Here is a 114,931-nt window from a genome sequence, read left to right as displayed (position 1 = left end):
TCTTAATTAACTTATAGCTAGGCCCTTCAAGTTGTTGGAATATCCGATACACCTCTAAAGTTGTATTCACTCCATCTTAAATTATATGTCATGATTTTCTTTTACACATCCCTTAAGAAACATTAACTAGGATGAATTTTGACTATTTTACCCTTATTTTATGTTTTAATAGATAATCTCTCTTCATTAAATATTTACTCTATTTATGTATCATCCATAAATAGGCTTGGGAGTTCAAACAAGAAATTATGATATCTTCAATGAAGTTGTTTCCATGCCCAGTATAGTTAGAGCTTTCTTGAAGTTTGATCAAGATGAGATGCCCAATTTCAGATTCAAATACAGGAGGAAACATTACCATATTTACTGATGGAATTTCCTGAACTTAGTTTTGGTGTTTCTGTTGTGACATATTTGTATGTAGTGACCTCTTGCAAGCCTTTTCAGAGTGACATAGTTAGGGACGTGGCCCTCGATCTTTTGCCCATCAATCCCTCCCCTGTTGTTATTAGGTTGGACTTTGTCAACCTACATATTGTAATAGAGGCCAAGGTATATGTCCTCCTCCGTGTAATTATGATTTTTGAAATACACAGGTTGGAGTCAAGCCTAACCCCTCCATCACGATGATGAAACCTTATTAAAAAAAATGCTGCATTTAGGATTTACCAAGTAAAGTGACAAGTAAGATACTTGTATTTAACCATTCACATAAAAATGTAAGTTTTAATGATGAATCATAATTAACAAGTGCATTGGGGTTCATGAAAGAAATAGATTGACTTAAAATTTACTTAAAAGGAGAATCAAAGAAGGTCCAAAAACTCAGAAATCCTAGGGAAGGAGTTCAAGATTGAATATACCCAATCTTTGCCAAAATCACATGAATAAATCAGAGGGTTAGACTTTGTTCGCTATAAAAATGACGAAGAGGAGGCAGAAAAGGTTATGAACGGGGAAGAAAGAGAAATATTATACAAAATGATGGGACACCTTATTAGCACTGGATGTCAAATTTAGTAAATAAGTCGCATTAATTCATCGAGTGCGACTTATAAATTCCATTTATCAAGTGTGACTTATAAATCACGTTTGTCTGGTGCAACTTATCAATGACTTTTGTCAGGTCTGTCGTATTCAACAAGTGTGGCTTATAAATGGGAAAATAACCTAATAATATTACTAAGACTCTATATTACAAATTATAAGGATACTTTTTTTTATTTACAAAATATACAACTAAAATTATTATATATACCAGATTTAGGCTTAATGTGACTTTCCACGATTTTAGGCCTTTTTTTAGAAAGAGAATCTGAATTTTAAAATGTAGACTTAATTTTAGAATAGTTACAATTCAGTTTCTTCATCTTTACCAAAAAGATTTTTTTTTCTCTCTCTCTCTTCCCTCTATAGCGGTTCATTAACACCATTCTCTCTCTCTTCCCTTTTTTTCTGTCTTTTTCCTTCAATTGCCAGTGCTACAGTAGATATTAAATTGCTAACAGGACCCATTATGGAGTGTGTTTGTAAGCAAACAATTTAATATGAATTATCAAGTTAATGGCAGGGACACCCTTTTCATGATACCAATAGCGGCCTGTTTTTATGAATGTCGTATAATTTAGGTATATTTTTGTATATAAACATGAGTCATAGTTTTAGTATTTGTTCATACATGTGTATGAAAACCGGATTGTATCAATTTTGAGATATATTTTGAAAAATGAATGGATGAAAAATATTATATATGGGTATGAATTTTGTATAGAAAATGGTATTTATAAATTATACTAGCGGTCTATGCCCGTCTTTAACGCATACTAACATAACTATATATTATAGTGCGTACATGTGTATATAGTTGTCTTTGAATGGTGATTATATATATATATATATATATATATTATGTTCAAAGCACGATTAATATAACATTGTAGTTTGTCTTTCGTATCTAAAACTTTATTATATTAATGGTTGCTTCTGAATACAAAATCGGCAAATTTATTAATATTTTTTAAAAGAAGACTTGTTTATAAAGAAATTATTTTCCTCTCTTTGAGATAAAACAATAGCAATATTTAAGCATCAGTTGATACTTTTAATTTTAATTTGATTAATTTAAAAGTGTAAAATACTTATTATTTTTTATCAAATTTTGATTTGGATAATTCTAATTTAAATTATTAAATTAATTTTACATGTTTAAAATAAAACAAAGTAGAAATTGATTTTCTATTTAAACGAAGAAATACTATTTTTTAATTTTTGGTAAATATTCTCGCTTTTATTTCATTTTACTTGTCATGTTGTCTTTTAATGGTTTTTAAGAAAACGTCGATTAGAATTATAATTTGACTAATTTAATTTACTTATTCATTATTTGATTTCCATTTGATATATATTTTTCTACGACATTAATCTCTTTCACATTTATTGGAGTAAGAATAAAAAAAAAAGTAATTAAATTCTATCTTATTTTAAAATATAAATATTTTAAGTATATTTATTTTAGTAAACATAACAAATAAATGACATGGCCGAAATAGCAAATACGACGATTTAATAATTTAGATTAGATCTCGAGCTAATATAAAAAAAAAATTGTATGGTTTGACTACCTAACCTTTTGAAGAAAAAATTTCATTTCTTCACTAATGGATTGATACGCACGTGGTAATGAATCCATCATTATTGACTCAATGAAATACTTTGAAAATTACATGAATATTGTTTGATTTTTTAATATGGGGTGCATTTTTTTTTGGACATTATTAATTTGCACTATTTTTATGCATATATATATATATATATACACACACACACACTATGTTCAAAATACGATTAATATAACATTGTAGTTTAATATAAACCGTATCTAAAACTTTATTATATTAGTGTTTACTACGAATACAAAGTCGCACTTTTTTTTTGACATTATTTTTTTTAATATGGGGTTACTTTTTTTTTTATATTGTTTGATTTTGTTAATATGGGGTCCACTTTTTTTTTTTATCGTGAGTTTGGAGATGGTGGGTTCACTTTTTATTTTTTATTTTTTTATATATATATCGCTTGATGTTGTTTAGTATGGTTTTTCCTTTATAGAACTTTTTTTTTTTTTGGACATTATTAGTTTGATTATTTTTATGCATGTAATATATATATATATATTATGTTCAAAACACGATTAATATAACATTGTAGTTTGTCTTTCGTATCTAAAACTTTATTATATTAGTGTTTGCTACGAATAAAAAGTCTGCACTTCTTTTTTTTAATATTATATTTTTTTTAATATGGGGTTCAATTTTTTTTTTTTTTTTAATATTGCTTGATTTTATTAATATGGGGTCCACTTTATTTTTTTCCATGAGTTTGGAGATGGTGAGTTCCAATTTTTTTTTCTTCCTTTTTTATTTTAATTGCTCGGTGTTATTTAGTATGGGGCCCACCCCTTTTTTTTTAAGGGAGAATGGACGATGAAGCATGAGTCTAAACTCATGCTTTATATAGTTTCTTTTTTTTTATTATTTTTATATTGCTTGGTGTTATTTAGTATGGGGCTGCACCCTTTTGGACATTATTAGTTTACTTATTTATTTTTATGCATATATATATATATATATATATATCTATGTTCAAAATACGATTAATATAACATTGTAGTTTGTCTTCGTATCTAAATCTTTATTATATTAGTGTTTCTTTACGAATACGCATCGTGTTTAATATGGGGCCCACATTTTTTTTAACAGTGTTTGTTTTTTAAATATGGGATTCACTTTTTTTTCAATATTGCTTGATTTTGTTAATATGGGGTCCACTTTTTTTTTTCCCCTGATTTTGGATGTGGTGAGTTTCACTTTTTTTTTAATACTCGATGTTGTTTAATATGGGGCCTGATATATATATAGACTATGTTCAAAATACGATTAATATAACATTGTAGTTTGCGCTTCGTATCTAAATCTTTATTATATTAGTGTTTGCTACGAATACGCATCGTGTTTAATATCTAAAACTTTATTATATTAGTGTTTGCTAAGAATACAAAGTCTGAACTTTTTTTTTGACATTGTTTATTTTTTTAATATGAGATTAACTCTTTTTATATATATATATATTGCTTGATTTTGTCAATATGGGATACTATGTTCAAAGCACGATTAATATAACATTGTAGTTTGTCTTCGTATTTAAAACTTTATTATATTAGTGTTTATTCGATACGCATGGTGTTTAATATGAGGCCCACAATTTTTTTTTTTAACATTGTTTATTTTTTTTTAATACGGGATTCATTTTTTTTTTTAATATTACTTGATTTTGTTAATATGAGGTCTAATTTTTTTTCCCGTGAGTTTGGATGTGATGGGTTTCACTTTTTAGGGGGGATCCAATTTTTTTTTTTTTTATAATTTTTATTTTTTATTTTGTGGGCCTATTTAATATTTGGGGGGGGAATTTTTTTTTTTTAAATTTATGGGGGTGTTTATGGGGGTGGGGGCCAAAATTTTTATTTATGGGAAGGGGCCCACGACGGACGACGAAAAGTGAGTAAACTCACTCTTCTATATAGTAGAAATATGGGTTTTTGGTCCTGTGTGTATGAATGTTATATAATTTAGGTATATTTTTGTATATAAACATGAGTCATAATTTTTAGTATTTGCTCATACATGTGTATGAAAAGTGTATGAAAACCGGATTGTATCAATTTTGAAAACTGAATGTATGAAAAATATTATATATGAGTATGAATTTTGTATAGAAAATGGTATGTACCGTAATTCTACTGTGTATAATTCCTAAAAAAAATATATACATAAATAGCAGAGAAGCTTCAAATTATTCTTGAATATGAAATCTGATATCAAGAGAATATGCCGCTTAGCGAAAATCGATTTCAAACTGCCATGATTATGGTGAAATTGGGGAGAGAAAATCGTAGCGAGATATTATGGGGAGAAAGATATAAATGGTTACTGAATGATTTTTGGTTTATGCTTTACCGTATATTTAATTTTTTTTACTGTATTTGTTATTTTATATAGGTTTTGTAAGTTTTCTAATGCTAGCATCTATAAACTTAAAAGTATCGTCATGTTTTGTAAATATACCCTCTATCTATGTACATATATGTTTTTCTCCCTTTTTTAAATTGTATTCGTCAGGCATGACTTATAATCACATTCATCTAGTGCGACTTATAAATCACATGTAGGTAAAAGATCAGCTTAAGCTGGTTAATACTTTTAAGTTCGTTCAGCTCACACAGGCAAGATGATTGCACATCATAGCCTTATAGGTCGTATTAACCCTATAATAAGTCTAAGCTAGTCCACAACTCTTTCTCCTCCTATATACATAAAAGAATCGAATCTGTTTATATTTTAACAACATAATAATTTTTCTGATTATTGTATCTACAACCTAGGTCTTGGAAAGATTTCATTTTGTTCGATCTTCAGTTAACCTAAGCTGCTAAAGGAACGAGCTCTAAATGGACATTTTCAGCTAGTTTTGAATTTATGAGTCCGAATTTAAATTCGTCAAAAGGCATCACTTCCCTTTTATTTAAACTAGTCCCTATAAACATGTAGTTTGCGTTATTATCGATCATCAATTTGATTATGGTAAAAAATACCGGATAAAACTATTTGTACTTATATATTATGCCTACACAAGTTGCTTATATTTAAAAATTAAATTAAATATAAGTAAGTAGATCTTAAATGCTCACATATGGCAACCCCCTCCCCCCATGCTGTTAGCCATGATCCAAATAGAAACTATATATGTTGACTCCAATATATATAGGTTAAATTTAACGTGTATCCAGGGGTGTTGGATCAAAACTATATGTGTGATATTTGTCCATATGATATTCTATTTGCCCTTACTGCTTTTTAATCAGGAAATAAAGGAGTCAAATCATAGTTCAAATTGAATAAGAAAAAGAAATCTAAGTATTACTTAAACGTCTCTGAATTGTTATCTCTAATAAGAAAAGGAGTAAAATACAAGTAATCTTTTAATTGAACTTAGTGTCCTAAATATTTGGTAATATATTTTAAATATTACAATTATATCCAATATAAAGTTGCTTCATTATAGAAATACTTCACCTTTCGAAGGATACAAAAGTCATTTAATATTTGAAGAATGTTTTGGTCAACCAACATTTGTATTTGTGTTTTTTGTGATGTTTGAATAGTTAGTTTCAGATGAAAAGTTCTTGACTCAGGCAAATAATTTATATTCAGTGTTAACTGTATATAACTGTTTTTCGTTAGTAATCTTTTTATTTGTAATACAATTCAAAGGTTTGGTTATTTAAATCCCTTCTCCAACGACTTCAATTCACGTTTCTTATATTAGTATCTAATTAAGTCTTAATCATCATCCTAATGTTTCTTCAAAGAAAGAGATGTAGTTGTCTTGATTTCCTAGTAGTAATAGGCTAACATTCCTGACCGATGTTAAGTAACATCCTAACTTGAAGTAGTTCAATAAGAAATAGAATTTTTATATCTTATTAAGGGTATATAATATATAAATCATTCAATATTTAAAGAATATTTTAGTCAACTAACATTTATATCATGATTTTAAAATAATATAGATTTTTCAGTCACTTATCCTTTTATTTAAATTTTTCTTTCTCCTATTAAATGTAGTTTGTCCTATATTTCTCTGCTTTTTTTGAGGGCCCGAATGAAGAGATACACATCGAACGAATTCACAATTAATAAACGTGATTGGGAAACATAAGGAAGAAAAAGGAAACTTACTCATGATGATGTTCGACAAGGTGTCATAGAAAGATGTTGAAATGCAACTTACACATTTAACCACATTTTGAAAGAAAAAAGTTAGGCTTTTTCTGCCTAGCCATTTGGCTTTTATTTCATCTCTCATAAATAAGTCCTAATCACAGTATCACATTCCTCCACTGAACCAAAGAAAAGGTTATCAATCTCATCTTTCTCACACAAAATCCACGAGATACGCATGACCACTCACTCTACTCCTTCGGTAGTAGGTCGACCTACACTTATGTTGAAGCATGTCTTATGCATTTAACCACATTTTGAAAGAAAAAAATTACTCCACCGTTCTAATTTATATGATACTTTTCGATTTTGAGAGTCGATTTGATTAAATTTTATAGCTAAAGTATTATATTAACTCAATGTTTTAAAATTAAAATTTATATATTTGAAAACAAAAAGAAAAACCCTCCGTTCTAAAAAAAAAATACCACCTTAGCAAAAATCACACCCATTAAGAAAGCAATAAATATTAGGTTGAGTTTACTTGACTACCCTTTGTGTTAGATACTTTTTGAGCATATTTGACTATTAATCAACAATTTGAAGTGACTTTCTATCATATTCTTGATAAACTAGCGTCTGTATATAGATGTAGGAGCATCTGTTTGGGAAGTAAGAAGCCCTTTTGACACCTCTTCATCTATAATAATTCTCGATGTGAAAATATAAAGCCGGGGGTTAATCTTTGAATAGGAAAAAGAGTGGATGCAATATTAAGAGGCTTTTTTTTTAATGCTAAAGACATGAGTTGGAAACGAGTGTCGGTGTTAGTCTTGAATTTAGTGTGACACTTCAGACGATTTTTTTTTTTTTACTGAGATGATACTTATTCGGATGGAGGGAGTATAAGTTATAACTTTTCTCATATCAATTTGGTGAAAAAAATATATCTTAAAATATTGATCAAAGTTCATACAGTTTGAATTTTGCGAATTAAAAACTGTCACTGAGACTAGGGAGTATCCTTTTTCTGGCTAGCCATTTGGCATTCATTTAATCTCTCCTAAATATGACTTACGCATTTACAGCCTGTTTGGATTGACTTATTTTAGGTCTTTTAAGCCAAAAATAACTTTTAAGTATTTTTATAATATTTGATTAAAATAAAACAAAATACTTTTAAACACTTGTCTTTAAGCTAAAGCAATAAAAATAATTTATAACTTTTGACTTATAAGTCAAAAATTATAAACCCATCCAACCACGCTGTTTAGTCACATTTCCAAGGAAAAAGCATATCCTCTTTATGGCTAGCCTTTGCAACTCATTTCATCTTTTATCTTAAAGTCCCAATCACAGTATCACATTCCTCTCATCTTTTCCCACAAAATCCACGTGTTACACATGACCACTCACTTTACTCTTTTTGTACTGGCGTCACCACGCGCTTACCATCTACTTATGTTGAAGTATGTCTTACGTATTTACCCACATTTTGAAACAAAATAATAACTTCCTTCGTTTCAATTTCGTCTCAATTTATATGATATTTTTTTATTTTTTTAGTCAATTTAAGTAAATTTTAAAGCTAAATTCGATTAGATTAATTCGATATGTTAAGATTAAAATTTATATATTTAAAAACTACTATTGGTTGCAACTTTAATTCATATTAATTTGATGAAAATTACATCTTAAAATATTGGTCAAATTTATACATTTTGAATATCGGGAAGCAAAAGTATCACAATACCTCCTATCAAACAACTCCTACAGACCAAAACAATCCAATCTCTATACATTAACACTTTGTTTGAATGGTTATTACGTATTGTCTCATAATGTATCGTATCATATCGTATTGTATTGTTTTGATTAATACAACGTTTAGATAGATCATATCGTTTTCTGTCGTTACATAATGTCCGACATCCACAATTTGAAGAATAAACCTACAAGAAAAATAGGGTACCGTGTAGATCTATCATAAAAATGTAGGATGAAGGAAACTATAATTATTAGATAATAAATAAAGACAAAATAAATAAGTTAACAATGCGATAACACGAAATCCATCGTTATAAAACTAGACCCTTCGTGGTTAAGTAACAATAAATTTAATGATACGATACAATAAAGTTAAAGTATCAATCAAAACAAATACTCCCTTCGTCTCAATTTACGTGATATAGTTTGACTGAACACAAAATTTAAGAAATAAAAAGAGACTTTTGAATCTTGTTATCTAAAATAAGCCAAAGATATTTGTGTGGTTATAAATCATCTCGTCAATCGTAAAAAGGTAAAATTTAAACTAAATTGTTGCCAAATAAGAAAATGTATCATTCTTTTTTTGAAAGATTAAAAATGTAAGTATATCACATAAATTAGAACAGAGGGAGTACTATATTTAAATTAACACCACAACACAATACAATACTCCATCCGGATAAAAAAAATGTCCACTTAGCCTTTTTTTCTTGGGTCAAAAAAAGTATCCACTTATTAAATCAAGAAACAATTAATCCTATCTTTTCAGATTTGTTCCTATTAAGTATTATGTGATCAAATCCCAATACCTATTTAATTAAGGATAATTTAATCAATTTACGTATTTTTTCTTGAGGTGAGTAATTTTTCAAGGGGTGTGTAAACGGCTGAGTATACTCTTTTTTTTGATCCAGAGGGAGTAGTACGATAGATAATAACCATCCAAACAAGCAGTAAGGACCATTTTGGTCATTTTCTCCATAAATTCTCTCACCTAAACAAAACAGGTAAGAGTAATTATCAGTGTCATCTTTCTCACAACACAATATGCACGTGGTACACATGACCACACACTTTACTCCTCCTGTACTATTATTATTACCTCCACCGCCACTTCACGTGCGTGTCCCCACGCTCTTACGACCTACTTATGTCGCAAACTCCGTCACTCTTCCTCGCTCATTCCGCGTCTCTTCTTTTCCTCGCCGGAATTACTTTTTCCGGCCAAATTTCACCATGCCTTCAGCCTTCACCGCCGCCTATTCCGCCGGCGATGACGGCGAACTGAATTTTCCGGTGGAACTTTCCGATGAGTCTGATTTTGATCGAATTGTATCATCCGATGGATTAATCTCTGTTTGTGGATTTGGTTCTCTCCTCTCAGGTAAAAATCAAATCGTTACACTTACTATACTTAAATAATTTTTAATTTTGCAGAATATTTTAGTATATTTGTATGTTTGTCAATTGATCAATATTATAATATATAGAGATAATGCTAAAAAAAAAAAAAACACTTGAAAGTATCGCATTTTGTGGAGTTTCTACCTGAACTATCAAGTGTTTGCATTTCCTGCTTGAACTATCACCGATGCAGTATTTACTAAAACACACTTTCTTGCGAGATAATTTTAGTTTTTCTCTCAGGTCAAAATCAAATCATTACACTTATCCTTAACTTTGATTTTGCAGAATATTTAAGTATATTTGTATGTTTGTCGATATTCATCACTTAGAAATATTTGATATAGCAGAATTACAATTTGTAATACTTTTTTGTCTGCTTTTTGAATATCTAAATTTTAGTTCCTGAAAAATAATTAATTTAGTTCATGCTTATCTCCGTTTGCGGTTTCGGTTCTCTACTCTCAGGTCAAATCACACACTTATTCTTAACTTTGATTTTGGAGGATAATTTAGTATACTTGTATATTTGTCGATATTTAGACTGTTGAAATTTGATCAATAATATATTTTTGTTCACCACTTTGAATATTTGATAAAGCAGAATTGCAACTTATTATACTTTTTTTGTGTACTAATTAAATATCTTACTTTTAGTTCAAAAAAAAAAAAAAAAAACTAATGTAGTTCACACTTTGATTTTGGAGAATATTTAGTGTACGTTTGATGATGTTTACACTATTGAAATGTGATCAGTATTAACTATTTTTATCACCAATTTGGAGATTTGATATAGCAAAATTGTAATTTATATTACTTTTGTGCACTTTTTAAGTATCTAAATTGTAGTTTCTTAAAAGATAATTAATGTAGTTCACACTTAGTTAAATTAACGTGGAAAGTGCCAAATGATCTGTGACAAAGCGAGTTGCGGTATACTCTTGTCTCTGTGGCATTTTGATGTTGTGTTGTTGGTAGAACAGAAAGGAGTGCTCGGAGTACATTTCCAGATCTGATCAACTTCAGAGTCGCGAAATTGAGTGGATTTCGGAGAGTATTTGCTCATTCAGCGCCTATTTTCTTTGAGCGTCGGATAGCTAAACCTGAAACCAAGGTGCCTTACATTCACTAAAAGTACAATCTTAAATATTGTTTGGTTTGCTCAGAAGGTGCAGACAAAGCAGAAAATGTCTCTGTCATGCTTGACTCTTGATATATTTAACGGATATTAGAAAGAAGAATGAAAACTGAAATTAAAATAAAATTGCTCAACCACAAAATTCTGTCAAAGTTACTACTACTATTACTACTACCACCAACTTTTGATGGCTTTACATAATTACTTATCGAACAAACCGGAAACTAGAGAATAGTCTCTGCTATAATCGTTTTAAGTCGTTTTTCTGGAATCTGGAAGGAGGACAAACGCTTCTGGAATTTGGTTGTAGAAAAAACTGGAAATGAGAGATTGGTATAAATAAGCCTTGCAGACCATGTGTAATTAGAGTTCAAATCCCAGTATATGCAAAAAAAGTGAAGTGATTTCTTCCTATCTGTCTTAGTCTTGGTGGAGTAGAGTTATCCGATACTACCTGTATTTGAGAGAGTCGCAGGTACGGGTGGATTAGTTGAGGTGCGCGCAAATTGGTTTGAACTCCATGTTTATCAAAAATAAAAATGAAAGGATGCTCAGTCTAACTATCTGTTTAAGTTGAGAAAGTATGAGTCCCTGGTTGTCATTTTGTTGAACTTCTTTAACAAACCTCTCTGAAATGGAAGAGTTAGATTAGCTTGATTTTTGTTATTGTGAATTTGACGTATCAGGAAAACCATCACTGTTAAAAAACTATTGCTGCTTTTCGAATTACTCTCAGACAGACTGTAGAAATTTGAAATTTGTTTAGGACTGAGTTTTATTGAATGGAATGTTACTATATTTCCAGGAAATATCAAGCTTGAGTGTGGAGCCCTGTGAAGGGGAAAGTCTTATAGTTACTATCTTTGAAATTCAAAGATCAGAGGTAATGTCTTAGCAATTATTCATTTTTAGTTGAGATCTTGATGTGATTACTCTGTTTTCTAACTTCTTCTCTATAAAGGCCAGATCCCAGCATTTATTGAAAGGGAGCACGAGTTTCGGTTTTTAGCTGTGAGACCTTCGATAATCTTTCCTTCTCTATCCTTTCTCTAACTACATAAAACAAAATGTAACTTCAATTCATGTGACTAATATCAGTATTTTTTTTTTTTTTTTAGGTAATCCCAGAAACATTAAATGGATTGTTTTACATCAATCCAGCAGTAAGCACCCTGAGACTGCTTGGCCTTTTACCAATAATTTGTCTTCCTGATCCTATTCTTTGTATTATATCTTAATGCAGATAATTTGTGCCCGTTATAGTGATGAGGAGTATCTGAAAACTAGATGCAGAGGTAGTCTTCCTATCACTAGGGCACTTGCTTTCTGTTTGTTAGTCTAACTGCTTTAGTTTACATACTTCTCTATCTAAGTTACAACTTGGCGAATTTTTACCATATAAATTAGCATTTATATTAATTATGAGGAGAAAAAGTGTAGTGATTCACTTGCATTTGTGGTTATATTGGTGGAAATTTCTTATTGTAATGCTTGTTAGTTTGATTTTTATCTCTTACTAATTTTTCTTTTGGTGAAACTAAAGGAGAGGTCAACTTTTGTCATATGATACAGAGTGTACCTAAGAGCTATTGTTTTGTTTTTCTTTGTATCCTTCTCTCTTTTAAGTTGCAAGCAGTTTCATATCTTATCTTTAATTTTATCATCAGGTGATAAAGACATCTTCTTCCAGCGGTATGGCCGATATAATATTGACAAGATTTGGCGAGATGATATATTACCCTGCCGTGTCTATCTCCGCCATTGGTTAGTTCCATCGAGTACTTAGTAGTGCAAAACCATATTCTTGTTTGAAACTTGTTTCCTCGAATATCTGAGTTCTGAGATTATTTGGATTTTGTACTTATTGGAAATATTTTTTCCTTTTCACAAAATAAATTTAGCTTTTAACTGATTAAACATTGTGATTTTGTAGTGTTCTGGCAGCTCAGAATCTTGGTGATCTTGCCTACGATAATTTTCTTGATCATACCTTCCTTGGCGACCGTAGAACAACAATACGCGAGTACTTCTCAACAACTGGTTCTGGAATCATGGAGGAGGAGCCTCCCGAGTTGTTAAAAGAACGATATGGTGGTTAAGTTGAATGCCGAATGACATTGTCGATTGATAGTTATTTTATTAGATATTAGATGTCAATGATTGACACCAAATTTAGATCTCTGCATAAAGTCATTGATGAGGTTTTAAGCAACTTTGCTCGCTAACTCCATATTAGGTATGAGCAACTGTAAGTATATCAGAAATGTATGTGATTGGCATCACAAGTAGACTGCATATCATTTGTTGAAGAAACTTTTGACTTGTCGACAAAATTGTACTGTAAAAGCAGTTATGCCATTAGACTGGTAGATGTGAAGTTGTTTCCCTCTCTTTTCCGCTCAAGTAATTTTCCTTCTGAGCAGGCACAAATTCAAGATTTGATGCTTATGAGTTTTATAAGGACGCCGAGTTAACTTTAGTAATTTGGTTCATAGTCAAATATACTTACGGAGGTGGAGTAACAGATATATATATATATATATATATATATATATATATATTTTCAATATATATAAGGTTTGACAAAAATATATATATAAGTTCAAGCGAGTGTGAACTTGTGACCAACAGAACAGAGTGTATTGTGCTGATCAAATTGTTTCTTATCAATCTTCCCAACCTGTACATTTATTCAGAGGTGAAGGATTTTTTTTTTTTTCATAAATTCAATAGATTTTAGATTTCTATACTATTTAAAATAGCTAAATACTCTATTATAATAGTAAAAACCTACTTTGACTATAATGGAAAGGATTTCTATATAATTTGTTATAAATCCTGTTATTTAGGCAAAAATTAAGGAAACACCAAATTCTATACAAATTTGGTTTCCTACATTATTCTTTCAATATTCTCTCGGAATTCAATTTTCAATTTGTTGATGCACATGTCATCAACTTCTAATTCATTGAAGCACTTTCTCTCCAAACATTTCAATTGTTGATGCACTTTCTCATCAACCTCTAATTTTTCCCCACTTTTTCCCAACTTTTAGAGAAGAATTTCTTCCTCTTGTGCATATTTGCTTGCACCTCTTTAGACGTACAATATCTTTATCAGTCCTTCTCAGCATGATTGTTTCTCACACATATATCATTGGCCCGACGTTTGCCAACATAATCATTAGCCACACAGGCGACACTTTGAAGGATTATGTTTTATTCGTTTTCTTTTTTATTTTAATTAAATCAATTTAATTTTTCTTCCTTTTTTTAGCAAAAATAGAGAAGTATCTATCTTCATTGAACAAAGATGGGAAAAGTTCCAATGCAAAAGTTAGGAAGAACAACAAAATCTAATTAATAGGCTCCAAAGCAAATGTTAGGAACATATTTAGTAGTACTAACATAAAGATTGTTGACAACATCTACTAATGTATATTGCAACTGTATCACCCAGAATATGGGCACTTAAAAACATCAGATTCACTCAAATGCCCAAGCATTCTCCCTCCTAACCTCCTCCTCTTCCTCGGGCGTGTAGTCATTCTTGATGTTGAAGATCTTGCGAATTTCCTCTGGAGTCTTCTCTTTGATCATGTTTGCCACAGTCTGACAGGTGAGATCAAGCAGGCTCTTTATGTTCAAATAGTTAGCCAAAATAAGATCAAAGAGGGTGCTCTGATCAACTTTGACGAAATCAGCATCAAAGTTCTTGAGATCATCCTCAGAGGCTTTGTCATCAGTCTTAGCAGCAGCATCAACATGGCACCTACAGTACCAATCACCTTAGCCAAGATTCTGCTTGTAACATTAGGAAGAGGGATGCTGGTGTTGGCAATCGTCCTCGATTATGTGCTTGATGGTCTGTGATTCCATATACAGACTCTTCCACCTCGAAAGTCTCGCCATCAGAGCTCTTCAACACGATCATCTTTGAGCAAGACATGAATTGATATAAACTCAATAAATTTTTAAATGCACTCTATAATTCTCCACAATTTAAAATAGCTAGCAACACTTTTATTTATAATAATAGGAAACCTACTTTGATTATAAACTGGAAAACCTATTTCTGTATATATTTAACTGTAAGTCCTATTTAGTCATGACTTAATTAAATATCAAATCCTAAACAAATTTGATTTTGCTACAACTTTATTCTTGGCGGTCAAGGTGAGACAATTTAAACAAGAAGTACGTACTCTTGAATTACTCACTTGTCCCAAAAGACGTCCTATGTTACAAAATCCAATGTATGGAAGTGTCTAGGATAATGTTTGTTGTACTTCTTGGGTTTGTACTGTAAAAATCATAAGCAACTACATGTCGAGTTGAGGCTTTAAAATGGGAGCAAATAACATCTTACAATCAAATTCATAAAAGTCGTGTTTATGCTAAAAAAAACACACACACACACACACAGGGGTTTGGTTTAATTGACACACACACACACACACACAATATTGCAGCAATTAATTGATTCCAAAAGAAATTAAGACAATCGAATTACTTCAGTAATTAGAGGCAAATCCAGAAACAACAAGACGACATCTGAGACAAAGACGAAAATTACAATAACACATTTGAAATCTTTCATGGGGCATGATCTCTTCCTTTATTTATTGAGCTAAGATCAACATTCATCATTATCATAACTCAAACATAGTACTATAATGCTATTCATGTGATTTTTTAATACTATATGCTCATTGATACATGGGGTATACGCCAAAACACGTCCCTAGAAACTAGTAAAACGAAATTGAGGAAAAACCTCAATACAATATGATATAGGACCCTTATGATAGAAATGCTTTCTCACACCAAAATAACACAAGTTTTATTAAATAACCAGCCATAGTAATATAAGTAGACCCGGAAACAGAATTGACTGAGTGGTAGAGTCGCCAAAATCACACTAAGCATATTCATTAGGATTTGCCAAGAGGTAACCCTCAACAGCCTTGACAACAAGAGTAGCCTTCTCTTTGCGTGCTTTAATTTCTTCTCCTTTGATCTCAACACCAGGCTTTGTATGGTAATTGCTAGTGGTTTTACTTTTACATCCTCCATCAGGGGTGGACTCAAGTTTTATTTCATATGAAATTGAATCAATCTTGTCCATTAAAGAACCACCTTCAATCAATGTGTATGCATAGGTCATGTTATCTTTGTCAAGTGCGTCAATCCTATTCTTCACAAACTTGACTTCACTACCTGCATGCATATATAAAAGATCAATTCTATTTTGAGCAAAATTTATGATTTGGTGTATTTGGTACGATGAAAGCCATTATCTAGGAAAATGTTTTCAAGAGGGAGTCGTTTTCTGGTCTGGTGTTTCGCTACCAAATTTTGTTTTCCATCCGGAGAAATGAGTTATAGGTTCGTTAGAACCTAGTAGCTTTGGCTCAAATCACGTCTTTGTGTTAAAAAATTCACTTAATATGTATAAATAAATATCCAGTAAACAAAAAAAATTGTTGTCCGGATACCATAAATTTAAAATCTTGGATCCACCTTTAACTTCCCTTGTGGACGGAAGCTAGCTTCTTTGCAAGTATATTACCTTTTAATTTTATATCACTTGTTCCATCTAAAATCAATTGAAAATCATTATCAATATTTAGTATTCAAAAACTTCATCAAAACACTGTCTGATTTGCTCATATTAATTAATTTTTAGTATACATTTTTGTAGGAAAATATGTTTTGCCGGTGGAAAATGACTTCCAGCATATCAAACACAATATAAAATATAAGGAGTAAAAGAAGAAATATGTTGCCTTCAGCAAAGTTCATTTGCTTGATAGTTCCAGGGCCTCCATCTCCATGAATTGTCTCAACATTTTTGATAACTTGAGGTGCAATTTTTGGAAGAAGATTTTCACCATCAAGAATGAGGGCCTTAAACATTCTAGATGCTGAAATTGGGCTAGTGAACTCATCAGTGACTGTGATAATTCCCATGATAAATAAACAAAAAAAAAAAAAACTTGAATTGTATATTGTAGTATAGAGCTTGATATGAAGAAACTGAATTGATTCATGATGGTATTTATAGATTGGGAAATGAAATGCATTTTAATGCTTAAGCATTCTTTTTTTAAATTAAAGTGTACGTAGCATACAATCTTTAATGAAATGCGGCATTTAGTGCATTTAGTTCCTCCTAACCTAAATTTTCAGCTAGCTAGGATCAGGACCAACCTTTTTAATACTATAAATAAATACGGATTTTTTTTTTTGTTTCTGAGCTGATGTCCTGTACACGCTTTGGGGCTCGATTAATTCAGATTCGTGCCGAAAAGTTTCACTTCAGGGAAACTGCTTCTTACCGAGCGATATCATACCCAAAAATCCAGAATCAGGAGCCACTCAATAGGTGGCTACTGGTTCTGTTAAGAGTTAAATTAATTAAATTAGATGCATAATATAAATTACTCCCTCCGTCTCAAAATATTTGTGCATTTCTCATTTGCACGCCCATTAAGAAAGCATTTATAAGGGTAGCATTTTGACTATTTTACCCTCTTTAACATATTTCATCATGTATTCGCTCCTCAATAAATATTTTCTCCATTAATGTTGAAACCTTTTAAATGTTGGTATGTAGACTCACAAAATCAGCCCATTGATGTAATTAATGCAAGGGTAAAATGGGAAAAATCTACTTAATTTTATCTTAGGTAAATAAAATGATAAATATTTTAAGACAAGTATTTTTAGTAATCACGATAAATATTTTGGAACGGAAGGAGTAGTGTTTTTGTATGCTACTCTCTTTAATTATTTTTCTTGACTTTATGTCTCATCCTTCTGTGGTAGGTTGATGTGCATTAAATGGGACTAATAAGTACTTAGACCTTTAACCACAATGATATGCCTCTCTTAGAGAAGTAGACATTTATTTTTGTTTTTATTTAATTTAGATATAATTTACTGTTGCGATCTAAAATAATTGAGGTTTTAGATTTTGACACATGGATTAAGAAGAAATTCACTTACTCCTAAAAGTTAAGAGGTGTATTGACTAAAATACACTTAATTAAGAGGGACTTTAAAACTATAACAAGCAATAAATTTGTTCATTGAATTAAGAATGAGTCAAGGGTAAATTTTTTTAAAAAAAAATAACTTTTTGATAGACTAAAATCTCAATTATTTTGGATCAACTTTTATAGGCTAAATCCTCAAATATTTTGGATAGGAGGGAGTACCATCTTAGTTCAAGTGCAAAGTTATTTGGAACACTTTATAGAAAACAAAGAAATTCTTTAATTACAATTTACAAGTTGTTGTTTCTCCAGAGACGTGTGACCTGGATTCCTGACATTCGTTTTCTTGTAACACAAACACAAGGATCAGTCATTTCAGATTATAAGATCAAATATCTCTTCACAAGCAATATCATAAGTAGATATTTCGGAGATCTTAGATGACCAACTCGTGTTTGATAATAACGGTGGTGTTCGTACCATCTACGCATCTCGAGTATTCTCTCACCAGGCATCCAGTAATTGTACACACAAACACTTAAGAATTTGAAAAAAAAAAAAAAGAAGAAGTCACCCAGCGTCGTTGGTCTCGAAAGATCTTGCAGTTTATTCTGTTAGACCACACCCTTGAATGCTATACTGGTCGATGAACTCTACTTTGGTCTCCAAGGATTCCATGCATTTAGCTTTTCATCCTTAAAAGTTTTTTATATGTGATGGCAATATAAAAAAGAGTATGATTTTGCCAGAGAAGCCAACTCGGAATATTTAATCTTAGATGAAATTCCCTCTAGAAGAGAAACCAATACCAACAGATACATGTCGAATCCTCTAAAAGTAATACATTTTTGAAGGATCCAAAACAAGTACGACAAGATTTTAAGAGAGTCCTAGCAACATCACTCTTGGGTGAATCAAGACTCTTAGCTGGGTATTTACACAGTTTGATTTAGAAATATATTGGATACTGTCGAACATGGAAAAGTAAGTGTCTCATTATTATATACATATGCATATAGAACTACATACAATAGCACTCTATAAGTTCCAAATTGGCCTAATAACTACTACAAATTGGCAGCATCTCTTTCTTTTTCCACCAAGCTACATTGCAAGCTACATAATATAGCTACTACATTGCGAATCCTCTTGTTAAATTAGAAGTCGTCATCTTCAAGAAAGGTCGACAGCAGAAGCCCTTGAACAAACTCGCATTTCCTTGCCTTCTCTTCTTGGTCTTTTTCGGATAGTGGAGATGGCTGAATATTTCTGTTCAACACAACATCAAGAATCTCGGTTAGGATCAAAGTTGCCTTAAGTATGAACCTGGATTCTCTACTCTTGGTTAGGATCTTCCCTTGATCCTAAAAGGCATAACATGTACTCACTACAAATTCATTTTATGTGTCTTAGTTACTCTTGAATCTTGGGATCTGATACAAAAGATGTATGTAATTTACCAAGATGTCCTTTGAATCTCAAACATGCTAGGGAGAATATTGGAATTAAAGAGTTGGTAAATATAGAGTGTCATTCCTTTTTAAAGAGACGAGAGGAAATTAAGACACAATTTGAGAAACATTTCGATTTCAGAACCAATGATCTATCGACCTATGAATCTGCTAAGCATGAATGCCTTGCCTAAACATTGCCAATTCTATTTACCACTATTCAATGATGAACGTGAAACTCATGACTAATGTCTTCTCTAAACATTGCCAAGTCGCGATGAGGAGTATTTACGACTATTGACAAATGAGAACTATAGCATGTCAATTGTAAAGGATAATTACCATGCAAAAGGATATATATGTATTTTTATGCCATCAAAATGGCTTCCCATTTTAGTAAAAATATGATCCAAATGCGACAAAGAAAATGAAAACTTACGTGCAACTCAGCCAAACAGCAAAACATGTAATTAAACATTACAAGAATATGAAGAGAAGACACCAATGAACTATGGAAGAAACATGAAGAGGAGAGACCGCAATAGGGTCACATACATACTCTTAGAAACACTAATAGTAAGGACTTCATTTCCCATTTGCCCCCACTTGCCCATCCACTTCCCAGACAGAATCAGAAGTAATGATAAAGGAGGCATAACAAAGGTGTAATAAGAAGCTGCCATACCTGTCAGACAAGTTCTCAGCAGTGTTTTCTTCTGTTGAGCATGCTGCTAAAGCAGAAGAAAGAGGTTGAACTTCAGGAGGTTCATCAACCGAAGCTGAGGTGTTAATGAATGAAGATAACAGGGGATCAGGATCTGAAGTAGCGGAAGAAACCAAGTGCGAAGATCCCCTGAGAATGGACGGTAGACTTCCTTCTCTCAGCTCTTTTCTTAAAATAGAAAGAGTTGAATTAGTTCCACCCCTTCGTAATCGTCTCTTGCGCTGCACCTGTTACACGGTCGAGAACTTATGAACACAGAAAAGGCTTCATATTCAAATCCCAGTTAAGTCAACTATGAAAAATCACCAAAGGATACCTTCAGAATATTTCCATGTTGCTGCGTAATATGGCCAACCAAATTCGTCCCAACCCTTTTAGCACAAAAGGGGCATATCTGCATGTACAGTAGTGTCACCACAGTCATCAAATAACTCAACAACAAACAACAACAAGAAGCCCACAAGCCCAGTATAATCCCACCATGTGGGGTCTGGGGAGGGTAGAGTGTACGCAGACCTAACCCCCACCTTGAAAGGTAGGGCGGCTGTTTCCGAAAGATCCTCGGCTCAAGAGAGGAAGACGAGAAAAATAAGACAAAAGGTCAGATAGGGCCAAGCATATCGAAAACAATATGATAACACGAATACCAATAGCGAGAAAGTCATGGTAGAACAGTCCGGAAAGAAAGTAGCATTAACTACTATAGATAAATAAAATAATCAAAGTACAACGCCCAACAAATATAGCAAGAATCATGCATAAACCAAAAGGCAATAAACAAATGAGCAAAACCGCAACTACTATGGTGAAAGGGTAAGCCACCTAGCCTTCTATCCTAATTCGAGTCCTCCACAACCTCCTATCTAAGGTTATGTCCCTCGGTGAGCTAAAACTCGTGCCATATCCCGTCTAATCACCTCTCCCCAATACTTCTTCGCCTCCCTTTACCTCTCCCGAAACCATCCATAGTCAACCTCTCACACCTCCGCACCGGGAGCATCTGTGTCTCTCCTCTTCATATGCCCAGACCATCTCAGCCTCGCTTCCCGCATCTTGTCCTCCACCAATGCCACTCCCACCTTATCTCGGATATCTTCATTCCTAATTCTATCCCTCCTAGTGTGTCCACACATCCACCGCAACATTCGCATTTCCGCAACTTTCATCTTTCGAATATGACATTTTCGACCGGCCAACACTCCGCTCCATACAATAAAGTCTTCTGCCTAACCACCACTTTGTAGAACTTGCCTTTAAGTTTTTGGAGGCACTTTCTTATCATACAAAGACTCCGGGAGGCGAGTCTCCATTTCATCCACTCGCACCAATACGATGTGAAACATCGTCGTCGATATCCCCATCTCCCCGTATAATAGACCCAAGATACTGAAAGCTTTCTTTTTGAATGGCCTGGGTACCAAGCCTCACTTCCTCATCAACCTCACGTGGTACGCCAGTATTCTGTCTTGGTCCCACTCAATTTAAATCCTTTAGACTCCAACGTCTGTCTCCAGCCCTCCAGCTTATCGTTAACTCCGTTGCGAATCTCGTGAATCAGGACTATGTCATCTGCAAACAACATACACCAAGGCACCTCACCTTGTATTTGTCGCGTCAATTCATCCATCACCAAGGCGAAGAAACGACTAAGAGCCGATCCCCGACGCAACCCCATCGTAACAGTGGAAGGCTCCGAGTCTCCTCCTCCCGTCCCTGCCTCGGTCTTAGCTCCATCATACATGTCCTTTATCGCTCTAATGTACACCCATGTACACCTTTAGCCTCCAAGCATCTCCGAAGAAAGCAGCATATGAAGTCGCTAGATAGCAAGGATGATGAAGAGAGCGGACGAACACGAAAAGTATAAGATGGCGAGAAAGGAGGCGAAGTTGGCAATTTTGGCTAAAAAAACGGCAAATTTTTGAACGCCTTTATGCGGAACTAGAGGATAGAGATGGGGATAGAAGCTATTTAAGCTCGCAAGGCGAGAGAGAAAGGAACGCGACTTGGATCTAGTGAAGTGCATTAAGGACGAGGATGGCCAAGTGTTGGTACAGGAAGCCCGCATTAGACAGAGATGGCAATCATACTTTCATGAACTCTTCGAACGAAGGTGCGGAGAGACATTGTGGGGAGACTTGGAGCACCCCGACAGCGTCGCGACTTTGGTTATTGTAGGAGTATAAAGGTTGAGGAGGTTAAGGGGAGTTGTTCGTAGGATGCGGGAAGAGCGACCGGACCGACTAGATTCCGGAGAATTTTGAAAGAATGTGCGAGGGTAGGCTTGGAGGGGCCGATCGGATTGTTTAATGTCATTTTCAAGACAAGATGCCGAAGAATGGGAGACGGAGTACAATGATTCCCGTGTACAAGAACAAGGGAGACATTCAAAGCCGCAACAACTATGAGGTATCAAGTCGCTAAGTCACACTATGAAAGTATGTGGGAAAGGGTGGTGGAAATGAGGGTGAGGAGAGGCGTGTCTATTTCGAGAACGATTTGGATTCATCCCGGGGCGCTCGACTACAGAAGCCATTCATATTGTAAGGAGATTGGTAGAGCAGTATAGGGAGCGGAAGAAGGACTTGCACAGGGTATTCATTGACATGACTCAAGATATATAAACCAGCATAAATATTCTCGAACATTTAATAGTCAAAGTGCAACAAAATCACTTTGGTCATGTTTACAGAAACCTTGGCACTAGCCACAAATGCAACTCACAAGCTTGAAGCATTTAAATATGAACCATGCATCTATAAACATATACTCAAGGCACAAAAAGATTAACCATATGGTCTGTGTTAGTGCAGACCGGTGTGTGTGTGTTTGGGGGGGGAGTAAGATCGCTGTCATTGGAAGGAATCAAAGAATGGGTAAGGAACCTTTCTTTTGAGTGGTGGAGTTGGATCACCAGGGTGTTGTTAAAATTTCATTTTGGCAAAGTGAGACAATAACTCATATTAATAGAAAGAAAAAAAAAAACTTCATATCCTTGCGTGCATTTCCTAACAAAGCTGGCACAAGCCCCAAAGAAAGGTTGTACTTCTAAGTCTATTTTGAATGAAAGTGACTATTAAATCAAAGTTGACTTTATTTCTTTTAATAGGGCACCCCCACCTCCAAACTCTCTGCTCAAGAGTCGCTCAACCTTAGGTTAGGGGTGGAGGATCCTCTCTACTAGGCTAAGGACTTCCATTTCAAACCTTTCCTATGAAAAGTATGAGGCAGATTATATAACTCCAAACGAGGGAAAAAAAAGATGGGAGGTAGCAAGTACCCACTACATTAGTTAAGGTGCACAAGCTAGCCCAAACACCACCGTTATCCAAAATAAAAAAGGAACAGAGAATTACAATACTTCTAGAAGAACATATATCAGCTCAGATTTTAATTGCAATAAAAAGAGCAGCTGAACCGAGGAAAACCTACTATGATGTAGCATCGATGCAACTAGCATTCGATATTAAAGCGTATACAGCTTAATTTCATTTTCTCCACAATCAATATACAAGGCAACAGAACAAGAAGCTATATTTTTCCCCTTTTCATAAGAAAAACAAGGCCCTACTGTCCTGAAGCTTTGAATTGTGAAGTTTCATAGCCTCTACAATATACACACTAAATTCAAAAGGATTAAACTGTTGAAATATGTTGCATTCGAGAAGCACAAATGTAGCATAGAAATTAGAAGGATAATAAAGTCCAAAACTTCATCCTTATCCTGAATATAAGACGGTCTTAGGTGTAAAAAACTTTTCAGATGACAGCCCAATCAATGAATTCAGCTCTGCCTCAATCCCGATGCAATTGCTCAATTAAAACGAAAAGAAGAAACGAATAAGTAAAGAGTTGTGTAGATACTATACCCCATTCTTAGCCTCAATAGCATGCTCTTCGTCGATATGACAGCAAAGGCCAACTATATCAAAATCCTCGCCACAGAAAGGGCACAGAAACTCCGGCCTTGACTCCTCTTCACCCTCGTACTCTTCTATTATATTATAGAAGTCTGCATAATTTAGTCCAACTTCAATAGCAGAAACCATAAACAATCCTTTCTGACAATTCAAACAAACCACAAAGCAAGGGGAAAAAAAAAAGGTACAAATGTAAAATTTCCTCTGCATTTTTCTTCTTAATCCACTAATTACACCTTCAAATTTCCTCTGCATTTTTCTTCTTAATCCACTAATTACACCTTCCTTCACCAAAAAAAAAAAAAAATAACAATAAAAAAAATCGGCACTTGTAAAATTGAGTAAGCATTCAATTCACAAAATCACCAAAAACTAGATGCATGCATCTCAACTAGCTAATATAGGCAAGCATAAACAGGGAAGTAATAATAATGTAACACTAAACTCAAAATTGGAGAAACAAAAAACCCATAAATGCAAATGTAAAGTTCCCTTTTCCATTTGTTTCCTTGCATAACATATTCCACTTTACCTTAGCTCACAAACTATTTCTTCATTAAGAAGACCACTCTTACCATTTGCGAGTTGACCAACTTTTCTTGTTCAATTATCTTAAGCATATTTACAATTAAAGGGAAAAAAAAAAAAAAACCACTATCCGAAGCAATCCAAATCGAAAAATGACATACTTTGAGCTCATAGTCCACACCCTTTATTTTTTTTAAGGGAAAGAATACTAGGCAAGCAAAAGAGGAAAGTAAGTGATAAAAACACTAAACCCCTAATACCATAAACTAAAACCCATGATTGCAAATGTAACGTTTCCTTTAACTTTCTTTTGTTTTCTTAACCTCAGCTCACAAACTAATTCCTCCTACCATCCCCAACAAAAAAATTACTATTTTCAAATGGTATCTACATATACTTACAATAAACATTGTGCTTTAAAGTAACTCATATAAAAAGATATTAGATACTTTCACCCTCGTACTAGCCAAGCCAAAAAAGAGGAAAGTAAGTGAGAAAATACTAAACCCCTAATACCATAAACTAAAAACCATGATTGCAAATGTAACGTTTCCTTTTACTTTCTTTCGTTTTCTTAACCTCAGCTCACAAACTAATTCCTCCTACCATCCCCAACAAAAAAAATTACTATTTTCAAATGGTATCTACATATACTTACAATAAACATCGTGATTTAAAGTAACTCATATAAAAAGATATTACATACTTTCACCCTCGTACTAGCCAAGCCGGAAAAGAGGAAAGTAAGTGAGAAAATACTAAACCTCTAATGCCATAAACTAAAACCCATGATTGCAAATGTAACATTTCCTTTTACTTTCTTTCATTTTCTTAATCTCAGCTCACAAACTAATTCCTCCTACCATCCCCAACAAAAAAAATTACTATTTTCAAATGGTATCTACATATACTTACAATAAATTTCGTGATTTAAAGTAACACATATAAAAGGAAATTAGATGCTTTCACCCTCGTACTAGCCAAGCCGAAACCCAGTATTACAAATATAAAGTTTCCTTTAACATTCTTTCATTTTCTTAACCTCAGCTCACAAACTAATTCCTCTCTCCATCCCAAAATTACTTTTTCTTTTAAATCACTATTTGGGAATTTCTTTTTTCAAATGCTATCTACACATATACTTACAATAAACACTGTCATTTAAAGTAACTCAATTTTTTTATTTTTTTTTGATATTTTGACCTTATACCAGAACCCTTTATTTTTTAAGGGGAAAAATATCCTAGGCAAGCCAAAAGAGGAAAGTAAGTGAGAAAAATACTAAACCCCTAATACCATTAACTAAAACCCACCATTGCAATTGCAAATGTAAAGTTTCCTCTTCCTTTTTTTTTTTTCCCCAAAAAATGTAAAGTTTCCTTTTTTTCTTTTTATCCAAAAAATGTAAAGTTTCCTTTTACATTACTTCATTTTCTGGTATACATATTCCACTTTAATCTCAGCTCACACACTAATTCCTCCTTCCATCCTTACTTCATTTTCTGGTATACATATTCCACTTTAATCTCAGCTCACACACTAATTCCTCCTTCCATCCCCAAAATTATATTTTTTCTTTAAAAAAGAACAATATCTACACATATATTTACAATAAACATCATGATTTAAACTAACTCAATAAAAAAAAAAAAAAATTAGATACTTTGACCCTTATACAAGATAATCCTAAAAAGGAAAGTTAAGTGAGCAAACACTAACCTGATCGAGATTGGTGACGTCTTGAAGAAGTAGACATACGAATCCAAGAATCAGAATCCATCCTATTACACCCACAATTTTTTTTAACAAATTAAACAAATTTAAACCTTAAATCCTCAAAACTTATTCAAGAAAATAAATACCCAAATACTAAAATTGCTCAAAGATCACAACTTTATGGGATTTTTTTTTAATTAAACAAACTTAAAGCTTAAATATTTAACAAATGTTCAAGAAATTGATTACCCAAGTACTCAAATTGCGCAAAGATCACAACTTTATGGGATTTTTTTCTAAAATTAAACAAATTTAAAGCTTAAATCTTTAGAAATATTTCAAGAAAATGAATACCCAAATACTAAAATTGCTCAAAGATCACAACTTTAAGGAATTTTTTTTTTTTAAATTAAACAAATTTAAAGCTTAAATCTTTAGAAATATTTGAAGAAATTGCAGCCCCAAACACTGATATTTCTTAAAGATCAAAACTTTAAGGGAAATTTAAGATTTAAAGCTTAAATCTTTAGAAAATGAATACCCAAATGCTGAAATTGCTTAAAGATCACAACTTTATGGGATTTTTTTTTTGGTAAATTAAACAAATTTAAAGCTTAAATCCTTAGAAATATTTCAAAAAATTGCGACCCCAAACACTGAAATTTCTTAAAGATAAAAACTTTTAAGAGAAATTTAGGATTTAAAGCTTAAATCTTTAGAAAATGTTCAAGAAATTGCATACCCAAGTACTCAAATTGCTTAAAGATTAACACTTTGGGAACTTTTAGATTAAATTGGTGAAAGCCCTAAGGACCAATTTGGAAAAAATTTCGAGAAGTTTCCTGGAAATGGGAGGTGAAATGTTAGAGAAATCCTCCAAAATGACATTGCAGCTAGTGTTAAGAATTTATATAGAATTTGGGTTATGAATAAAGGCTTGACTTTTGGGTTTAATTTCGGAATTGCCATCACCCAACTTGGCATGAAAAAATTGGTGTCATTGACTCATCATTATGTGCTTAAGTTTGGACATTAGTGTAAGTAAAGAGAAAAAAAAAAAGAAAAAAAAAATATTTTTTGATTTACCACACGTGTTCAATATTTAGTGTTTGCATTCTACTATAGGAGACTTCATTGTAAAATTTCCGTGGATCATTTTTTTTTGACAGTTACTCCGTCCGTCACATAATAAATGTCAAAAACACGCATATTAAAAAATTAATAATATATTGTAAAATTTATCAAATTATCCCTATATAATAAAAATAAATTACTTTTATCTTTTTGTTAGAGCATGCATAAGAAGTAAATCTTTTGATATTGGAATCCAATAATACCAAGTTATTATATGACTTTTCCAATCATCATTTAAATGTTACTTTATTGTCTAAGATAGAATTGGAAAAAATTAGTTAATTTATGTCTTGATTTTCTAAGATGACACTTATTATGGGACGAAGGGAGTATTTAGTAAATGACCTTTTTTTTTCTTGCAAATTATGGGATAGTTACTTTGCAAATTATGACCCTCTCTTGTTTTCCCCCTTTGAAATAGTGTTTACATCCTACTGTAGGAGACTTCATTGGAAAATTTCCGTCTATTATCTTTTTTGGGATAGTTATTTGGTAAATGACTCTTTTTTTTTCTCTTGTAAATTATGGATTTTAGATCATGATCTAAAGATAACTTTTGAGCAAACGAAAATTTTTATGAGAGAACATTAGATCACTATATAAAATTTTACGTATAAGTTAATGCAGATCTTAAGCGACAATCTAATGTTTCGTCCGTAGGGTCAGCAATATATGAGCAAATTTAAAGAAATTGCATTCCTAAATAGTGAAATTGCTTAAAGATCAAAACTTTATGGGAATTTTAGAAAAATTGCTGAGGAGAAAATTGGAAATTCTTCGAGAAGTTTCTGGAAATGGGGGGTGAAAGGTTAGAGAAAGCCTCCAAATTTACATTTTAGTAAGTGTGGTGAATTTATATAAAGTTTGGGTCATAAATAAAGGCTTGATTTTGGCTTTAATTTCGAAATTGCCATCACCACTTGGCAGCGAAAAATTGGAGTCTGACTCATCATGATGTGTATATTCTTGGAAAAATATGGAAGCTTGGCGGTGAAGTTTGGACATTGGTTTATAAAATTCCAAGAGAAAAAAAAGAAGGATTTTATTTTTTGATTTATCACTGGGTGTCTAGAACTTGCTTTGGAGTATGCTTCCTAGTTCCTTCCACCAGGACTCCATTGTAAAATTTTCTCTAGGTACCCTATCCCTTTTTTGGATAACTGTTTAGTACATGACCTCATGACCATATATTTTATTTCTCTTGCAATTTATGGATCTTTTAGACCGCGATCCAAAGATCTTTTTTGAATAAATTAAAACTCTTATGAGAAAATGTTAGACCTGGTATAATTTATTAGTATAAGTTATTGCAACACGTTGGATGATAATGTAATGTTTTGTCTGTAAGTTTGAGTAGTATATGAGCAAACATTAGACCAGATCTAATCTAACGTTGTCCGAAAGGGTAAACTTTGGGTTATATACACAACCTTTAAATATAAGGACAAATCTAAATGATGGACCAAATAAGAGACATTTGCGTAAATCAATCGATTCTATTTTCAAGATTCGAACACGAGAATTTGATTAAACATGTAAACCTTTTGTCTCTTTTATCACAATTCCAAATTATATCCTTTGTCACTTTCATCATATATAGTGTCAACTAGTTTTATGAGGCTTGTGCTAAGCTCGGGCCCAAATTCAAGATATAAAAGAAAACATTGTAATTAAAGAAATATAATTAAGTTACACTTTTTTACTGTATAATAATTAAAATTTCAAATAAATAAACTTGTAATATATGAAAGCAAAACTTTCATTTCACTCCTTTAACATTTTAACTTTCATTGTTGAAGTTATTTACTTAAAATCAGATGAGGAGTCAGGATTTAAAGTTTTATGAGTTCTGAATTCTAATCTTTTAAGTTATTCGGTTCTAAATTAACAATCAATACATATTCAATAATTTTTTTTTTTAAATGCATAGTTTAAACCAAAATTTCCGGATCCGACCAAACTCATAGCCAACACTCTAACTTCGGCCTGCTTCAAACTCATTTTGTGCTTATCTTAAACTCATTTAAGATTTTAATAAGGTATTTTATTTTCACCTGTATTAACCAAAGTAGTTATATTTTCATCTTCTAGAATTATCTAACACGATAAATTTTAAACAACTCCCAATTTATAGTACTACATATTTACAACTTTAGTTTCTAGTTTCTACACAAATTAACCTAATTGTCTTACAAGAATATTAATAAATGAAAACTAAATTAATGAACAAAGTAAAAACAATTTAAAACTATACCTGAAAATAAATTAAGGACCTTTATAAGCACATATGAGCTCACTATAGACAAATTATGGAAAGTTTAAGGATAAAAGATATAGTAAGACCTAATAAATGCTTGCTTGTTAAAAAAAAAGGCTTCACAGTAGCTTAAATTTAACGTAACGTATAGGACAAATAATACCGCCTCAAATATTTGTCACATTTCGTTTCCGAAAGGTAATTTGACTAATTTTTTGAGCTAAATTGAATTAGATTAATTTAATATTCTAAAATTAAAATTTAGATATTCGAAATTACACGAAAAATCTATCAATATAGTGATTTTTTAAAAAGACCTATTGGTTAAAATTTATGTAATTTGATCCCGGCAAAGTGAATCATGGCAGATATTTCGGGATGGAGTAAAAGTAATTAAGGGGAAAAAAATTACAAAAAGTTACTACTCCAATATTGACCAATAACAAAGGCCCATGTGGCCTGTGGGTCTTAAGAAAGGAACAATGACAAAAGTAAACATTTGCAAGGAAAAAGCAAGCAACAGCCCATGTGGCAAAATCATCACCAATGGATTGTGGTATGTGAGGACAACAAAAGGGCTATATCCTTGCTTATATGTTAATAAAAATAAATATAAGTAGTAAATCATAAATTTTGTATGAGTTCATGTTTTCTCCAGTAATTTAATGTCTGCACTTAAATGTGTTGACTTGCTTATATGTTAATAAAAATAAATATAAGTAGTAAATCATAAATTTTGTATGAGTTCATGTTTTCTCCAGTAATTTAATGTCTGCACTTAAATGTGTTGACTTGATGTCGTAATGTACGCGCCACGTGTAATAGATTTTATGATTAATTATAGGGTTAGAATGTTATGAAAAATACGAAATTTCCCTGAGAAGCAATCGTAATCATATGTCCTCATTCAATTCATGCAAGGAAATGCATGGTCTGTGAACCAACTAATTAGCTCATTAAAAAAATTTGTGAACTTTCAATATGAAATCCAAATATATTTAACCAATTAAACTTTACTCCTTTATTCAGTGTGCCTGTTTAAAACTCAACTATTTTTCCTCTTAACTTTTTCGTGAAATGAATGTACATGAAACATGTATATATAAGAGTAAACAATGCCGCATTAAAGTAAATGTTATCTCCACCGTGGCTATTGGATACAATGAATTAATTAAACTATACAAAGTAAGAATGCAGAAACTGGATAAATTACTATAACAACAACATGCCCTGTAATTAAATTACTGGAAGATAAGAACATGAAAACATCTCTACCTTTATACAGGTAGAATGGCGAATCGGGAGTTTCATTCAGGGTATTCGAAAAAAAGAAAAAGCTAAATATAAATTGTAATTTTTTGCCGAGGATATTCAAAAGTTAATATACACATAAAACTTACCCTATATATACACCGTAATTTTTTTAGGGGTGTTCGGCGAACACCGTAAAATCCAGGTAGAGGTTGTTTAGATGCCTTGGCTAAAATTAAGTTAAAGAATGACAATATGAAATTTGAGTTGGTTGTTTTACAAAAAATAAAAATAAAAATTGTGAGTTATTTTTTTAACAATGCCCATTAAAAGAAGGAACTAACAAGTCAGATATCTTAATTCTGCATGAACAACATATTTTATACTTCTAGTACTTAATTATGGAACATATTGTGAGTTACCATACACTTCTTGTACCGAGAACATGATCTTAGATAAGAGGTTATATATGGAGGACACAGGTTAAGGTATAGAATGTTGTAGGTAGTAGAATGTTGTCCTATCTATCATTTTCATACTAGTAATTGTAGTATTATTCTTGTCGTTTCTTGTCCTTCTATTTATGTTCCTATCTGTTGTTTCTTTTAATTCGATTATCATATTATTTTGTGGTAGTTACGGCTTCCTTTTTCAGATAGCTTTATCATGTTTTTTACCATATTTGGCCATGTTTTTAATACTGCTTTTCCTTGTGCTGAGGGCCTACCGGAAATAGTTTCTATATCTCCGAAGGTAGGGGTAAAGTTGCGTACACTCTACCGTTTGCAGCCCTCACTCCCGAAATTGGCAATATTATCCCAAAAAGAGAAACATCTGACACAAAGCTCTCGTAGCTCAGTTGGTTAGAGCACCCGTTTAGTAAGCGGGAGGTCTTGAGTTCGACTCTCAACGAGAGCAATTTGCATGTTTTTTCCCTCTTACATGGGTTAGTTTTTAATCCTTTTTTTTTTTTTTCATACCTTGTAAATACGTAATAATAATGGTGTTAGGGTGACTGACAGTATTGTCAACGATGATGATTGATTGAAGTCTAGATTTAACTATTTTAATCAATTGGTTTAAAATTATTTGATAAAAGTGATGTCTTTTAGAACTTTATTTCCATTTTCATTCATTTTTTATATAGAATCTTTCACAGCTTCATCCAATTTATCAACTAGTTCTTAGGCAGTACTAATTAGCTAATTAGGAAGCATGTTGTCATTAATGTAGTTGTATGAAAACCTATATTTTACATAAATTTACTTTCCATGTTTATACCAATCTATTTTCAAACTTCAAAGTCCATCCAAAGTAATTGGAGTCCATATTTAAATATTGCGAATGTTGTTCTTTTTTGGATTGATGGAATATATTACTATAGTCATTTAACGCCTGAATTTATTTTATATAACAGGTCTTTTTGATTTTTAATCTCTTATTTATTCAGAAATTATATTTTTGCCTTTTTTATTTTCTTATTCATCATCGTCTAAAACTTTTTTCGGGTTATTTGGCTAAATAATAATACAATATTCCTAATAGTAAGAATATTACTGAACTTTTATGATTTTTTAATGAAAAAATAAAATTCAAATGTAAAATTTTGAAACCCGTAAATAAGAGTTTGGATCAAACACCTTTTGCTCAAAGTTGTAAATCAGAATATTGACTTACCTTATTGGTTGAATTGAAGAGATTAGTTAAAAGTATACTTGTACTCCAGTATAAAAACATTCCTTGTATATATCAATCTACTTCATTCATTTTATTTATAATTCACTTACTAAAAGAAAACTATCATATAGTCAAATAACCGAAAAAACTTTTTAAAAAAATGAAACAGCTTGAATAAAAATGGAATAAAAAGAAGATAAAGATAGACACTAAAACTTTAGTAAATTGAACAAATTACACATTAATGAATGTATATAGATATAAATATACTCCGTCAGTCTCAAAAGAGTTCTATTAATACTAAAATTCTTAATTTATACCTTTTAGTAGCATTTTTCAAATAATATTAAAATCTGTAAGCTTCACTAAAAATTATTATAATAAACCCTAAATAACAACTACTACGAAAATTATTTATCTCTACTACTATTTGTTTAAACTAATAAATACACAATATGTATTTTTTACTTATTTAAAGTAAATAAATCAGAGATTTCGGTTTAGAATCGTGATTGTGGAGTTGTCTTTGTTAGAAAATACTTCATCTCAAGTGTGGGAATTCGTGAAGCGTACCTGAACTTACGTGGGCCCCAATACGAATACGACGAACACCGAATTAAAATTTGAACAAGAAATAAAAAGTCTACTACAATAACCGTAAATAAACCTCTCTCCCCGCTCTTACTTTGATCGACTTGCCAGCACAACGTCTTTTTGAGAGAAGCCAGAAAGAAAAAGAAAAAAAGAGATAGATATATATAAGTAGTTCTTTTATTTTTAAATTTTCTTTTACTTGTTGTTTTTTTTTCCCTTCTTTTTCTCTCTTTATATCGTTCATACTATATATTTCCATCTGCTTCTTCACAATTGAATAAACCCCATGTCTACTTCTACTTCTGGTGCATGTTTGACGGCCAGTGATGGCTTATCAAGCAAGTTCCCAACGTTCCGGTTGCTTGTTGTTGATGATGATGCTACTTGTCTCACACTATTGGAAAGAATGCTTAAGGAGTGCCACTATGAAGGTAATCAATATTTTTGCTCTACAGTTTTCATGCAACAGTAGTATAAAGTTCAAGTCCTTGTGCCTTTTTTGTTATTTTCATTTTGAGTTTTAGGGAGAAATTAGTTGAATGTGTTGTCTACTTAGTACGTTAATTTGGTTCTTTTGAGCTTTGGGAGTACTCAATCTTGTTGAATTAATGTTGTGGCCCAAAGGCGGTCCAGAATTTTAATCTTGAGCGTTTTGGATTTAATTGTACATATTTTGTGATTTTTTAACATAGATATATACAGGGTTTTAGACAAAAGCTATTAGATTTTGCCGAACTCACATGTTATGTACGACCTCCGCCCTGTATAAGCCATTAAAGAGCAATAATGACAATAGCTACAAATGCCCCAGTCCCAAGCTAGTAAATTGTAGGATTCATTATAAGACCCTGTTTGGAGATGGTTTGAAACCATGTTTCAAAACATGGCTAGCTGTCGATTTGGATATTTTAAATCTCGACATGCACCTTGAAAATTATCGAAACATTCTCAATTCTTATATGATCTTACCAAATGAGCAAGTCATAAATAACAAAATCGCTAACTTAACGCCTTTCTAAAAAATACAATATCAATTAATCAAACTTTAGATCAATAAAACGAAAATTTAACATGAATATTAATGTAACTTCTTTAATATAATCCTCCATACATAAATTAAAGGTTGTAGATATAAATAAAGGTTTGGAAGTTAATGAGATTGGTAAATGATTGATGGGGGGAATTATTAAAAATATCTACCAACTTATGGGTCTTTTTTTACAAAATATAAACTTATGGGTTAAATTTTATATTTAAAAAAAGTTGAAACCATGGTTTCAAACTCCAAATCATGCCTTTTTAGATGATTTGCAGTTTGAAATCCGTAAATGATTTATTGGTTTGGGATCATGATTTCAAACCATGGTTTGGAAACAATTTGGCCAAACGCCTACTAAGTTAACCAATTTTAGGCTAGCTGTCAATCTACTGCACTTTTATGCACTTATATCAAGGTTTGTGATATCAAGGTTTGTGACCAGCAATATGAGGAAGCTTACTTGAAGGAGTTAAATCATAAAAGTACTTTGTTCTTTTTTTGGTAGAATACTGCTTTTGTTCAATTATATGTGGTATTATTACTATTTGGAGCGTCAAAAAGGTTTCTCTTTGACCATAAAATTTATTTTTGACTTACTAACTCATACTCGTTCGTCCCAATTTGTTTAACACTTTTTGCTTTTTGAATTTAATATTAACCGTGTGTTTGAATATAGAATCTTTAAATTTTCGAAATAAAATTTACATATTTGGAAGCTTTACGTAAAAATATTAAAGTCACCATAATTTAAAAACATATGAAAAAATACGGTCAAAGAGCAACTCGTTTGACTCTCGAAAAGCGAGAAGTATCAAACAAATTGAGACAAAGGGAGTAATTCTTTTTATGTAGTTTCTATATGTATATATTTTTTTTCAAAAAACTTGAAGATTCTATGTCCAAATCCGCACTGAAAATTTAGTATGACCCTCGTAATTCCAAACTCGCCACATAAAATGCAATAGAGTAGAAGTTTTTCAAAATCTGGCTTTTAGGTGATTTTCCGTTTTAGGTGATCTAGGAAATGTAAATTTTTATGTAGGTCCTAAATATGTAAGTTTTGTTTGAAAGAACTTAAAGATTCTATGTCCGAGTTTACACTGATTAAGTGATCTGATCCCCTCGTACTCTGAATGTCGCCACATAAAATAGAATGGAGTAGACGTTCAAAATTCGGCTTTTAGGGGATCTAGGAAATGTTTATGTTGAGAATTGAAGCTGGAAGAGTGCTTGTGCTTGGATTTGTGTTTACATGTTTCTAAAGACCTTTGAACTTCACCAAGTGAATTTTTAATGAGGAAAAGGAATAAGGAATTTCTGTAGGTTGATGTTGATGTTGATCCTGAACAGAACTTTTTGTTCTTTTCTCCTCAAAATTCATTCCAAGTTAATGGTTTCTTCCAGTTACCACGTGTAATCGAGCAGAGGTTGCATTGTCATTGCTCCGCGAAAACAAAAATGGCTTTCACTTGGTGATAAGCGATGTCCACATGCCAGACATGGACGGTTTTAAACTTCTCGAGCACATTGGTCTGGAGATGGACCTGCCTGTTATAAGTAAGTATTCTTTAGAAATGCTGAATTTGTATTAATTGGTAGACTTTAACTTCCATTTTGTGATTGGACAGTGATGTCTGGGGATGATAGTAGAAATGTAATTCTGAAAGGTGTGATTCACGGTGCACTTGATTATCTGATCAAACCGGTGCGTATTGAGGCACTGAAGAACATTTGGCAGCATGTGGTTCGACAAAATAAGGATGAGTGGAAGGGCAAGATTTTAGATCAGTCAGGAAATATTGAAGATGGAGAAAGGCTGCAAGAACCAGCAGTAGATGTTGAGTACTCGTATTCAGCTAATGAAGGGAGGTTGAAAAGCTCAAGGAAACGTGAGAAGGAAAATGAAATGAAAGAAAGGGATGATATATCCACATCGAAGAAAGCACGTATAATTTGGTCAGCGGAACTTCATAAAAAGTTTGTACAAGCTTTCATGCAACTTGGACCGGACAGTATGTATCATTTTACCAGTATTTTGGATATTTATTAGCTTTTTGTCTTGTTAATCCAATTCTATGTTCCAAATTGTCTGGTTATTTTGCATCAGCAATCTTATTTCATTCATCAGATTCCTCATCATTACATTTTGCTTCTCATGACTTGAAGTCTCTTCTTCTTGCAGTCTATACCTAATAAAATCACATACCAAATGTGCAGTCTTTGGATTTTATTTGTGCATTTACATGTATCTTTCTCTATTAACCGTGCTTTGTTCACAATCAATATATCTTTTTAATATGTCAACACATTTCCCTGTATGTGATATGTGGCACCCCCTTGGATTCTTTTCAACAGCAATTTACATAAATGCTTACCTTACGTCTTCTCTCTTCTTCCTGTTCTTTTCCCGGTAGTTAAGTTCAAGAGTTAGAGACCTTATTTGAGTAATATGATTCCTCATCAGCAGAGCTACCTTATTTGAGTAATATGATTCCTCATCAGCAGAGCTAGTTCTTTATCTGAATTTTGCGCTTCTTTTACTTTGTGCATCATAAAACTCTTATGCTGAAGATGTGCGTTCACATGCAAATATTGTTGTACCTTTCTCCATTTCCCTGTGCTTACTCTCACTTGGGGTGGGGGTAGACGCTTATATTATGACTTTGTTAACAGCTACTTATTAAGTTCAGCTAGAGATATGTTTAAGATAGGAGTACTAAAATTGTGCAGAAATGAGAGATCCGTCGAAAACATTTCACATCATATCCTAAGTGGCGATTTAAAGTTCTAGCTTATACTAGTTTGACCTTTTTGAAGATGGATCGAAGAGGGATAAAGTAAATATTGGGATTGAGGGGGTTCAAAGATCCAATCGTGAGCTATATGAGATTAGTCAAATTATGTTTTTCCTTGGTTGGTAGTGTCTTACTCTCTAATATCATATTTAGTGTTCAATAAAAAGGTGGTGATTTTGGTATGTATGTATTACAAAGAACAATATTATCTAGTTCTCACTTGACTCCACTCTCCGTGATTGTGATATTGCTTTTATTTTCATGTAAATGTGTAGTTCAAGAAGGTCTTCTACGATACAATTGATTAAAAATCAATATTATCATCACATTTATTTTCATATTCCTTGTTGTCTCAACTTTAACTATGCATACAGGGGCTGTTCCCAAGAAAATTCTCGAACTGATGAATGTTCCGTGGCTAAAAAGAGAAAACGTTGCTAGCCACCTTCAGGTACCGAGAACTTTTACCTTTTACCCCTTTCAAGAATTTAAATCATGCATTAGAAATTTCATTGGCTAACGATCTCATGTGTTGGTTGTATATCTTGCAACATATACTCAATTGAGATGTTCCGTAGTATTTTCACTAGTTAGTGCTAAAGGTGAAAGGGAAGTTATCTCAAATACATCCTTTAGGAATAAATGTGAAAATAACTAGAATGGAACACAGTGAAAGCAAATGATCCATACAGGTGACATCAATTAGTTGGATTAATGTTTACTCATTGATGTTACACTTATATTAAGTTGTGATAGGCATATGTGCAGGAATTAGAGTATTTTTAGTTTTAGGGAACTCCTAATTTTCCTCATAAGATAGAAAAGGACAGCCCAAATCATTAAACTTCCACCCAAGTAGTTTTAAGTATTGAATGAAATGGACCTGAATATAGCATAAACTGCTAGAGTATTTCTCCCACCCCAAATAGTTTTCGGCTAAATAGTACTCCCTCCGTTTCAATTTGTTTGTCTTACTTTCCTTTTTAGTTTGTATAAAAAGGAACGTCTCTTTCCTAATTTGACAACTCTTTAATTCCAACATCCCACATGGCATGTTTAAGATCACAATATTAAAGGACATTTTTGTACATTATACATATCTTTAGTTTAAGATCACAAAATTCAGAAGTGTTCATTACTTTCTTAAACTTCATTTCAGTCAAACTAAGACAAACAAATTGAAACAGATGGAGTACTTTATTAATTGAGTATTTGTTAGTGGGGTGGTAGAATGATTGATTGATTGAATACTTATTAGTAGCAATTGTTACAGAAATACCGGTTGATTCTACGGAAGGATAAACTGGATAATGCTTTCATGGGACAATCGGAAGCAACTGTTGGGACATTGTCAAACGGTCTTGATCTTCAAGCTCTTACACCTACGGGTCAATTTCCCGCTCAAAGCCTTTCTACCTTCCCGTTGTCCGCCACATTGGGTAGGCCTGCAACAAAATCTCCCATATGTATTCCCCTAGCAAACCAGAGAAACCATTTTAGCTTTGAAAATTCCATGTTGAGCTATCAAGGTCAGCAACGACTGAACAATGGCAATAAGCAAGTTAACTTGCTTTATGGAATCCCAACTACTGTGGAACCAAAGCCATCCTTTGTGGAAATGAATATGCAGCAACAAAATAAATCTTTAGTTGCACGGATTTCTCAACCACAGTTACGAGCTCAGATGCTAAGTGAATGCAATAAGGTCCTATTACGGAATGGTATTGTTGATAGTGCGCAAGTTAGTATGTTCAATCATGTTCCCCAAGTGTCTTCAGCAGTAGATTTCTCATTAAATCAAAACATATGTTTTTGGAAATTTCATTGGCTAACGAATTTCCATATCGCAAGACGGGATACGTAAGGAAGAAGGTTAAATTTATGATATTTTCACACATGATTGAATGTTGGACCTTTGAATTCAGCATGGTAATTTTCCGAGTGGACCTCCTGGAAATGTTAACGTTAGTCCGCAAGTTAACTCGGTTACCATTTTCCCTGAGCAATTTGGACAAGAGGACCTCATGAGTGCCCTTTTCGAGCAGGTTAGTCTTAATTTATTACCTTTACGTTGCTTCAATATTAGTTGCTATGTTTTCTTTGAGTCTTTTAGTCATGTCAGACGTTTATATGCTAGTAGAAGTAACATGGAACTTCTTGTACTTTTTATTTTATATGAGATGAGCTTTAGTGGTGCGACACGATCAGTAAGTATTCATATAATCGCCCCTAAAAAGGGCATTTAAATAAAATTAGTAGCCTAAAGCCAGATTTTAATAAGAGATCTTAAGTATATATACACGAAAAAAATATTGTTGCAATTTTTTTATTTTTACATACTTGTTTTTAGTGTAGTATTCATAAAAGATATAAACATTTAACTTCATATAGTAATAAGGTTTAATTCAAGTTAATAAGATCCATGTTAGTCATGTGTTTGCAATACATTACCTAGGATATTATTGTAAAACTATTTTTATTAACTTGGATCAAAAGAATTCAACAATTAATGCCCAAATCCACCATAAATTTTGTACTTTTTTCTACAATCTTTCAATATTGTTTAAGCGAACATTAAATTTACTAGTAGTAAAAAAAATTGTGGCCTCAAAATATTGGGGAACTAAAACAAAGACTTCAACTTGTTTGGGATTGAGGCGAAGTTGTTGACCTTACTTTATTCAATGTCTAAGCTTATAACTGCGGGCTTTTACTGATTTGGGTTAATTTTGTGTACTAGCAACAACAAGAAAGTGATGGACCAGTTGAAGCTGAGTTTGGCAATGATGAGTATGCATTGGACAATCTTCCTACGTGAAGAAGGTTTGTTGAGTTTGTATAAATAGTTTACGTGAAGAAGGGTTTGTTGATAAATAGTTTACGCTATGAACACATGATTCAGAGTCATTAGTGTCCAATAATTACCTTTATAATTGTAAATTAGCTGCTTCAGTTAACCAATGAAACTCCATTTTGGTTCACTGAAACTAATATTTAGTTTGGATTCCGGTTTCAAGTAGTGCCTATATTCCAGCAAATAATGCAATGAAGCCTAACAAAATGTTGTGAAAAATGCTACTGCCTGGTTGCAAAGGCACACACGTGAAGTTTTGAATTATAGCGTGCGCAAGTGATGTTGCAGAGTTTTTCATAAACGTTGCATATTTCTAACTTAACAAAAATAATTGCGTTTTTCCCTTTCACCTTTAGATTGATCTTAGTGTACAGATTTGAGTTTCAATTGCTAATTTTCTTAGTTGCTCATGTATCTTGTCATTTCTATAGTCTCTTTTGTGCTTTATTTCGGATGAGCATTTTGTTGATGATATATAAACACACACATTTCAATAAAATTAGTAGCCTAAAGACAACTTTTAATAAGAAGCCTTAATATATGCACAAAAAAATATTATTGTCTTTTTTTATTTTTTCATATTTGTTGTTTTTAGTGTAGTATTCATAAAAGGCATAAAACATTTAACTTTACATAGTAATATTATTATTTATAATCGTAAGGATTAATTCAAGTTAATAAGATGTTAGTCATGTATTTGTAATACATTACCTAGGATAATATTGTAAAACTTTATTATTAATATGAAAATTTGATTGGTTTAATTCAAAGTTCTAAAATATTTATGTTAAAAATTTAGGTAGTTTTTCTCTCCATAAAATTTGTACTTTTTTCTTGCAATCTTCAATATTGTCTAAGCGAAAATAATATTTACTATTAAATTTGGGGCCTCAAAATATTGGGGCCAAAAGCAAAGACTTTACTAGTATGATCCTTGAGCCACCCCTACCACCAACTTACTTGGGATTGAGGCGAAGTTGTTGACCTTATTTCATTCATGTCTAAGCTAATTATAACTGCGAGCTTTACTTATTTGGATTAATTTTTTGTACTAGCAACATCAAGGAAGTGTTGGACAGGTTGAAAATGAGTTTGGTGACGATGAGGATGCATTGGACAATCTTCCCATGTAAGATGTGAAGAAGGGTTAGTCGATATAGTTTACACTATGAACACATTTTCGGAGTCACTAGTGTCCAATAATTACCTTTACAGCAAAAAATTAGCTTCATTTTACCAATGAAACAACATTTTGGTTCAGTTCACTGCATTCTGGTTTCAAGTCATGCGTATTCCAGCAAATAATGCATTGGAGTCTGACATTTCAAATTGATCTTAGTGTACAGATTTGGCTTTCAATTGCTATAAAGCACAAGTGTCTAGAGTTTCCTTAGTTGCTCATGAATCTTGTCATTCCTATAGCTTCTTCTGTGCTTTATTTTTTTATGAGCAATTAATGATGTATATAAATATCCTTCTTTCTTTAATACTTCATGTCCCAATAAATATCGTCATATAAAATGAAACAAGCGGAGCATTTGTATAAAATGACTGAATGGATGTGAATTATGTCACTAACTTTAAAAGACACAAGGTAAGAGGATCTTCCCAAAAGATTTATTCAGTGGGTATGTTACGTTGTTGTTGTTGTTGACTGAATGGATGTGAACTTTGCAAGTTCAACTAAATCAACTAGTGAAGTCGATGGTTTCATTTTTTTTTTTTCTGTTGTTACTTTCTTCCACCTCTCCTCTCCAATCCTCTATCAAACTTGTGTTTCCCAAGCGCTATGAAATGGGGGTCTTTCTGTCGCCTATCATATGTGTCGGCTTGGCTTCGTCCCGAATCAAGGAGGCATTCTGGCGAATGCATGCGTGTAGGAAAGCCGCCGTTCACCGGGGCGTCGGTCACCAGCTCCCCCGACATCAGGTCACCAACTCCCTTGACCTTCCTGCATGCCTGCCCCATATATGGTCTTACGACTTTGCGGAGACCTGTGTTTTTGGTAAACAGTCGCTCGGGTCTGAAATAAGAATACACGAACAAGGTGATCCCAAAAGAATCCTCAATAATGAGCTGGAAATTCAGTGCCCCTCTGACCAAAAGAGAAATGACAATGAAAAAGAATGTGCTACTACTGTAGCTGACCTTAAACACGTGACGAATGGATCCAAAATGAGATCAATTTTAGTCCTACATCACTACATGTCAATGTCTGTTGCGTGATCTTAAGAAAGAAAAACTATCCAAATTAAATTTTTTTACTTTCAAATATTTTAATTTTTATCTTCCGTTATAATTAAGAAGACAAGTCATATTGCAATTGTATCGCCTTTGTTCTTGACTTTAGCGGAACTTAAACATAAATCGGAGGATTTCATGTTTCAAAATAGCTGGAAAATCTGTCCAAGTTTATCACTTTACTTATTATATAGTTTAAAAATATCCTTAGTTGAGCGTATGACCTTGCGGGGCAGGTTGAGTGAAAAGGATGCCTTTTCGGAATAGGGATCTTTTGATGGCCGGTAGCTGCTTTCTGCATCCTTATTAGTGCCAACTTCCTTGAAGTCTTCTACACCTATTCCATATATGATTTACAACTTTTGGAGACTTGATAATAGTTCCTCCGCATCCCAGCGCGCCCTAGGCGCGCGACACTCAAGCCAACCCACATACACGAACTAACGGTGGATAATCATTTCAAAACTAATACAACTCCATGAATGAGCAAAATGAAGGTTGCATTAATGATAAAGATCTCTGGAGAGTATAATAATGAGAATAAATCTTTCGTATACGAAAATATTTCGTATAGTATTATTTTGAGTCCTTTTGTAACTTCAATGTCGTACTTCCAACTCATTTCTCACGTCTCCACAAATGTATCCAAATATGAGATAAATTTTAGTTCAATTAAAAATAAAAAAATAAAAAAGGACATTTTTCTTTGAAAAAAAAAAAATAGTTTGAAAGTCATATCACATATGGTTAAAAAGTTTTCAATCTATTCCACAACAGATGATTAAAAGAGTAGCTTAATAGTAAGTCATTATCTGTAATTAAATTTTATATAAACTTAATTAAATTTTATATAAACTAAATTATATACCACTCCCAGGTCCCAACCCTACAATTCAAGAAAGCTCTCAGTTTGATTAAACTCTTTTTGATCACTATACTCACACCTACCCTGTAACTCTACTAAACCAAAAATGTACAACCACAACTCCACATATTCTCTTTTTACTTTATGAATATCGAGCTACTTTGCCTACTTCGCAACTATTCATTAAATACCGATTAAAAGCCACACGTTTCAGTGTGTTTTTATATTGACTACCAAATACACGCTTAAGGGCCCTTTTTAATCCACGTCCAAACTAGTAGCATAATCAATGACTCTACATAGATTAACATTAATTAAATTAAACTAAAACACATGCCCACCTCAACCCTACATTGTCGAGAGCTCTCAACATTAATTAACCTCCTTTTTATCATCCTGGATTCTTCTCATATACCTACCTTCTTGCTCTACCTACCCAAACATGTGCTCCAATCAGACCAATTAGTACAACAAGCCTTTACCTCTATCTACACATAGAAGGTAGAACGGTTGTTCCCAAATCAGTAACCCTATTTTACTATTATATATAAGAGGGAATGTGAGGACTTTTGTAGTCCTCACAATAATTTTAAAATTTTTAAAAAACTTTTTCATTAATTACTTTTATGTCCTAATTTTATTTATTTAAGTCAATTTTTTTGTTTTTAAACTTTTAATTAGTAACTCTTTGTAGTCCTTACAATAATTTTCAAATTTTTTAAAACTTTTTAATTAATTACTTTTAGGTCCTAATCTTATTTATTTATGTTTTTTTTTTTTTTTTTTTTTAAAGTCTACTTTGATTAAACCTCTTTTTTTTTTTTTTGATTTTAGATTCTTCATATCGCATTTGAGTGTCCAGAATACGTTCAACCTATTAAGAGAGGTACTCCAAAGATTTTTTTTCATATCCATGTTCGAAAATACTAATTAAGAGAGAGCTCTCTGTTGCACAAGTTAAATTATATATTTGTCTTAAAAATTCATTAATTATGTATAGATTATTTATTTAGAACTAAATAACCAAAAATTAGGATACATAATTTATAATTTCATCAAAATGGAAGTTAAAATATTAAAGGAGTGGAATGAAAATTTTGCTTTTATATAGCTACCCACTTGTGGGACTACTGAAGTATATGATTGTTGTTGTTGTCTTCTAACACAAATTATATTTCTTTAGTTAAAATATCTGCTTTTATATCTTGAGTTTGCATTGCTCAACTCGGGCCTCACATAACTAGTAAATTAAAATAAATTAAAATTAAATCAGATCACAGCAATTAGTACAACAAACAAATAGCACAAGTAGTAACACTTAGATTAAAATAAATTAAATTAAATTAAAACACACGCCAATTCTCAACCCTACATTCTTGAGAGCTATCAACTTTGATTAAGCACTTTTTATCATTCTAGATTCTTCCCATATACCTACCTTTGCTCAACCTTCCTAAAAAGGTACTACTTTCACTGCAATTAGTACAAACATTACTCTTGCGAGCTCTCAACTTGATTAAGCTCTTTTCTATCATCCAAGATTCTAACTATGCATCTACCTTCTTGATCTACCAACCCAAAAAGACACTACAATCACTGCCATTAGTACAACTCATTAAGCATAAACAGAGCCACAAGAAAGAGCCATCAACAAGAATGCTGCTTGTTCTTCTTCACCCAATTTTCTTCTCTGTGCAGAGTTTGATCTTGGTCTTTGCATTGCTACTTCTCTACCAAAATGCAATAATCTCTTTTTAAAAGGAATGCACTTTTCACTCTGCTTCACTACTGCATTACTAGTTGAACTTTCTCCACTGCTGCTTGTACTGCTGGTACTACTCTGGTTCTGTTGATGGCCAATTGTCTTATTTGAAGATTTTTTTGATTTCTTGTCTTCTTTGTTCAATCCTAAAAGAGCTCTTCTCTTTTTTCTGCTCCTTATCCCACATGCATTACACAATGACTGCATTCACCATGATCAAGTTATCAGATTGAATTATTATCTTTTTGAGAAAAATTAGACATACCCTATAATAAAATGTGTCCTAACATGCAACCATAAAAAATAGGCAAAAAAAAAAAAACCCACTTGAAAAGTCTCAATTCAAGTGACATTTTTGTTTTATAGTCACAAAAATGTCTATAACTTGTTTTAAACAACAAGATTTAAAAGTCTTCCTTTAATAAATTTCATGCTAGATTAAACACAATCATTCTCATTCACTTTTGACACTTGTTTTGCCTTGAATATGTCCCAGTTTTTTAACACAAATCCACTAACAACAAGTATACTACATGTACAACTTTCAAGAATGCAATTTACCTACAGTAATTTTCAGTGTCATCTTTGTCAAATTAATCTTTTCAACTATTACTTCAAGATTTTATTTCACTATTCCAAACAAATACAACAACACAGCCAATTGTCTATGGACAGTAGAGCATATGCATACCTTACCCCTACCTTAGGAGGTATAGAGGTTGTTTCAGGCACACCCTCAGCACAAGAACAACCAATTTACAGCAGTATATAAAAAAGAATCAATGGCAAAATACTACAGAAAGCATGATAAAGCTGACTGAAAAAAAAGGTCATAACTACCACAAATAATACATTAATCAAAGTACAAGGATCAACAAATAATACAAGTAACATAAATCAAAGGACAAGAAACTACCAGAATAATACTACAGGTACTTGAAAGGATAGCACTCAACTACTCCAAACACAAACATGCAAGTCAACTTAACATTTTAAAACTCAATCAGACACATACTATATATACATTAAAAAAAATCAATTAGCAAAATGAAGATTATTTTACTGACCTTAGGTCCAGCAGGACCACCTCTCCAAAGAGGTGTTTTTGTAGTACCACAATCAACACATGTTTTCTGATTAGTCTCTATTGAAACCCTTTCTGGTGTTTGATTTTGCCCACTCATTTCTTCAGTTTCTTGAACCTAAAAAAACCATAACAAAAAATTAATATCAAACACTAATCCACATATTAATTGAAAAAAAAAAAAAAAGTGAACAAAAGGGTACCTCGTGATCACTTGTTTTATCACTTATATCCACCATTTTGGATCAACTAAAAAACCACCTTAATCAGTAGTGATTAACAATCACAACTCAAAATCAAGTGGGGTTTAACAAAATCTGATTAAGACCCAGATTAGAAAATGGCAAAAACCAGGTTAATAAAGATGTTTTTCAACAAATTAGCTAATAAGCACAACTTCAGGTTAGAAAAAAAAAAAGGAATATACTAATGTTTACGAAGGAAAATCAAAAGAAAAAACACCTTGATCATAAATCACAACTCACTATTAAGTTGATTTTAACAAAAACTAAGTGATACCCAAACAAGAAAATGACAAAAACTAGCTAAACAAAGATTTTTATACCCAAACTAGCCCCAAATAAAAACAAAGAAACTGATCAATGATGATCAAAACTCACAACTAAGAGGGTTTTAACAAAAAACTAAGCAAGAACCAGATAATAAAATGACAAAAACTAGCTAAACAAACATTTTTATCACCAAATTAGCACAAAAAACAAGAACCAAATAAACTCCTATTTTTGTAGCATACAGAAAGGTTTTAAAACAAAAATTAACTATTAAGTGAGTTTTAACAAAAACTAAGCACGACCCAGATACTAAAATGGCAAAAACTAGCTAAATAGAGTTTTTTTTCTCTTCAAATTAGAAGAAAAAAAAAACAAAGAAACCTTCCTTACTATACTTCACTAATAAGCACAACTTTAAGGCACAAAAAAGGAGTACACTAGGAGAAATTAAAGTTTAGCTAAGGTTTAAATAAGAAGATATTGATAAACCGACATGAAAATGAAAAAAAAAATTAATAGAGGCTACTAGAATGATATAGAGAAAAAAAAATGAAGTGATAAATATGAAGAGATAATAAAAAGAGACGTAGCCGAAAAAATAAATATATTGGAAGGGTTTATAAGAGAGTGTGCAAGAAAACCCTAGGCGCGGGTGAAGTGAAATGACGGAATTGACCTTGTTATGAAATTTTTGATTTGGTAATGTACCCGCCAAAATATGGTGGGTTTTTAATTGAAAACGGCGCCATTAATTTGGTTGTTTTTGGAATTTGGAAGTTTGGTGGGATATTTTGGCAAATTCATTTGTATTTTCCTTTTGCCGCTCAACTCAAAAACTACGTTTTTTTTTTATACTTTGGCCGGTATCCGTTATGGAATTCGATTAATTTAAATTTGCGTCGAAAAAATTTATTTCAGGAGATAAATCAATCCCTACCAAAAGTGATTTTCTACATAGGATTTGAATCCAAAACCTCTAAGTAAGGATGAAGAAGTTCTTAGCTTTAGTGTAACCATTAGTGCTATAGTACTATACTTACAAGTTAAATCCATTTTAAAATGGGATGCAATAATACAGGTGTTCAGTTACAGTTCGGCATAATACTGCAGTTTTGCGTTAGTGAATTCTCAAACATGCCACTTGTCAGTTGAATATTTCAACTTACAAAATAATTATTTAGACACCTTCAAATTTTATGTGTCGCGTCAGTGCCACATTAACATTTGTGTTTACGTGTTCAACTTTATACAAGTTGAGGTGTCTGCTTGTGCAGACCCAAAGTTCGAGGGCATACTTGCCTGCTGAGACCAAGTTTGAGGGCTTGTTTATTTGTTATGCCTTACTGTTTTTTTTTTTTTTTTTTTTTACAAGTTCCGCAAGTAGTTTTGGATAGATCATGTACTCCTCCTATCCCATATTAGTAGCCGCGGTTACTAAAAATACTTGTCATTCTATAAAATCAAGATGAAAATGATTAAAATATCGATTAGAGTGCAATTTGTTAAAGAGAGATAAAGATAAGATGGTAAAAATACACCTTCTATCTATGATTTCTTAAGAGCATGCCAAAAAAATGTGACAACCAAATATAGGACAGAGGGAGCTTTTGTTTTGAGACAAGCAGTTAATACGTATAAATGCACATTTTTCTAGAATTTAGAACTCATACACTCAAAAATCTAATCTCACCTCACTTCCATATAAGCGATTTCATCGATGCTAACCAAATATTCCTTCGAGTTGCGTATGAGGTCTAATATGCGTGGCACTGAGAATAGAATTCGAAAGATTGGTTTAGTAGAGACGGATTCATGATTTATCTTTGATTAATTCAATTTTCAAGATATTTAGTAAAAGAATTACTACTATTATATGTTCAGAATTTAGTGCATATATTTATGTTTAAATTAAGTTGTGTTGTTCAGTTAAATCTATTGAACATTGCAATTTGCAACTATGTGCTTCGATATTGCTTCTCCATTTTTCTCCCTTAATTCCCTTCTCTCGAAAATAAATCTCACGTTTCCTTTGTTCGTCTTCTTTACTTATATCAAATTTTACAATGATTAGTTTGATTTTACACAATGTGTTAAATCCTAATTAATTGAAAATGAAATGTGATGATTGACATACTTTTTTTTTATCTAAGAGAAAAAATGTTGTTTGCCCATCAACTTTGAATGCTATTAATTGGTTAATTCCTTTTCATTAATCATATAGTTTTTAAAACTAATTACTCCCTCCATTCCGTAATAAGTGACTTTTTAGGCTTTTCATTTTGTTTCAAAATAAATAGTGCTTTAGGATTTCAAGAAGAAATTGATCTTCTTCTTCCAAAATGACCTTTATTTACATAATCAAGAATCATTAAGTTTTTCTTTTTCTAGGCATTTAATTAGTGGTAAATTAGTAAAAACACTCCTAATTTTTTTTAGGAGTGAAAGACTTCTTAAGGGATGTCATGCTGCTAAAAAGTCACTTATTATGAATTGGAGTGTGCATAAGCCTAAAAGTCACTTTCTTAAGGGGTGAGATGGATGGATAACTTCATTGGCCAGAAGTCTTTGGGTTGAACACAGGAAATTGTGATATTCTCTATATGGACCACCACCCCCCCACCCAAAATAATTCCTACGTGGTGTGAGCCTGGATCAATTAATCCAGTAAATTCCGAATAAGAAGTGAGAGGGGGAGGGGGAGGGGGTTGTATTCATAGGTGCATAGAACCATCGAGGAATAAGGCAGGATAGGTGAGAGACTGAGAGCCCTTCACTGTTAACTAAAGAGGTCTTAAGTTCAATCATGTAAGTGGAGAACTTAATGATAACTCCCTTAATAAACATATGCGACCTAAACTCAAATCAGTCAAACCAATAATTGCATGGCATTCATTAAGTTAATTGACTTTAAATACTTGATGATTAAATCGAAAGAGGAAAGGAAAAAAACGAACGTGACTTCAATTCTCACAGTCCATTTCTTTTCTTCCCTGGCCCTTTATATATATTATATATAAAAGAAAAACTAAAAGCCAAAATATCGCCATCTAATTATCGGAAATTACCATTTACGCCATTTCGTCGATAGTTTGGCTATTTATCTTAATTATAGGAGATGGCTCATTTATGCCATCAAACTATAGGAAATGACTCATTTATGCCACTTATCAATAGTTTGACTCATTTATGCCATCGTCCGTTAATAAAAATGATTCATCCATGCCATATTTCATTAAAGCTGGTTTTACAATATCATATATGACACGTGGCCTCCAACTAGATTATGGTTGTGGGTGAGTAAGGTGTATGGGTCAGATTTTTTATTAATTTGATATTTAAAATTGGGCTGGTTTAATTAAATGACGTAGACCTCTAATTGGAGGCCACGTGTCATATCTGGTATTATAAAATCGGCGTTAATAAAAAATGGCATGGATGAGTCATTTTGGTAACTAGCGATGGCATAAATGAGTCAAAATATGATAGTGGCATAAATGAGTCATTTCTATAGTTGGGCATAAATGTCATTTCATATAGTTCGATAGCATAAATGAGCCAAACTATGACGGTGACATAAATGGCATTTTCGATAGTTAGATAAGATATTTGGTTCTTCCTGAAAGAAAAATGAAAAAGTGGGTTGGGTAGGTACAAGTAAAACCAAATTAAAAAGTGTACTTATTTTCCAAATTCCTGCAAACATGTTTGGCGGCTGGGGTCAACACACCTACTTTGTACTGTTTGTCTATTAGCATTACTGCCATTACAATGAGAATCTAGCCAACTCTTAATTCCCACTCATAAAAAGAATTGACCTGTTTATAAGTTTTTGTGCCCTCCAAATTGAAAGGAAGTGTTATTCATTTACTCAATTCATCTTAATTTAATTAATTTAATTGGTACCTTTTCTTCATTCTAAAAAATGACAAACATCTTTCAACGGTTGAATTAAGACGGTCCGAACTCTCACATGGATGGCAGTGAGAAATTTTGGACAATGGATGAAAGTCTAATCTAAACAATGTCGTGTGAGTGAAGAAGAATAATGTCGCTTGTAAAATTCATCGAGTGCATGATCATGATAGAATTCGAGAAACAAGCCTTGACTAACTCCGTGCAAACATATTCGGTTGGGGTGGGGGTGGAGGGGAGGGGGGCTATTCTTTGGATGATTGGTCGTAAAGGGCATGTAAGCGGTGAATTAGATTGAAAGTGATGTAACTCAACTGACAGAATGCTATCAAAATCAATTCACTGAGCTGCAAAATTATTGATATGAAAAAGTTATATATATCTTTACTGATTATCAGGATTTTTCTTTAAGTATATTAATACATATATTTTACTTTGTAAAAGTATTGTGTTCGTTTTTTGGTTTGATTTAGGAGTCTCAAATTTGGAGACTTTGGGTGCATGAAAAAATGTATAGATATTAGGATATCGAATGAGTTTTTTTTTTTAATTAGTTTCTTCTTAAATGATCCAAGTAATTAATTTTATTGCTTTGTTTCATAACTTGGATGGCCATTTAAATAGTACTTTGAGTTTCAAATAGACATTTATGAAAAATGGAAGGTAATTAGATGTACGTAAACGTAAAATTAATGATTGAGTTTGAGAGTACAAATTTATAACTTTGTTCAGTTCCTCAAGGTACCTACCTAAAGTGAAAAGAAAAAAGAAAAAGGAAAAGGTATCTATTTAAAGTAAAAGAAAAAAAAAAGGAAAGGTATCTACTAAAATGTCAACTCTTTGGTATTTGAATTTTGAAGTGAACAGATTAAAAAGAACAATATAAACAATTTTTTTTTTTTTTTTTTTTTTTTGTGATTTGTTGACTTTTACATGGTCATAATCTTATATTCTTTTACTTGTTAATTTCTTCAATGCCGAGGGTCTATCGAAACTAGCTTTTTACCTCCTCGTCACAGACACTCAACCCAGGGCCATGGTGGTGAGATTATACTGGGTATGTTATTGTCGTCATTGTTAATTTCTTCAATAAAAGATGATTATTTATCTTTTTCTTTTTAATTTTCATTGCCACTTAATATCAGATTGTAAGAAATTAAAAAGAACTCAAAAAGGTGGCACTCATGCATGAGAATCCAAAGATGGAAAGGCCCCAAAATTGCTAAGGGACAAATAGACAATGAGGAGCAATACCGTGTGTTAGTCTTTATTTATAAAAAGCAACTTACTTTTTGGTTCCATTTTGTCAAATACAAAGAAAAGAGAGACCAAAATTGGTGGTGGGACTACGGAAGTTGTGATGGATAGTCGGAATTTCTTCATTTTTTAATGACATGCTTTCGATTAAGTTCGCGGGATTAAAAAAATTCAATAGAAAACCATTTATTTTCATAGTGAATAGGGGTAGGCATATCGTTTACAGTATTGATTCAGTAGAACTCAATAATTTTGACTTAAATCTGTATTTGTCTTGGAAACTCCTTTTAATTTGTTCAAGTTATAAATTTAGAACATAATAACTCTAAAGGGTTAGAATTCGAAAATCATATATTTCAAGTTTTGAATCCACTTTCTGATAGTAAACCTACTCAACACAAATAATAATTAATTCAATTGAGTTTCGATTAGCGTATACATACAGTTTTTTTTTTTTAATTTTTTTTTTTAAAAAGGATTGGAGGTGGTAATGTGGTGTGGGCGTGAGGCCAAATTTGATACGAAAATTGTGTCTTTAATTAAGGGGTTGAGTGGATTGCATTAGTCCAAGTATCTAATTCATTAACCACATAATTTCAGATAAGTTTTTATCCCAAATTCCTTAACTTCATTTTTTAGAAACCACATGAAAGGACACATAATGATAGGATTATCCTATCCTTGCAAATGGCTACACATTATCAACACCTAAGATTCATTTTTGTTTAGTTAATTTCGACATCGCCCAATAATAATGATTATTATAAAAACAATAGAACAATTATTTCGTTTTTTTTTTTTGGGTTGTACTATGTCATTCCAAATATTGAAAATTTCGATATAGGGTCCCATCCTCCTTTTCTAACAAATAATGAATAGCAGAATATCTGTTCGTTTATCGTTTTCAAATAAAATATTGCATGTATAATTATTCGTTATCATAAGAGATCATAAATAGAAATTAAATCAAATTGATACCACCTAACTATCGACCTACAAGGTCATTACTTTTTTTAAAGAAATTAAGAAAATACTGTTCAACGGAGATAATTGAACCTAAGATTTTTAAACTTTTTGAAGTTATTACTTCAACCTTGTAATTCAAGTTTAGTCATTTCATACTCGAGATATGAATTGTGTGGTAATAAACCTCTGCTCATATTAAGAAAAGAAAATACCAAAATGGTGAAGAAGATTTGACACCATATATTAACAACCAAATGATGTGGTGGGATGCGAAGATGCAATGGGATCGATTAATTATGAATGGGATCTCCGGCCTTTAATCATAAATCTCGAGTTCAAATTTGGGAATGCAAAAACTATTGGTACACTTCCTAATTTGATGTGTCCTATACGGCATGAATCTAGATTTACCGGACCAATGAGTATTGAATACCAAATGCTTTGTAGGAATATTTACACAAACATCCGAGCGAATTCATTGTTTACATTTCCTAGTATGTATACATGAATTATACATATATTATACATCCGCCGGCTAATTTTAAGTTAAGCTGTTAGGCGGGCGATGTTAATTCTTCCGCCAAAAAGAAATCAAAGAATATAAAGACAGGTTTGAAAATCATGATGAGACTTAAGATTACTTTGTTAGTTACAAAATCAACTCACCTTTTGGCCAAATGCAAAAAATCATTTGGGGGCAGTCAGAGTTGAGAGACAAAAATTCACATGAAGTGATTGCTTAATTAAGGGATAGGGTTGCATAGGATATCCCTATATCTCATACCTTAACATCATTTTCAGATAAGGTTCTATGACATTATCCTTGTGTCCATCAGAAAATTCACAAGAAAACATAAACAAAGGTTTAGATAAAGAGAAAACAAATGTGAGTTGCAATGGAAAAAAACTTGTGAGGGAGCGCTTTCCCCTTTAAATGGGTCTAATGCAGAGCGAATTTGGATTAGTCGCGCCCCCATTGAGGGTACTGGACACCCTCAACCCGAATGGAAAACCAAAAAAAAGTGAGTTGCAATGGACTACAACTTTTTCTTTTTCTATAACCTTGGTGTTCGGACCAATTGACCCACACCTCAACTAATTCTACGGAATACCTGCCACCAGGATTCATTCTTAGGGAAGCATATATGCCAAAAGACAAGTATGGCAATGAGGGTGCCAAAAGACTAGACAAGGACTAGCATAATAGTAAGGGGTCGTTTGGTTCAAAACCAAAGTTATTCTGGAATTGTAATCATAATTACAAACCTGGGATTATAATTAGGATTAGGGGTGTTCATGGTCCGGTTTGACTCGATTTTTAGTTAAAATCAAACCAAACCAATTAAGTCGATTTTTTTTAATATTCAAACCAAACCAAACCAAACCATTATAGTATAAATTCTATCGATTTCGATTTTTTTGATTTTGTTGGTTTTATCGGTTTGGTTCGATTTTTGCGATTTTTTTGGATTTTAAGACTGTATTAATATAAAGAACCTTTGAGTTAAATGGTAACTAACTACGACTTTGACGTGATCCATTCAAATCTAAGAATTTTCTTTATTAATTCATTAACTTTATTTTACGAATGTGCCAATGGCTATGAGTATAGGAATTACGAAACATAACATCTACTTTTCATGATTCTAATTTTACCTCCTACATATAGCCTTTTGATATTACTGTGATCCTCCGAAATTTTTGTTATCTAAACTCATCGTGTTTATGAAGATTGAGAAGAAAGCACAAAAGTTAAAACGGAAAATGATAAACAGAAAGGAAATTCATCTATCAAATCTTTTTAAATTCTAATTGTCATTTTCTTCCTTTAATTTGTTACGGATAAAATGCTAGTTTATTAATAGTAATTCAGATGGCATGTAAAAGAGGGAACCATAAAACTGGATAAGCGAAAAAAATTTATTTTACCTTTAGCAAATTTTTTATTTTATTTTACCTTAAACTTAAATGGACTACACTTTTCTTTCTAATTATTTGAATTTATATTGGACTTGGTCTGGGCCAAAATTTTGAAGAAGATATATATATATATATATATATATAATATTTTAAATATGTATGTATCTATCGGTTTGGTTCAGTTTTGGCTCGGGTTTTTTGGTTTAACACCAAACTAAACCAAAAGTTACTGGTTTTTTAAAATTTAAAACTAAATCAAGTCAAACCATTCTATTTAGTTTTCGGTTTATTAAGTCGGTTTGACTCCATTTTCAGCTTTGACTCGGGATCGGTTTTTGGTCTCATTTGAACACCCCATTTAGGATTATCTATCCCACTTTCTATATGGGATAGCTAATCCCATGATTGTAGTAAAACTTATCCTGGTTTTACCTAATATCCTCAAACAAACACAGGAAAGATATTATCCCAAAGAGCCACTAAGCAGTAAACATCATAAAGCCGATTGATGAGCCAACAATATCTACAATTCAGACTGAAACTTCTACGTTAAAAAAACTATGATATTCAAAGCTCACAAAGAATAGGGACTCGACACACACAAACAAAAATGATCTTGTAATCAATGCACAGTTTTCAAACTAGAAGAAGCAAATATTATCCCACATCAAATGTTATGACATTAAGATCACAAGTTTCAAAAAGAATGATCCCTTTCTAAATTCAGAAACAACCCAACTGTAATAATCCATTCAGTCTAATTGCTCACTGGGATTAGTGATATCTATCCAAGAACTTCTCTATCAGAACCGAGAATGTAGCAAAGCCAGGACAACCAGCTTCCAGGTCACCTGAGACAATTGCAATTGTAGTATAAATATAAAGAGATTATTGACAGAAATTATAAGTGAAATAGCAGTAGCTCCATTACTTTCTTCATCAGTCAGAGGCCTCTTTGTTGCACGGACATTCAAGAGCATGGGGTTTTTAAGAGCACCATAAGGTCTGGATATAATATTGAAGTGTAATTGGTCTACTGGGGATTACAAATTAGCTTGGTCATTGTATTTTTTTTCTTTTATAGAGCCACTCGTAATGATAAATATGTCATATTATTACTTTTGTTCCTAAAATTTTGCAGTAAACAAAAACTTCACTCTTTCTCTTTCACTATTTAGTTATTTAATTTCGTTGTAATTTTGAGATAGGACGTTCATTTTATTTTAGGTCTTATCCTCATTCTAATTCTGAAAAGATGCAAAGGAAATACTAATAGTTTTGGCTTAAAGAAACATGAGCAATTATATGATAATTTTGGGTGGCATGAAAAGTGGCATCAGAGTGGAATCGTCGCGTGAAGCTTCATCATGACATTATATGGAATCGTCACATGAAGCTCAATTTAGGTGGAGCCATCATCCGAGGTGTGCGTAGTACGTAATGAAAAGTGATGATAAAAGCCATTGCTAATAACTACCTTCCTATGAAGCAATATTTTTAGTTACTCTCTTCTTTCAATTTATATGTCACTCTTGAGAGATTTGAAAGACTGTCGTGTATCTTTCTTTACTTTCATATTACTGTTAAATATCGAGTAATGGTACAAGCGAGGAAGGACCATTCAATAGTAATTAAATGTTAATTGCAATAAGTATCTTTGGGCGTAAACATGAAGAAGAAGTTATCTTGTGACCGAAACATACTTATGTACGCCCTCATAAGGCATAAGTATCGGTCCGCATAACTTTTATTCCCTACTAAATGTGATGTCTTGGAATTGGTGGGGGCATAGTGAAATTTAAACTACGCTTGCGAATTTTTTTTTTTTTTTTTTTAAAAATTTTTGGTGAGTGGGGGTTCGAACTTCAGAACCCATAGGTTTTAGGCGAAAGGGAAAAATTTAAAGATTTCAAATATGAGGGGCAAAATTTAAAGACCACCCCAAAAGAAGGGCAATTCGCATAATTTTCCACATTACTAGATTTATTCCAAAACTTGGCATGGCCCATTTAATGCCTTCCATGATTAAGAATAGATTACGTAGCTGAACAGTGGCTCCACAATCCAAAACAAAAAAAATGACTATACAGGATAGCAATTTATGCCTTAGTCTAAATTTTAATTAATCAACTTAAATTGGAATGTAAACGCACATCACACAAAAATCTTAAGGGGTGCCTCACACCTTTCCCTCAGAGAATCGAACCTCCTAACCCATTCTCTTGTTTTCACAGACCGTTTTGGAGTCAATTTTTTCCTTTTCCCAAAATGTTCTAAACATAGATCAAACTTAAAAAATTGAGATAACTAAGTAGTTTGACATATTTAGTTAAGATGATCCCTTTATTTGTATTGGGTGGCGAGTTCAAAACATTTTCAAAAACTCTTTTGACACACACACACACACACACACACACACACACACACACACACACACACACACACACACACACACACACACACCACAAGTGGGAGGGGTGGGAAGTTGATGTGTACGCAGTCTTATCCTACCTTTGTGAAGGTAGAGAGACAGTTTTCCTATAGACCCTCGGTAAAGTAAGCATATCAAAAACAAGGACAGAAAAGATATACAGTAACTTTCATAAACTCTTTTTGAGTTACCAAAATGTCGCATAGCAAACACTTTAGTGAAATTTTGGGTCAATTGTAATTATTGAAAGTAGGAAATACTTGGCCGGCCAATTGATGCTTTAGTGTTATTGACTTGCACAGGAGACTCATTGACTTGACACCACAAAGACTAAGACTCTTTCCTAGGTAATGGATAGATGGACTTCTAAACTTTTCCAATTATTATGCCTATAATTTGAGATTTTCCTTTCCAGATCATTCACAGCAAGAAAATATGCAGAGCAACTCATTTCAACTCATCTTTCTCATTTTGTTATTTCAACTTTTGTATTTCACTTGCATAGAGTATCACTTCGTTTCCTCTTCTGACACCTCTAGTGCAAGCACTTCCATTGAAACAGAGAAGAAAGCACTGCTAAAGCTTAAAGAAAATCTCTCAGATCCTTCAGGCAGGCTATCTTCTTGGGATGATGATAAAGATTGTTGTCAATGGCTTGGTGTAAGCTGTGACAAGAAGAGCGGAAACGTTGTAAAGATTGATCTCAGGAACAAATTCTCAAGAAACCAAGAATTGGGAGGTGAGATTAATCCATCTTTGCTTGAATTACAACACTTGAGATACTTAGACTTGAGCATGAACAATTTTGAAGGAATTCAAGTGCCTGAATTCATTGGTCAAATCAAAGAATTGAGGCATCTCAATCTTTCTGGAGCATCTTTTTCTGGTTCATTATCTCCATTTATTGGAAACCTCTCAAATTTGCAAGTTCTTGATTTGAGTTTCTACTCTGATCAGCCAGCTGTGAAAGACCTTGAGTGGATAAAAGGACTTTCTTCTTTGGAACATTTAAATTTGGGAGGTTCAGATCTTAGCAAAGCTACTAATTCTTGGCTTCAGACAATCAATAATCATCTTCCTTCCCTCTTGGAGTTGCACCTCGTCAATGTCAACTTTTAAACCTTCCATCTTCTCTTCCATCTCTAAATCTTACTTCCCTTTTGGTACTTGATCTTTCCAACAATGCTTTCAACTCAAGTATTTTCCCTCGATGGATATTCAAACTTAGTAACCTTGTCCATCTTGACCTAAGCTCCAACAATATTCTTAGTGAACTGCCTGATGAGTTTGCAAAGCTCACTTCCCTTGAATACCTTGATCTTTCTTCCAACTATGGTTTCAATGGGACACTCAACAGAAGCTTGGGGAAACTATGCAATTTGAAGACTTTGATCCTGGACAACAACATCACTGGAGACATTTTGATTTCATCATTTGCTTTATCAATGCCAAAGCAACAACTTGGAGACATTGGACTTGAGTCACAATGCATTGACTGGGAAATCTTCCTACTACATTAGGCCACTTGGGGAAGCTAAAAGATGTTCAGCTGAGGTACAACTCACTTGACGGGAACAATACACTGGAAGCTATAGGGCACTTTCATCCTTGGAGACGCTCTATCTCACATCAAACAAAAATGGGAACCCTCCCCAATATCGGGCAGCTCGCGTCGATGGTCTCATTGGACATCTCTGAGAATATGTGGGAAGGTATTGTCACGAAGCCCATTTACTGAATCTTTCTAACTTGCAAGAATTTTCAGTTGGCGTGAAATTTGGTAGGAATATTACCTCCTTGGCATTCAACATCAACCCAAGTTGGACTCCTCCATTCAAGCTGACATTCTTGACTATCCAGTCATGCCAATTAGGCCCCAAATTCCCACATTGGCTGAAGGATCAGAATGAGCTCACCAGCATAATATTCAATACCGCAGGGATTTCAGATGCTGTACCAGATTGGTTTGTTGAGTTGGATTTGAAGCTGGATAATCTAGACATGGCTTACAACAACTTGACAGGGAAAATTCCTAACAAATTTCAGTTCAACATGGAAGCCAATGTGGATTTAAGCACCAATAGCTTCGAGGGACCTCTCCCACTATGGTCTTCTAATGTTACAACATTGTATCTGAGGAATAACTTGTTTTCAGGACCTATTCCTCTCAATATCTGTGGAGCATATCCTGATTTAACAGACTTGGACATCTCCAGGAACAGCCTACATGGCACCATTCCCTTGTGCATCGGTGATATCAATCAGTTGACTACTTTAGCCCTCGATAATAACCAACTTATCGGACAGCTTCCTGATTTCTGGGGTAAGCTACCATATCTTTATTGGATAGATATGTCAGAGAACCATCTATCCGGCCAAATTCCAGGTTCACTAGGTTCTCTATCTTCTCTGATGTTCTTAAGACTCTCAGGCAACAATCTCTCTGGAGAACTGCCTTCGAGTTTGAGAAATTGCACGCGAATGATTAGCATTGATCTTAGTAACAATCGGTTGTCAGGGCTAATCCCAGCTTGGCTAGGGGAAACAATGAGATCACTGTTAATCCTCAGTTTAAGGAAGAATAGGTTTTCCGGCCCCATTCCTTTAAAAATATGTAGCCTTTCAGGTCTTCACATACTGGACCTTTCAGGAAACAACTTATCTGGTTCTATCCCATCCTGTTTTTGCTATCTGGAAGCCTTCAAGGTTGAGCTAACTGATGCAGCATATGAAGGGAAACTGAACCTGGTGGCGAAAGGAAGAATAGATTATTATGATACTATCCTTTACCTAGTAAATAGTATCGACCTCTCGAGCAACAGTTTATCTGGAGAAATCCCAGTAGAGATAACAAGCTTGCTTAAAGTTGTAACCTTGAACTTGTCCAGGAACCATTTGACAGGAAATATACCGACAGATATAGGAAAGTTAGGACGGGTTGAAACCTTAGATCTTTCAATAAATCAGTTGTCAGGTCCTATCCCACCAAGCATAGCTAGTTTAGACTTTCTGACTCATTTTAACTTCTCTTACAATAAGTTGACAGGAAAAATTCCCACTAGTACTCAGTTCCAAACCAAAGTTGATCCAACAATTTTCCAAGGAAATGCTGCACTTTGTGGTCCTCCTTTGAAAGAATGTGATGGTGACAGGACTAAAACATCTGATAGTGGAACGGATGACGAAGGAGAAACCGATGATGAAGATAAACTTGAGAAAGTATGGTTCTTTGCTGTTGTTGGTTTGGGATACTCGGTTGGCTTCTGGGTATTTTTTGGCACTTTGGTCATCAAGAAAAGATGGAGAATTGCTTATTTCAAATTTATAGAGACATGCCTTTTGGAGTTCGATGAATGGTCATGGAGTTTTCAGCATAAAATGTTAGGATATTTAACGTGTAGAAGAAACACTTAGGAAAATGTTGGAAAGTGTTTGTCAACTTTAGCAAGGTATTCAATAAATGGAGCTATAGGAGTTTGTCTCTGCCATGCTGTTATATTTTGTGTTTTATTTTCAGTATAGCACATATTACTTACTTTTCTATATGAAAAAGTGTAAAACAATGCTACCTAAATGTTTATCTTATTTACTAAAATCAGCACAAGAAAGAACATGAGAGAGTGTATAAACTGCTTTTCATGGACTAAAAGTAAAGATTTCATGAGTTAAAACTATCTTATTTGCTAATTTCATGGGCTAATTTTAAGTACTTATTTCATCAGTTAGAAAGTGCTCACCTAAATGTTTATGTTATTTGCTAATTTCATTGCCTAAAGCAAGAACATCTTCATTCCCCAACACCACTAATATTGGCAGGTCCTTTACATACTTGAATAACTCATTCAAGAAGATCACAGGACAATGTAAATGACCATCCACTAGATTCTTTTTTCTACTTGAACTTCAACACAAACTCAAAGTTGTCGAGACATTTGCCATTGACTACATCGAAATGGAGCTCAAACTAAGAATAGACAGGGAATGTTTACAAGACTCTATGTCATAGAGTTGTAGCACATGTCATCAGTGCGTTGTAGGTGATCAAAACTTAGACATCTATAGACCTTTTGCTCCCTTGAGTGGTAAAGATAAAGCATGGAGAAATTGCAGCATTTTAAGTAAACGGTTGAGTTTGCAGTAGTAAAGAGGGAAAGAAATGCTAAAAAACATATATAATTCTGATCAGTTTGAATGGGTGAGGTCAAAATAAAGCTCAAACATTGTCCAAGTTCCATCAAGACATCACTAAAGAAAACAAGAACCTGCTTCTTTTGCCTTCAAAACTTTCTTGATACCGAGAAAATGTAAAATTGTTAGAACGGATATATCTACTCGACAGAATCAAAATTAAACAGCTGTATTGAAACTACCATACAGAAAATGTACCTCCAATTTCCAATAGTCCAATTTGAAGACCACTTCAATTGTCTTGTCCTATTCAGGCTTGATGAACAGTGACAGTGAGCAAAGTCCTACAACTTTAATGTTTGATGCTTCTTCTCATGGAGCAGCCCCTTGATTCACTGCTAGATATAGAAGCAACAGGGAGTTCAATTGAAAGTTTTTCTCCAGAACAAAGAGAAAATTGCTTAGAATAGTCATATCCATACATCATTTTTATTTCTTATGGGGCTGAATGAGATATATACCACTGATAGAGGAAACATCCTCATGATGAACCCTTTTCCTTCAATGGCACAAGCATTTGCATTGCTAATTCAAGAGGAAAGGCAGAGGGAAGTCAAACCAAACAATCAACTTGTAATGGAATCAACCTCACTGAATGTTAGCACAGGAAATAACAGCTTTAGAAATAATTACTCTCCAAGTACCTCAGGAAGCAATAACTTCTGGACAAACTTCTCCCCAAGCAACTATCCCTCAACTTCAAATAGATCTAGACCCTTTTGTGACCACTGCAAACGACTAGGACATGCCAAAGACAAATGCTTCAAATTACATGGCTATCCACCAAATCACAACTCTCAAAATCCTTATCCTCACAACAACTTCTTTCAGAATAATAACCAGAATTTCAGAAACAATTACAATCCTAGGTTCAACTATAACAACCATAAGGGCAAGAGACCTGTTGCAAATGTTCATGGGCCTTCTGCTGATATGGTACTAAAAATAAGGCAAAGAAACTCTAGGACTTAATGAAAGCAGTCAAAATTTTAGCATCTCACAGGAGCAGTATGGTCAGCTGCTCAGTTTATTGCAGCACTATCAGGCTGGAGATGGGGGTGACTGTTCAACCAGTGTAGATGATTCTAATGGAGTAGCAAACTTTGCAGGTAAATTTGGTTGTTCTGCATCTGTTCTTTCTGTGGATTTTTGCCCCGTAATTTAAACAACCCGAAACAGGGTAATATTTCATTCAAGCCGTAATTAAATGTTAATTATATCTATCTCCCACTAACACTAAACACTATCCTACTCCACACCCACAAAAAATAAATCCTACTGCAATCCTATTTTTCCCAAATTCAAATGTTACACAACATCATATTCATGTAGGTCTCGAAAATAATCTACTCATGCAGGCTAATATTTCATTCGAGTAAGAAGGAAGTAGCAGTGCAAGCATATATAACAACATCGAGTAACAGATGCAACAACATCAACACCCTTTTTGCTTACATCAACATCAACTCCTTAATCCCAAACTAGTTATTTTCATGCAGCAAGAGTCATTTACATCAGAAATTGCCTGCCTTTTTAAGTAAAAAGATGAGTTTCCTACTGATTCCCCAACCAACTAAAGTCATTTCCATCAGAAATTGCCAGCCTTTTTAACTAAAAAGATGATTTTATACTGATCTCCCCTACCAACTATACTTGAGGCATGTCTAAGGTGTTTCCATTCAACTTCTAAGCCGTGAACATTAACAAATATAAGATAGTTAAAGTCAACTAATCTGATGGCTAAATCATGAGGGTGCAACTTCATGTAGTCTATCTTAAATACCAAAAGAAATTAAAGATTAAGACTAAAGTAACAAGCAGTACTCATATTGATCCACATCAAACTATTATGCTGCTCAAAATGGGTAATAAGTTGATCATTTAAAGCCGTTCTTTTTTATAGAAGGTATGCATGCGCCGCTCTAGCTCTACCAAGTCTACCTTGGCATTAAAAGCTTATAGGAAATAAAAATTTCTTCCTTTAGCATCTATTTTGGTAATCCTACCTCACTATTGTAGAGCAACCTTTCCAGGTTCTTGGACAAAGCTTGCATCAAAGTGCAAGACAGAAATGACACAAAGGAGAGTCCATGGAAACTTTGGACTGTAATCCAAGTGGAAAAAGTCAAGATCTTTATTTCAGTTATTCCTATCTTTACTTGTACTATAGTTTTCAACACCATCTTGGCCCAACTCCAAACTTTTTCAGTCCAACAAGGAAATTCTATGAACACTAGCTTCCATACCCTCCAGCTTCCGTTCGAGCAATTCCTTACATACTGCTAATCCTCACAGTCCCTCTCTACGACACATTCTTTGTTCCGTTCGCCCGAAAAACATCGGTCATGACTTCGGTGCCACGCTTTACCACATATAGGCCCGGCCTCGGGCTATTCGTCGCAGCGGTTATGGAATATAGACGGAGAATTGCAGCAGTGAACTCAAACAAGACACTATCAATATTTTGGATCACCCCACAGATCTTTATTTTCGGGGTATCCAAAATGTTCACTGCACTTGGCCTAATTGAGTTCTTCTATAAACAGTCCTTTAGCTTCTATTTTGGTAATCCTACCTCACTATTGTAGAGCAACCTTTCCAGGTTCTTGGACAAAGCTTGCATCAAAGTGCCAGATGGAAATAACACAAAGGAGAGTCCATGAAAACTTTGCACTGTAACCCAAGCTATTGCCACATATAGGCCTCGGCCTATTCGTCGCGACGTTCTCCATGGTATCGGCAGCGGTTATGGAATATACAAGGAGAAATGTAGCAGTGAACTCAGACAAGACACTATCAATATTTTGGATCACCCCACAGTTCTTTATTTTCGGGATATCCAAAATGTTCGCTGCAGTTGGCCTAATTGAGTTCTTCTATAAACAGTCCTTAAAAGTGATGCAATCATTTTTAATAGCCATTAGTTATTGCTCGTACTCATTTGGTTTTTACTTAAGTTCATTGCTTGTTTCCCTTGTGAATAAGATCATTTCACTGTCCTCTCATGGTGGCTGGCTCAGCGACAACAATCTCAATAAAGACCTATTCTTTCTCTGGGCTTGGCCTTTCACTTGTAAATGCACGTGTTTATTTGTTAAGCAATATTAATTTTTTCTTGCAAAAAGAACAAAAATCATATAGTTTGGAGGCAAAAATTATCACTGCCAGAAACTATATGTTCAATAGTTTCCTCACGCAGAAAAGACCTTTTAAATGGAAGAGGTTTCATCTAAATCATTCTATCCATAAGAGATGAATTTCGACACTATTTAATGAGGTTCCACACATTCAAGCAGCAAAAATTTTCATTAGTACACCCAATCCAAACAGCCTAGTCATCTACTCATCTTTTGACACCAAAATAATTTTAAGGGAAAAGGGTTAAAAATATCCCTCTACTTTGTTTTAATGGCTAAAAGTATCCACCGAACTAATTTTGGGTCATTTATGCCCCTGGCGTTATGAAAGTTAACAAATATACCCTTCATTTGACGGAAATCTCCAAGTTGATTCAAATAACCCGATTTCATTAAAAATAATCCATTCTTCTATTTTATCCGCCCCGACCCACCTCCTAAAATAACCCTTCTTACTTCTCTCTCATATTTTCTCCTATAACTCTCAAGCCGTTGATTCCATCAATTATAATCAGAAAGAAGATTAAGAAGTGGTTTTTGAAACCAGAAAACATTCTAAATTTCATCTTTGTCAAACATCTATAATTTATAAACATGTTATTCATTATTTGAATAGAAATTCTGTTCAAGCTCTTCCCTTAGAAAGGAAATCAAAGAAAGACGGAAACAATTGACAGTCATTTTGGAAACAACCAGTACATAGTACATACCTTTAAATAGTTAGTACGGCAGAGCAACACACTAAGCAGATAAATAGAGCACTAACTTATCACTAACCTATGACCTGAAGTATTTCAACATAATTAGGACTACTGAGATGACTTAATTTGAAACATAAAAATTGTAGCTCCTAAAACATGACACTAACTTTTGAATTAGTCAACGACTAAAGAGAAAGTAAGTCTACAGAGAAAATATGAGAGAGAAGGAAGAATGGGTTATTTTAGGAGGTGGGTCGGCGCGGGTAAAATAGGAGAATGGGTTATTTTTTATGAAATCGGGTTATTTGAATCAATTTGGGGATTTCCGTCAAATGAAGGATACATTTGTTAACTTTCGTAACGACAGGGGCATATATGACCCAAAATTAGTTTGCAGGATATTTTTAGCCATTAAAACAAAGTAGAGGGATATTTTTGACCATTTTCCCTAATTTTAATCCCACCTATCTGAACTGCAACAAGCTAAGAACACAGTGAGACAGCTACAACAAGTGACGCCTCAAAATTACTCATCTATAGCTTCTCAAAAAGTACTTACCTTTCCTAACACAACGCATCATATTTTGGTCAAAGATCTTTTTTTTTCTTTTGTTGTTCTTTTCAACTTTGGATTAATAGAAACACAAACTATTTTTACTATTACAATTGCTTTTATCAACTTCTAATTTTTTTCTCAGTTTTTAGGATGCTCGCTCACAATCCAAAAAACACAAGTGGTCGTACTTGCATTCAGAGGGACACATCATAAGAGAAACACATTTGTTGCCTTCATTTCTTTCCTCTCACGAACGAAACAACTAATCGGGAGATTTTTTTCATTCCCTCATCATCCTTACTCTCCAAGCATCAGCTCTAAACCTAACCCCACCCACCATCTTCACAGCAAGCCCAACACTCCCACTTTTCTAGACCTCACACCGCAACAATCAATATTCAATAGATCGGTGTACCAAATATTCACTAATAAAAGAGATTTCTGGTTGTAACATATTCACTAGAACCAAATAGTTATTCTTGTAAAAGTTGCTTTAATTTTCATGGAAATATGCAAAAAGTAAAAGGACAAACAAGATCACCAAGCAGATGTGGTGTAAATGTGTCCCGTAATGCCTTTTCCATATTTGACAAAAGAAACGAAACTGAACAGCCATCATGCAAAAAATGTATAAAGTGGAACTCTTACAAGTAATTACTTACACTATTGCATCCATCTGCACCCTTCATTCCTGTTGTGTCCTTGGTTTGTTCTGTAAAAGGGGAAAAACTAGGCTTTCAAGGTAAACTTCCCACACATTACCAGATTTAAGCTTAGTAAACTCTGGATATCTGGTCGATTCATCCTTCAGATTGTACAACAAGAATTTTTTTCCAAACATAAGCAAATTTTCATCTTTATTTGAAATTAAAAAGGGCAGCGACGACACAGGATATTTTAAGGTAAACATCTTTGTCCAAGATTCTTTAACCCCATACTCCTTCATAACCCACACATATGTGTCAGGATTAACATTTCGAGGATAACCATGTCTTATCACAGAAAGATTACCCAGTACTACCAGATCCAAAATCAAAACATCTTCTTCTCCCCAACATGGTGGCTCAACCTTTTCCCATTTCTCATCAGCCAAATCAATAGAAATTATTGTATGATCTTACGATCACGATGAATCCAATGAAGCTTCCCATTCACAAACATACCCGTACCATAGAATCGCACCCCATCTGGAGGAGGATAATGGGTGCTTCTCCAAGAATCCTCCTTTAGACTATATATTTTGACCTCAACACAAGACAAATTGCAAAAAGAGTTAAAAAACCCCACCACCTTATAATCATCATGGAACTCATCATATCCAAAACCAAATGTGCAATAGTTACCATCGCTCAAACTAGTTCCAAAATCAGGCAATTTCTTCTACTTTCTAATGGATGGATTCCATAGAACCACTTTTTTTTTTGTAATTGACAAAGAAATACACAATCCATTGACAAGACAAACCAATCCATTCACAGAACCCATAGCAGCCCAAAATTTCCCAGGTGGATTATTCAATTCTGATACTTCCACAACAGACCCATCCAATAAAGAGCAAAGGGCACATTCCTTAAGCTTGTAAATGGATCCAGGTTCAATAAATTGCAACATAAGCCTATGGTGGGTGTATTCTTTGTTATTAGCAGATACACTAAGATGGGTCTTGATAAATTCAGGACTAGATATTAAAGCAAGCCAAGATTTAGAAACAGACCTGAATTTCAAGAGAAGTTTCACTGGAAGCCTTGAAAGTATTTCAGTCATAAGTTCTTCTGGCAAAATAGCTATTGAATGTCGCATTGAAGTTGATGGAAATTGAGTGGATTCCACCATTTTAGTAGCCATGGAGAGGGGACTTGCGTCGTATGCTATCAAAATCTTCTAAATTCTGATAAGTACTTCCTCCATTCCAAAATAATAGTCTTTTTATTTTGTTCCAAAATAAGTAACGCTTTAGGATATCGAGAAGAAATTAATTCTATTCTTTCAAATTTACTCTTATTTATAATCAAGAATTATTAAATAACTTTTCTTTTTCTAAACATTAAGTAGGGGTAAGTTGGTAAAAATATTTCTAATTTTCTAAAAGTGAACAATTTCTAAAGTGTCAAATTTAAAAACACTTATTTTGGAATGGACGGAGTAATGTATTTCAAAATGAGAAAGGGGTCAAATATACCCCTCTGCTTTAGTTTATTAGTTAACTTTGTCCTCCGTTAGCGAAAGTGGTTAAATATACACCTCCGTTAGCTAAAGTGTACAAATATACCCTTAAGTGGATGAAAATACTTAATTCAGCCAAAATACCCATGCCCCAACGGTTGACCCGTCCCAACCCTTCATTTTTTTGCGCGGAGTGCCCTTCTTTTGGGGCGGTCTTTAAATTTTCGCCCTTTTATTTGCGTCTTTAAATTATGCCCCTCATATTTGATCTTTAATTTTTGCCCTTCGCGTTACAACTTTGAGGCTAGCGAAATAATGAGGTTCGAGTTCAAACCTCCGCTCAAATTAAAAAAAAAAACGAGACAAGGTTTGGGGCGTGTATGCCGGGATGTATTTTTTGTTAAGAATTACATTTATGCGGAGAAAGGGGCTTGGCATAAGTATGCGGTCCGCATAACTTTGATAATTCCTTCACAAAGTTATGCGCTTAGGCATACTTTACCCATGGGCAAATTTTTATCGCGGACCGGATAACTTTGTGAAGGAATTATCAAAGTTATGGACATACTTATCTGCCAAGTCCGCCCGTAAGCGTAAGTATCACGGTCCCGTATACTTTTATTCACAAAGTTACGGTGGGGCATACTTTTAATGGGCAAACTTTTATATGGATCCGCATAAACTTTGAATGAATTATCAAAGCATCTTTTATCCGCCCATAAGGCATAAGTATCGGTCCGATAAGCTTTGGTAATTCCTTCAAAATAGCGAAATTTAAATTGCCTTGCGAATTTTTTTTAAAATTTTATTTAACATGGGTTCGAACCCAGGACTATGGGTTTTAAGAAGGCAAAATTTAAAGATTTCAAATATGAGAGGAAATTTAAAGGCAGACCACCCCAACGAAGGGCAATTCTGCGAATTGGCCCCAACCCTTCACCAAATAAATTCACCCCACCCTAGTATCCCTCGTGCAGCCAAAATATTTCCATGTTTCTGGTTAGCTATTTTTTTACCTATCCAAAAAAGAAAAAGAAAAAAGAATTTTCTTGTTTTTTGGTGCATTTGATTTTGGATATTGAGATGAAAGATTTTAAGAACTTTCCATGTTTCAAGTTATTGAATAATTTCGATTAGTCTCAGTAATTATCACAGCTTTGAAATGATACTTAACATCGAAGCATTTTGATTTTTTGGCTCCTAGCTGCTTGTGTTGGTGAGATAAATACTAGACTATAGGCGTTGTTTGGATGAGGCAAAAAAATTTTTAAGCCTACTTTAGATAAGTTTGCCCAAATGAGCCCAATTAATTTTTTTGGGTTATTTTAAGCACAAAATGACTTTAAGGCAAATGAGCTCAACTAATTTTTTGAGCTTATTTTAAGCATAAAATGACTTTAAATTTGACAATTAACGAAACACTCAAAAAAGTTAAAAACGAATTATAAAGTTGGCTTAAAAGCCCAATCCAAACGGGCTCTATGTCGTGTTTACCTCTATATAAATTCTTTTTTTGCAGCGAGGTAGGGAATCAACAGAACTTTCCAGGGGAGCTCTATGTCAGGACCATTTTTTTGCCATTGCGTTTTCCTGGTCAACTATGCCATGATGAATTCAGCAGCCAATGTATTAGGGTGGGGTGAATTTATTTGATGATGGGTCGGGGCGGGTCAACTGTTGGGGCATGGGTATTTTTAATTAAATGGTTGGGGATTTCCATTCACTTAAGGGTATATGTGTACACTTTGGCTAACGGAGGGGTATATTTGACTACTTTCGCTAGCAGAGGGCAAAATTTACTAATAAGCTAAAGTAGAGGGTATATTTGACCCTTTTTCCCTTTCAAAATAGTAATAGTATTTAATTAGGGGAAGGGGTCAAAAATGCCCCTCTACTTTGGGAAAAGAGCTAAAAATATACTCTATTACAAATTTAGATAAAAAAATACCCTTACAGTCATTAAAGTTTCCAAATATGCCCTTGTCTTAACAGAAATCTCCAACTTAACCCGATTTCATTTTAAACCCGACCCAACTAAATAAAAAACGCATATGGATTACTCACTCCTATGCCTAGTGGCTCCAGATGTAGGACTCGGGAACAAGTTGGTTGAATATGGTTTTTTTATGTAGGTGGGTCGAGTTTAAATAGAGCGGGTTTAAAAATAAAATCGGGTTATGTTGGGGATTTCCGTTAAGACATGGGTATATTTGAAAACTTTTAATGATGAGAGGGGTATTTTTGACCCAAATTTGTAAATGGAGAGTATTTTTAGCTCTTTTCCCAAAGTAGAGGGGTATTTTTTGCCCTTTTCCCTATTTAAGTATTGGTTGAACATTTTGGGTCTTTTTAAGTTTGTCAAAAGTAAACACTTTCTAGATATTTACAAAACTCCGATGTTAAATATAATTGAAATTGTGATATATTAAGAAAATATTTAATGGGAACTCACATTTAAAAGTATAGATTTTGTAATTTATGTTATTTTTTGTTTATTTCAAGAGATTGGTGTAAGTATAATTTTTTAGGTGTAATTTCTGTTATTATTGGTCTATTTTTTAGCTTATGCATCTACAACAAAACAGTTACTAGCAATGAGAAGACAGATAAGATATCCAGACATACCGGCGTTTTGACACCACCAGGAACATGAAAAAGAAATTCCAAGGAACCCAAAAAAGTGAAAAATTGGATCTATGTCCAACAGATTACACCTAGTAAGAAAAGAAAAATAGTCGCTAAAAGTGTGATTATGGGCCCTAAAAGTTAATAGCAACTAGTAAAATTATGTCGCCACCCGCGCTATAGGCTCCGCCTCTAAAGGTCAATAATATGGGATCGAGTCACTATTCCAAAGAGTTTAGCGACCGCTAATCACCGGTCGCTAAAACACTTTGGTGACCATAGATGAAGTTGTGCCTACAACATTTTAGCTACCAGCTTTACTGGTCCTAAAATGTCTTTTAAGATCAAATTTTGGTCTTTTGAGAGTCTTTCCAATCATATTTACTTATAAATTATACGGTTTTTAATATAGAAAATCACATGCACATAAAAAATACATCAATAAAAAAATCACGTTTTTTTATACAAATATGCATATACATGCATAAAATTTGTAATTAATCGCAAAAGATGTACTAAGATGCCACTAGCAATTGTATAACCATAGTGCCTATGTCGTGGTACTGTTTACACCACCTCTTAGCAGAAATATAATTTTTTTCCTAACAATTCTAGCAAAATGATAACGAATTATCGAGCTATATGAAGTCTTCAAAGCTTGCATCTTGACTTATAAGCTCAACTCTTAAGGAACATCTTGCATCTCCAAGTCTATGTTCAAATAAAATAATTGGTTTCTATAGCTAACATCGTTCTTAACCTAAGAACTTCAATGGAAGATGTTCCTTAAGAAGCATTTATTTGAAAAGATCAAAGTAGATGCTGCGAATCACAGTTAGAAATTTCGTTTACATACCATACATTTTGATATGCCTTCCAAAGCTTGACTATAAGAAAGACATGATCATAATAGATAACTTATTAAATTGGACACAGGGTTTAGACTAACTGTGTGAAAAATTATACTGGGGCTATAAGCTCTTACAAGGATGAATCATGGACAGTCCATATTGCCAAAGAACTGTGATTATTTTCCTGAATTCGAATTGTACGTGCCAATTATATTGATTTGATTTTGAAACTAAGCATGTTCTCAAAACAATTAGAGCAATCATAAATATTGAGATTGATGAACCATCAGAGTTAAAAGGGCAGCCCGGTGTACTAAGCTCCAGCTATGAGCGGGGTCGGGGAAGGCCGGACCACAATGGCCTATTGTACACAACATTACCCTGCATTTCTACAAGAGGCTGTTTCCACGGCTTGAAACATGAGAGTTCAATTTCATAAATCAATCCCACGGGAAGCTAGTGCCAAACAACTTTATTCGAACTGAATTTGGGTTTAACATTGTGCCAATAAAGCAAGCCAAGATATATTGAGATTGATGAAATTAAGATGTTTGTGAGATAAGAGAACGACCTCGTGTGAAATTTGATGTTGCAACAAAACAACAACATACCCAGTGTAACTCCACAAGTGGGGTCTTGGGAGGGTAGAGTGTACACACACCTTACCCCTACCTTTGCAGGTAGAGAGGTAGAGAGGCTGTTTCCGATAGACCCTTGGCTCTGAAATTTGATGTTGCGCTCTCAAAAAAGAAGGTTTCTCTTGCCCATATCTAGTGCCACATCTCATCTTCGACAAGTGCCAATAAACATGAAATAACTACACGTAATCTTTGTAGAATCAACTTGTGAAAAAGTATTTTTCACTACTAAAAACCACCAGTTAAGAAGAAACATCCTATGACCTCACTGTACATGTTTAAAATCCAGTTGCTGTGAAAAAAATCTGCCATACTGAATCACTAATATCACTGCTCGAACTTCCGAGTTTCAAAATGCATGAATGGCAGTTGGGCTCTTCTGACGTTCTCGATGATCCCTTAAACATTTTCTCTAAGTCGTGGAGTAAATGTTAATGTGATTTTGGACTGTTTAGTTGGATACATAGTTACGAGATGATAAAATCACTATGAAAAAGAGAACATCAAAACTTTGAATACTGAGGTACAGGTTAGCAACAACATTGATTGAATGTCCTGACAGCGGAAATCCAAGTCTTGCCTGCTGAGCTACAGGAGTTGCACCGAAGAGGCTTAAAAGTAAAAGCAAGATCAAAGTTAAAAGGATAAATCAAAAGGAACTCTTGATAAGGGTTTAAAAGTATAATGGTAAAGAAGTCAATGCCAAATGCATGGAGATCATGGACGAAAAATCAATTAAAACAGCTGAAGATCGGAGAATTAGACGGACCTTTCACCCTCTCAAGAAGACAACTTAGCAGGACATACACTGTCAAAAAAATTGTTGCACTGGGGGCTTGACACCAAGGAGAGATGGGAAAGGAAATCCAATATGTTGAGATATCAGCGCTTCAGCGGTGAGTTTGAAGTGCAATATCTATTTTTTTACACTAATTATATTAAGTCAGATAGACAAGGAAGCTTGTGTATCATTTTTTTTTACACTAATTATATAACTCAGCTAAAGATCAAATTTGACAACACAGAATCTATTTACCCAACTAAGCATGACTGATATAACTGGTGCAACATCTACATTCTCGCACAAAAGGTTCTTAAGCCACGGTCGTTAAAAATGAAGCTTCTGCAAGGCGCAAGGAAGCATTGACATGCCAAACTATGTTTATTCCCTAAGATCAGAAGTAGCTCCACGAGTAACTCGACCGTAACCAACAAGTGTCGTTCAAGTTAGTAGTACTTCTAAATTGTAGCAAAGAATGCCTCATCATGAGAAATAAATATGCTAGCAACCAATATTCAATGAATTCTTAGCAGGTAAGTGAAACTGCAAAAGTAGCAAAGTCTTGAGGGAATTACACCATAGGCCATTTTATGAGTCTATGACATCTTTTACCATTTTATCTAAAAAAATCCCAGTCAGCAGTAGGCAATATGCTGAAAAATAGACGATTATGACTTCCATCCATCCATCTTACTCAATTACGATTTGGTAATCCAACAACTCTTAGGTCAAAGAATACTATAACTGAAATCTATTCTTCCATTTGCCATCAGTTTGGCATATCTACAACAAAGCAGATTACACACTGCTCTCTGTTAAGTAGCAAATAGGGCATGAGAATCTCCATGTGGATAAAAACAACCAAAGAATTACCTGTCTAAGGCATATATTAGTCCCACACATTGCAGTAAGTGTCCAAGCGAAACACCAACCATTGGAATTCCAGAATGAGCTTCACATGTAGTGGGGATGTCTGGGGCAATAACTGCAATCTGTCAACGAAGCGAAAAAAACAAGGATAAATAGGGCATATACAGGAGTACAAAAAGAATGCATTTCATCAAGAGGACAACAATATTGATATCCATAACAAACTAGTAGAAGGTTTCTGCATATTTGTTCTTTCAATATGGAGAGACAAATTGCAACAGGCAAAAGAACAAATAATAGTTGGTGTACACAACACTTAATAGCCTCTTTTCTTAATCTGATGATCCAAAGACCCCATATATAAATTTTAACTTCTCGTTCATCTAATTATCTCTAACCATCTTCTTTTTATCTTAACTTCCATTAATTAGACTAAAATATGTCAGCTAAGAAGTAAAACCATGCATTGATCCTAATATTATCATATCCTACGATAAACCATGAATGAAATTGGCAAGACCATTACAAGATCCAAAAATTGGGGAAGGTCAAATTCATAAAGAGAATGGAACTATGGAAGAGCCTGAAACACCTGTATGAATTTGAAACCCTGTATGAATGGGGAAGGTCAAACCACGGATCCATTGCTAGAAACACCTCTTAAAGCAATTGTACCAACAATTTTCAGGCTCTGCTGAACCAAACCCGTCGTCAAACTGGGTTGAACTAGAACCGCGCTCGATATCTGCCCGTGTTGAACTAGAATCGCGCTCCACATCTGCCCATGTTGAACTAGAATCGCGCTCCATAACTGCTGGTTGTTCCGGTGGAACATACGACGGTGGGACATGGACGAGAACAGGAACATCCGACACATCTAAATCCTCATCATCCTCGTCAACGAGATGATGGTCCACAGGAGCAGCTCTACCTCCAAGACGACCACCTCGAGCAAGATTAGAACCGCCACCTCGAGCATGACCACCTCGAGCTATCATCATATGGTGTTGGACTAGATGGAAAATGCAATGAACCCATAATTGAAGTACTTGGACCGCAATCTTGCTCCACATCTGTCCTTCCACGTTTATGTGAATTTCTAGAATTACTGGTTCTTGGCTGCTCAAGTGGAACATACGACGGTGGCACATAGTAGGAAACTGGAACAATTGATATATCTAAATCCTCATCATCATCCTCGTCAACTAAATGATTGTCCACGGGTGCAGCACTACCACCCTGACGTCTATCTCGGGCACGACCAGCACCACCACCTCTAGCACGACCGCTACCTCGAGCACGACCATCAAACTGTGCAGAACTAGATGTAGATGCAAACTGTGCTGAAGCAGACCCATCATCAAACAGTGATGGACTAGATGAAAAATGTGATGAGCCCAGAATAGAAGTACTTGGACCACAATCGCGCTCCATATCTGCCCTTTGACGTTTATGTGTATTTCTAGAATTACTGGTTGTTGGTTGCTCAGGTAGAGCAACTGACATATCAAAATCCCCACGATCATCCCCGTCAACCGGATGATGGTCCATGGGTGCAGCTCTACCACCCTGACGACCACCTCGAGCACGACCCCCACCTCGAGCACGACCAGCACCGCCACCTTTAGCACGACCACCACCTCTAGAACGACCAGCACCGCCACCTCTACGAAGATTTACTGCTGGACTATCGTCATGCTCGGCCGCCGGCGCATAATCTGGATCAAGTGGAGCAACTGACATATCAAAATCCTCACTATCATCCTCATCAACCAGATGATGGTCCACGGGTGCAGCTCTACCACCCTGACGACCAATTCGAGCACGACCCCCACGTCGAGCACGATCATCACCGCCTCCTCTACGAGGATTTACTGCTGGACCATCGTCATGCTCGACCGCCGGTGCATAATCTGGATCAAAAGATAATCTACGACCCTGAGACGCAGCAAGTAGGCCCTCTACAGATACAGCGCTCACTCGCTCACCCCACCGTTTAGCTGTTTCATTAGCAACATCCTGTTGCATCTCCAAGCCCATCCGATAAAGAAAATGCAATGCTCGTCCCTGAAAATATGAAAGAGATAATGATAGACAAAAGTTAAAAGTTTTAATATTAAAGCTTAATAAACAATGTAGTAATTGATTAAAGAAATTAAATTTGCATTTACCAATGCCTCGTGCCGGCCAGCATATGATTGATAACCTCTTTCAACATCTCGTGCGGGATTCCCAATCAGCATGCGTGTGATGCGCCTATACCAAACCATGTAAGGATCATTATCGGGGATGCTAACATGCGAAGGGACACCTTCAAAAACATGCATATATCTCTGCCTCCACGAAGCAATCTCAGCAGCAATGAGTACATGATCAACGTTGAAACGTTTATCCATCACATAATGTTTGTCCTTCCACTCACTATTTCTCTGGAACACCCTGCGCAAGTCCAAACTGCCGTAAAACGCGTTTTGGCACATGATGCTCCACCACGTTTTGACAAATTAGCGGCACTGTCGCCAGCCACACCTTTTTTCCCCGTGAGCACCTCTCAGGTAAACCAGCTATTGTAGTCTCACCGTACGGTTGCCAAATGAGCTATTATATCAAAATGACAGTTACTTAATTACCTGGAAAAAAACATAATAACGTGCAATGAAACAAAGTATAAAAGCAAGTATTAAGCTTACTTGATCATGTGTCATAGTATCAAACTGGTCTCTGTACAACGGAAGGAAATGGCCAACCACGACGTCACGGACCACACCTCTGGCCCACTTCTTCGCATAAGGAGGAGGCGATGGTGGCTCGGGAGTAGGGACTTCATTAGGGTTCGGCGTGGGCTCGGGACGAGGAATAGGTTGTATAGGTAACAATCTCTCCCAAGCCCATACCTACAAGAAAAATGGCCATAACAAACGCTCAACGTATATTGAAGTATTTCTAATTAAACTAACTAACAAAAGAATTCAAAGAATTCATAGTTGTGTTAACATACTAATTCATCTAAACTCCATTCGCTTTCACAAGTAAGCAGATGTCAACATAATAATATATATTTTTTCAATAAAACTAACTCATCAATTTAGAAAACAATAAAACAAATAAATCAAATTAACTTTTAAATATGCAAATCAATTTTGCTAATTTATATATAGGTCAACAAGTAAAAAGGAGGAGATAAACGAGTTACCTGTAGAAGAGACAAGAAGCCACCAACGTCTGATTTTTTATCCATGGACAACCGACACAAACACCTATATAGGTAGGATAGTGCAGCAGATCCCCAGCTATAGTGCTGGTCTAGATCCTCTAGGAAGGGAAGAAACTCCAAACTCACTATGCTTCCTGAAGTGTCAGGGAAGATGATGCCACCAATCATCCATAAAATATATAGTCGGCATCTCCTATGGACCTCCTCGTCAAGATCAACATCGGTAAGATCTGCTAATTGGTTCATGTGGTCACGAATAGCAGATATCTTCAACCTGCAACCGTCTAACGCATCGACATCGGGCCAAAAACCAGTCAAACGTTCCATCTCCGCCTGCCACATAGAACATGTCCGCTCCGCTACAGCATGCACTGGCTCTTCTTCATCCACTGGGAGCCCGTACATAACCTCAACGTCCTGTAGCGTGACGGTCGCCTCACCGCTACGAAAGTGGAACGTATGTGTCTCCGGGCGCCAACGCTCCAATAGAGCCGTGATCAACGCCCAATCTAATTGTATTCTACCAGCGGCGTAGACTCCCCAAAATGCTGACCATATAAGCATTGGGTGATGCGATCGTCGGGCGGATGCTTTCGCATGTGACGCCAAAAATGACCATCTGCGCGGCGTGGGTGGATTAGATCAGTATCCCCGATACCTCCGTCCCAAATAAAATGCGACCTGTGCTTAGACTGCAGTTTAAGCACACTACCATCAACGGGACCAGGGTGAATGCGTGAAGGCTCCATATACCTACACAATCAATAGATTCTCCTTATGAAAAAACAAAATCAATAGATTCTAATGCATAAATTGATACATAACTACCAACACAACAATCCTAAAAAACAATTACAATCTTAAACAATGCTAAATTCCAATTTTTATCAAAATTCATTAAATGGTTATTTTAACATTTAAACATCTTAGCATTACGTCTTCGGTTTCATCTTAAATATAATATTTTAACATTTTCGATTATGCTTTTATTCGACATTTTAAATTTAACTATTGTTAACAGAAGGAACACGTGGAGATACACAATTTGACCAAACCCGGTTCATTTGAGACACAAGCTCCAAAGAACAACTAGACCAAACCCGGTTCATTTGAGACACAAGCTCCAAAGAACAACTAGAACAAGCCCTAATCACCAATTTGAGCAAACAACCAAGAAATAAGAGAAAGCTAGTTTGTCTTCTTCAAGTTTTCTTAGAACCCTTTTTTCTCCAGTCACGACTGTGTACCTTCAAAAACCAAACAATATAGATTCCGAAAAATTCGCCATCACAACTCTTCTAATTAGTAGAGATTTGCTCTCTTCTCTCTCCTCCCCTCTAGTCGATTTCATGGAGACGTGACTACCATGGCAGCCATATCTTCTTATGCTACATTACTTTATGCTACACCTTCTACATCTACAACACCTTCTCATATCCAACTAAAACCAATCACGTTGGTTAATACTTAATGGAGAACCAACTATCACTTGGACTAAGGCTGACTTTGATAGATTTACTACACAGGAGAATCTACAATTTGAATTAATTGCAAGATTTTCTTATGGATATCCAGAGATTAAGGAGTAACATAATGTTGCCAAGCAGTTTGAATATCAAAGCAGATAGGGCTCTAGCATGAGCTAATGGTGAAGTTAGAGATGTCACTGCAGGATTAGATGCTTTATTTAGGCAAAAAACCGCCATTTGGAAGTCACAAAAACAATTTAAGATTTTAAGAAAGAGCGATCAACATTAGATTCATGTTTCAAAGTCATCAAAAAGCAAATGTAGCAGCTAAAGCCAATCAAAAAGAGGATTTTGTGGTATGGATGATCACTCAACTTATGGTAGTTGGCCACCATAGTCACTCAACTTTGTTTCGTCTTCCCAAAGTCATTCAACTTTGTCTTTCTAGTCATTTACATTTCATTTTAACCGGAAATGTAATTTCCGGTACCTATTTAATGACATGACAGCTGCAAATTTTTTAAGAAAACAATATATAAAAAATTAAAATCAATATTTAGGACCTAACCCATCCTAAACCCGACCCAATTCTTGACCCGACCCGCTTAATGGGTCCCAGAGGATTGTGTTTGTAAAGTGTCAATGAAAAGGTCTAGGAAGTCTTAAGAAAATGTCATGATTTCCATAAACTCAAACTCAACAAACCAAAGAATAGCATCAAAGTATCATAAAGCAGCTCAAATTTCTTGTCCAAAAACCATGCACTTAGCATACAAACAACAACAACATACCCTGTGTAATCCCACAAGTGGGGTTTGGGGAGAGTAGGATGTACGCAGACCTTAGCATACAAACTTAAAATTAAATCAGTAGATACATGAAAAGAGCCTCCAACATTTTTACAGTTCAGTTCAAACCTTATAGCTGCTCCAATAAAACTCAATTTTGAACTAAAGGGGTTAAAAAAGACTGCCAAATAAGGGTAATTTTAAAACTACAAAGAACAAATCAAAATTAAACTTTCCAACCCATTACATGCATTAACAAATGCTTTAAAAGCTTCTATCACACGCTTTTTTTCATGTATATCCAAGTAAAGAAACCAAACAAAAACAGTAAATCAAAGAGAGAAAGGTAAAAACAAAACTTAAACCTAACAACTAAACAAAGTCTTCAATAAACCTTAATTTTTTTCCTTAACAAAATCAAAACCTGAGCTAACAACAAGTGTGATTTTTTTAATTTTTTTTTACCTGTTTCTTCAGCTTAGTGCTATGTGATTAGTAAATGAAAGCGGTAAAAATGCTTAGTGCTATGTGATTAGCATCAATGCTAAGTGTTTTTCTGTTAAGTGTGTTATATTATTATGTGATAAGTGAGAGTGAGAGTATCTTTTAGAATCTTTGTTGGAAGCTTCTTGTAAGAATATATGTAAAGGCTATTAGGGGACCACATAAAAAAGGTCTATTTTTGTTCTTTCAAATAGGATTAATTACACTAAATATGTAATATCATGACTCGGTTTGTCATACACTTACTGAATTCTGAATTCGAACATTTACCCCTTTAATAAAAGGATCGTTTCAGAATTAATTTTAGGATGAAACTGATACTGTGTTTTGTTGACCATATAAATTTAATCTCAAACATAATCCGAAATATCCACCTTATTCTATTAAACTTGAATTTATTTTATCCTGCCTCCTAAGTAGGATATATTAGTCTCAGGATTATAATTTGGAGAACTTAGTCTGCGAACCAAACAACCCCTAAAAATTCTACACTTACACCTCTTATAAGCTATATCTGAAATTAAATATATTAAAAAATAATTATTAAAATGACAAATTAGAATTGTAAAAAAATTAATCTAATCTTAATATAAGTTTAAAGCAGAAAAATTAATAAATAAAATAAATAAAAATGAGAAATTTTTATATAATAAAATATTTATAATTAAAAACTTACCATTTAAAGTTTAGAAAGTTATTACCGATAGTTGGTATAGCTTATTAGGTAATTTGTGTTTTTCATACAATGTGAGTGGTGTGCTCCTCCGAAGTGGATATGTTAAGCATTTGGCATAAAATTAAAAATTTTTCACTATTTTTACTTTTAGCCATAAAAAATATTCTTTTTTTCCGAATACAACTTACCAAAAACGAAAAAAAAAACTTGTCTTTCAAAAATTTTTTAATAAAAAACTTTTCAAAGATTCAAAAAAAGTAGAAGGTGGCCAAACTGGGGATCTTTTAGAATCATTAAACAGATAAAACATGTATTTTTGTTCCTTTCTTTTTAAAAAATAAACTATAGTTTATTGCTCGTGCCGTGTGTCTTGTCTAAAACTTTAAATGAGAACAAATTTTTCTTAAACCTACATAATTGTAATTGAAAAATATATATACCGGTTATAAACAAGGGAGAGGGAGTGGGCGTGGGGGCGGGGGGAATCAAGTTCATGGAAATAAGGGAGAAATAATGAATACTGGTCATATTTAATTAACTTCATAAAGGAAAAAAACCTATTCCACAAGAATTTTTGAATTAGCACTTTTGTGATTTTGTCCACGAGAATTATTCATTTTTGTTTCGGAATCAGTGTTTTGTTTATGAAATTGTTCATTTTTTTTTTTTTTTAATTTACAACTTGGAGTAAGATTTCAGTGAGTTTAATAAATTTACAAAAATACCAAGGGCAGCTAAAGTAATAAAGGCATAACTCGGGTAAATCAGATGTGCTTTGTTATATACTTGTATCCAATTTCTAGCATGGCTTAATGGATATGTAGCCCCCTAAATTTATTCTTTTTTTTTTATTTTTTATTTTGACACCTCAACTAAGTCATTGTTCTATCAACCCCCGAACATATAGCCATTTTCTATTTTAGCATTGCGCGTGAACATCAAATACATCCTAAATGGGAAAATTCAACCAATTAAAATCTCGCATTTTAATTATACACTTTGTATAACGACCTTTTTCAAGAACAGCAATTCGCCAACCAGAATTGAAGATAAGCCTTTTGAGATTGATTTTGAAGCTTTTTGGGGAAAAATTCAATCCAACTATTTTTGCTTCTTAAGCTCTTTGGACTTTTGCTTTGTTTCCAATGTTGACTTATTTTCCAGCTATGTTATTTGATTGGTTTAGTGGTGCTTCTTAACTTGTATAACACAAGAAAGACACTTCTTCCTCAATAAACAACACTGAATTTTTCACGCAGTGACGCGATCGGACATTCACGAAAAAAAAAAAAAAAAATCATATATGGACTATGTAAGTTGGATTGTGTTTAATGTATACACTTTGCGATATGCATTAAGCCTTCAATAAATAACACTTAAAGAAAGATGCAAATATGCATAAGCCTTCTAGCAAAGATGCAAATAATAACATGGCTTAACAATGTGATTTGGATTCGTCCTTTTTCTAGAAACTTAATGTTTTTAATCTGCATAATTGGTGTAAGGATTTTTGAATTACTAAACTGAAGTTAAGAAAGAAAAGAACCTTTTAAAACCAAGAAAGACCTATAACCTATGTTGCTCGGACTCTCCAAAAATGATGCCGCACCCGTGTCGGACACTCCAAAAATGTACTACTTTTAGAGTATCCAACACACACCCGTCGCTATTTTTAAAGAGTCCCAGACTCCCAGCAACATAGTCATAGCCTATAAACCCAGAGGTTTTTGGACTTAATTATATTCCCATGATCACCGAAAGAGCCAAAACCTTCCTCAATTGTTTCGACGATAGTGTTGAGAATTTGACATGAACATTGAGTTTTTGACCAAAACTATCCCTTGTTTTTAGAAGTAGGTTCAACTTTTCCTCCAAATATAACTTTGAGCACCATTTGTCCTTCATGTTTGCAAAACTTGAGCACATATGGTCCTAGCAAGCCATGCGCGTTCTGTTCATGGACCCAACACGAGAAAAGACTCTAAAATGGCTGCAGAATTATCTTTTCAAATTTTTCTGCAGGTGCCAGGTATACAATGGAGTTAAAAATCAAACACTGTAGAATGCATCCATCATTACAATTTGTCAAAAATTCTCAGCATTATGAAAAATAACTCAATGCAAAGAAAACCAATTGAGGGTTCCAACTTATGAATACCAGCAATGGACTTGGCACGTTTCGAATTACACCATCTTTCAATTTCGTTACATCAAGCTTGTCGCCTTATGTCTCAAATTAGTTGAGATATTGTAACTGTGAACATCCAAACCGTATTCTAAGTCCCAGAATTTGTAAGCCAGAATAGAACACAGCTCTAGTAGATAGCAAATCTTATTAAGGAGGTCCCCTCTGTAGATCCACATGGATGGCCTGATAAGTGTAAAAAATTATTTACACTGGACGGTGTATAAAACATAAACTCAAAATGTAAAGGTACACGACTCAAGTCCTTGTACAAAACGGATTGTTTCATCCAGTGTGATCCTTTGGGAACCAATACAACTGATGATGGCCGCGTACAAACAGCTCCACTGATGTACCATTCCACATGTTAATTAGGTTCGACATCAATTGTTGTTACCAAATCCAGAGAAGAACCTTTTAGTTTCTCCAAAGTGTTTGACAATATGGGAAACATTCAAGTAACCTCCTATACTCTATTTCCAGGAAGCAAGAAAAATGACTGCGGATCCTTCAAGTTAACTGACATAAAAAGAACAAATTTGATTATTTTTTCAATAATGAAGCACGTAATGCTGCTTCTATATATATATAATAAGAATTAGAGGGAGTTGAGGGTCAATTCATTTCATGAATACCTTAAATAACAATCATAATGTTCTTTTCTCTATCTCCTTTTCTCCTTCACCTAAAGAAAAAAAAAATGACATTTTTATATATTTGTCTTGGTATCTCCCTATCATTTATCTAACGGTTCACCTATGGTAGAATAGAATTCAGAAAACATTTGATGCAGAGCAACCAAGGGTGAGAGTTCTCATAAAATATCTTTTCCTCATGGGATGATGTAGTTACAAAGAATATATGTTCTTTATTATGTCATGCTACTGAAAATTGACACAGAATACAATCCAAATAATTATCACAGATTATATCCTTTGCGCTTTATCTGCATGCTCAAAAGCTTAAAATACCCAGATTATGGCCTTAGAAGGCATTATTTTGAGTGGTTAAGGAAGCACTACTACATCTTTAGTCGTTACTACTGCTTGTCAACAACAACAACATACCCAGTGAAATTCCACAAAGTGGGGTTTGAGGAGGGTAGAGTGTACGCAAACCTTACCCCTACCTTTGGAGGGTAGAGAGGCTATTTCCGGTAGACCCTAGGCATAATGACAAGCAATCCAAAGCAGGCGTTACTACTGCTTGTCATGTACCAAATATAGAATTATGCACGTATAAAAATACTGATTTACCCAATTCCAATCTTCAAGGGTGGAAGACCAGCAAAGGTTGCAGCTAGGCCATTTAATCTACATACTGATTTATTCTTGCTTCACCACATTTCCTGGCCCAAAATGTGGTGATACAAAATGGAAGTATTTTCCCCTGTTCCTATACCTTATCCACCCACCCCCCGCCACCCCCCCCCCCCCAAATGGAAAATGTGTGAATCTCGTTCAAACTCATAAAAGCTACAGAGCTTTATCACAGGAATGCTTTAAGAAACAGGAGAATCCTTTAGCGCCTATAGTGAGCATAACATGAGGCCGAAATTAGAGCCACGTCTACAGGTTGTTTGAGGCCAGCCTGTCATTTTAGAGTCCAGAGAAAGTTCAAAATTTCATACATAGACTCCAAACAAGTCAAGAGATGCCAACGTCATTTAAAGAACTAGCCATATACTGAAATGAAATTGATAGCCATAACCAAGAGTTTCCTGTACAACATGTTACATGTGCATAATGGACCAGTTTTCTGCACAGTAAGCATAAAAGTGGACGAAACTACAGTGTAAGTCTCTAGAGCTACCAGAGTGAACAAAAGGATGGAGAGGATAAACATTGCCCGCAGTGGCACACTGGTGAACAGCAGAATCATCTTCATTTACTTCTTCTGTTTCATCTGGCCCAGAAACTTCAGCAAGAAGGCATGTCCTTTCTTGGCACAAGCAAAATATATTGTTTCACCTAGTTTCTACATCTTGATCACTCTGACAGCTATAAAAGGAAACATATCAGTGGAACAAGGTGGTCATAGTCTAGAGATTTGTTTTATTGCCTTTTCTTTCTTAGTTTTAGTTCTTCTGTTGCTGCTTATATTCTCTAAATACAACATCTTTAGATGGAGAACTAATACAAACGTTGAAGCTATAAAAATACATATAATTTATATGTCCAAGTTGTCCGGAAGCAAAAACAAAAGCCAAATAGAGTTCACACATAAGTAGAGGCAATGACAACTGAGATCTAGTAATGCTCCCTGTCTTAATATTTGCAAATTTAAGAATAGCAATAGCTCAAAGCCATTTGCTAAAGATGGTATTTCATTATTCGCAAGTAAAATAATCGAGTCAATTGTAACAATAATTAAAAAGTTGTATAACCTCTGTAAACGCCCAAAAGATGATAAGTGACAAATTATCAAGTCAAGTAGAACCTCAACTGCTTCTTTTTGTCGCAAGGATTTCTTTTATCTAGCTTACCTTGTCCACCTACGCCAAAGTAATGTGCAATGTTTTCGATAACCTATTCCACATCTTCAAGAGTGATTCACCAGTTTATCTTCTTTTTATATCCTAAATTTGATTATACAATGTCTTACGCAATAAACAAGCTGTGAGCATTATTCCATCTAGGTTAGAAATGTCAGCATATTTAGTCAATTTCACTGCAAACTCAATTATAAGAAATAAAAGCTGAAATAATATTTACATTTCACGAGACATACAATATAAATGATACCAAGATCACCCTTGAGAATTTTCATGTCGAAGACATCCGCTGGATGCAGACTGAAGGTGTTCCTTCATACCAAGACTGTTTTACTGTTATAGTGAAGTTTGAGCTAAAGCATTGGGTAATAGATGTCCCTAGGGCCGTGTGTAGAGGGTTAACGTAACTGATAAATTACAAGAAAACAAAATAAGGATAAAACCATACAAGTACGGATATCATCACTTCAAACAAAAGTTAAATGACAATAATGGAGCAGTTTGTTGATCAACACGACATGAACTGTAGACACTAAGCAGAAAAGAAAAAAAGGACTAAACAATTTCATCACAGGTCACACAACATTGAAAGGTCCAGAAACAATACTCAACAATCTACTTCTTGCATTTATTTGTTTCTCAATCAGTAAATTCATTGTCATCTATGATTAGGTTTCTTCCCTTCCTACTCTTAACACCATCAAGGACATGTTGATCCTCCTAAGCATCTTCCAATTAATCCAATGAGACATCAGAAAGTTCCTGATTATTTTCAAAAAAGAAAATTATTTGCATTTTTTTTTTTTATAATTATGCCTTGAAGTACAAAAAAAATTATTTGCATATCCATTAAACGTGTTCATTTTATTAATGAGTGGAAGCTTCCTAAAGAAAATAGTTAGGCAAATTACATTTTCTTTGATAAATCCTTCTATCGTCTGTTTTCTTTTGTTCACTTTTATCCCCTACGAAGCTTTTATCCAGGCCAGAATTGTCGTTTAAAATTTGGATTTTAATATACAAATTGCCAACATGTTCAAGTTACTTCTAGGATGATATTAGACAAAATTTGTGGTGAAGGAGGAATGTTGCAGAGATACTATACAGGAACAAATCAAGATATCTCAGGTTGCTATTTTTTTGGATGAGAAAGAACAACTAAGTTGGCAGAATTTAATGTTACCTACAATAATTTCAGCAGTTCGGTTCCTGGCGATGTCAACTTTACTTCCAACAGTTCTCTGGGTAATTCAGAATTATGTGGAGAGCAATTGGCAAGAACACAATCCACTATTGCCACCCTCTCCTCCACTTTCTATCTTATTTTATGCTATTTTTGGGCCGATTATCATATTGCAACTTGCATAAATGCTTTTTAAGAACAACAAGGAGAAAAAGAGCAACTGTGCTCCAAAGAATGAGTACAAGCAGAAAATGTTCAATAACATCTCCAGAAAGCGCAATGGCTTTTCAACTTTTTTTAAGTCCTCTTGGCCAAAAAGGTGAGGTTCGAAAATGTACTTTAAGCTCCAGCTTGAATTGGTTGAGAAAGGAAGACGTGGAAGTGCTTATAAGGTCAAAGTTGATGTAACATCGCTCACTAGGAATAAGGGTTCAGTAATTTCAACGGATGACTTCAAGGAGATGATACATCAGAATGACGATCTCTAGTATTGCCTTGTTGCTTCTATTGTTTCAAGCAAAGCTAACAAATAAACGAGTCCAAGCAGAATGGCAGTCTGTTGAACCATCTCCATCATATATTTATTCTTTCATGTGTAAAACTCATTTGACCTTGTAATAAATCAATTCCCACTTGGACTTCGAGCCCTTGAAAGAAACAACTTCAAAACACAGTTTATTGAAGCGCAGCAACAGAAGAATCTTACACGTTCTTTCTTTTCGAATACTTCTGTTTTTTCAGTTAGTATATCAATCACGATGGTGACTGCACCTCAATATTATTAGATCGTGAACAGTCTCCAGTAAGAAACTTGAGAATAAAGACAATACGGATGTAGAAAGAAGATTTCTAGGGAGTAATGCATTCCAACACAACATGTCTTGAAGCAAGGAAGTATAAGAACTAATTTTTGTCCAATTATATAGAAACTAGAAAGATTCATCATTCGAGTCTAAAGGTAAATGACACATAAATATTAAAAACCCAGTGGACTTTCAGAGTAAAGCAAGAACATATAGCATAATGAATAGAGTGAATAAGTAAAGATGACTCACTCAACTGGGAGTTGGTGTGACCCAAATTGGAGGACAAACAAGACTGAGGGAAACACCATCATAATGCGGCTGGATACTGCCATCTGCTATGTTGAACACCCCCATGTCCAAGCCACCTCCTTCTTCAAGATGGATATATGCATCCAACCAATTATCTGTAAAATATATATGATTGGGCTTAATGCCTGGAAATTGAGAAGCTTGGACCGAAAGAGAAGCATTAGCACCCAGAAAAAAAGCTCGGTCCCTTATATCCCTGGTTTCCTTCACTTTACGAGCAGCTAAATTGACCCGGTAAACATGAAAATGTGTTGTTCCATAGGTCAGCACTTCATTATCATCTCCGGGGTCACTTATTTCTTTACCACTTTGCATAACTACAAACAATGATCCTAGTGATTCCAGGATGTAGAACTGTTCTGAATGTTGATTAGCTATTTGCGCTACGGTACGACATTTAGTGAGTCTATGGCCAATAACAACAAAGACTTGGACCCTGCCTCTACTAGTGACTGCATAAAATTGGCCATTGGAATATACCACATCAGTAAAACGTCGGTAAGCGGTCGGTTCCTCAATATAATTGGTCCATAACAAATCTCCTGGTCTCCAAAAACAAAGTTGGTCATGGGGTCCCGAAATGACCATGAGAATGTAGTCAGATGTATGAGAAGGATTAGCTGACAGAACTGCTTTCTTGATAAAGGTCCATGGCTCTTCAGAGTGGTCATGAAATATAACGGTATTTTGATGGGGCAACTCAATTTGGACACCGGAGAAGGGATGTAGCAGACTAATTTCACCCTCATATTTTCCGACTGTGATAAGCCATCCCATAGATTCCATACATCGTTTCCCCCTAGCCTTCGGAATACTCTTCTTCAAAATCATGCCATTATACAGACTAAAGAACTTCCTACAGGTATCATCATCCTCTTCCTCAGCAAGCATTAGCCATGGAACACTAGGCAAGTTACTATTAAAATTGTCCTTGGTGGCCACAGAACGCCACGATTTGCAGACAGTACCGAAGTTAAGGTAGTCTTCAATCAAATTTAAATTTCTAACTATTAGAACTAGTAGATCATGTTGAAGTTCCGACCAATCATGCATCACTCGCATTTTCCTCATCGTCATACTGGAAATCAACCTCTAAGTTATTACCCAACACGCCTAGTATTTAAAACATTTGAATGGAAAATACTAACTTAGCTATGTGAACTAATTCTTCATCAACCAAACTTTTTTAGCTTACCATTTTCAGTGGTAATGAGCAGTGGGGGTAGAATTTCGAATTAGGGAGAGAGTGGAGACTGGACAAGTGTGAAAGTTTGAGTTTGGCGGAAATATTCAAATTTATTGTACTTTTCGGACTTTGCTTTTACTAGGCTGAATTGTCCGAGGTATATTTGTTCTGCTTCAATAGGGTCATTGGTAGTTATGTCCCTATTTTGTGCCGGTCTTTATATTTTTGTCCCTTATAACGAACAATGTTTTTTTTGGACATAAGTTTATATTTTGGTATTATACATTCTCACAAATTATGTCTCGCTAGGCATAAGTTTGATTGCAAAGGGTAAAAATTAAAGGGGAAAGATCGTAGATGCTCCCTGAAAATAAAATAATTACTAGCTCATGCCCTTTTACTTACATGCCCCCAAAACTATTCACTCGAAATGCTCGCAAAATTATGATACCAACATGATATCACTCTGTGACTTATATACCATGATGTATCACATAGTTCATTTGTCCAAAAACACTCATCATCCCTTTATGAAACTCATATGATATATATAATATACTGACATGGTATCTAAGAGGATCACATTCATGATCAGACTATTGTTTCTTAAATGCTCAAATTGTGACATTTCTTTGAAATCCGGAACTCTTAGTGTCAATTGCCATTCATCAATTTTTTATGCATATTTGATTTTATATTTGGCAGGGAAACACTTGGTTTCTAAATTTTTTTACAAAACCAATTTCGACGCTATAAACTGATGTTCTTCAACCAAACATACTGTAATTTTTTTTTAAAAAAAGTAGTTATTTGTTTACCTTCACGAGTTACTTTTAAAAAAAAAAATCATGCTAACTGCGTTCTCCATATTTAACATTATGGTACAGAAGAAAAAGAGTACAAACAGAGAAAAATATTGGGAAAATATACAAATACCCCCAACGTATATTCGGATTAATTATGATGCACCCAACCTTTGCGGGCGACCTATTACCCCCTAGCCTTAATTTTTCTGTATTTTTGTACCATTTTTTGGCTACCGTGGCACAAAAAAAATTGATGCCCAGTTGCACATGCACACTCTCCGCCACATTGGCGCCACGTCAGTGCCACGTCGTCGTCTTCTTCTTCTTCTTCTTCACACATATTCAATTTCATCATCAATCATAAAAAACTTATTTTCAAGAAATCAACCAACCCATATTCTTCCTCCGTTAACACACACACATTCAACCCATTTTCTTCCTCCATTAACACACACACATTCAACCCATTTTCTTCCTCTATTAACACACACACATTCAATTTCATCGTCAATCATACATATCTTTTTAAGAAATCAACCAACTCATTTTCTTTCTCCATTAACACACACACATTCAACCCATTTTCTTCCTCCATTAACACACACACACATTGAAGGGCAACCAGTCCATTTGAAGGGCAGTTCGTGCAATTTCTTCATTGTTTATTTTGAAGAAATAAACAATATAAACAATGAAGGGCAGTTCGTGCAATACACATTGAAGGGCAACCAGTCCATTTGAAGGGCAGTTCGTGCAATTTCTTCATTGTTTATTTTGAAGAAATAAACAATATAAACAATGTGACCTGGAGGTCACGGGTTCAAGCCATGGAAACAGCCTTTTATAGAAATGCAAGGTAAGGCAGCGTACAATAGACCCTTGTGGTTCGACCCTTCCCTGGACTCCGCGCATAGCGGAAGCTTAGTGCACCGGGCTGTTGGCAAACAATATAAACAATGAAGGGCAGTTCGTGCAATAAATATTTTTGAGCAACCAGTCCATTTGAAGGGCAGTTCGTGCAATTTCTTCATTGTTTATTTTGAAGAAAATTGGTTGAATGTGTGTGTGTTAATGGAGGAAGAAAATGGGTTGAATGTGTGTGTGTTAATGGAGGAAGAATATCGGTTGGTTGATTTCTTGAAAAGATATTTATGATTGATGAAAGAAATTGAATGTGTGTGTTAATGGAGGAAGAAAATGGGTTGAATGTGTGTTGTTTATGGAGAAAGAAAATGGGTTGAATGTGTGTTGTTAATGGAGGAAGAAAATGGGTTGAATGTGTGTGTGTGTTAATGGAGAAAGAAAAGGGTTGAATGTGTGTTTGTGTTAATGGAGGAAGAAAATGGGTTGAATGTGTGTGTATTAATGGAGGAAGAAAATGAATTGATGGATTTCTTGAAATGAAGAAAAAGAAGAAGGGTTTAGTGATGAAGAAGACAAAATTAATGAAGGGTTTCATGGTTAATTAGTGTAAATATAATTAATAAAAGAAAAATCAAATGAAAAAAAGCAAGGAAAAGTGGCACTGACATGGCAGTGACGTGGTGCCAATGTGGCGGAGAGTGTGCAACACTTTTCATTGTGCAACTGAGCATCAATTTTTTTTGTGCCACGTCAGCCGAAAAATGGTACAAAAATACAGAAAAAATAAGGTCAGGGGTAATAGGTCGCCCGCAAAGGTTGGGTGCGTCATAATTAATCCGAGTATACGTTGGGGGTATTTGTGTATTTTCCCAAAAATATACGTACAAAAGCAATGTGTAATATTGCTTTCGTAAATCCTATTTCCAAAAAATTATTATAATTTATATTTAAATACGTGTTTTAATTTCACCGCATATGGACTATTCTACTTTTTTTAGAAGTAAAATCATGTCTCTTTCATAGTCATAAAGTTGAATAATTGTTTTAAGTGTTATTTTTTAAGGAAGTAAGTTTGATAAGGAATGAGATAACAAAAGGGATACAATTGACTCGAGGTTATGAAAATTAGAAGATTAAAATCTACAATAAGAGCAGGTCGTAATGCATAATGCATCTGTGAAGAATATTTTTCAGCAGTTTAGAAAAAACATAAAAGAAAGATTATGCAAAACTGAGTGTTTTTTCAAATAATATCATAACATTCCCTGATTTGATCATTATATTTTAAATGCAATTGGAACAGATTGCATGTTTTAATTTTCCCCCTTTTTCCTCTTTAGCCTTTTTTTTTTTCATTAACCTTTTCATCTTCCTCGATGTAAGTCTTATTTATGTACAATAAAGATCAAAGATATATAGAGAAATGTTGATCTTGAGCTACTCCAACAAATAAAGAAAAAGGTACAAAGACAAAATAAGAAGATGCCTTTGTATTATTTTCTTGATAAATTAAAGTATAATTTGATTGATAATGAGAAAACATACTTCAGTATTATCTAGCCATGGACCATTATAATTACAATCTACTCTTCTTCACTGGTCCCATCTCCTTTGCCTTGGTCCTCAACAAGTGCTTTTGTATTTTCCCAGTAGCAGTCTTAGGCAATGGTCCAAAAACAACTGATTTTGGAACCCAGTACTTAGGCATTTTCGAGCGACTGAAGTTGATAATATCTTCTGCCAACTTTTGTTGATCTGTTTTCTTCACGTCGGGCTTTAACGTTACGAATGCACACGGTGACTCCCCCCATTGCTCGTCGGGCCTTGCCACCACGGAGACCTCTAGTATTGCTGGATGTAGATACAGGATATTTTCGACCTCGACGCTGCTTATGTTTTCGCCGCCAGAAATGATGATGTCCTTTGATCTGTCTTTGATTTCTATGTATCCATCCAGATGCTTAACTGCAAGATCACCCGAGTGATACCAGCCTCCAGCAAAAGCTTCCTCGTTAGCTTTAGGATTCTTCAGGTAACCTTTCATTACAACATTACCTCTGAAGACAATCTCTCCTACTGTTTTTCCGTCCGCTGGGACAGGTGTCATGTCTTTTGTACTGACAACATCTAAATGCTCCAGACCAACGTATCTGACACCTTGGCGTGCATGCAGACGTGCCTGTACGTCTGGGGGAAGTAAATCCCACTCGGGCTTCCACGTGCATAGAGTGGATGGGCCATAGGTTTCAGAAAGGCCATAAGTGTGTAAGACACGGAAGCCACGTTGTGACATTGCAGCAAGAACAGATGGAGGAGGAGATGCACCGGCTGTGCTTACGTGCACAAGACGAGGCAGAGGAAGGATGGTCTCCTCTTTTGGGGCGTTAACTATGGTGTTGAGTACCACAGGTGCAGCAGAAAAATGAGTGACACCAAGATGGGCTATGGCTGAATAAACAGCCTTTGCTGTTACCTGCATATCGGAAACATCAGACAAAGAAGGCACATTTGTCTAGAGCTAGAAACAAGCAGGAAAAGCAGAATCGTGTTCACACTCGCTAAAAGGCACTTTCTTTTTACCTCCCCTAATTTAGAACAGACCTTAAGATTCAAGTGCTCCCCAACTCAATAGCTGTTCAGATAATTAAGTTTTATAAAGTAAAGATGGGATGTCTTATATTAGCAAAAATTGTGAAATTAGAACTTGAAACGCAAAATGAAACAATTCAACTAAACACCAAAAAGGGAAGAAAAGAAAAAGATAACTCCTATCGTGTCCATCTAATTTTTAAATTCCTGCCTTAGTGTCCAATTTCATAATATACCCAATGTTATTGCCCTTGACTATTCTACATGGTTTACATTTCATCTAAATGTCAGCAGTCGGCGCATATGGTGAAAGATAAGCAATTACGACTTGCATCCATTGTCCTTACTGAATTACGATCTGTTATCCCAATACTTCTTAGGTCAAAGCATACTATAGCTGAAATTTATTCTTTCGTTTACCAATTAGTTTGGCATATCTATAACAAAGCAGATTACACACTGCACTATATTAAGTAGTAGTAGCAAATAGGGCATGAGAATCTCCATGTGCAGGAAAAGAAACAAGGAATTACCTGTCTAAGGCATATGTTAGTCCCACAAATCGCAGCAAGTGTCCAAACGAAACACCATCCATTACAGTGGAACAGTGGCAGAGTCCACAGATACACAGCTCCCTCTTGCATACTCCAAATCACAGCATTACTCATAGCCATAAGATAAGCGCCACGATGGTGCAGCACCACTCCTTTAGGACTAGCTGTTGTGCCGGAAGTATAGCCCAAAGCAATGCTTTGCCACTCATCCTCTGGTGGCTTCCATGAAAAGTCTGGATCGCCAGTTTCTAGGAATTTCTCATATTCAATTGCCCCTTTCTCAAGAGCATATTGGACTGGTATTGGATCACAGTTCCTATCAGCAATTACAATCAGAAGCGGAGCCTTGAATTTTCCTTTACTGTTATTTTCCCATACTTTTAAAGCTTCCTCGGCCAACGGAAAATACTCTTGGTCCACCATGACAACAGCAGCTGAGCAATGACCCAAAAGAAAAGCAATTGTTTGTGCATTTAGACGGACATTGACAGCATTTATAACAGCTCCAGCCATTGGAATTCCAAAATGACCTTCGTACAGAGCGGGGACGTTTGGGGCAATAACTGCAACCTGCCAATGAAGCAGAAAAAAGCAAGGACTTGATACAGCATCCACGGGAAGACAAGAACAATGCGTTTCATTAAATGGACAAAGGATATTGATGCTCATAACAAACTAACTGGAAGTTTCTGCATTTTTGTTCATGTAATATGGAGAGACAAATGGCAACGGGCGACAGAGCAAATAAAAGGCAGTGTTCACTGTACTTAGTATCCTCTATATCCAAGACCTGATATGTGAATTTTAGTTTCTGGTTCATTCAATTATCTCTACTCATCTTCTTCTTATATTAACTCCATTAGAAAGCCTAAATATGCAGGTTGAGAAGCAGAACCATGCATTGATCTTATAAACATATCCTACTATGACACCATGAATGAAACTTAATGCAGAGAATGCAACTACGAAATTTGCAAGGCAGAAAGCCATGTACTGAACCTTTAACATACTTTTCTCAACAAAACAAAGATCACTCTGGTAAGCACGACTCTCGATTTTGATGTATACATAATTCATACACATCTTTGTCTACTGCCTGTAGATGAAAATCAGTGAACCACTATCCTTGCTAGCTTAATTCATTATAGTCAATTACTCTATAACATACTGATTTCTAATTTCCGCTTCCGACTTGTAAGGGTCCTAATTTAAGTATACCCCTCTTCTTCTCCCTCTCTCTGGATCCCTTAGGCTTGCACACATGCAGGCACGCATGCACACGATTTCTCTCCCTAGAATCAGATTGAGTCTAGAATTGGATTCATCTTTCTTTATTCCCTGTAATTGTGGAATCTGTTTGGGATGAAAACATAATGGATAGACTCATGAAGAATAGGTATGGATGACTGTAAAATGTTTTCCCATAGGTGAACAAATTCAAAATTAACCAAACTTCAGCAAAAATCACTTAAGACTTCATTTAGTCAATAGCTTGTACGGAGTAAATGCTAGCAATTAGTTCAAGAATGGAAAAGAGAAAGCACAAAGGCACCTAAAGAGAAAATAGCAGGTCTTCAACAGAAATAGAAGATGAAAATGCTACACCACCCAAACATAAGGACTGAATATCAGCATATACACGATAAATAACAGAGATATTAGCTAACCATCTATTCTTCAGATGGACTTATCAAAATAAAGTAATCAAACAGTAAGAATAAATCGTCATAAGTTCAAGGGCACAAGGTGAGCTTAAGAAAACGAAGTGGCTCAATACACTTAATACTAAAGATACTAAAAAGGGAGAAATGAAACTTGTGATACTTCAATCAACTATGTCTGATCAATCCCAAACGGGTAAGAGTCAGCTATATCAATTTTTATATCCATTTCACTATGCTTGTGCCTAATCAAACTATAATGACAAAAAAGCTTATATTTTTCTTTACTTTTTTTAATTGACCAAGTAAGATGCTAAATTTAGTAGGACTTAAACGCGTTTTCCAAATATAGAAAGGTAATGATGAAGAAGAAAATGACAACAAAGGCAAGTGCATGTATTCCAGTTAGGCTCGGCCACATAAATCCTCAAAACCTGCTCTGTTCAGGTCCAATGGAACTATACTAAGAACAAAAAAAGGAAAAAAACACACACAGAGAAAAAATAATACATTAAACAAGTGAACCATGACTTGTCCTAATAAAACAATTCAATCAATCCTTTATTTTGAAAGAACTGTGCAAAGATCAAACGATCCCTTTCCTTCATACTTCATATAAAATACAACAAACAAAAAGGTCAAATCGCTGTACAATGAAAAAACTGATCTTTTTCTTGTTTGGATTGACGAGCAAACAATACAATATAATACAATAGTCAATAGGTAACAACCAACCAAACAAGTTCTAGTTGACGAGCAAATAAAACATTGAATTTAGTAGAACTTCTTTTATGTTTTTCATATGCTAGATAAGTAACTGCTGATGATCATTTTTATCATCATTTAACAGTCCGCCTGATAGATTAATGAAGGACAAGTAAGTCCTGACACCACTTTTACATTAAAAAAATAAATATTTACAACGGATACACACACACAAAAAAAAAGAGAGGGGGGGGGGGGGGGCCGGGCGAACAATGGCTCAACGATGAAAAATCTGATCTTTTTCTTGTTTCTCAATTGACGAGCAAACAAATCACTGAATTTAGTATAATCTTTTTTATGTTTTTTATATTCTAGATAAGTAATTACTGATGATCATCATCATCATGTAACAGTCCACCTGATAGATCAATGAAGGACAAGTAAGTCCTAACACCACTTTTACATTTAAAAAAAATGAAATATTTACAAAGAATACACACACAACACAAAAATCTGCTCTTTTTCTTGTTTTGCAATAGAAGAGGAAACAAAACACTAAATTTAGTAGAATTTTTTTATGTTTTTCATAATCTAGATAAGTAATTACTAATGATCATCTTTATCATCATCATGTAACAGTCCACCTAATAGATTAATGAAGGACAAGTTAGTCCTAACACCACTTTACTACATTAAAAATTGAAATATCAATCCACAATAATAATAAAAAAAACAACACCATATACACACGTATATGGTAAAAACTTAACTCAATCGAATGTTTACATCAAGCCTATGTCTTGTACATGCACTTTTTAACACTTAACCATGCTTAAGTTATATATATTTTCACTTTAAGATTAAATATTTAGTTTAATGTAAACACCGGATAATATTTCCATATATATACTGATACCACTGTAACAGCCTGTCTGATAGATTAATGAAGGACAAGTTAGTACTTACACCACATTTACATAAAAATGAAATATTGATCCACAATATAATAAAAATAATAAAAACAACCTCATACACACACATATATTGTAAAAATCTATCAATCGTCGATGTTTACATCAAGCCAATGAATGTAATACATGTCTTGTACATGCATTTTTTTGACATGTAGTATATTCACTTTAAGATTAATTATTTTAGTTTGATGCAAACATTCGGTAAATTTTACGGTAAATTAAAGAGGAGTTACCGTGCTTCCAAAGGTAACGGAACGTTTATTAAGAGCAGATGCTAATTGACGGCAACGTTGATAAGTTTGTTGCCACGTGTACTCAACGGAACCGTGAATTAAAGATTTCCGATTTGGAAACACCGTTGCAGCTCTCTCTAAAAACCATAACGGCGTTAAAGCGGTGTAGTTCGCCTTGTTCTTTGGTAAATCATCTATATCTCTCATCGCCATATTTCTTTCTCTCACTAAAAAATACACACTCTCTCTCTATATAATAACGGTGATGGCTCAGATTTTGTGTATGTATATGTAGAGAAACACTATTTATATGGAGTACGTATGGCAATATACGTGGCATCTTCAATTATTATATACACGTGACGTAATATAATTAATGGTAATGGTTGAAAACGTTCAATTAATGATAGACCCATTATCCTGATCTCATTATTTATCCGATTAATTTGGATTTGTTATCTCATGTTAAAGACTTATCAAGTAGAAAACACTTTTATTAGAGAGTTCTTTAATTTTCGCTATTCGAAATTTCTGGTTAAGAATAAAAGATTATCTCATTTAAGCAATCAGGGGCGGACCCTCGACAAAAAATTATAGTGTATATATAGGGTAAATTTTCTGTGTTTATGTGCATATATTAACTTTTGAACATCCTCGGCCAAAAATGATAGTGTATATTTAGCTTTTTTTTCTTTTTTCGGAACACCTTGAATGAAAATTCTGGATCCGCCACTGTAAGCAATGATAGTTTTCATTATCCTGATCTTATTATTTATCCTATTAATTTGGATTTGTATCTTCAGTTAAAGACTTATATCAAGTGAAAAGCATTCTTATTAGGGAACTTTTTAATTTTCGTGATTTGAAATTGTCATTTAAGGATAGAAGATTCTCATTTATCTTGATTATATCTTTGGATGGTAATTTATTCATTATATTTATATTAAAAATGTATACGATATTTTATATTAAATCATATAAAAATGAAAATATATTAAGTAAGCAATAAATAGATATGGTATATAAATGAGATTCATGATTTATATTTATTAGTTTGTGTACCTACGTAGAGAAGTACGCTATTTATATGAAAAATCCATAGAAGATTCTCACTCATTCCATTATATGTTTGGATGGTAATTTATTCATTATATTCATATTTAAAATGTATACGATATTTTACATTAAACCATATAAAAATGAAAATATATTAAGTAAGCAATAAATAGATATGGTATATAAATAAGATTCATGATTTATATTTATTAGTTTGTGTACCTACGTAAAGAAGTACGCTATTTATACGAAGTATACATGTGACAATATAAGTGGTTACACAAACACTCAATTAATGGTAGTCTCTCATTATCCTGATCTTATTTATCCGATTATTTTGGATTTGTATCTTAAGTTAAAGACTTATCAAGTTTGGATTTGTATCTTAAGTTAAAGACTTATCAAGTGAAAAGCACTCTTATTAGGAATTTTTTTTAATTCTCATAAATCTCTGATACTTATTTGTCTGATTAATTAATACTTATTAAAGATTCTTATTTATCCCGTTACCTTCATTTAATGGTAAATCTATATCAAATCAATTTATTATGGTTATCTAATCAAATGGATGATAATATATGACAATATACGTGGAACTTCTGTTACACAAACATTCAATTATTGGTAGTCCCTTATTATCCTAATGTTATTTATCTGATTATTTTGGATTTGTATCTTAAGTTAAAGACTTATCAAGTGAAAAAGACTCTTATTAGGAAATTTTTTTAATTCTCAAAAATCTCTGGTACTTATTTGTCTGATTAATTAATACTTATTAAATATTCTTATTTATCCCGTTACCTTCATTTAATGGTAAATCTATATCAAATCAATTTATTATGGTTATCTAATCAAATGCATGATAATATATCTTAATTAATCATAATTAAGTTATAATAATTTTTGTGTAACCATGTATCAGAGATGGATTAATTGTGCAAGTTAAGAGTTCATTCAAACTTCGTAATTTTAGCTCATACATACATATGTATTGAAATATCCACTAGATTAGTACAAGTAATCAATTTTCAATCCGATAAATTAAAGAGATTATGGTAAAATTTTGAAAACCTATAAAGTTCAAATTTCAAATCGGCCTCTTCCATCTAATAATTTGGTCTAAATATTTAATGCATATCACCCCATTTTCTAGTCTCTCTCTCTCTCTTTCAATCAATTGTTCAAACAGTTTTCCTTTTTTCTTTTAGAGAGACAATAAATTTTGTGAAGTTTTTAAATTTCATGTTTTAAAAATGAATAATGAAAATTTTACTAACATTATGATTAGTTACTTGATTTAATTATCTAAATATCAATACTAGCAGATTTCACCAGAAGAAGATGGCAATGCACTAGGAGCTTCTTTTGGTTTATCAAACAACAATAGTTACAATTATTATGTCTCAATGTCAAACGTCAAATCAAGGTCCACGAGTTTGAAATTATCATCTTACGTTGATAATATAAATAAAATAGTGATCGAGCCATATAAATCCAAAATTGGCGAGTTAATTATCTTTTTTCGGAATTTATATTATGTATATGTATAAATTATTTTACGTATATAAATTAAATTACTTTCTATAGATACATATTAGTAAATCTTAAACATCGGATGAAATTTCTTACTTCACCCGCTGATATAAGATCATGCTAATCAGAAAAGTTTTATTATGTGCCTCACACAACTTACATATATTGTGTGAAGCTATTTTTTTATGAGATAAAGTTTAACCTACATCTTACATTTTGGATCCATAAATTTTTTTAGTTCTTTTGTCTACAACAAAAGAATTTCACACAACTAATGTCAGTTGTATTGAAGCACATTTTAAAATTTTCCATGCTAATCAATACAATAGCGGTTCGACTGGAATTGAAATTCTAGCATCCATATGAGACCGAAAAAGGAAAACAAAAACAAAACAGAATTCTTATTAGTGAAATCGTTGTGGATGACAAGGACAAATTATACTAAATCATATTTGATTCTTCCATTATGTCAGCGTTGTTAAGCTCTAATTGGATCAAACGCATGTGATTAGGCAGAAAATATGGCAAACACACCATGTTGATGGTAGTAATTAGTAGGAAACCAAATTGTCTATGTATCACAACACAAGTGGTCGAAGTGACACGATTTGACAGGTATTATATTTCGAAGAACTCAGTTTATTCTTTTACTTACAAACAACAACAAGATTACAAACAACAACAACAACGTACCTAGTGTAATCCTATAAAGTGGGGTTTATTTAAGTTGAAAATTATGTCAATTTTTGTATTTTCCTAATTTAATATTTAAATTATATATGAAATCAAATAATACTCTTTTTAAAAATTTAAAGGATCAAAGTCATTTAAAAATATATTCAAGCCATCACGGAATTTAAAATCCACGTCATCCATTAGCGGACATGTTTGTTCGAATTCTAATAGATTCGACCCGACCCATCCACTGCATCCAATGAAAAAGTTGCAAAATGTAAAAACTTATGCTCGTTTTGATTGGCTTAATTGAAAATGTCATTGATACGAGGGTGGGCTTGGTACGGTATATATCTATTATCATACCGAAATCGATTTTTTTATACCACAGTTTCGATATTATGGTATTTGGTATGCATTTTTTAAAAGTTTGGTATTCGGTACGATATTCGATATTTATAAAGAAAATACCGAAATACCATATAGAAATATAAGTTACACGTACAATTCATATATATTACTTATATACTAACAAATACTCCATATAAATCAATATTAGTATAAAACTAATTGATTACACATTGAAATTTTGATTAATCTATCTTGTTTGAAATGCTTTTTTTTTTTTTTTTTTTGTGTAATTAATTTACGAAGAAGATTGCTCGTATTTTTTCAAAAATATTTTTACACGTTTAAGGTGTTAGTGCGATATAATTGAGACGTTTCTTGAATAGCCGGATACATAATTTTCTATTATATGAGTATATATTAGTCTAAATCAAACAAACTATGGTTACCGATTTACCATAACACAAAATACCAAAATTGAACTTAAAAATATCAAATCATACCAAATTAATTTGGTGGTAATGGTATAGTATTTTTATATATCAAAAATCTAAATTATCATACCGAAGTTTCAAATAACGTACCATACCATACCACGCCCACCCTAATTGATATGCACATTAATGAAGATCTTCACCTCAACGTATAACTAGGTCATACTTATCTCAATTGAACGTTGAATATTCGTTCATAAAGTTTTGTAATGCTTACACTTTTGCTCCTAAATTCAAACTTTGAATGATTCAGCATATTGAGTTTTGTCCATCTTCATATGGTGCTAATTTTAAAATAGGTTTTAAATTATATATGGAGATAAATAAATATTCATTTTTGTGAAACTCAAAGGACTAAAATTCCTGAAAAATATATTTAAGGGATTATTTTAAACTTACTCCAAACACAATGGATCATCAACATCTACGTCAGCAGGCTACATATATTACGTTCTATGTCTATTTTTGAAAATATTTATGTCACATAGTCCATACTTTGTGTATAAACACACAATTTAACTCATATTTGTGTATAAACGTCTTTTATACAATTTACACAAGGTTTGATATATTATGGATATTGTTTTTTCCCCAGGCATAATGTTGTGTAGTATTATATATTGATTACGTGTTGTAAATATTTTCAGAAGCTGACCCGGCCCGACCCATCAACTACATGAAAAAGCTCCAAAATGCAAACTTATGCTCATTTCGATTGGCTTAGCAATTTGACAGTCAAAAAAATGCCACTAATGTACACATTAATCTTCATCTTCACCTCAATGTATAATTAGCTTATATGTAATTTCCATAGGACGTTGAATCTTTGTTCACAAAGTTCCGTAACGCTTACAATTTGCACTTAATTAAATTCATAGTTTGAATGATACTGCAAATTACAACTGATACTGCAAATTACAACAACAACATACCCAGTGAAATCCCACAGTATGAAATCTAGGGAGAGTAAAATGTACGCAGACCTTACCCCCATTTCGAAAGATAGAGAGGTTGTTTCCGAAAGACCCTCAGCTCAAGAGAAAACATGACGAGAAAAGGTCAGATAAGAGAAATGATACTGCAAATTGAATAATTAAAAACCTCATTATGTACTACGAATTCAAAAATCTCATCGTATTTTGCTTTGAATATATATATAAATGCTCTCAAAATGACATTTTTCATCTTGCATACCAAACGCGAAAAAAAAAAAAAAGAATAGTACAATTACTTATTTTTTGAAAAAATATTTTCTTAAAAAACATTTTCCGTCGCACCAAACCAAACACGCCCTACGTGTGATTTAAAATCCATGTCAGCTATCAGCAGACACGTGAGTTAGAATTCTAATTGACCCGACCCGACCCGACAACTTCATCCAATGAAAAAGTTGCAAAATGCAATCAAACAAATGCTCATTTCGATTGGTTTAATTAGCAATTTGACCGACAAAAAAATGACATTAAATCATTAATGAAGATCTTCACCTTCAACTCAAATGTATAATTAGGGTTATATGTATCTGAAAATTGAATAATTAAATTGCTGTGATTTTTTTTGAGATTGTTTCGTAATGGAAAGTAACGTACAAGGACCACTTGTTGGTTGTGAAATTCATGGATTTCGTACTATGCAAGGTACTATTATCTAAATCTAATTTTTAATAATTGCAAATATAAATTGTCTACTGCAAATTTATTAGGTTTATTTGGAAAAAAAAAATGCTTACTTTGAATGTTGCTACTGTTAATAATTAGTATGTGTTAATTTTAAACTAGTTGCAAGGTACTATTATCTAATCTAATTTTGAAAAATGAAATTTATAAATTGTGTACAAATTTATTAGGTTTATTATCTAATCTAATTTTGAAAAATGAAATTTATAAATTGTGTACTGCAAATTTATTAGGTTTATTTGAAAAAAAATGCTTACTTTGAATGTTGCTACTGTTAATAATTAGTATGTGTTAATTTTAAACTAGTTGCAAGGTACTATTATCTAATCTAATTTTGAAAAATGAAATTTATAAATTGTGTACTGCAAATTTATTAGGTTTATTTGAAAAAAAAAACTTTGAAATGTTTTTAATTACAATGTGTCAATGCTACTTTGAATGTTGCTAATCAGTATGTGTTAATAATTGAAAAATGAAATTTATAAATTGTGTGCAAATTTATTAATTTTAAACTACTGTTAATAATTATTATGTGTTAATGCTAAACTAGTTGCAAGGTGCTATTATCTAATCTAATTTTGAAAAATGAAATTTATAAATTGTGTGCTGCAAATCTAATTGGTTTATTTGGAAAAAAAAAGCTTACTTTGAATGTTGCTACTGTTAATATATACTATGTGTCAATTCTAAACTAGTTGCAAGGTACCATCTTGTATCTGTATACAGAAAATGTATCACCATCATGTTCCTGTTTATTGCAATCTAATCATTTCGAAAAGATGCTTACTTTAGTTGGCGTTCGGATATAAGAATTGCGAAATTTTTAGAAATAAGTAGTAGTATTTGTTTTCAAGTTGAAACTGGTATTTGGAAATTGGAGTTATGTTTGGACATGAATACAAATTGGAGGTGTTTTTAATTTTTTTGTGAGTGATTTGGAGTGAAATTTGTGAAAACAGCTTTTTGGAGTTTTCGAATTCGAAATTCAACTTCAAGTTGAATTCCGGAAAATTTTAACAATTCTATGTCCAAACAGTTTTCCGGAATAATATTGCAGGAAAAAAGTGAAAACCATCCATGGCCAAACGGAAATGTCGCTACTATAACAATTATGACATCTCAATCTCAAACTAGTTGGATGGCTTATTTATCCTTTATATCTGTTCCACTGTATTAGGCTCGTTTCGTTCAAACTAGTTGGATGTCTTATAAATCCTCTGTATCCTTTCCACTCTATTAGGCCATTTCAATAATTTATGGCTTCTGCACTATACAATGTACTATCTTTGTATGCAGACAATGAATTGACTTGATATATTTTGTCTTTCATAAGAAAAAACAGTTGGGAAACAGCCTGTCTACCTCACAAAGGTAGGGGTAATATCTGCGCAGGGGCGTATTTACTGGGCAAAATATAGTGTACTTGAATCCATGATCTCTCCGCAAAAATAGATATTTTATGTATATGTTTCTTATTATTGATATAATATTATCTGCTGGCACCCATGCTCTGAAAAGACTAAATGGCGCACTTGGTTAAATACTAAAGTATTTACCTAGAGGAATAGGGATCAATTCCTAACGAATACATTTTTTTCTTCTTCTTGTTTTAATGGTGCACCTATGTCCGAGAAATCCTAGATCCGCCTCTGGGTTTGTGTACATCCTACCCTCCCCAGACCCCACTTGTGGGATCACACTGGGTTTATTGTTCTTTTGTTGTATAAGAAAAAAACAGTCTAAGGTGAACTTACTTGGAGCAGCATAGTCATTGAGGATTCAGATAGCAGACTCCAACTTGCTTCAGATTGAGAAGTAGTTGTTGTTATGATTAAAAGTACCAATTTTACTTGGTCTGGTTTGGATATTTAGAAGATTATAAAAACCGAACTGTGAACATCCATACTCCTTGTATGCAGAGAATGTATTGTATTCATATTTGGTATCGACATTGTTATCTTAATTATCTGAAAAAATGTACACATACTTGGTTTCTTGTGTACTGCAAATCTAATATTTTGAAAATGCTTTCTTTAATGTTGTTACAACAGTAACAACTACTATGCCTCGATTCAAAACTAGTTGAAGTTGGTTGTATGAGTCCTCTATATCAATTCAACTCCATCTTGGTCTATCTTACAAATTTTCTTTGACTTAATATTTTGAATCTATTTAGCTGACTACAGTTGATATTCTATGGTTCTTGCATAGATCTGGATATTCCCAACATAATGGAGGAATCAAAGATGAGGTGGCTCCGACCAAATGAAATTCATGCAATGCTTTGCAATCACAAGTATTTCAACATCAATGTCAAGCCTGTAAACCTGCCTAAAAGTAACCCTATTCTAAGCATGAGAGCTTCTTATGGTTTTGATCTTGCAATGATTTGATTGTTTTCTGGAAATCCATATAGTATTAGAGGAATTCGAACATGAACTCCTCATGGAAAAGAAAAACGTTTTTAGGACATGGAAGGTACCATGGCTTTCATCTAATATTCTCTGATTCCAATGCATAGGTGGCACAATTGTGTTGTTTGATCGTAAGATGCTCAGGAATTTCCGGAGAGATGGACATAACTGGAAGAAGAAAAAGGATGGGAAAACTGTAAAAGAAGCTCATGAACACTTAAAAGTGAGGTCTAACTGCCTTTAATATGGTGTTCTTGCCATGATTGTTTGTTTACCTAGCTTTGTGTTTTTCTAATGGATAAATGCTTCTTATGTTGCATTTCTGCTATAAATTTCTAGGTTGCCTTTTGATTACAATAACTAATTTGAAAATATTTGCCCAAAGTAAAGGTTGTAGCCTATAACATGTTTTGGCATTAGTATTTATTAGCAGAAGATTAAGGAGGCAAATGATCATTCAAATCCTGTTGTCGTCAAAATTTGGCATTGCATTGAAGATGATGATTAGTACATATGATAGGAGGAAGTTACTAAGTGGCGGTAATGAAATTATAATGGGTGGGCTCAAACTTAGGCAATGAATAGGAAAAAGGAAAATATGAACCTTTGAATTGCATTTTCCCTGTAGCAGAGCTCCAATTTGAGGATGAGAATTATGTGGCTGTCACACATATATTAATTATGTGGCTGTCACACATATATTGGAGAGCCTGAGAAAATCTTCAGTGAATGTCAGCAAAAACTTTATAGGTGGTCTGTCAACTGTTTATCTTCTTCAGTGCATGATTCAATGTGGTTAGACAAGATACACCGATATAGGATGAATGCTTTTTTCTTAATGGAATATATGGAAACTATGTATCGATCTGCCATATATCTAGGCTAAAGAAAAGTTCCTAGAAGTTCTATTTGCTTTATCATTTAGTCATTTCAAAAGCGAGCCATTCCTTGTTTTTATCTGTAAACAATGCTAGATAGTCTTATTTCGAACACCTACTCTGCCTACCAAGGCTAGACAGATGGAAAAAAATCAAGTAGTTTTTTTTTTTTTTTTTTTTTTTGGGTCTTCACCGGGTTCTCTGATTAGATAGTCTTATTTCAAACTTCCCCTGTATCTCCTGCTAAATCACTTCCGATTTATATTTGACTCAGTGTGATAAGCTTAGGTATGTAACTGGCAAGCTTCCTGAACTGCACCGCAATACTTATGCCAGATGTTGTACATTTGGTGCTTCATTTCCTGGGTTTTTCATCTGTACTTTCTTACAAGCTTATTACAGAATCTTTGATGACTGATCTTTCCAAGATTGGTTGTTCTTGTTTTTCTCTTATTATTATTAGTACTTCTTTTTCTGTTATTGCTGCTGCTGTGATTCTACTTTGATGCATAAAAGTTGTAAATCTTTTGTGGATCCTCAGGAAATAAGTTTCTCCGCTGGAAAAAGGAGGTGGAATTTTGCTGTTTAAATTTTCTACTCGCTGCCTTGTTTTTTTCTCCTCTTTTTTTATAAACAGGATGTGCTCTTTTCTAAATGATATCTGAAGTTATCTTGATTGAGGTGAAGTTTGCAATCCTTCCAGAAAGATGATTTTTAATTTGTTTCTTAGTGCAGGTTGGTAATGAAGAACGAATCCATGTATACTATGCACATGGACAAGATAACCCAACCTTTGTTCGGAGATGCTACTGGTTGCTTGACAAGTATGAATAATTATAGCACATAGGTCCTAAAACAACCTCGTCGAAATTGATTTCCATTTTCTTGTTATTCTTTGGTTAAAACTTAGTGTCTCGCTATAGCAGTTACATAAAATAGATGTATCCATGGAGTATGATTTCTGTCAATTTCTCTGATTTTATCAGGACTCTCGAACACATAGTCCTTGTCCATTATCGTGAAACTCAAGAGGTTTGTCTCCTATTCTTTTCTCCTCCCTTTTTTTTTTTTTTTTTTTTTGGGTCTGAGAAAAACATAATAATTGTGAATGTTATGTTTGTTTTCATGCAGAGGAAATTTGTATTTGCTTTTTTCTTGTCATTTCTCTATGATATTCATCAAGAACAGAGTAGCAATTGTTCATCCTCTGATTTTAAGAGCTGGAAGAAATTCCTCTCTGCAAATTAATATTACATCACTGTCTAACAAGTCAAAGGGAGGTCAGTGTGCGTCCAAAAACCTGATAATTGCTATAATGGTGGTTCATGGGATTTTTAAGTCAAGGACGGGTGCTCCATTACATGATAACTGAGGTGTTCTATGTTGAATGGAGGTTGCATCAAATTAGAATGATATAAGAAGATAACAGGTTTCATGTGTAAGAAGAACTTTAGATTTCATAACTAGAAAATTGTCCATCTTTCTACATGAAATGAGGCTTATAGCCGTTTTTTCCAAGTGTATGCAGCTAATGCTGCAATGATGTGTTCTTCCTGGAATTTGTTTGATTTTCAAATCAGTTTGACTTAATTACAAGGTATAAAACTTTTCGAGATATGTGAAACATTGAGAAAATGTAACTGTGACACATTTTTTGTTATGCTGCCTAGAGGTTACTGGTTTATGTAGTCACTGTGGTGGCGCCTGCTAACATGATCCTCGTCAGCCAAAGGCAGGAGCTTTTCTAAATTTGATCAGGTGTAATCAGGAGACTTATTTTTCAAGTGCTCCAAGGGCACTTCCAAAGCAGATGAACATGCTGATATTAAATTACTTTAAAACATATCCATACATGCCAAGGTTCTCATTTCTAGTTATTATGTGGATTGCAAACAGTATGTTAATTCAGTTATTGGCTCAGGGTTCCTCCAACAACACAGTTGCACACAGTTCTCCAGCTGCCCCAGTTAATTCTGGTTCGTCATTGTCCGATCCAGCTGATCTGTCCTCTTCTTGGGTTTTATCAGGAGGACCTGATTTGACAGTTGATCGCCAATACTCCACTAGCCAACATGCACATTTAGGTACTGTAAAATTTACTTTGTAGAAATGATATCTCTTTGCGGTTTATATTACTGGAAGTGTTGATAGGCTGAACTAAATATTCTATTGATGTTAGGTAAAATCGGTGATTAATCTTCAGTCAAAGCCATAGCTGTAAAAAAAGCACCGAGCAGTTTCTCTTGATGAAAATGGAGTTATGTCTTTTTTATAGGATGTTTCACATACATGCAAAAATATTATTCTGTTTATGCTACTAGAGCTTGGCCTAATTGTAATCTTGGATATGTTCTAAACCTTTTTTTCTCATTCAAAAGTGGCTAATTAAAGTCCTTGTCTTCTACTGATTGACAGAGCCTAACAGGGATACGACCGTCCAAAATCATGAACAGAGACTACTCGAGATTAACACACTAGAATGGGATGAGCTGTTGGCACCTGGTGATCCTAACAAGATAATTGCTAATCAACAAGGTATATGCTTGATGCTATTATTATCACTGCTTGTACCTTATAGACATTATTTATTATTTACATTCATCAAAATAGTAATTTATTAGTATTTACCTAAATTATGCAGCTGGAGGTACAACTGCTTATATGCAGCACACACCGTATGAGCAACACAATCTATGTGAATTAAGTGGTTACAGCCTCAATGTGAGTAGATATATGCACAGCTTGCTTCACTGGTGTAATTCTCCTACAACTCACATTTTTTTCTCATCATTTTCATCTTCTCTATGTTGCTGCTATGATTGATTTTTATCTTCACATATCTTAAGCTATCAATGACAATACAAGTGGCATTCTTTGATTTGGATAATTTTGTAGTTCTAGACTGGTTGTTGTAAAATTATCTTAGGGAGGAACCTTTCCCCTTGAGCCATTTTAAGGAAATATGGTTCATCAGAGAGCAAGCTCCACAAAAGATATACTACTTAATTTCCTTAAATAAATACTCCTCATCTGAGTCCTGAGATTAACTAGCTTAGAACACGTATACCTTAAAATCAAAAGTAGAGAGTTATGCAGAACTACTTGTATGTATGTTGTATGATCAAATAAATTGACAAATTGATTTTGATACTTGAATTGAAATTCTTAGTAGGCGTTTGACCATGAAAATCAAATATTTTTCACTTTATTTGGAATTTTGAAGTTGGAGTTGTGTTTGGTTATAGTTTTTGCAAAGAATATTTGTTTGTTTGAATGTATTGAAAGTGAAAAAAGTGAAAACAAGTTTTTAGGTGTTTTTCAAATTCCAAGTTGTATTTAGAATTTTCATGGCCAAACGCTGATTTCCAAATAACGTGAAATAATTTTCCGGAAAAAAGTGAAAAATTCTCATGGCCAAACGGGTCCTTAGTGTCCTGCTTTGCACCAACATGCATGAGCAATACTTCTTACCTTTATTATCAAAACCAATAGAAATCCAGTTTTGTTGAAGTCTAAAATCAACTTTATACTTTAAGAAACTAGAGTAATTCTCTTGGTGCAGGAGTGTGGTGACTTGGAATGAGATACACCTAAAGAGTAGTAAAACGCTGTCTTCCTCTACTTCCTGTACTTAGCTACTCACATGTACTGTATTATGTTTACTCCCTTGAACACAACCTTTTTTTTTTTAAAAATACCCTTTTCAGGTTATGGTGTTCATAATTTCAATTTTGCACACACTTATATAGGATTATCTTCCACTGATTCTTTGTCTTATTTATATTCATGCATTCACATACCATGTGTATATGTGTACTTGTCTATCCTATGTACCTGTTACGGATCTAACCTTTAACTTCTGCTTTAAATCCATCCTTAGCAATTGTCAAGTACCTGCCATCCAGTTTTATCTTTCTTTCGTTTGGACTGAATACTACTCGGTAATATTATTTTTTTCCCTTTCTGTTAGTTGATTACTAATATTGGTTCTTGTAGGGTGTCTCCTCTTCTCTTGAGAGAATGTCTACAGTTAACAATTCAAATGAGATCACAGTCCAGACAGTGGATGGTCAAATGACTTCAAGTTTTCAGAAGAATGAGTCTGGAGTAATGACAGTAAGCACAGGCGATTCCTTTGATAGTGTGAACAAGGATGGACTTCAAACTCAGGATAGCTTTGGAAGGTGGATGAACTACCTTATCGCTGATTCTCCAGAATCCACAGATGATCCAACTCCTGAATCTTTAGTGTCTACAGGTCAATCATATGCAAGGGAGCAGATATTCAACATAACAGAAATCTCGCCTGCGTGGGCTCTTTCAACTGAAGAAACAAAGGTCCTTTCTTCACACACATGCTATCTTGCTACTACTGTTCTCTTTGCAAGAAGAAAATGCTGTCTCTCATGGATATTGGCTTTAATAAATTAAACTCAGATAAAACATGAGTAGTAATATCAGAAAAAAGGAAGCTTAATTACTCTTTGCGTGCTTGTGTTACCTGTTTCATTCTTAAAGAACCACAAAATGTGTTCAATGTCATTTTGCCTTAATAGAAAATAAGTGATTTTTTAAACCTGACCTGTCATAACATAACATTTTAGGTTGAGAATTAAGATTAGTTAGCTTATCAGGGAAAAAAAGGAGAAAAAGGTTAGGATGCTGTGGTCACGACTTGTTTTGTGAATGTGATGTGTTCAGTTATCAAAGAGAGATTTTTCACCTCTTTAAACTTTAAGATATTAGTCATATAGTATTCGTAGTTCTTTGGCATGGTCAAGAAGGTCAAGATGAACATGTCTTTTGAGCTACGATCTAACAGTTATACCTTTGTCTCTATGATTACAGATTGTTGTCATTGGGCATTTTCACGGAGGACAGTCACATCTGGAAAGTTCTAGCTTGCATTGTGTATGTGGAGATTCTTGTTTTCCTGCAGAAGTTCTCCAACCTGGGGTATATCGTTGTGTTGTTTCTCCTCAAACCCCTGGACTGGTAAACATGTATTTAAGTTTCGACGGCAATAAACCTATTAGTCAAGTCATGAGCTTTGAGTTTCGAGCTCCCTCAGTACATGTTTGGCCAGATTCTCCGGAGAATAAATTTAGTTGGGATGAATTTAGAATTCAAATGAGGCTTGCTCATCTGCTGTTCTCTACATCTAAGAGTCTTAATATTTTATCCAGTAAAATACATCAAGATTTGCTGAAAGATGCAAAAACATTTGCTGGAAAATGTTCTCACATTATTGATGATTGGGCCTGTCTGATCAAATCAATTGAAGACAAGAAACTCTCTGTGCCATGTGCAAAAGACTACTTGTTTGAGCTCTCTTTGCGAACCAGATTACAGGAATGGCTGTTGGAAAGAATTGTGGATGGATGTGAAATCGCGGAACATGACGAGCAAGGTCAAGGAGTTATCCATTTGTGTGCTATCCTAGGTTACACTTGGGCTGTATATCCATATTCCTGGTCTGGTTTGTCATTGGATTATCGAGACAAATATGGATGGACAGCTCTCCATTGGGCTGCATATCATGGAAGGTATCCTTAGTTACAGTTCTGAAATGTTGCAAGTATCTATTGTTTGATTCTTTCTTTTCTATTCATAATTCTTTGCTAATTTAAACTCCTTAAAATAGTTGTTACTCCTTTGGTTGTGTTGAAGTTGAACTGCTGTCCACCAACCTGTCTGGCCCATTTTCACCTCATTTCTCCCCTCCAATGATAAAGAAAGTATAACTAACGTGGGACATATATTTTCGGCTGTTTTGATCTTTTCTAGTATAAGGTTGTTTATATTTGAGCATTTGGACTGACAGGGAAAAAATGGTTGCGACTCTTTTATCTGCTGGAGCAAAACCAAATTTAGTCACAGATTCTACTTCAGAAAACCTTGGTGGATGTACTGCTTCTGATGTTGCATCTAAAAATGGTCATGAGGGTTTGGGAGCTTATCTTGCTGAGAAGGCTTTAGTTGCACAATTTAAGGATATGACCTTAGCTGGAAATATCAGTGGTTCACTCCAGACGACTACTGAATCCATAAACCCCAGGAACTTCACAGATGAAGAGCTAAATCTGAAAGATAGTTTATCAGCTTATCGTACTGCTGCAGATGCAGCTGCACGTATCCAGGCTGCATTCAGGGAGCGGTCACTGAAAGCGCGGACAAAAGCAGTTGAGTCTTCAAATCCAGAGATGGAAGCACGTAATATAATTGCGGCTATGAAGATTCAGCATGCTTTCCGCAACTATGAGATGCAGAAACAGTTGGCAGCTGCTGCACGAATCCAGTATAGGTTCCGAACTTGGAAGATGAGGAAAGAGTTTCTTCACATGCGCCGTCAGGCCATCAAAATTCAAGTAAGGCACCCTTTATTCTGTTACTTTCCTATCAAACTAGCAGAATAACATGAGCCATCTCATGCATCAAAGGGAAATGAAGTTTAAACTGATTTTGAATAATCAGTTTAAGTTATTAGTGTGTTTCAACTTTCTTTCAATTTCATGCTTATTATTTGCCCACTGAACTGAGTCGGGCCATCGCGTTCTGCAATTGGAAGCAAGGACTATAACCTTTCTTTCCTGAAAAATAATGGAATACTAGCTGATAACCTGAAAAGATCCTCCTTCTTGTGAATATGATTTTTGATGCTCCTGGATTTCAAGCTTGCTGGAAAAACAACTCTTGTTATTATGTATTGTACTACTGTAGAAGACAACAGCCTTAATTAGTGCAACCTGCCTCCGATTTATGCAGGCTGTGTTCCGTGGTTTCCAAGTCCGAAGGCAGTACCGGAAGATAATTTGGTCTGTCGGTGTGCTTGAAAAGGCACTATTTAGGTGGCGTTTGAAGAGGAAAGGCTTTCGTGGGCTTAAACTCCAGTCTAGTCAAGTAGTTAATAATAAGCCAGATGATGTGGAGGAGGATTTCTTCCAAGCCAGTAGGAAACAAGCTGAAGAGCGTATTGAAAGATCTGTTGTGCGAGTTCAGTCCATGTTTCGTTCAAAGCAAGCACAAGAACAATATAGGAGGATGAAGTTAGAACATAATAAAGCAACGGTAATTGTTATTACAATTATTTTCGAGATAGATCAGGGTACAAAATTGTAAGGTAGTATTTTGATTACAAAACTCCTATACATTTACCGAATTTATTTTTCTTGACAGCTGGAATACGAAGGGACTCTTGATCCTGATACTAAGATGGAGTAAGAGGACAAAGTACAAGCATTTCATATTTTTGGCTGCTATGGCACTGCTGATGTAAAACAGGATTTGGTGCCGACTTATACTGCAAGCCAGTGTGTACATCAGCAGATCTTGTAAATTTATAGATGCAGGTAGTCTTCTTGCATTGACCCTCCAAATAATTTTCCGGTAACGTGAGGGTTGGACGATAATGAAACCACAGTTGGGTCTTCACCGGTAGAAGCTGTTTCTCAAGAAGCAAACAGGCCCTTCTACGAAAATATTGACTAGATACACACATTTTGATGACAACCCGATTCGGGCATGGTAAGTTTCCTTGATAGCAAGTTGTTATGGAGAGTGGTTCACTGTTTGATCACCCGAGTATCTTTGAGAGAAGCTAACTGGTATATGAAAATCAGAAGAAATTAGATCCGCCAAGACATGAAATGAAACTAAGCTGTATCTTTTTGTCAAATTTAGTGAGTTTATTTTGACCATCTCTTGCAAAACGGACAAAAGGTATTCTCTTGATTGTGAAATGTTCTTTTCCTTGATCCTTTACAAAAATGACTATGAAAATTGCCAAGAGATTATCTTTTTCTACTTTTACTTTCTACTATGTATAGAGCCCAAGAACTTATGGTCCAAATCATTGCCAAGAGATACCAACGATCTTTGTCTTAACAATCTTTTGCATCACTTTTAAACTATCCTTGGTCAATTTAGGATTTTCTTCTTTCCATATGTAGTCAGAGCCCAAGCAAGATATATATATATATATATATATATATATATATATATATATATATATATATATATATTAATATTATATATAAGAGGGAATGTGAGGACTTTTGTAGTCCTCACAATAATTTCCCAAATTTTTAAAAACTTTTTCATTAATTACTTTTATGTCCGGTCCAGCTATCGAGCCTGGAATCAATAATTTTCAAATTTTTTTAAAACTTTTTCATGGACCTAATCTTATTTATTTATGTCAATTTTTTTGTTTTTGTTTTTAAAGTCACTTTTCAAAAGCTATCGAACCTCCTACCTCATTTTTCACGTTCTTTGATTTTCCGATTGGTGATATCCGCATTTGAACAATCTTTCCGGCATCACTAGCGCTTATTCGGGGAGCGCTTCCTCCAAAGATTTTTTTTCCATATCCATTTCCTATCCTAATTGGTCAATTTAGGATTTTATGTATTCTTTCTATTATTTAGATTATTTATTTAGAACACTTTTAAAATTAGGATACATAAGTTATAATGCTCGTTCCAAATTTGATTTGAATTAAATAATTTCATCAAAATGGATATATATATATATATATATATATATATATAAAAGACATAACACCATAAAATCGTTTATATAGCCATATATATATATATATATATAAGACATCCATAAATCATATAGCCACAAATTCACTAAGGGGCACAAGAACACCTCAATTTGTCGAACAATGGTACAAGCAAACTTTTTAGACATCTACAATAAAGAAAACTACTAATTTTGCTTTTTCCAAAAACAATTATTTTCCTGAACATGTCCATATATGCATTTACATTTCTTAAACATTTGCACGATTCAGGATTTCGATTGGCTCCAGTTGAACAAAACATATTCTTTGTCAACTTTTTCATAACACTATGTTATGTTGATTGATAACAATAAGCTCAAAATGGAAAAAAACAAACCGCAATTTCCCACTTTTTTTACCCAAAAAAATAATAATGACTCGATGATTGGATGAGAAGGGGGATGCTGCCAAGATGAGAAGGTACAAGTAGGGTTCCACCATTTGAGTTCGGTTGATTAAATAGGTTGATCCTGTGCCATTTTTAGATTCCTATTAAGGGAAAAAGTAAAACTTGTCTATTCCTACTGAATGGAAAGAGATGAAAATCACGGCCCCTCGACTAGACCTATTGATTGAGGAGCTCATGAATGGAGCAAA

At 33.9% G+C, this 114,931-nt stretch overlaps 10 protein-coding genes, 1 long non-coding RNA gene, 1 other non-coding gene and 1 pseudogene across 18 annotated transcripts; 5 read left to right on the top strand and 8 right to left on the bottom strand.

Annotated features, from left to right (window-relative positions):
* Positions 1 to 9,546: 9,546 nt before the first annotated feature.
* Positions 9,547 to 13,476, top strand: LOC132039583 (uncharacterized). The gene is made up of 8 exons (XM_059430078.1): positions 9,547 to 9,933; positions 10,937 to 11,067; positions 11,897 to 11,974; positions 12,058 to 12,102; positions 12,210 to 12,254; positions 12,335 to 12,386; positions 12,759 to 12,855; positions 13,025 to 13,476. The coding sequence occupies exons 1-8, from the start codon at positions 9,597 to 9,599 to the stop codon at positions 13,188 to 13,190; spliced, it is 951 nt and encodes a 316-aa protein (XP_059286061.1). The 5' UTR covers positions 9,547 to 9,596; the 3' UTR covers positions 13,191 to 13,476.
* A 471-nt stretch (positions 13,477 to 13,947) lies between these two features.
* Positions 13,948 to 15,054, bottom strand: LOC132040317 (SKP1-like protein 1; annotated as a pseudogene).
* Positions 15,055 to 15,995: 941 nt separating this feature from the next.
* On the bottom strand, positions 15,996 to 17,133 carry LOC132040693 (major strawberry allergen Fra a 1-2-like). Its single transcript, XM_059431347.1, has 2 exons — positions 16,880 to 17,133; positions 15,996 to 16,310 (listed from the first exon to the last, which is right to left on the bottom strand). The coding sequence occupies exons 1-2, from the start codon at positions 17,061 to 17,063 to the stop codon at positions 16,012 to 16,014; spliced, it is 483 nt and encodes a 160-aa protein (XP_059287330.1). The 5' UTR covers positions 17,064 to 17,133; the 3' UTR covers positions 15,996 to 16,011.
* Positions 17,134 to 19,182: 2,049 nt separating this feature from the next.
* LOC132039688 (protein DEHYDRATION-INDUCED 19 homolog 4-like) lies at positions 19,183 to 27,302 on the bottom strand. 3 transcript variants are annotated; one of them, XM_059430190.1, is made up of 6 exons: positions 27,173 to 27,302; positions 26,434 to 26,495; positions 24,136 to 24,278; positions 20,583 to 20,660; positions 20,228 to 20,493; positions 19,183 to 19,360 (listed from the first exon to the last, which is right to left on the bottom strand). In XM_059430190.1, exons 2-6 carry the CDS (start codon positions 26,492 to 26,494, stop codon positions 19,249 to 19,251), a joined length of 660 nt encoding a protein of 219 aa, XP_059286173.1. In that variant the 5' UTR covers position 26,495; positions 27,173 to 27,302; the 3' UTR covers positions 19,183 to 19,248. The 3 variants fall into 3 exon arrangements, with proteins under 3 accessions (XP_059286173.1, XP_059286174.1, XP_059286172.1); XM_059430191.1 differs by lacking the exon at positions 27,173 to 27,302 and adding an exon at positions 26,680 to 26,696; XM_059430189.1 differs by lacking the exon at positions 27,173 to 27,302 and having other exon boundaries at positions 26,434 to 26,660.
* A 4,614-nt stretch (positions 27,303 to 31,916) lies between these two features.
* On the top strand, positions 31,917 to 31,990 carry TRNAT-AGU (transfer RNA threonine (anticodon AGU)). The gene has a single exon. It is a non-coding gene; the product is annotated as a tRNA-Thr (tRNA).
* Positions 31,991 to 33,423: 1,433 nt separating this feature from the next.
* LOC132039259 (two-component response regulator ARR1-like) lies at positions 33,424 to 39,995 on the top strand. Its single transcript, XM_059429785.1, has 7 exons — positions 33,424 to 33,774; positions 35,787 to 35,939; positions 36,011 to 36,394; positions 37,552 to 37,628; positions 38,451 to 39,023; positions 39,103 to 39,222; positions 39,918 to 39,995. Exons 1-7 carry the CDS (start codon positions 33,630 to 33,632, stop codon positions 39,993 to 39,995), a joined length of 1,530 nt encoding a protein of 509 aa, XP_059285768.1. The 5' UTR covers positions 33,424 to 33,629.
* A 4,440-nt stretch (positions 39,996 to 44,435) lies between these two features.
* Positions 44,436 to 47,083, bottom strand: LOC132040085 (GATA transcription factor 15-like). 2 transcript variants are annotated; one of them, XM_059430702.1, is made up of 3 exons: positions 46,886 to 47,083; positions 45,967 to 46,101; positions 44,436 to 45,100 (listed from the first exon to the last, which is right to left on the bottom strand). In XM_059430702.1, exons 2-3 carry the CDS (start codon positions 46,081 to 46,083, stop codon positions 44,753 to 44,755), a joined length of 465 nt encoding a protein of 154 aa, XP_059286685.1. In that variant the 5' UTR covers positions 46,084 to 46,101; positions 46,886 to 47,083; the 3' UTR covers positions 44,436 to 44,752. The 2 variants fall into 2 exon arrangements, with proteins under 2 accessions (XP_059286685.1, XP_059286684.1); XM_059430701.1 differs by having other exon boundaries at positions 46,187 to 47,082.
* Positions 47,084 to 55,207: 8,124 nt separating this feature from the next.
* LOC132040121 (uncharacterized) lies at positions 55,208 to 66,945 on the bottom strand. Its single transcript, XR_009410566.1, has 2 exons — positions 66,226 to 66,945; positions 55,208 to 55,401 (listed from the first exon to the last, which is right to left on the bottom strand). It is a non-coding gene; the product is annotated as an uncharacterized LOC132040121 (long non-coding RNA).
* On the top strand, positions 58,680 to 60,921 carry LOC132039725 (receptor-like protein EIX2). Its single transcript, XM_059430241.1, has one exon. The coding sequence runs from the start codon at positions 58,983 to 58,985 to the stop codon at positions 60,393 to 60,395; it is 1,413 nt and encodes a 470-aa protein (XP_059286224.1). The 5' UTR covers positions 58,680 to 58,982; the 3' UTR covers positions 60,396 to 60,921.
* LOC132039258 (F-box/kelch-repeat protein At5g15710-like) lies at positions 66,944 to 67,396 on the bottom strand. The gene has a single exon (XM_059429784.1). The coding sequence runs from the start codon at positions 67,394 to 67,396 to the stop codon at positions 66,944 to 66,946; it is 453 nt and encodes a 150-aa protein (XP_059285767.1).
* A 19,602-nt stretch (positions 67,397 to 86,998) lies between these two features.
* On the bottom strand, positions 86,999 to 88,223 carry LOC132041023 (putative F-box protein At5g55150). Its single transcript, XM_059431762.1, has one exon. It carries the CDS (start codon positions 88,194 to 88,196, stop codon positions 87,060 to 87,062), a length of 1,137 nt encoding a protein of 378 aa, XP_059287745.1. The 5' UTR covers positions 88,197 to 88,223; the 3' UTR covers positions 86,999 to 87,059.
* Positions 88,224 to 91,385: 3,162 nt separating this feature from the next.
* On the bottom strand, positions 91,386 to 96,978 carry LOC132040851 (acetate--CoA ligase CCL3). 2 transcript variants are annotated; one of them, XM_059431532.1, is made up of 4 exons: positions 96,692 to 96,978; positions 93,098 to 93,688; positions 91,521 to 92,448; positions 91,386 to 91,412 (listed from the first exon to the last, which is right to left on the bottom strand). In XM_059431532.1, the coding sequence occupies exons 1-3, from the start codon at positions 96,902 to 96,904 to the stop codon at positions 91,552 to 91,554; spliced, it is 1,701 nt and encodes a 566-aa protein (XP_059287515.1). In that variant the 5' UTR covers positions 96,905 to 96,978; the 3' UTR covers positions 91,386 to 91,412; positions 91,521 to 91,551. The 2 variants fall into 2 exon arrangements, with proteins under 2 accessions (XP_059287515.1, XP_059287514.1); XM_059431531.1 differs by lacking the exon at positions 91,386 to 91,412 and having other exon boundaries at positions 91,446 to 92,448.
* Positions 96,979 to 102,188: 5,210 nt separating this feature from the next.
* LOC132040855 (calmodulin-binding transcription activator 6) lies at positions 102,189 to 113,475 on the top strand. Of its 3 annotated transcripts, XM_059431539.1 has the most exons (13): positions 102,189 to 102,434; positions 104,685 to 104,810; positions 104,995 to 105,110; positions 106,501 to 106,589; positions 106,752 to 106,797; positions 107,687 to 107,849; positions 108,181 to 108,300; positions 108,407 to 108,486; positions 109,762 to 110,103; positions 110,614 to 111,311; positions 111,590 to 112,133; positions 112,531 to 112,833; positions 112,942 to 113,475. In XM_059431539.1, exons 1-13 carry the CDS (start codon positions 102,371 to 102,373, stop codon positions 112,984 to 112,986), a joined length of 2,736 nt encoding a protein of 911 aa, XP_059287522.1. In that variant the 5' UTR covers positions 102,189 to 102,370; the 3' UTR covers positions 112,987 to 113,475. The 3 variants fall into 3 exon arrangements, with proteins under 3 accessions (XP_059287522.1, XP_059287523.1, XP_059287525.1); XM_059431542.1 differs by having other exon boundaries at positions 102,412 to 102,434; positions 104,685 to 105,110; positions 106,496 to 106,589; XM_059431540.1 differs by lacking the exons at positions 104,685 to 104,810; positions 104,995 to 105,110 and having other exon boundaries at positions 102,191 to 102,434.
* The last annotated feature ends 1,456 nt before the right edge of the window (positions 113,476 to 114,931 follow it).

The sequence above is a fragment of the Lycium ferocissimum genome, chromosome 12 (genome assembly GCF_029784015.1).
Source record: "Lycium ferocissimum isolate CSIRO_LF1 chromosome 12, AGI_CSIRO_Lferr_CH_V1, whole genome shotgun sequence".
Classification (NCBI taxonomy): Eukaryota; Viridiplantae; Streptophyta; class Magnoliopsida; order Solanales; family Solanaceae; genus Lycium; species Lycium ferocissimum.
This window is presented reverse-complemented; position numbering and strand designations above follow the sequence as displayed.

Excerpts from the sequence above, each read along its gene's own strand:
- LOC132040085 (XM_059430701.1), bottom strand. The coding sequence starts at position 46,222 with ATGGTGGATATAAGTGATAAAACAAGTGATCACGAG. Across the intron at positions 46,102-46,186 it reads ATAAAACAAGTGATCACGAG|GTTCAAGAAACTGAAGAAAT; the intron begins GTACCCTTTTGT and ends TGGTTTTTTTAG. Across the intron at positions 45,101-45,966 it reads GTGGTCCTGCTGGACCTAAG|TCATTGTGTAATGCATGTGG; the intron begins GTCAGTAAAATA and ends TGGTGAATGCAG.
- LOC132039688 (XM_059430190.1), bottom strand. The coding sequence starts at position 26,494 with ATGGATTCTGATTCTTGGATTCGTATGTCTACTTCTTCAAGACGTCAC. Across the intron at positions 24,279-26,433 it reads ACGTCACCAATCTCGATCAG|ACTTCTATAATATAATAGAA; the intron begins GTTAGTGTTTGC and ends TAAATTATGCAG. Across the intron at positions 19,361-20,227 it reads GCTGAGAACTTGTCTGACAG|AAATATTCAGCCATCTCCAC; the intron begins GTATGGCAGCTT and ends TGTGTTGAACAG.
- LOC132039583 (XM_059430078.1), top strand. The coding sequence starts at position 9,597 with ATGCACGTGGTACACATGACCACACACTTTACTCCTCCTGTACTATTA. Across the intron at positions 9,934-10,936 it reads ATTTGGTTCTCTCCTCTCAG|AAAGGAGTGCTCGGAGTACA; the intron begins GTAAAAATCAAA and ends TTGGTAGAACAG. Across the intron at positions 12,255-12,334 it reads TGTTTTACATCAATCCAGCA|ATAATTTGTGCCCGTTATAG; the intron begins GTAAGCACCCTG and ends ATCTTAATGCAG.
- LOC132039258 (XM_059429784.1), bottom strand. The coding sequence starts at position 67,396 with ATGGTGGAATCCACTCAATTTCCATCAACTTCAATGCGACATTCAATA.
- LOC132039259 (XM_059429785.1), top strand. The coding sequence starts at position 33,630 with ATGTCTACTTCTACTTCTGGTGCATGTTTGACGGCCAGTGATGGCTTA. Across the intron at positions 33,775-35,786 it reads TAAGGAGTGCCACTATGAAG|TTACCACGTGTAATCGAGCA; the intron begins GTAATCAATATT and ends GGTTTCTTCCAG. Across the intron at positions 37,629-38,450 it reads ACGTTGCTAGCCACCTTCAG|AAATACCGGTTGATTCTACG; the intron begins GTACCGAGAACT and ends CAATTGTTACAG.
- LOC132040855 (XM_059431539.1), top strand. The coding sequence starts at position 102,371 with ATGGAAAGTAACGTACAAGGACCACTTGTTGGTTGTGAAATTCATGGA. Across the intron at positions 102,435-104,684 it reads TGGATTTCGTACTATGCAAG|ATCTGGATATTCCCAACATA; the intron begins GTACTATTATCT and ends GTTCTTGCATAG. Across the intron at positions 106,798-107,686 it reads ATTATCGTGAAACTCAAGAG|GGTTCCTCCAACAACACAGT; the intron begins GTTTGTCTCCTA and ends TTATTGGCTCAG.
- LOC132039725 (XM_059430241.1), top strand. The coding sequence starts at position 58,983 with ATGGCTTACAACAACTTGACAGGGAAAATTCCTAACAAATTTCAGTTC.
- LOC132040851 (XM_059431532.1), bottom strand. The coding sequence starts at position 96,904 with ATGGCGATGAGAGATATAGATGATTTACCAAAGAACAAGGCGAACTAC. Across the intron at positions 93,689-96,691 it reads CCGTTACCTTTGGAAGCACG|GTTGCAGTTATTGCCCCAAA; the intron begins GTAACTCCTCTT and ends CTTCATTGGCAG. Across the intron at positions 92,449-93,097 it reads CTAACATATGCCTTAGACAG|GTAACAGCAAAGGCTGTTTA; the intron begins GTAATTCCTTGT and ends TCCGATATGCAG.
- LOC132040693 (XM_059431347.1), bottom strand. The coding sequence starts at position 17,063 with ATGGGAATTATCACAGTCACTGATGAGTTCACTAGCCCAATTTCAGCA. Across the intron at positions 16,311-16,879 it reads GCAAATGAACTTTGCTGAAG|GTAGTGAAGTCAAGTTTGTG; the intron begins GCAACATATTTC and ends ATATGCATGCAG.
- LOC132041023 (XM_059431762.1), bottom strand. The coding sequence starts at position 88,196 with ATGACGATGAGGAAAATGCGAGTGATGCATGATTGGTCGGAACTTCAA.